Source organism: Fundulus heteroclitus, chromosome 24 (assembly GCF_011125445.2).
Source record: "Fundulus heteroclitus isolate FHET01 chromosome 24, MU-UCD_Fhet_4.1, whole genome shotgun sequence".
Taxonomy (NCBI): Eukaryota; Metazoa; Chordata; class Actinopteri; order Cyprinodontiformes; family Fundulidae; genus Fundulus; species Fundulus heteroclitus.
Window position 1 is genome coordinate 1,196,369 of NC_046384.1, and position 144,179 is coordinate 1,340,547.

Below are 144,179 nucleotides of genomic sequence, written 5' to 3' on the forward strand. Positions count from 1 at the left end.
TCAGGTTTAATGTATTGCCAGAAAACCTAATGATGACAACAAGAATGGGAGTGGGGCAGGAGCAGGAGTCATTCTGAGTGGGAGCGGGATGGGAGTGGGAGTAATATTACCAGGAGTGGGACGGGTCAGGAATTTTTTTTCTACTCTGGCCCGGGATGGGGACGGGACACTTTTTTTTTTTTCTGTGGGAGTGGGATGGGACAGGGGTGAAAATCCACTCCCGTGTCACCCTCTAGCGGGGACCTCGGTGTTCTTATCCTCGGCTGAAGAAGCACAACAAACATCTTATTCAAACTATTGGCAAAAAAAAAAAAAAAGCAACATTCTTATGAACATTTGCTTTAGGCTTTGTTACACACATTGAAGCCATTCATCAATGACATCAATAACCTCTTGACAATTAGTGAGAAGGATGAGCCTGTCTCTCCCCACACAGTTTATTCTTGGAGGCATGGATGACATACAAACTCTAAGATCATCTTCCACTTGTAAACAAGCTCTGCATTTGTTCTTCATTACAGTCAGAGTTGAAAATATTGATTCACAGAGGTAAGTGGTTGGAAACATGTCAGGTTCAAATACATAAAACATTCATTAAACAACACAAGGGAAGAAAGACAACAAGCGTTAGTTTGGTTTTATTTGAGAGGAGAACAGCAGAGATGTGCTCAGTTACAACTCCTTACTGCTCTGAAAACAAACCCTGCGCTTCCTCTCTCTTTATTGTGTTCAGGGAGGTCCCTAATTAGAAACCATTTATGATGTGACATTCAAGATAAAACAACGCCATTCACACAGTTCAGTTCAGGTCTTGGAAAAAGAGTCATATCTCTGCAAGCCTTCTGCAATGATAAGAGAGATAGTTGAAAAGCCTAGTATGAGGTAAGATGAAGCATGGTATATGTTCCAGTAAATAAATCACAATAATAATAAACACAAACACAATAATACATAAGAGAGATATTAAATAGATATTGAAATGTGAAATTCAAAAACTTTCCTTGTCTTGCGTTTTATGGTTTCTCATGTGTGACTTTAAATTAGATTTTTGGCTAAATATTTGTCTACATAGATCACAACAGAAAGGCTTCTGTCCTGTATGGATTGTTATGTGTGTGTTTAAATTTTCTTTTCGACTAAAGCTTTGTCCACACAGTTAATAACAGAAAGGTTTCTGTCCTATGGATTTCCCTGTGTGTTTAAATGATGTTTGAGGCTAAACTTTTGTCCACACAGAACACAACAGAAAGGGTTCTGTCCTGTATGAATTCTCATGTGTTTTTAGACTTTCTTTTCCACTATAAACAAACTTATGTTTGAAACGAACCATATTTGTGTATCTGGGAAGAACGAATGTTACTCGGAAGCTAATACGATTAGGGTAGCAGACTTTCGGCTCCATTTTTAAAAGGCTTCAAGTCGTATTTTGGTTATATTAAGCAGCCCGGAAAACAAACATCAATATCCCAATAATGTATTAAACCCTTGTGTAACTAATGTTCGTTATAACCATAAAAACAAACTCAAATTAGTTGGAAATTGTGGAAGCAGGGAGGATGAAGGCTGACTGTCTGATCAGCAGCACGCAGCCATTAAAAGGCGGCCCCGGTTCCAATCTATGAAAGGGGGTTGCAGCACTGGGAAAGCAGGCCTCAACTTCACTTCCTAGGCATAGCTGCTCTCATGGGTCTTTGAGCTCTCAGCTTGGCCTGGCTGCAGGAAGGTAGACCGCTCCGCTGTATCAAGTCAACTTTCCTGCAACAGCTGAGAAAAATTGCAACGCTCGTTTCTGCATATATGGATTCTTTTACTTTGGCGTCTGGTTATGCAGTGGAAAGACTGCGGACTTAGCTTCCAACCCACCAGCAGTCCTCCGAACCCCAGTCGGAACCTCCTCTCTGCAGAGACGGAGGAAAGTTTCTCCCCATGTCGCTCCCACAGAGCAACGGGAAAATGAGAACGTCTGTGGAAACTTGGCTTTAAAGCAACGGCACCCTGCTGAGGGGGGCAGTTCCTCAGGGCCTGTAAAAGAATCAAAGTTCTTTGCTTACAACTCAGTCTGATTTTTCCTCATGGTTTGACGACACAACATGCACAATGCATGGTGGGTTGATGACGCAGTTAGGTCCTACTGGACTGTAACCTACAGCGTTAACACAGGAAGGTTAACATTACCCAAGTTGTTTTTATCATTTTGCGTTTGACTGGGGTCAATTTAGACAACACTGCATGGTTCCGCTGTTGACTGCAACTTCAAAACAAAAAACTGAAAAAAATTGGTGATACGGCGTTGCTTCCCACATGAAAAAAGAAGAGGGCCATTGTAAGAACAAAATGACCCACATTTGTGCTCAATACTTCTCTCCAGAAGATGTTGAGTCATTTTTCCAGCAAAATTTAAAACAACAAGGGTCGTTAACCTTGCAAGCTAAAACCAGCTGCTGTGCTGGCTATTTTTATCCATGCTGCCTTGTGAGGGAAAGACGCTGGGAGAAACAGTCAACCCTAAAAGCACTTAAATGATTAAAGTACTGCCACTGCAACTGTTAAATGTCCCAATTCAGCCAAATAAAGCTCCCCTTTATCAGTAAGATTATTGAAAAAGCTGTTTCAACAATTAAACACCTTCTCAACAATGTCCAGCCAATTTGATGTTTTCCAGTTAGGCTTCTGTGCTCAATAGCTACATGATTCCTTTACTTCAGATCATAAAAACATCACTTAGCATAACTATACAGAAGAAATCAGCTATACATCACCAGGTCATATTGAAATCAATGCATGGATGTGCCAACATTTCCTTCAATTGAATAAAAACAAAACCGAAATAAAAAAATTTTGCACACAGCTTTTTTGCTTTTGCTAGTAACCACAGATCAGGCCCAAAATCTGGGTGCACTAATGCACGAGTTCTCAAAAGTTTTCGTGGCCAGGTACCCTTTAGCAACGGGTTTGGTTTTCCAAGGACCCCTTTAGATTTCTCATGCTGATACTATTTTATAACGGCCTTTTTTATTATTAAACATATCAGAAATTATGTATGTTGTTAAAGATAAACTAAAATTAGAGATTTGATTGTTCTGGTTAAACTTTTACCTAAAACATAATTAATTTAAAATTGTAGACCAAATCTTTATAAAATCATTAATATTTCCTCTTGTACAATTATACACTGTTTAATGTTATTTAATGTTTATTAAATAACTCTATGTCTGTTAAGTATTGTCTGGTGATGATCAGCTCTTAAGCTGATTTCAAGACAGTGATTGAAAGGGATGAATTCGAGCACTAGCGATCTTTTAACAGCAAAACCTGCACACACATAGAATAAAGGAGTGAAACTTCTTTTCAAGTTCGAGGAATTTAATAACAGAAATAAAATGAACATCCAGAGAACATCACTATGCAATGCTGTTTATCTGAATTAACACAATATTTCAATTAACAAATCCTCTCTACTAGGCTAGTGAAACTTAACTAAACTACTAAGAAAAATGAAGATTAAAAGAAGCTAAGCTAAGGAACCATTTACACGCAAAAACAAACAAAAGACAAGACAAAAGTGGTTGGTCATAATCAGAATAATTTGGTGAATCTTTGTTCACTGCAGAACTGATAAAAGAAAAACATGGAGTGGAGTTAAAAACATTTGGCATGTATATCAATCCATTCACAATGCAAAGCACAAGTTAACCAGAACATTATTTTGAGAAAATAACATTCTGGTTACTGATTTGCCCAGTAAAATCATTTAAACCCTTACGACTGAGTTTGTTAATGCGATTCTCCCTCCGGGCGTCTGGGGTCGCTGTAGCAAATCGGTGGCTAAGAGGTTACAGCATAAAGTGATCTGTCAGGTCTAAGTACCTAAAACATCAGACAACACAGGGAAAGAAAGACACAAAGACAGTTAGTTTGGTTTGGCTCGCGAGGAGAGTAGGAAGAGACAGTATAGTTACAAATCTCTCAATACACCTATTTAAATATTTATTTTTGCCAGGATCTCTACTTTGTACAAATTTCCAGTCACTGCCGGTTAATCCTTCTCTTATTTTGCTCAAGTTTTTTTTTCCCATTTTGAATCAATTTGGTCCAGTGTGGTAACACCTAGGCCAGTGGTCCTGTTGTTGGATCAGGGACACATGTAAAACTTGCAGGGACACCAGCCCTCGAGGACCGGGATTGGGGACCACTGACCTAGGGTGTTCTAAACACTGGGGTTTGTTTTTCAGTAGGGCAATACTAAAATATATTGTGGTAATTTCTGCTTCAACCTTTTCAGGTGAGAAATTCTTGCCTTTGCATCCACAAGAGTCGTATTGTACTTTTCCTGCTGTTTTAGTATGGAGCAATAGAACCTAGTGGTTATATTGTTCCCAATCACACTCTCAGTCACGCTTTTAAGACCTGTTTACCTGAACTAGTTCCACTTTTTGTATAGACGAAAAATATCCTACTTTTACCACAGACAGTTTCGGGGGCCTGCTCCCCTGGTAGCAATTATTTAGCTCTATTTTTTCTTGCCTGAACAGGGTCTAGAATTCCTCAGGTCTTCTTTCTTTTATAGACGTAAAATATCCTACTTTTACCACGGACAGTTTCGGGGGCCTGCTCCCCTGGTAGGAACTTATTTTATTCTATTTTGTCCTTTTCACTCAGGTTTTTGTTTCAATGAAAACCTAGCTCTATTTTGCTTTACTCTATTTTGTTTTCTTTTTCACTCAGGTTTTTGTTTCAATGAAAAACCTATGTACGAAATTTACAAGACTCCGCCGTCCTCCTTTTGTGCCTTAATCCCTCGGATCACTGTCCAAACCTGTCTTTTGTCTCGTGTCAGTTCTGTCCAGTTTGGCCATTCACTGAAGGAGCGTTAAAGGAGGGAAGTTGTTGGGATTGTTGTTGGCGGGCTAGCGTTAGCACTGCAGCAGCATGTGGGCTAACCACAGCATGTGGAGGGAATGGAGGCCTGTAGGTCCTCCAGGCAGCCTCTGACCCGGTTGCAGTCCAATTTGAACAGGGGTTTTCCTCAGCTCATAGCTTTCAGCTCCATCAGGTTCGCCTGCCGGTAAAGGCTGAGGAGAATTACAACAGAGCTGTTTCGCATGCAGGATCTTTGCTCATGCTACCGGTGATGATGTTAAACAGCAGACTTAGCTATGTATTTCGTGTGTTGTTTATCCAGATTCAGTCAGGTCCTCTGCTTCCCCCTTGGTCATTCCATTGAAGCAACAGATGAGTTCAGCGGACCCTGGGTCAAGCATGGCTTGTGTATCGGTCAGGCCCGTGTAGGGCCCATAGCCTGAGCGGGTCGCAGAAGAGAAGAGCAGAAGAGAGAGTCTGAAGAGATGTGCTGTGACTTTTATCTGTAGGGAGTGGCCACAGCTGACCTCCCGCTGAGAGAGAGTGAGAGAGAGGCCACCCTCTGTGCCTGTGTATCCTTTACAGCAGAAGTTGGGTTCCTTTGTCAAACTCTTCCACTGTTCAGAATTCAATCTGAGGTCAATTATTCATCATGATGTTATTATAGCATAACACTCTTAGTTTCACTTTTCCCACATTTTATTCCAACTATTTGTGTACAATTTTATTTTCCTAAGTTTTAATCATGTGACTCATTTGCATTGTCCTTGTACTGAAATGTGCTATAAAAATGAAATTGCCTTGTCTTTTATTGCATGGATTTACATGTGTTTGTGTAAGTAAGATTTGCTGCAAAATTTTTGTCCACACAGATCACAACAGAAAGGCATCTGTCCTATTTGGATTCTTGTGTGTGTTTAAATTTGATTATTGGCTAAATCTTTTCTACACATAGATCACAACAGAAAGGCTTCTGTCCTGTATGGATTCTCATGTGTGTGTTTAAATTTCCTTTTAGAATAATTTTTTGTCAACATAGGTCACAAGAGAAAGGCTTCTGTCCTGTGTGGATTCTCATGTGTGTTTTTAAATGTGATTTTCGGCTAAATGTTTCCTCACATAGATCACAACAGAAAGTCTTCTGTCCTGTATGTATTCTCATGTGTGTGTTTAAACTTCCTTTACATCTAAACCTTTGTCCACATACATCACAGCAGAAAGGCTTGTGTCCTGTATGGATGCTCATGTGTGTGTTTAAATTTCCTTTAACTCTAAATCTTTGTCCACATACATCACAGCAGAAAGGCTTGTGTCCTGTATGGATGCTCATGTGTGTGTTTAAATTTCCTTTTTCACTAAATCTGTGTCCACATAGGTCACAACAGAAAGGCTTCTGTCCTGTATGGAATCTCATGTGTTTGTTTAAAGTTCCTTTTTGACTAAATCTTTTTCCACATAGATCACAACAGAAAGGCTTCTGTCCTGTATGGATTCTCATGTGTCTGTTTAAAGTTCCTTTTAGACTAAATCTTTGTCCACATAGGTCACAAGAGAAAGGCTTCTGTCCTGTATGGATCCTCTTGTGTCTGTTTAGATATGATTTTTGGCTAAATCTTTCCTCACAGAGATCACAACAGAAAGGCTTATCTCCTGTATGGATTCTCATGTGTGTATTTAAAGCTCCTTTCTCGCTAAATCTTTTTCCACACAGATCACAACAGAAAGGTTTCTGTCCTGTATGGATTCTCATGTGTCTGTTTAAATGTCCTTTCTCGCAAAATCTTTGCCCACACAGAACACAACAGAAAGGCTTCTCTCCTGTGTGGATTCTCACGTGTGTGTTTAAGTGTGATTTTCGGCTAAATCTTTGGTCACACATATCACAACAGAAAGGCTTCTCTCCTGTATGGATTCTCATGTGTTTGTTTAAATCAGATTTGTTGCTAAATCTTTGTTCACATAGATCACAACAGAAAGGCTTCTGTCCTGTATGGATTCTCATGTGAGTGCTTAAATTTTTTTTCTGGCTAAATCTTTTTCCACATAGATCACAACAGAAAGGCTTCTGTCCTGTATGGATTCTTATGTGTGTGTTTAAATTTGATTTGCAGGTAAATCTTTGTCCACATATATCACAACAGAAAGGCTTCTGTCCTGTATGGATTATCATGTGTGTGTTTAAAGCTGATTTTCCCATAAATGTTTTGCCACAGTCTTTGCAGCTAAGCTCAACTCCTGTGTGGCCATTCCTAATTTTTTTCTTCTCTGTAGAAGATTTCTCATACCCAGAGTCTGGCAACAGTTTCAGCTCAGGGAGAGGGTGCTCTACATCACTGTCCTCTTCATCGTCCTCACTGTCTTCAGTCTTTAAAAAAATTGAAGCATCTCCATGATCTTGTATCCTGTTGGATTCTTTTCCTTCATTCTCTTCTGGAAGCTTTCCCCCTTCATTTTGGTCTGAATAAAGCTGTGAGAGAAGCAGAGACTGTTCATCATCTAGAGTCTTTATGGGAGGAGCAGCCGCTGGAAACCTGATGGTATTAATCACCTCTTTCCCATTGAGCTGCTCTCCTGGCAGACTGATGTAGACTCCCTCCTGTTCCTCCTTTATGTGGGGGGGCTTTGGGTCATCCAGGTCATCAGAAGGTCTGTGGTTTAAAGAAGCTTCTTCTTTAACAATTAGCTTCTTCTCAACATCTGCAGGAAACATTGAAATACATTAGAAAATATTTTGAATTTAACCTGTACTGAGGCACATTTAAATTGAGAGGACATTGTTGGATTAAATTCTTTGACAGAACATGTAGAACAGTAAAACACAGAATAAAATGGCATGACCCGTAAAAGAATTCAGTTCTTTGTACAGCTAAATTTTTTTACCTTAAAGTGCTGATGACACAATATTGACCTTTTCAGCCCTGCTTTTAAAACAAAATGTTAGGCTTTGTGCCTCATGTGTCCATGTCCACACGTAAAAGAGCATCAGATTATAAGGTGCACCATCAACTTTTCAGAAAGTTTAAGGAATTTAAGTGTCCTTTATAATTTGAAAAATACAGTGATAAAATGAGTGTAAGGAAATGTAATTTTACTTAATAGTAGAAGTTTTGACTATTCTGTCACAACTACAGTATTTTGATCTAATTTTCTGATTAATTCCTTCTAAAAACTCACCAGGTGATGTGAAAATGTTAACCCACCCAAAGCTATTTTCCCAGTCCAACGCGTTCAAAATCAGACAGGTTAGCGAAACTTTTTTTTAATTTTGGCATTATATTTATTATACAGACCCCTGTTCCCTCGATAGAACCAACACTGGGAGACGACATGGACCAGGACCGAGATAGGGAGCTGGACACGGAACCCTCCAAACATCCACACCCCCTCACCTGAAAATGTAATCCCACCCCAACACTAACATCTCTCACACACATGACAATAGACACCCAGGCTGGGTTCACCCCCACTCCCCCTTCCTCCCCTCCCTCCACAACAGGACCCCTAAAGGGGGGAGCATGTGTCATGAGAGGTTAATGTCCATACTGCCCTACCACCTCAACAGGCCCCAAAGCCCCCCAGCACACCAGAGGCCAGGTAGGACCAGATATCCGGTTATATGATACATAAGGCAGTGAAAACCATGTAAACTGATTTTTTTCTCCAAAGTGCTATCATCAAAGTTACCCAGGAAGCAAAGTGAGGGGGAAGACAAAATGTTACAACTGAGGCACTTTGACAAGTCCTTACATATCTGGACCCTAAACCTCTGACAGGTGTACATAACCATAACGCATGAATATAATTGTCAGGATTATTGCCTGTGCACTGTGGACAGATATTAGATTGTGCAAAACCCATCTTCAATAATCTTTGACCTGTATAGTGTACTATGAAGGATTTTGTATTGTATTAGTTGTAAATTTGGGTTTCTTGTCATTTTTTGAAAGGATTATACCAGATGGGAGTACAACTGCATGGGATAAGTGATGACTCCGACATTTTAAGAAACTCCCACCATGCTGTCAGAGCAGAGCTGATGTTAATATTTTTAAAACATGTATGCTGTTTTATTTTTGAGCTAATAAACGAAACATTTGAAGTCATGAAATTATTGAATATTTTCTGTTCTGTGTCTATCCAGGGATCATCTAAGGGATTATGTTTTATCCATTGTATGTATTGTAGCCCATTTGCTAAGCAGTAGTGATGGAAGTTAAGCAGATCTAGTCCCCCTCTATCGTTAGGTTTCTGTAGTGTCTTTAAGCTGATAAAAAAATTGGAGATGAAGGAGTCGAGAGATTTAAACCAGTCAGATGGTGGTTTATCAGGGATAATCTGAAATTAAAGCCGCAAGCAGCATCGAGCGTCCCTCGACCGGCCCGCGGGCCGAATTCGGGCCGTACGTTTGAAACCCCTGGTTTAAACATTAGTATACCAATTTAATCAAAGGTATCTTACTATCTGTTAATCCAGCTTCATGTGAAAAGTTAACAAAACCATTTTAGTTATTTAAAGTTACTTGTTATTTCATGTGTTTAAGGGTTTCGTTTCTTGCATTAAGACAGCTTTTATGAAAGTTTGACATCTAAATTGGTGGATACACACCCAAAAGTAATAATGTAAAAGTAACACTTTAGCAATTGGACTATTGCTAAAGTAACACTTTAGCAATATTCCACATGCGTATGTTGTGTACCAACTTTCGCAATTCCTAACAGAGCACTTCGCTCTCAGACTGCAGGTCTGCTGGTGGTTCCTAGAGTCTCTAAAAGTAGAATGGGAGGCAGATCCTTTAGCTATCAGGCTCCTCTCCTGTGGAACCAACTCCCAGTTTTGTTCCGTGAGGCAGACACCCCGTCTACTTTTAAGACTAATCTTAAAACTTTCCTTTTTGACAAAGCTTATAGTTATAGTGGCTCATGTTACCCTGAGCTACCTCTATAGTTATGCTGCTATAGGCCTAGGCTACTGGAGGATATCAGGGCCTATATTTCTCACTCTATTAAGGTCTACTGTTCTCCAGTTTTGCATTACTGTCGTCATTTCAGCTTTTAACTTTTTTTCTCTCTCTTTTTTCTTCATAGTAGGTACACCTGGTCTGGCGTTCTGTTAACTGTGACATCATCCAGAGAAGACGGCTCACCCGCTACTACCATCTAATGTAGAACAGATTACTAGATCAATGTGTGCTTCTGTGCTTTTTGTTTCTCTTGTTGTGTCTCTGTTCTGTCTTCTCTAACCCTCAGTGGGTCGAGGCAGATGACCGTTCATACTGAGCCCGGTTCTGGAGGTTTTCCTTCCCGTTAATGGGGAGTTTTTCTTTCCACTGTCGCTTCATGCTTGCTCAGTATGAGGGATTGCTGCAAAGCCATGGACAATGCAGACGACTCTCCCTGTGGCTCTACGCTTCCCCAGGAGTGAATGCTGCTTGTCGGGACTTTGATGCAATCAACTGGTTTCCTTATATAGGAAAGATTTTTGACCAATCTGTATAATCTGACCCAATCTGTATAGTCTGATTGATTTTGACTTTGTAAAGTGCCTTGAGATGACATGTTTCATGAATTGGCGCTATATAAATAAAATTGAATTGAATTGAAAGTCAAAAGTAAGGACTTATCTATTAAACTCACAGATCGACTGTTAAGCTGCAAATATTAAACTTGATGAGTGTTAAATGTCACTGTGTTAACACTCAGTACCCTGCTTGTAAAACGTGTTTCCTGGACTCATTTCCCAATGTGCAACAGTGTAATTATACGGCCAAAAAAAAGAAAGCTGGTGGATCCGAGTATAGCCCAGCTATACTCGTATCCACCAGCTTTCTGAGCATTTTGATTATAGTTTTTTCAGTACCAGTGTGACTTTTTCCGTCTCTACTCAAGAGTAGGGCAAATCAGAGCGGAGAAGGGAAACAATGTGACGAGAACAGACTTTTTTCACCGATTGGCCAAGGACAAAGAAAGTTTTTAATGTAGAAATCAAAGGAAAAGTTAAACGTACAGTGATGTCATTAATATTAGGGACCACCAAAAACTGAGTGGGTCTATTGTCATTCTCTCAGAACAGCAGCTAGAGCTGCAGTGAGTCCCTCCCTACTTCCCTCAGTGTTGCCTCACAGGCACAGGCAGCTGCCTCATCCTGAAAAACCTGCATGCAGTCAGAGCAGAGAGAGCAGAGAGGAGACCTGCTCCATTTTCACACTGCAAATGTATAACATGTGCAAAGCTGCCTGTGATTCCTCCCTGGATTACAAAGGGGATATAAATATAATGTAAATATAGGTTTTAACATCATAGTTTTTCTTAAACTGTTCCACTAAAATAATTACCTGATTACCACACAGCTTGAATCCAGTGAGTTTTGGCCTTTAGCTGCACAGAAACAAAGTAAACCAATCCTTACTGTTGATAGGAGCAGCAGTTAATGGAAACCTGCTATCAGTCTCCTCCTTCACAAGGAGCTGCTCTCCTTCCTGACGGGCCCCGGGTTCCTCCTGTTCCTCCTTTATGTGGAGGAGCTCTGACTCCTGCTGCTCCCCCTCAGGACTCTGTTCTTCAGGAGCCTCTTCTTTAACATCTGCAGCCAACACTGAAACACATTACATGCTTTATCAACAACTAGATCTTTACAATGTTACAACAATGTCAACAGATGAGACTGAAACTGATCAAACAGCCAAAGGCGTCATGTTGACCACCCTATCTTATTGTAGCCGTGGCAACAGTGGACAGATAGAAGCACTAATGCAATGTTTTTACAAATTTCAGAAAAGAGGGAATTAGGTGTGGAAACAGTGTTTCACAATTAAACCCTCCCATAACTGAAAGAGCTAACATGTATAGGCTTAAGTCAGTATTAAATGTTGGTTTTTGGCAACATCAGTCTCACATACACCTACAAACCCCCTGAATGTTAGCCTATCACGATGCTGACCCTAAACTTTATTTGGTCACTAACTTAGACTTGTGTACAAAAACTAAGGACATTCACTGGGTATGTCCAAGTAATCCATTTATCAGAGATTTTACTAATTACCTGTGTGGTCTAAGGAACAGACGCTTAGTCGCTTAGGAGAGTGGTGGCCTAGTGGTTAGAGCAGTGCGCTGGCGATCTTAGAAGGATGAGAGTACCCGGGTCGATCCCCACAGCCTGCACTCTGGCTCCCTGAACAAAACTCTTAACCCCAGATTGCTGCCCGGGCGCCGCACAGTGGCAGCCCACTGCTCCCCAAGGGAATGTGTTAAATGCAGAGAACACATTTCGTTGTCATGACAATAAATATGATTATTATTTTTTATCAAAAAGAACTTGATGCTGAATGTTGCTACATGCTAAGCTAGCATTAGCACCTCCTAAGCTACATGCTAAGCTAGCATTAGCACCTCCTAAACTACATGCTAAGCTAGCATTAGCACTTCCTGTGCAGAGCTGCAGGTTTAGCCAGTTTTCTGGGGGAAACCCTGCAACGAGTTCTGATGAAGAGGAGGAATCCATCAGCTGCTTAAAACGGCTCCTAAACTTTAGCTCCATCCACACAGTTAGCATGAAGAAGGAAATCTCCAAACCTAATCGGTGCAGCAGAACTCTGGGCTGGAAAACATCCCCCATCATTGGTGTCTCCTCTGCTGCGTCCTGCCGCTCTTTGAGCTCCTGCTTCCCTCCAGTTTCTCCGCTGTGCCTCCAGCTGCTGGACTTCTTTCCAGACTTCATCACCTGCAGCAGCTGCTGCTCTCTTTCAGCCTCACCAACACTCTGGCCTCTGTTACTACCAGATCCGTAGCGTGATCCGTTCCATCAGCTCATGTGCGCATGCGCGAACAGAATAACTTCCTGTAGGCAGTGATTCTGTTCGTAGTTTTTCTTACTTTTTTATTCTTTTGTCTTTTTTCGGGGCGGGGGTTTGTTTTTGTATATCTTTGTATTTGCGTAAATATTCTCCTGAAATAATGTAATTTTCTTCTGTTTAGGTAACTGCATAAACAGCATAACCAGGATCGTTTATCTTTGTTTTTCTTCCAAAAAAACTTTAGTTTTTACATTACATCAAGTACCAGTACAGAACTGCATAAACAGCATTCACAGAAAGTGTATAAAGCATGTTTTAATATAGAAGAAAACCAAGGATAAAAGAACAGGGAACAACAACAACAATTATTAATTATTATTATTATTATTATAATAGAGCGGGTTGAGTCCGCTCTACCCGCACGGTAAGACGGCGACCAGCTGATCGTCCTCCTTCACCTGTCCCGCACCAACTCTCTGGTTTGTCCCGCAGATAGTGCGTCTAACCAGCCATCCACGGCTCCGGTCTCTCCCGTTCTCAATCTCCGGTCCTGTTGCGCTCTCACCGTCCCCAGACCTGAATAAATCTGTTAAACCGTTCTCCTGTCTCCTGTGTGTGTGCTCTGCATGTGGGTCAGAAAACTAAAAAGCATGACAAGTACTAAATTAACAAATCACACCTAGAAAATATAAGACAAATAGAATAATGTAACACACTTTCAATAAATGCAAAATAAAATTATTTAAAACTGAAATTAAAAGCAAATATTAATAACAGTTGGACTACAAAGTTGACCAACTGTTTCAGTCATGTCATGCTTTTAGGCCCATACTTTTCATCATGAAATCAAACTTTCCACCCTGGGGAAAAGATTGTAGTTGAGAAATCCCTGTGCTGGTGATATTTATGTATTCATCCAGGGCAAAAACTACTACATGGACCTCAGTCCCCACGGGTGTCCGCCAGCCAGCCACATGACCGACCGGCAGAAACCTGAAACCAGCCTCTGGTCATCACAATGAAATCCAACACCTCTCATTCTGAAAAAAAAAGAAAACATGAATGATATGACAGACAAAAAGCACTCAAATCAAAATGCAGATACATGCATGTAAATATACCTACTAATCACACTGGTTTGTAGTGTTAATGCTGTATGTCATGATGGGTTATACTATCCGGCCACCTGTGCTAACTCTATTCATTATATGTTAAAAATGCGTAACTTAAACAGTGTTAGTGTGGTTAATCATCACAGTCCATTCACTCGATTAAATTACCAAATGGACACGTGGCAAATAAGTCCTTCCCAGTCACGGGGCTTCTTTCATGAACTCTTTGGTAGATGCACGAGTCCATGAACATGTCCAGGCGGTCAGCCTTTCAGATGGCTGCCATCTGATGTCATCCATCTATAAACAGTCCCTAGAATCCACCTTTTCAAGATAGGCACAACACTTGACACACAAACAAAATAAACATTACAATTAGTGTTATTAGCAAAAGTGGTCCTGCTTTAATAGGCAGAGCTCCTCACTCGCCTAAAATTTCCTCCAGACTTTTCCACGACCAGTTGTTTCTGCCAGCATTCTCCTTTAATTCAGCTTCAAGTTTCATAATTTTAATCATTACTGCGCTGAAGTACCTTTTGGAGCTGTATTCATAGGAATTTATGTACAACACTGACTACCAAACTTGTGAAAAACTCCCCACTTGCTTGCTAAAATCTTATCTAAGGTTTGTCTGTTTTGCATTACCATTCTACTCGTTTCATGCAGTTGATCCCCTATAGACATGAACCCTTCAACAGTAAAATTTATCACCCTCTGTTGGTTATAGTAAACATAATTTATCAACTCAATGTTTTTGTCAACTCTAATCCAGGGTAGAATAGACTCAAAACTGCTTTAATTTCATGTTGAGCCTTAAATTCATCTGGAATTCTTCTTGGCTGACCTATGAGATCTAAATAAACTCCTCCTTTTAGTGGGTGATCGCCTAAACTCTGACGAGACCTTGTTTTTCCAGTTTCAATTTCAGCCAGTTCTTTTACACCTTCATACACTAAAGTTATTGAGAGTCCTATCCATTTAAGCGGTAAGGTATTCATTAACATACCATCCCCACACATCCAATAAGTATCTGCTACTGGGTATGTTTGGTCTCCTAAAAAGAAAAAAGTGGGAGTGGTAATAGTTATGTATTGACAATCCTCTACTAGAAACTGTGGGTTTTCAAACCATACAGGCTTTCTAACAAACACATTGGCATGTTTAAACCAAGAAAACACCCATGTTACATTACATTTTACACTGGTGTTGTCCACATTAATTTCTTCACTGCCCTCAAAACCTCCATTTACAAAACATTCATACTCTGCATCATAATCTATTTCATAATTTGTTGGTGGAACATTATCTGTAGTGCTAATGTTAAATTCTGCACACAATGATTCTAACTTACAGCGCCTTGCTTAAGTATTCAGCCCCCTTGAACTTTTTGACCTTTTGCCACATTTCAGGCTTCAAACATAAAGATATAAAACTGTAATTTTTTATGAAGAATCAACAACCAGTAGGACACAATCATGAAGTGGAACGAAATTTCAAACTTTTTTTTTTTTTTTTTTTTTTTTTTTTTTACAAATAAAGACTGAGTGACTGAGAAGTAAACATTGGACTATTCTGAAGTGGCCTTCAATGAGCCCCAACCTAAATTCTATTGAGCATCTTTGGAAGGAGCTGCAACATGCCATCTGGAAAAAGCATCTCGTTGAAAGTCAGAGTGTCTCATTATCCACAGTAAAACAAGTACTGTACTGACATGGGCTGAAAGGCTACTCTGACAGGAAGAAACACATAAAAGTCAGATTAAAGTTTACAAACACATTTTAGGAGATGTGTCCTGTGGTCTGATGAAACTAAAATTCAACTGGTTGGCCTTAAGGACCATTATTACATTTGGAGGCAGAAGGGGGAAGCTGTGAATTATGGGTTGGTAACATCATGTTGTGGGGTTATTCTGCTGCAGGAGGCACTGGTGCATTTAACAAAAATAGATGGTATCATGATAATGAACATTATGTAGAAATTCTGAAGCAACATCTCAAGACAGCAGCAACAAAGTTGACGCTTGGGCACAAATGGGTCTTTCAAATGGACAATGATGCATCCAGCCAAACTGCTGAAAAAGTACCTTATGGAGAACAAGGTCAGTGTTTTGGAGTGCCCAACACAATGCCCTGATCTCAAGCCTATTGAAAATGTATTGGCAGAGCTTAAAAAGAGTGTCTGAGCGTCTTTGAAAGTATCATTTCCACTGACTAAGTCAGCCAAAGGGACTTCACAAGCAACCGCATATTTAAAGGGATCCAAGATTAGTTTAACATGTTGGCCTAAATGTGTTGTAATTTTCTGATTAACTTAAAAATTGCTGCTTGTGATATGTAAAATCTCATATTTTTCATCCATGGAGGTTGCCGCTTTTTCACCTGCATGTTGTGCTTTTACACACCGTTTTAGGTTATTTATTTAATGTTTAAAAAATAACTCTCCATGTTAGGTATTGTTCGGTGAATATCAGCCCAAACAGCTGATATCAGGACAGAAGTTGAAAGGAATGATTCGAGCACTAGCGTTCATTCAACAGAAAACTCTGCACACATATAGAATGAATGAATGACATCTTCTCTTCAAGTTCAAGAATTTATTAACAGGAATAAAATGAACATCCAGAGAACATCACTATAGAATGCTGTTTATCTGAATTAACACTATTTTAATCAACAAATCCTCTCTACTAGACTAGTGAAACTTAACTAAAACTACTAAGCAAATAAAGAAGCTAAGGATAGATGTACACACAAACGAAACAAAAATAAAACAGTTGGTCATCATCAGAATGATTCAGTGAATATGTTATAACTCATCCACACTGCAAATCCCGAGTTAAACAAAACATTATTTGATAAAATCACATTTTAAAGAATGACTTGCTCAGTAAAATCATTAACTTTGGAATGCGTGATTTTATTAATGCCATTATTCCTCTGGGAAGCTAGGGGTCGCTGTAGCGATCGGTCGCTAAATGGGTTAATCCTAAAGTTACACAAAAACACCATTGACATTAATCTTCCATATTAATGTGGTAATAATGCTCATTGCACTATCGAACGATGGTGAAGCGAAAATAAACAAACATATGTATGAAACGAACCATATTTGCGTATCCAGGAAGAACGAATGTTATATGGAAGCTAATTGGATTAGGGTAGCAGACTTTTGGTGCCAATTTTAAAAGGCTTCAAGTTGTATTTAGGTTATAATAAGCAGAGCGGAAAACAAACATCAATATCACATTAATGTATTAAACCCTTGTGTAAATAACGTTCGTTATAACCATAAAAACAAACTCAAATCAGTTGGAATAAATAAGGCAATTATTACAAAGGTGAATAAATAAAGAAGCTAATTAAAAGAGATATATACATTAATGTCTCACTGTATAATTTAATTTCTACTTTCATTTATTTCTTTATTGTATTTTTGGTGGCAATTAATTGTATGCTTATTTATTTATTTATTGAGCATTTATTTATTTCTTTATTTATTTTTAGATATTGTAGAGCTGGTCCTCCATAAGTTTTAGATGCTCTTCCAAAAGTTATAATTATTGAACCCGCCCTACTCTCTTTCTGATTGGCTAATGTCCCAGCTCTGCCAAGTATTATTGGTTGAGAGCAGCTTCAGTTTAAAACCTTGAAAAAAAATGCTAGGCAGAACAATTTGCGCTCATTTTCAAAATGACGGAAATCCGTTGCAGCGACGCATAATTTTAACCCCTGATATATACATACATCTATAATCTGGACATGTACTTACATTTAAACACACCTATTTATTTAGAATACTTCAATATCTATATGCAGATCGATCAAAAGCCAATTTGGCTGCCAATGTCTATCAATTAATCTCTCTATTTTTTTTACAAGTGTATGTAAACTCCATCTATATCTTTCTATCTGAACACTTAAAACATATACACAGGGAACATAGACAGGTAAAGTTGTAAAATATATTTTCTCAATATTAGTTACATTTTACTGGGATTTCATATCAAAATAAAGTAGACTGTAACTGAATAATAATGAGATGACACCGTTCCTCTCCCTAAAAGAAAAGGCCGGGCTATCACTAAAACACTGAACCGCCTCAACTTTCCCTCCTTTAAACTAAGACAGTATTTTCCTGTGGTGCACACTGGAAGGCTGGAGACGTACCTAGAAACGGTTGCTAAGCTGATGTGCATTGCTGGGTGGAACTTCTGCATCACAGCAGCTCCTGTGATGGTGATGACATCACAGTAGCTTCTCTGCCTTAGAAGACCGTGTAACGGAATTATTCTCTCCTTCTGGAACTTACTTTGTGAGAGACAGACGTGTTTTTGGTGAGATAAAACTAGATAGTTAGCGATACCTTGCGATAGTTTGCGATTTACGATTTTTAGTATTTTTACGATTGATTTAGTTTTACCATTGATTTAGTTTTACGATTGATACGATAGATTGATTGTCAATCCCAGAGTTTGCTCTGGGATTGACAGTCCCAGAGTTTGCTTTACCCACCAGTGCAAACGAAGAAGCCATGAACGCCTCCAGCAGTTCAAAGGCTATCTAAGATTTTGAACAACCCCTAAGGTAAATTATTTTATCTCTAAGGAAAGGGAGTCGGGGTTGAAAATGGTGGAAAAATTCATCCCTGAGGAGCATTCACAGATGAACAAGGTAAACGATTTTATCTTTAAAACTAAAGACTCAGATGTTTAGATAGTAGATAAATTTATATCTGATAAGATTTCTGCAATGATGAAGGTAAATTATTTTATCTCTATGGAAAAGGAGTCAGAACTGAAGAGGGTGAACAAATTCATCGCTGAGGAACCATCAGAGGTCAAGGACATCAAAAAGATCATCTCTAAACACCAGCGTTTAGACACCCAAGATGTCTCAAAAGAGATTGAACCCAGCAACAATCAAGTGTTGAACGACAGAGCTGCTCCAGTAACCACAGCAAAACAGCAGAACAAAGGAGTTGGAGTGAGAATCAAAACGTTCCTTCAAAAATACCGCCAGATATAAGAGAGTTGCACCACAGCAGTCACTGGCTGTTAAAGAGGAACCCAGTGAGGAGGAGACGGATGTCGCAGGGCTGAATAAATCAGTGTCTGAGGAGCAGATTCATCAAAGAGTGAATAGAAAGAGACAAGAGCTTATGCCGGGACCAGACACTACCACACAGGATGTTGAGCCAGCGCCATTGGCTTCAGGCTCAGGGAAGGAAGAGCGGCAGTCTTCCATCAGCCTGCTTGTTAATGCACTTGTTATGCAGGCAGTAACTAAATCGGTGATAAGCTGCAACTACAAAGACGTTCAAGCTGTCACCAAGAGGCTTTGTGAGAAGCTCTGTGCTGAGGTGGAGGGAGAGGATGTGTAGGAGATCCAAAAGTGTCTGACGAAACTCAGCGGTCTCTGAAAAGACTGGCTGGTCACAAGCTGACCTGTTTACATTGCTAGATTTAAAGGACTCAAACATAGAGAAGGCAACACTTTCTCCTTGTAGAGAGAAAATAGTGAAGACAGCGGAGAAACCCATCCTCAAAAGTGTTTTCTCTTCTGTCGGCAAAGCCCCCTGCAGGCCCTTTAAAAAGTCCTGAGAGCCACCTGGAGTGATCCAGTTAAAACACTGGATTTGTTGCACAACCTGCAAAAAAAAAAACTTGGCAGGTTTTCAACAAGTTTGGAAATAATCAACACAGCTACATTCACTGACAAAAACTTTCCACCCAATCTTCACCAAGTCAGCACCCAATACTCATGGTCTGAATTGGACATTATTTCATCCACAGGCAGATAGATGAACGACGGGTGTCAAACATATTGTCAAACATATTCACTCACCCTGCCACCGTGGTGGCAGGGTGAGTGAAGCAGTGGTGTCACAGGCAGCTACCGGAGCGTCCGGCAGTCAGTCGGAGCAGCAGGTGAAGGTCAGTGAACACAGAGTCTGTCTCGCAGGCTCCTTAGACAGCATCACCAGCACTTAATGGAGTTGGATAGGGTTTGTGTTGTAGGTTCATGTGAAGGTGGGTTGTAGAGATTCATTAACCTAGCTCAGGGAGCATTCAGATGTCCTGGTGAACAATGATGGAACCAGACATCTGTAAGCCCTCATGCTACGTATTTAGGCTGTTTGGGAGTTTTTCTGTTACCATTGGTGGACATGTGAGGTGTACAGATCATGATATTACCCCCACCACACACACACACACACACACACACACACACACACACACACACACACACTAAGAGCAGACCCTTATTGAGTCTATTAAAAGAAAACACCACTCAAGTTCAGGTTGCACTAATGGACTCAGGCATGAACCTCCAAAGGCATCTAAATGCAATTGCAAAGTCTGCCTTCCATCACCTGAAGAACATTTCCAGGATTAAAGGACTGATGTCTCAGCCAGTTACGGAAATTGTATTGTATGGTTTCTTCTGTGCTTGTTTAAGCTAGATTTTTGACTAAATCTTTGTCCACATAGATCACAACAGAAAGGCTTCTGTCCTGTATGGATTCTCATGTGTGTGTTTAAAGTTGATTTGTCGCGAAATCTTTGTCCACATAGATCACAACAAAAAGGCTTCTGTCCTGTATGGATTCTCGTGTGTGTGTTTAAAGCTGATTTGTAGCTAAAGCTTCTTCCACATAGATCACAACAGAAAGGCTTCTGTCCTGTGTGGATTCTCATGTGTGTGTTTAAATTACATTTGTGGCTAAATATTTGCCCACATAGATCACAACAGAAAGGCTTCTTTCCTGTGTGGATTCTCATGTGTGACTTTAAATTAGATGTGTCCCTAAATCTTTGTCCACATAGATCACAACAAAAAGGCTTCTTTCCTGTATGGATTCTCATGTGTGTGTTTAAAGCTGATTTGTGGCTAAAGCTTCTTCCACATAGATCACAACAGAAAGGCTTCTGTCCAGTATGGATTCTCATGTGTGTGTTTAAATTTACTTTTTGATTAAATCTTTGTCCACATAGATCACAACAGAAAGGCTTCTCTCCTGTATGGATTCTCATGTGTTTGTTTAAATCTGATTTTCCCATAAATGTTTTGCCACAGTCTTTGCAGCTAAGCTTAACTCCTGTGTGGCCTTTCCTACATTTTTTCTTCTCTGTAGGACATTTATTATATCCAGAGTCTGACAATTGTTTCAGCTCAGACAGAGGGTGCTCTACAGTACTGTCTTCTTCATCTTCCTCAGTGTTTTCAGTCTTTAAAAAAATTGAGGCATCTCCATGATCTTGTATCCTGGTGTCTCCATCATTCTCTTCTGGAAGCTCTCTGCCTTTAATTTGTTCTGGATAAAGCTGTGAGAGCAGCAGAGACTGTTCATCATCTAGAGTATTTATTGCAGGAGCAGCCACTGGAAACCTGATGGCATTAATCACCTCCTTCCCACTGAGCTGCTCTCCATGCAGACTGATGTAGACTCCCTTCTGTTCCTCCTTGATGTAGGGGGGCTTTGGGTCATGCAGGTCGGCAGGAGGTCTGTGGTCTAAAGAAGCTTCTTTAACAATCAGCTTCTGCTTAACATCTGCAGGAAACAATGAAACACATTATGCACATTAGATAGTATTTGGATTTCATCCTGAACCGAGGCACATTTTAATTCTGATATATTTAGGAAATTTTGCTAGATTAAATTCTTTGACAGAACATGCAGAACAGTAAAACACAGAATAAAATTACTTGACTGTTATAACCACTGCAAAAACTCAGTTGTTTGTAGAGCTACCTTTTTTAACTTAAAGTGCTGATGACACAACATTGACCTTTTCAGCCATGCTTTAAAACAAAATGTTAGGCTTTGTCCAATGTGTCTAATATATCCATGTCCACACATAAAAGAGCATCAGATTATAAGACTGTTATATTATATTTTACTATTCTCTGCATGTTTTATTTTTATTTACCATGCATTTATCATGTATTTACTAATTACTATTAAAAGGTTTTAAGGTTTGAGTTCATTCAGACAAAGTGTTTTTCAGATGACTGATATCTCTGTCTCCTATGTTACAGAGTAAGGCCTGGTGCAAGAAACAGCCTCACCATAAATGTTGATTGTTTTTGCGAGCACCATCTTATCTGTGATGAATTACACCCAGCCATCTGTTGATAGTCCTTTTCCTGATCACTGAAAGCTCAATTGTTAAGGTTGTTCTGCATACCTGAACTGCTAGTTTATGATGTCAAAGGTCACACTGAAGTATGTCTCCCCCTTCCTTAAACTCTGCAATGTATATACGGATCTCCTGTTTCTGGCGTTTAAAATAAGCCAGGTTAGCAACACTTTTTTATTTTGGGATCTTATTTATTATACACACCCCTGTTCCCTCGATAGAACCAGCACCAGGAGACGACATGGACCAGGACCGAGATAGGGAGCTGGACACGGAGCCCTCCAAACATCCACACCCCCATCACCTGAAAATGTAATCCCACCCCAACACTAACAACTCTCAACACACATGACAATAGACACCCAGGCTGCGTTCACCCCCACTCCCCCTTCCTCCCCTCCTCCCAGGGGGAAAGGGACCCCTAAAGGAGGGAGCATCAACTGGGACAAACTGCTTAACCCAGAACTGCCTGCCACACTTGGATAGCACCGGACACAAGGAAATGACTCATATCTGTCAGATAGCATCCCTGAGGTGACACAGTTTCTCTAATGATGACACAATTTGGATGTGTACGGCCCTCTATGGATGTTAACCTCAGAATAAGAATCAAGTTTATTGCTAAGTAAGTTTGCACTTACAAGAAATTTGACTTGGTGTTGAGGGTACAGACTATTTCAGTCACTTCCCTCCTGCCAGAGGGAAGTGACTGAGGCGTACAGGTCCTGGACAGATGGAAGATTGCAGCCAATCACCTTCTCTGCAGACCGGATGACACGCTGCAGTCTGCTCTGGTCCTTAGCAGCGGCACCAGCGTACCAGATGGTGATGGAGGAGGTGAGGAAGGACTCAATGATGGAGGAGTAGAACTGCACCATCATTGTCCTTGGAAGGTTGAATTTCTTCAGCTGCCGTAGGAAGTACATCCTCTGCTGGGCTTTCTTGGTGAGGGAGTTGATGTTCAGCTCCCACTTTAGGTCCTGGGAGATGATAGTTCCCAGGAAGCAGAAAGACTCCACAGTGTCCATGGTGGAGTCACAGAGGGTGATGGAGGTAGCTGGGGCTGAGTTCTTCCTGAAGTCCACAACCATCTCCACTGTTTTTACAGCGTTGAGCTCCAGGTTGTTCTCCCTGCACCAGGTCACCAGATGGTCAGCCTCCCACCTGTAGGCGCACTCGTCACCATCAGAGATAAGTCCGATGAGAGTGGTGTCGTCCGCGAACTTCAGGAGCTTGACAGACTGATGACTGAAGGTGCAGCTGTTGGTGTACAGGGAGAAGAGCAGAGGAGAAAGAACACAGCCCTGGGGGGAACCAGTGCTGATGAGCTGTGAGTCAGAGTCATGTTTTCCCAGCTTCACGTGCTGCTTTCTGTCAGACAGGAAGTCTGTGATCCACCTGCAGGTGGAGTTGGGCACACTCAGCTGGGAGAGATTCTCCTGAAGCAGAGCTGGGATGATTGTATTGAAGGCAGAGATGAAATCCACAAACAGGATCCTGGCGTAGGTTCCTGCAGAGTCCAGGTGCTGGAGGATGTGGTGAAGGGCCAGGTTGACAGCGTCGTCTGCAGACCTGTTGGCTCTGTAGGCAAACTGTAAGGTGTCCAGGAGGGGATCAGTGATTTATTTCAGATGTGAAAGCACAAGGCGTTCAAAGGACTTCATAACCACAGGTCAGAGCGACGGGTCTAAAGTCATTAAGTCCTGTGGTTCTTGGCTTCTTGGGAACAGGGATAATGGTGGAGGATTTGAAGCAGGCTGGCACGTGACATGTCGCCTGTGAGGTGTTAAAAATGTCTGTAAACACTGGTTCACTGATTAAACTCTTTTATAATGTTTCTGTGATGAGCAATCAGGGCTTCTTGTCGATCAAGAGCCCATCAGCGATGATGTGTCTGTAACAGTTTCTCTGCCTTTAGTAGATAAAATATAACTTGAAGTATACGCGTCTGCTTCATGCGTCTTGCATCCAAAGTAATAGCAAAGTGGGGATCGCCTGACCGGTATAAAGAGCTGGGTCCACTTAGGGTTGTTCACCGCCGACCGGGTGCGGTAGTTTTTAACAGATCTCAGCCTAAACTGAGGCTCGTTTTAATTAAAATATATTTTGGAAATTTTGTTAGATTAAATTCTTTGACAGAACATGCAGAACAGTAAAACATAGAATAAAATGGCATGACTGTTATAACCTCTTTGTACAGCTATCTTTTTTACCTTAAAGTAATGATGACACAATATTGACCTTTTCAGCCATGCTTTTCAAACAAAATGTTAGGCTTTGTCTGTCTCTTCACGTCCACAGTTCTCTATCCGTCTCTGTTGGGAGGACAGCGTAGTTGGACTACACTGCCCTGTTTCTAACAAAAGGCCAAAATAAACGTAACTTTTATATTGAATTAACTTACTTGGTTTATTGTTGCTAGCTCGGACTCCGGGCACGGATCGCCTTACATGAATGCACTTCTAGTTTAGACATTTCAGTCAGGCAGTCTTGTAGGCAGTGTCCGAAATTAACTTCCTGATTCGACGGCCAAGTTGGCCGTTAGGTGTAAAAATCAACCAGCCAGGCATATTTTTTACCGGCCAAAATATTAATCCTGACCAGACCTCTCAATGTTGTTTTTATGTTATGTTAATTTTCGGGGGCGTGGCTGACTGAACCCTGGAAGAGAAATCTTTTTTTCCTGACTTTGATAAAGGGCGACTGTGGCTTGAGTAGTCGTCTGGCAATCAGAAGGTTGTGGGTTCGATTCCAGCTTCCCCTTGCCACCCTGGGCAAGGCACTTAACCCCAAATTGCCCACCGAGCTGTGTCTCGGTGTATGAATGTGCGCGCGTTAGTGAAAGCTACTGGGTGAATGTGGCTATAGTGTACAGCGCTTTGAGTGGTCAGCATGACTGGAAAAGCGCTATATAAGTTCAGTCCAATTATTATAAGAAAATATTGTAGTTGATTATAAAAGGCACAATGTGAATTATCATATTCACATCCAGGCAATGAAAACACTACAGATTATCATTATTCTACGGGTTTCTTTATCAATGTTGGTCTCATTGGTGAATGAGGCAGAGTTTCATCAAGCGTATACGGTCCAACATTTCCCCCTCAGCTGCATCACTTAAAGCACACATGGGTTCACGCTGCATCTTTACCCATGATCCAGCTGCTGGATTTTACCTAAATTACATGTAACGCAATTTTGCGCACCTGACTTCAAGCGCAAGGCAGCAGCTCACCGAAGCATCACTGGTTCTGTGTCGTTAAAAACAAGAGCATGAAACACAGCTACTGACTCTCCTATTGATTTTAATTTGGAACATTTTGGTACGAGTGGAAGGACATTAAACGTAGTGATTCACATTTTAAAGGCTGGCCGCTGATAAAAGCACCTGGCTCCGAGGGAAGGGAGGGGAGAGGAGCAGTTAGACGGTTGAGGCACAGAAACACGGCGCACGTAGTTAAAAAATGAAGAATAAATATAAACGAAACTTATAAACAGACTAATTGGCGTTTGAGACTGCATCTGGTTAGCAAGTCTGTTCTGATCCAGCATGCAGCCATGACTGGTTCTGAATGAAGGCTTTATCTGGGAGCCACTCTCCCCCTTCGCCTCCTGCTTTGCACTTTCACCGCTGGTTAAGACCTAAAAATCATGACTCTGATCGCTTTTCCTGCTGCTCTGTTAACTGCAGCAGAAAGAAGCAGTGAAAGAAGCAGAACCAGCTCCGCAGAAGACGGGTCTAGACTGAGCTCTGGATGGACAGAGCTGTGAACGGATCATCCACAGCCCAGATCCTTTCGTTCTCACGTCACGTGTGAGTGTTTGCATACCTGTGTTTGTTGTCATATGAATTGAAAAATACAGAAGAATCTACCCAATGACTGAAAAACACAATTTATTTATTACAATTATTTACTCGCCATGTGGCAGCTAGCCCTCTGAAATTCGCTCGCCAAACGGGAAATTTACTCGCATTTGGCGTCTGGCGAGTGTTAATTTCGGACCCTGCTTGCAGACAGCTCAGGGATTGGATCAGGTAGTGACAAAGTGTACCGTAATGCTCTGAATATCTATTGAGTGGAGCGGCTTTGTTGCAAACCAAGGTCTTACTTACACAGTTTAACAGATTTTTGAGTCAATTGTACATAAGATCAGTCAATAAGCACAACTTTAATCACATATAAGGCGCACCGGGTTATAAGGCGCACTATCCATTTTTGAGAAAATTTAAGGGACTTTCAGTGTCCTTTATAGTCCGAAAAATACAGTAATAAAACGAGTGCAAGAAGACGTCTTTTTATTTAAATGTAGCAGTTTTGACTATTCTGCCACAACATGACAACTACAGTGTTTTGATATAATCTTCTGATTAATTCCTTCTAAAAACTCACCAAATGACGTGAAACTGTTAACCCACCCAAAGCTATTTTTCTAGTTAAAAAAAGACAGATTGGCAACATTTTTTTTGATTTTGGGATTTTATACAGATCGTTTTGCAGCACTGTAGGGGTGGTCACAGAGCAACTGTTCAGCCTAGCCCATCGTGTTCAAAATAAGACCGATTTTCAATTTGTTTTATTTGTGGATTTAATTGAGATTAAAGATAAAATAAAAAGCTCAAGAACAAAGGATGATTGAAAAAAACGGTTCCATTTGCCCGGCTCTACTCGGATCCACCGCTTTTCTGAGCATTTAGATTATAGTTTTTTCAGTAGCAGTGTGACTTTTTCATCTCTACTGTCTCATAATGTCACATGAACAGACCTTTTTCACTGAATGGCCAAGGATACAGAAGGTTTTCAATGTAGAGTGATGTCATTAATATTAAGGACCACCAAAAACTGAGTGGGTCTATTGCTATTCTCCCAGAACAGCAGCTAGAGCTGCAGTGAGTCCCTCCCTACTTCCCTCAGTGTTGCCTCACAGGCACAGGCAGCTGCCTCATCTTGTAAAAATCCCATCATTTTATTCAATAGAATAAAAAAACTGAAGTAATAATATTTGGACCAATAGAGATCAAAAGTTAGCACACAGATTCAGCTGCTTCAGCTAGAAACCACTGATCAGGCCTGAAATATGGGTGTAGTGATGGACTCAGACCTGAACCTCCAAAAGCATCTAAAGACAATTACAAGGTCGGCCTTCTATCACCTGTAGAACATTTCCAGGATTATAGGACTGATGTCTCAGCAGGATCTGGAAAAAATAATCCATGCGTTTATCTTTAGTAGAACTGATCACTGCAACGGTGTTTTCACAGGTCTGCCTAAAAAGTGGATCAAACCGCTGCAGCTGATTCAGAATGCTGCTGCCCGCGTCCTCACTAAGACTAAGAAAGTAGAACACATAACCCCAGTTCTAAAGTCCCTTCACTGGCTCCTTGTATCTCAGAGAATATACTTTAAAATCCTTCTGTTAGTCTATAAATCCCTGAATTAGCTCCTAAATACATCACAGACTTGTTATCAGGGCATCAACCCTCCAGACCACTCAGGTCTTCTGGCTCCAGCCTGCTCTGCAGAACCAGAACCAGACATGGAGAAGCAGCATTTAGTTCCTATGCTCCACTGATCTGGAACAAACTTCCAGAAAACTGTAAAAGTGCTGAAAGCCTGAGTTCCTTTAAATCAAGATTAAAAACATATTTGTTCAGGATTGCCTTTGATTGTTCTAGTTAAACTATTTTAGTGAAACATTATTAGTTCAACTTTGTAGTCAAACTGTTTTTAATGTTTGCTTTTAGTTTCTATTCCATTCTGTTTCTCCATTTTATTCCTACTTGCTTTTATTCTGTTTTATTTACCTGTATTTTAATCATGTAAAGCACTTTGCATCGTCTCTTTACTGAAATGTGCTATAAAAATAAATTTGCCTTGCCTTGAAAGACCTGCATGCAGTCAGAGCAAAGAGAGCAGAGAGGAGACCTGCTCCATTTTCACAATGCAGATGTATAACATGTGCAAAGCCAACAGTGTTTCCTCCCTGGATTACAAAGGGGATATGAATATAGTGTAAATATAGGTTTTAACATTCTCATATTTTCTGACACTGTGGCACTAAAATAATTACCTGATTACCACACAGCTTGAATCACTTATTCACCTCTTCAATGTGTGTGTCTCTAATTACTATCTTTCTGGTAGAATTAGATGTATGCAGTGTGGATTCGGGCAATGTATAAAATTTCCTACATTACGACATAAATTAATCCTATTGTGTTTTGCATTTAAATAACATTTTAATAACAGTGACACGGGTTAATCTTTATAGTTTTATCTGATTGGATGCCACTCAATCCAGAGAGTTTTGGACTTTAGCTACAACACAGGACACAGAAACAAAGTAAAGCAATCCTTACTGTTGATAGGAGCAGCAGTTAATGGAAACCTGCTATCAGTCTCCTCCTTCACAAGGAGCTGCTCTCCTTCCTGACGGGCCCCGGGTTCCTCCTGTTCCTCCTTTATGTGGAGGGGCTCTGACTCCTGCTGCTCCCCCTCAGGACTCTGTTCTTCAGGAGCCTCTTCTTTAACATCTACAGCCAACACTGAAACACATTACATGCTTCATGAACAACTAGATCTTTACAATGTTACAACGATGGGAAAGATTCAGTTTAGAGAAAAAGATTTGATCAGCAGTGAAGAGAAAACTGAACCTCAGGAACTGACAGTTTCACCCTAGAAATGATCACCGGTAACTTTAGTGTCATTCTTTTGTGGAAATTTAATTTAATTATTCAGTTAAAATGTTTAATAATGACTAAATTATTTAAACATTGATGTATAAATATATATATATATTTCTTTTTATTATTTTGTTGCATTTAATGGCACAGTTTTATATTATTAGCTACTTTTTAGCCTGGTATTTATTTAAGTGAGTCACTGATTTATGTCTTTATATATTCTAAATGTTGGCAGGATTGGTCCTCCAAAGTTAGAGAAAAAGATTTGATCAGCAGTGTAGAGAAAACTGAATCTGAAGAACTCAGTGTCACCCTAAAAATTTACACCGGTAACTTTACTGTCATTCTGTTGTTTGGAATTTAATCTAATTATTCCTTTTAAAACATTTAATAATGGCTACAACACAGGACACAGAAACAAAGTAAAGCAATCCTTACTGTTGATAGGCTAAATTGGATAGATTATGACAGTTAAATAAATACGAGACATAAAATATGACAGTTAAACATTGATTTATAAGTATATATTTGTTATTAAATAATTGTCTTTTCATTGTTTTGTTGCATTTAATGGCACACAGTTTTATATTATTAGCTACTTTTGGCCCAGTATTGGAGTCATTGATTTATTTCGTTACATATTCTAAATGTTGGCAGGATTGGTCCTCCATACGGCCAGAAGAAAACCTGCAACCCTCTTTCTACACAAGATAAACCAAAAAGCGTTTTTCGGGGGAATTTTTCCAAGCACAAAGAAAAACTTGATACTGAACGGTGCTACATGCTGAGCTAGCATTAGCACCTCCTATGCTACATGCTAAGATAGCATTAGCTTTCCTAAGCTACATGCTAAGCTAGCATTAGCGCCCTCTATGCTACATGCTAGCTTATCGTAAGCTGCAGACTTAGCCAGTTTTCTGGGGGAAACCCTGCAACGAGTTCTGATGAAGAGGAGGAATCCATCAGGTGCTGAAAACGGCTCCTAAACTTTAGCTCCATCCACACAGTTAGCATGAAGAAGGACATCTTCAAACCTGATGGGTGCAGCAGAACTCTGGGCTGGAAAACATCCCCCATCATCGGTGTCTCCTCTGCTGCGTCCTGCCGCTCTTTGAGCTCCTGCTTCCCTCCAGTTTCTCCGCTGTGCCTCCAGCTGCTGGACTTCTTTCCAGACTTCATCACCTGCAGCAGCAGCTGCTCTCTTTCAGCGTCACCAACACTCCAGCTTCTGGCCTCACAGCAACACAAAGGACAAAGAACCCGGAAGTGGTCAAAGTGGCTGCGCGTTGGGAAAGAGGCGCATAAAACACGGCCGCCATCTTGGTGCGGTCATCCTGCAAACAGCACAAGGATGCAAGAGGCGGATTCTCAGAATTTCTCATCAACTTGTTTGTAAAACGAAAGATAATTATGTCAATGTTGCCTCTTTGCTTTAATTTATATATTGTTCTTAAAAATATATGATAAAATAAACAATTTAGCTTATTTTTTTAGTGCTTTTGAGTTATTGTATTAGAATGGGTAAAATTGGACACTGGTATTTTCACGTTTTGTACCCAAAAGTTTTGTTTGTATGTATATCTTATTACCATCCATTTTCTGATCCGCTTTATCCCTCATGGGGTCGCAGGGTGCTGGTGCCTATCTCCAGCGTACACTGGGTGAGAAGCAGGGTACACCCTGGACAGGTCACCAGTCTGTTGCAATTTAGAGAGACCAATTAACCTAATAGTCATGTTTTTGGACTGTGGGAGGAAGCCAGAGTACCTGGAGAGAACCCACACATGCAGAAACTCCATGCAGAAAAACCCAGGGCTGACTTGAACACAGGACCTTCTTGCCGCAAGGCAACAGTGCTACCCACTATGCCACTGTGCACCCCTTATCTCATTACATTAGGGATATAACTTTTTCCGTCTCAGGCATTAGTTTCCTTTTAGTTTTGATCATTATTTCCAGATGTTGTCACTCTAATTCCTCAACCCCGTTATGGCTCTGTGAATATTATCATAAGATAAATTGGGATAGAAATCAACATTTTCACATAGATAAAATGTCCACCTAATTCAATCATTTTAAACTGAAAGATTACAGAAAATCACACATTTGTGTCCTCTTATTTCCTGAAATGTGAAACATCGGGGAAAACACTCATGTCATTTTTCATAAAAAATGTATTTTAACCTAAGAATTGTAATCAAAATTAATTTCACATAACAGCTCTCAATATTTTAGATAAAAGTCAACAGACGTTAAATTATTTTTTCAACACTTAAATTTATTTTTTTAATGAAATTGTAGGTGCTACGGGGTTGAGACCAGCATAACAGGGTTGAAGATGGTAACGGGGTTAAAGGGACAAATACAATTTTACATATTTACTTCATTGTACAGCACTTTCTGTTGGCATTATACTGTATTTAATTTGGAACCATAGCAAGGACTACATATATAAATTGCTGTTGAATTGAGCTTTATTACTCTAAAGTAAAATAAACAGCATATTACCAACAATAAAACATTAAGTGAAATGATTAAATGCAACATAATGTGAACTGTGTGTATGAGTGTGTGTAGGTATGACAAAGTCTCATGGGAGATTTGCTAAAAGTAACATCTTCCTAATTCCTAACATACAGTTTCACTTGTAATCTGATATATTTATATTAATAACAACAATGATCAGACAGTGAAGGATTTTAATGTGTCTGTATCAGTGCTTGTGTCCATGTTAAAGTGATTTTGCATGTGTTCCTGTATCAGTGTGTGCGTCTGTATATATGCATGAATGTGCCTTTTGTTTCATTGAGTTCCTATTGTGAGTCGGTTCCACACCTCTTTAAAGACTTCCACATGGCGCTTTGTAACGTTTGTGGGGGTGGAATAAGTTCAAGGACTTCATCAAACAGGTACCAGTGAAGATCATCCTTATATGGCCAGAAGAACCGCTTTGACCCAATACCATGCATACATTTGACCTGGACACGTGTCTCTTGTATGTTTAGAATGATACCTGGATACAAATCATCATCATATCTGAGAATACACCATTTACCAATCAGGTCTGAACTTTCCCACTGCTTTGTTTTCCTGTATTTCCCTCACCAGCTGGCTGTGATGCAGCCATTTCCATCTTCTGTCTGAAACTGAAATCTGGGTGTTGAAGCACTTGCAGATAAACTGCTGACGTGTTGAACTCATGCAACTTGCATCCAGAACTATCAGTTCTCCTGGAGCCAGAGTAATGACCTGGTGGATCCTCATGGTTCCAGGAAAGTGATCTTTCAGAGAATGCCAGCAGCTCAGCTCTTTTCTCTTTGCCTCACTAGATGCTGTCTGTTGGTCCAAAGACTTCCACATGGTGTTCTTAGTGTTTTTAGGGAAAGGTGGAGTTGCTGTGGACACAGGGGAGTCTGGATGACTCGAGCTGGGATGTGATGAGAGAGAGGAAGATTTAAGGCCACCACCAATGCTTTTCTGCTCCACTTTGATCCTGTTTGTCCTGCAGCGGACACTCATCTGCACTTTTGCCTCTAAAGTCAGAGAGAAGAGAAAAAAGGAGTCAGTTCCAGTTGCACTGAGCAGCTGAGCAGATTAGTAGATTGTTGGTTCCTGTAAAAACTAGACATCCATGGAGAAATCAGCAGACAGATCCACATGAATAGAGCTAGAAATTCAGATCAAGGAGAAAGGGAATGGTTTAATCCAGAACACCAGACACTAGCCTTAACCAGCATAGCAGTCATTTTAACACCAAACATTAAAAGAGGCCAAAAGCTTCAATTTTAGCACATTTGGAAAGGTTTGCCACATGAAACTGAAGCAGAAAATGCCAATTGTCCATGTGGTCAGTTGTCTATAGTCTGAAAGAATAGTAGTATAGTCAGAAGAAGCTGCAAGCTGGCAGCTTGTAGAATGGCCAGCAAAGCAACATGGAGGGAGGCTCGGAGAAATGTTTCCATCCTTCAGCTTTTCTAGCCCACTTCCAGCAGCTCAACATGAAGCCAGATGGAGATTTGGCCAAAGAGCCGAGCGCTTGTCATTGTTGATCATTTAGAGATCAGACTGTGAGGACATGACAGAGCTGCAGTCATCAGAGCCCAGCAGAAAGCAGCAGAAGCCAGAGAAGAAGCAGCAGCCATGCTTGTGTTGTGGATCAAGGTAGCGTGCTCCATGTTTGGCTCATTAAAGCAGAAGCTTCAGAAGCAGACAATGGGCCACTACTGCACTTTACAAGTTTACAGTCCTAGCAGAGTTTCCTTTAAAGACCTTTGGCTTCCAGGCGCTTCTGGAGGAGTGGCACCCTGGAGCGGGTGGGCTCAGGAAGCCCACTGCAGCTTGGTGACTAGAAGCCACTTTCTAGCAGTGACTTCTGTGCTGCTGCTCGCTTGGCCTTGAAGTTTTTCATCTGCAAAGCTGAACAAGGATCAGATGTGCGCTGAGTCTGGACTCACATCTTGACTGAGAACGCTGCAAATGCTGCGCTGAAAGCACAACTTTGGCTCTTTTCTGGACCTAGGGACAAGATTTGCTCCTCAGCGCTGAACTTGACCTACAATAACGTTTAAAATAGTATAATATTATCATTATTTCCTGACGGTTTATATAAAAGGATTGTGGAGCTAGTAGAGTCACGTGTGACATAAACACAGAGACTCGGGTTCATGCCAGCTGACCAAATCTACCTTGTTACAGTGTTACTGTGAAGTTTAATTAATACTCACCGGTTGTGTCTTTCCTTGTGTGTGTAGGTGACAGAACGTCTCTCTCAGAGAAGCAAACCAGTTTTTTCCCCAAAGTAAAATCACAAAAAAGTAACATAGCATGAATTGCATAAGGAATTTTAATCTGATTACTAGTTTGTAAAAAGTAACGCGTTTGTTTGATCTTTATTAAAAAAGTAGACACAATAGAGTAACGCCCTACTAAGTAAAGCGTTGCTGGCATCATTCTCCATCGCTGCTCCTGAATCAACCCGACCTTTTTCAAACACAATTAAATCAAACACAATTACAATAAACAATTTTCCAACAATTTTAAAACCAATAAACGACCCCCCCCCCTTTTTGTCATCAGCAAGAATCATTTACATCAGAAAGAAATCATCATGAACATTCCTAAGCACCTCACCATTCACCTTATCATCATCATCTTCCCATTCATCTCACAGAACTTTGGTAAGCCTTCACTGCACTTCTCTTCTATTGCTAATCTTGCTGTTCTCTCTTAGTTATCAATTCAAGTTTCTCTGCTTTCTGGGCATACAGACGCACTGGCCTCCACCTCGGCTATTTTTGGGGGGAACATCCCTATTCTCATACGCCTGCTTATGCATATTGAAGTATAATTCAGCGTGAATGTTTCCTGCCGAGGTCTGAGCGCCAAAGTCTTAAAATATTGTATCAATAAATTCTTCTAATTGTCTCTTCTTTCCGTGTGAGTTTTTCAGATTGAAATAACTGCGCTCATTCTTAGTCTGTCATCAAGCTCCCAAAGGCAGCTGCAATGTGCCGCAGCGCTGCGCACCGATGGCAGGACGCTATGTGGAGAAATGCAGGCAGATGGAAAGAATAGCAATGAGCTTCTCTGTTCATGTGAACGTCTTTAAAATAATAGAAGAAAAATGGAAGCAGGACCTGTGGCAATCTGGACAGGTTATAGTTTCATTTTCTGAACACAATCTCAGTCAGAAATGGCTCCACATAATCTCTGCAGAGACCGAGGAAACTGTTTTAATGGAGAACTTCTGCTGTTTGAACTTTTTCTTTATAAAAGACATTATTTGGTATTATAAAAATAAAAGAAAACGACTGTTTTATCAACAGAAGTTTAACACAAACAGTTTTAATCGAGAACTTCTGCTGCTTGACTTTTTCCTTTATTAAAGACATTATTTCGTATTATACAAATAAAAGAAAACATCTGTTTAGTCAACAGAAGTTTAACACAAACTGTTCAACAACATTTCAACAAAGCAGAAGAAAAACTCTCATTTTATTTTAAATTTTCTGAGTTTAATAAGAAAATATTCCAACTGCCAAATCCAATGAACAAAGGCAGTGAAAAGCCATTTTTCTCCTTATTCTAGCGGTTGGTGGATCAGTGACGGTCCTCATGTCAGACCAACAGCCTCCGTGGACTAAAGAGCTCCTCTGGTCTCCAAAGTCCAACCAGCGTCTTCCTCAGCTCTTCATCCACAAACTGCTGCCTGACAGCCTGGAGCTGAACAAAGATCACCGCAGCTGCTGCTTTGCCTCAGAAGGAAAGAAGGGAAGATTCTGAGCAGATGTGGACTTGGTAATAGTTCACAGCTTCATAGTCACTTCCCACATCAGTTCATAGGCCACATAGTTGCATACTTGAAGAAGTGGGACAGAGGCCTTGATGGTAGCATTATGTTTGTGAGGATGATGAAGATGGAGAAGAAGATCTGCTGTCACATCCTGATGGCTCCAAACCAACTGAAGGGAGAAAATATTGTCATATTTCTGCTGTCATTGCTGTCATTAGTCCTCATTGCCTCTAAATGATGTTTCTGATAGAGAACAAACGGATTTCTGCATTCAAAGATGTTCAGTGTTGGGATCCTGAGTTTCTTTGACATAATCTGGATTTTGTTCCAGTTCTAATAGCTTGACTGACGACCTCTGTTTTCTCCATTGATCAGGACTGTAGCAACTTCAAAGCTGCAGATTTACTCTGATCCAGAACCAGCAAAGCAAACGTGACGTAACTGGTGTATCTGGAGCTGCTGCCGCCATGAAATATCATTAATGTTGTTTAACTGGTGGAGAAAGGTGCGTTCATTAATCTGAGCAGAAGTCATTACATGTGGTTAAAGATGGAAAACCCTCAGATTCTGTCCAGAAATGCTGAATTCTCTGTTATTTTCATATTTTCTCATGTATTTATCAGTTTTTTCATCTTGAAACAGGCTTGCAGATCCAGAATGTGTCATCAGTGAGCTGCTGAAAAGATGTCAGGACAAAAACATTCATCTGCATTTCATAGACGACGCTGCGTAGGAACTTTTCTCACAGATGCATGTGAGCATCTTCCTGAATGTTTGACTCAATATTTCTGTTCATATTAATAAATCACTGTATTGTGTTGATTAGAAAACCAGAGAAGCTCTTCCTAAAGGTTTCTCCATGGCTGTAGTGGCATTTCATGTTTACGGACAAAACTGCTGGCTCAGGTTATTTTTTATTTGCTGGGACTAAAACTATTTAGCCAAATTGTAGCAGATGTTTCATCCTAGGTACATAGCTGCACATGAAAAAATGATTCACTCCATTCTTTGTGCCACAGTTTCCAACAATGTGCTCTGAGCTTTTCTCTTCATCCCAGATCATGTAGAGAACACAAAGGCTGCCTGGATCTGGCCTAACAGTTTGGATCCATTAGGGTTCTGCTAATGTGGCTCCATAGAAAGCTGAAGCTGCTCGGCAGCGCCACCTGCTGGTCTCCTATCCTGATGGAGACAGAATGAAGGCTGGAAACCAGAGGAAACATCCAGAGAACAAATGTTTCAGAACAAATGAACAGAGAAATGTTCCTCTAAGGTTCCCACGTTTCCATCAGATGAATGGTCTCTAAAGCTGCTCTGACTGAACCACACTGACAGTCCAGCTTTTCATTTTCACTCAGGGAGTTTTAGTGGGAATCAAGTGAGACACCACCTGCTGATCTTTGGTTCTAATTGATGTTTTAAAGCTAGAAACTGAACCAAAGGATCCAGATAACTTGTTAAACTTCTGCTTTTAAACTCAGTTCTGACTAAATCTATTAATCCCTGTTTGATGCATGAATCATTTTAATAATTCCTCATTTTAACCCAACTTTAACTTTAAAATTCAACAAATCTAAAAATGATTTTCTATCTTTCTGCCTGTCTGCTTGGATGCCAGATGTCGTCTTTCTCAGGTTCTAAAGTTATTTATGTAACAGGGAGACGATCTGAGGATCCAGGTTCTGTAGAGCAGCTTCTGGTTCTGGTCCGTCTGAAATGTCCAGGAAACGAGAAAAAAGGAAATGATTCATGTTTGAATTTCTGATGAAAAGAGAAAATCTCTTTTCCTTCTCCAACGTCAACAGTGGACTTCATGAGGAGCTGCAGGTGAAGGTTTTACCCCCACAGTCCCTAAACAGGATTAAAATCTATGTTCTGACCTCAGCAGAGCAGAGCTGCATGATGAGCCTCAGATCCAACAGAACCAGAACCGTTCTGTGGGAAGAACAGAGAAAATCCTCCAAATAAGATCTGAAAGTCTCTGAGCTGCTGCAGAAAGTGTTTCCATGCTCAGCAAAGGAGAAGCTGGAGCAGATCAAACTTTATCTTTACTCACTTTTAGATTTTACCTTCAGAAAGAAGGAAATAAAAAGATTTGATGTGAAATCCTGAAGAAAAGCTTCATCCTCTGATTGAAGAAACCATCATTTACTCACTGAGCTGTTTGCAGCAACAGATAAAAGGAGCAGAGCTGCCCAAACATTTGAAGAAAACATCTAAAATATGCTGAAAAACCTGCAGAAACTGCATCACAATGAAGCAAACATGCAGCCTGAAAACTTTAGAGTTGAGCTTTATTTCAGATTTCTGGGTTACAGGCTGAAAATGAAGCAGAGAGAAAAAGATCAATTTTGCAGTTTCATCAGATTCAGATCAAAACTCCATAAAGCCACTAAATGCAGCTTAGTTTTCATTTGATCCTCATTGGTCCAAAGAGACAAACAATATCAAACACTAAATGACAGACATTATCAGATAAACAGGATCAACATCTCTAAGGTCAGAGTTCATCATCAGGATCCACTTAGAGTCTGTTTAAACTCAAACTGCTGCAGCTTCAACCTCTGGATCATCAGGACAGCTCAGCTTCTCTCCTCCACTAAGATCACCACCTCCACTCCCTGCAGAGAGAAGAAGGAGCAACAGAGGAGATCAGTGAGTGTTTCCAGCCTCTGGAAGCTGAACATAAACATTTCATCTGTTCCTGAAACATCAGCTGAATAAGAAACATGGAGGCTGTCCCTGAACACATCTGGATGAAACTAGTGAGAGAAGGACGCATGTCCAGATGTGCTGAGTGGACTTCAGCAGAGCTTTTGCTCTGTAGAAAGACCACATGGTGACTAAATGTAATGATGGGCTGTGAAATCAGTGATTTGCAAGCTGCAGTCAGACTGATCTCAGAGCTGTGACTAAGATGAAACTGATCAGCTGTTTGCTGTTGAAATAAGAGAACAAAGAGTCTGAGATCAGATCTGATGCTCCACAGCTTGATGAATGAGGACCACTGTCTCTAGACATGGTGGAAGGCTGTCAGCTGGAATCCAGCTGCATTTCCTGGAGACATGAACACAACAACAACAGTCATCTTCACATGGACACAAAGACAAGAACACAACAAGCTGCTGGCTCCTCTGATTGGCTCATTGTTGTCTTTGTGTCCAATCAGGAAGCCTGTCACCATTCTCCTCCCACTGAGAAGCTGCAGCTTTACCGGAAACACTGGATCTTTGCTTTGGTACCAACTGGGTTCAGAACAGTTCTGCTGACAGCAGCTGGACTCACTCCAACCATCTACTTACAGAGTTTTCAGTTTGTAGTCTGGACTCTTTACAAGATCCTGCAGCTGCTGAACATCTGACTCTTTCAGGTCGTTCTCTCTCAGGTCCAGTTCTGTCAGATGGGATGGGTTGGACTTCAGCGCCGATACCAGATGATCACAGCTGATCTTTGACAACCTGCACCACTGCAATCTGAATAAAGAATGAAAGATGTGAGCTGAAGCCACCAGGATGCAGGTTCTAACAGTCCAACAGAACCAGTTAAAGAACTCTCATTAATATTATTGACAACAAGCCGCTGCTTCAATAAAGACCTGCTGACATCAGCTCTTCAACAATCAACAATATCAGAACTTTTGATAGTTAAAACTTGTTTAGCAGTTTTTACAGTCCTGGCTCTCATTTAGAAAACTTTTTGTGGAATCCGTACTAAAAGTGAACACCAAGAAAAAGAAAGCGGAGTATGGCTAAAAATATTCAGATTAATAAAACCATGCTCAGGCACAACAGCAGCCATTTTCCTTTCTAGATCCCAGCTGTAGCGATACATTTGGTACCAGGTTCTGGCTCAGGTTCTGCCCTCTACACGCCCAGATTCAAGCAGAAACGGTCGATGCAAAGCACCTCATGAATGTTAATGTGTCAGCTGATCATTTTTTCATCATGGTGACGTGGCAGCCACGGAGAAAAAGAAAAAAAACATTGGGAAAATTTCCCAGAGAGGCGTTTATTAAATGTGTAAATCAGAGGTAAAAGCTTAGATGTTGTCCACATTAAAACAAGTTGTTAAGAAGCTGTTAAAATAAGTTGTTAAAAAGTAAACCACACTGTGCTCCGTGTTGAAATTCCCCTGTGGCTTCAGATCCACATTCAGAGGAGAGAGGTTCAACACCATTATTACCCCCCCCCCCCCCCCCCCGCCTAAAAAGGTGAGCACTGCCTGGGTGTGAGCAGAAAGCCTCCTTCTCTGCTCTCTGGGGGTTGGAGAGCTGCCTTTCAGCTCCTCACAGGGAGGTGGAGCCACTTTCCCCTTTGGGGAACAGCACAATGCATGCTGGGAGTCAGAAGCAGGATATTTGCCAGTCCTCATTATTGGACAGGAAATCTTTAATCCCTGAAAGCACGTTTCGTCAATTCTTCATCTGCACGGTCTTCCAGCAGTGCCAATGCATCCAGCCAGCAGCATTACGCACGAGTGTGTTTGACTGTTTGCAGCAATTAAAGTGATTGCTGCTCACCTGGTCACAATAATCTGTGGAACACGTCACCCTGGTGATGATTGGAGAGAGAAATGTGAAGGTAGAAAACCCAGAGAAGATGTTAGCAGACTTTGATTTAAGATCTAAGATGGCTTCTGGGCATTTTGATTTATCTGAAATGTCCCAGATGGATTTAAGAGTCACCAGCACCAGAATGAATAATACTGAGGTTTTAATGCTTCTGATCTTGATGATCTCTGATTAAAGTCGGATATGGAGTGAAAGTGAACATCTGAGAGGAATCCTCATGCAGGTTGGCTGTAATTCACCACTTCACCATCTGCGTCTCCAGTTTCGCCGTCTCCAAAATGAGCGTACGCCTGGGTCAGAGCTGGCATGACGACCACACATTTTCCCCACAAGTTCATTGTTAGAGATCCTAACTTCTGGTGGAAAGTGGCATACACACATTTCAGCTCCATTGATGTCAGCAAGCTTTCTAAATGACAGCCCTGCTGACTTCAGCTCTTCACCTCTGTCAGCTCCACCAGCAGCACCATCAATACAAACTCAGCTTCTGCAGCCAAATTATTCAAGTTTCACAGAAAACAAACAAGTCAGCAGCAACTGTGGAGTAAATATGAACAAATGGAGATTAATACAGATAAATGAACAATTTTAATGATTCCACAGTCATAAAAACATGATGTCATGGAGAATATTTCATGTAAACTGATTTTAGGAGCTGAAGCTCCCAGAAGCAGAACCTGCTACTGTGACATGTTGTGTCTGAGTGTTTTAGTCAGTAAAATCTTTGCAGAGCTTCTAAAAGTGCTGAAGCATCAATCAGGGATTATAGATTTGTTCCTGTCACACAGATTCCAGGAGCTGAAATTCACTTTTCAAAACTGGCTTGAATCCCCTCTGAGCCGCTTCACATGAGGGGCATTTATACACACTGGGGGTCCAAATGCTGTCCGCTTCTGACGTGAGATCAGAGCTCAGACTCAGTTACACAGAGAGACAACATTAAAAACTGGCTCCAAGTCCAGGAACAAACTCAGCAAAGATTTATTACAATAGAAGATCTGAACTTTGGTTTTCAGCTGAATTAGATCCACTTATTCAATTATTTTAAAATCATCCTGTAGAAAATGGAGAAAAACTGACCTGATGAAGGTTTAAATAGATTAAAACCTTCAAATAAATGAAACATCAGTATTTTATTTATTCTCTCTTCCTCTTCCTCGGTTCTGGATAAAAGCTGCAACTCTAAACTAAATTTCAGCTCATTGTTTCATGTTTTCTGCTGATTATTGAATAAATGCTGACAGGAAGTTAGAAAAAGAAAGAAACTTTAAGTGGAGCAAAGCAGTGAAGAAGAAAGCAGACTTCACCATGAAGATCCTCAGTGTGGATCAGTAAAATATCAGCCAGATGTCTGCAGTTTAGTGTCAGCACAACTTTCACATCACAGATATCAGAACTAAAACATGGAGTCTGACCTCAGTGTCTGTAGTTTGCAGAGGGGAGTCTGGAGGAAACCACAGAGCTCCTTCACTCCACAATCTTTCAGGTCGTTTCTGCTCAGCTCCAGTTTTGTCAGATGGGACGGGTTGGACTTCAGCGCCGATACCAGATAATTATAGCTGATCTCTGACAAACAGCAGTTATACAATCTGAATAAAGAATAAAAGATGTGAGCTGAAGCCACCAGGATGCAGGTTAAAACTGAAACATGAACAAATTAATGATAAAATGTAGAAAGTGAATGTCCCTGAATGTAAGAGTCCCAGAAACATGATGAACTAATGTCTTATATGTGACCCAGTAGAACTGATTTAAAGAATTAAAGCCAGCAGAACCAGAACTTGTTATCATGACGTGTGAAGGTCCAGATCAAGGTGTGGTTCTCAGCAGTGGCGGCTGGTGATGAAGATGTTCTGGGCTTAGGGTTGGGGGTGCACTAGAGCTTGGAGATTACCAGCCAACAATAAACTCTACTTGAACATAAATCCACCCATGATCACTTGCTGCTGCTGGATATTTAAGTCTGATGGCTCTGGCGTCTGTTTAAAATGCTGCCGTCTTCTAGTCTGGCTCAGCGTTCTGCTAGAACAGTGGTTCTCAGAGCCACAATGTTCTAAACATGGATCATTTAACAGAGTTTCAGCTCACATTGTTCTGGATTCATCTTCAAGCTAAAGCAGCAGCCTGCATGGAGGCTTTTCTCTAAGGAAACATGGTGTCTGTTTAAAGTTCTGCTCCTTTAGTCCCTGATCACTGAACATTGGTCCCATGTTCTGCTGCTGGGCTCACATGTTCTCCATCATACTGGTGGCTCATTGTGAGAACTAAAACCTACCATGAGGAGACTTTCTCCACCTGCGGCCCTCAGCTGTGGATCAGCCTTCCTGACGACATGAGGGCAGCTCAGAGCTTTGGACTAAATAAGAATCATCTGCATTTTTCAGCACATCTTTGGAAACCAATGAAATGTGTCCTCTGCATTTAACCCGTCCCTCAGGGAGCAGTGGGCTGCCACTGGGTGGCGCCCCAGAGCATTCTGGCTCTAAGGGTCTTGCTCAGGGACCCAGGGCAGGAGCCTGTGGGATTTGATCTAGCAAACTTGCAGTGCAAATATGGACTACAGATCTATGCATTGTATTAGGTTTTAGCACTAAACACTGAACACTGGAATAATGAGGCACATATTAAATCACCATTTGACACAAACCATTTGTTATAAAGTGTTAACAATAACCCCCCTTTATTTAGCAAAATAAAAAGGTGAATAAATAAATGTACTTTAGGACTTTTAAATAAAGACAAGTAACAAGCACTTCTCTGCATACAACAGCAAAATAAACACCCTCAGGGTGTCAATCTGAGATCCCAGTTCAATAATATTTGCTGGTCTGCCAGGCAGAAATGGTCTGCAGACTAATAGAAATGATGATTCTTCAGTTTTTCTTTGGTTTCCTTCTTGGTGTTCAAACTTGTTGGCTTGTTGCTGAATGGTACCGCTGAGTCCAGAGAGCGTCTGCTGCAGTAGAGCTTTTTACTTTTCAATATTGTGGTGTAGTTTTAATAGCCACACTGCTGGGTCCTAGTTCTGGTTCTGTCTGATTGAGCTGTCAGACCGAAGAGGACGGTTCCTCTCTGACCCGCACCAACAGAACAGCAGCTTCAGGACAAAGCTGAGCTGCTGTAACCTGCTGGTGCCGTCCATCCAACCATTTTCCAACAGGCTTATTCCTGCTGGGGTCCTGAGGGCTGCTGGTGTCTATCTGCAGCTGTCAGTGGCTGAGAGGTGGGCTTCACCTGGACAGGTAAGCAGCCTATCACAGGACAACACAGAGACAGACAGGACAACCAACCATTCACACACAGACACTCACACCTAAGGAGAATTTAGAGAGGTCAGTTAAGCTAACAGTCATGTTTTAGGACTGTGGGAGGAAGCTGGAGTACCCAGAGAGAACCCACGCATGCACAGGGAGAACATGCAACCTGCTGGTGCCGTCGCTTTGATTTAGTTTACATTTTCTCTCTTTGTTCCTCTCAGACATTCATTTTTTAGATAATGCTGTTTTATTATTCTTATTTTACTTGTTTATGTGTATGAATGTGATCCTGGCACTACTCTGGAGGAACAAAAATTAATGTTTCATGTAAAGATGTGACAAAGAAATTAAAAATAAAGCTAAATGATATGATCTTGTTATCTAAATCTTTCCCAAATCAAAACATCTCCATCAATAATTCACATCATTTGACTTATTTACTAATTTTTGTTCTTCAGTCCAAAACATTTTAAATGTTCAATACTGAAAATATGAAAGAAGAAAATAAATAATTGACAAGGAAAAACATTTGGACAGAAAATATCAGAACAAAATTATTAATTAAAATAAGTTTTAAAGTAGCAGTGAAGATGAAACCAACCTCAGCTTCTTTACTTTACAAAATGGAGTCTCCAGGATCTCACAAAGACGCTTCATCTCAGAGTCTCCAAATGTTCTCCCTACATCACTGATCTGATCTATTTCCAGGTCAGTCAGGGAGGGGTTGGACTTCAGAGCTGAGGCCACAACTTCACATTCGGTCTTTGAGAGATCACAGCCCACTAGTCTGTGATGAGAGAAAGAATCAGATCAGTTGTAGTTAAATCAGACTAATAAACACAGAAAAACAGACTAAAAGATGATGACTAAACAGTGATGTCATCATCAGATGAACATCTGCTCCTCACATCAATGTCCTGTTTGACCCACACAGAGAATCTCTTCAGTCTCTTCAGGACTTGGTTCTACTGCAGAGCTGCTGTGTCTCTGCTTTGGCTAAAAGCTTCATTTAACCACAAAGATGAAGAAAGATCATCTAGAGTAAAACAACAGAACTGACTAAATATATCATTATCATCAGCAGCAGCAGCAACTGCTGCTGCTGCTGAGGGTGGCTTTATTTTTGCTCTGTTTCTGTTTGCTGCAGCTTGATAAAATCACTGTTTCCTTTTAATTAGGAACTCAGTCATCAGTTATTATTTCCTGAGTTACAACCTTCAGTCAATCAGTCTAATGGTGAACTTGATTAAATGATCAATCATGGTTGATGATAAAGTCCAACTCCACAAAATCATCAGGTAGCTCTTAGACAGCTGCTAAAGCATCTCAGCTGAAGTCTGTAGCCTGGTGTCTTTAGACAGGATCAAATACGCTCTAAATGAACGCTTTCTGAGCTTCGTTAACACCACTTAGTCTGGGGGGGGGGGTTGATGCGTCACATTGTGCTTTAATTCAGGTGCACATAATTACCTTACATGTAATTTAGGTGCCCACTTTTAAGGGTCATTTTAAGGGACTTGTAACTGAAGGGGCTTCAGCTCAGACCGTCATTCCTCCTCTTCCTTCTAAAGGAGCCCTTTACACTCTTTATTGATGCATTTTTCCTCACTGTTTATTGCTGACACGCAGCACACCAATGGGGGAAATCCTCCCACCTCAATGATTCCTCACCGCTATCATTAAGCATAAATTATGCTGGTGCCAGACGTTACCAAATAGTGTTTTTTCTACAGTCTCTTAATAACCAGTGAGAAGCAGAGCTTGAAAAGCTGCAGCGTTCACTTGACCTCTGTGAGCACCATATATGTCCAAAACCTGAGGTTATATCAAGCTACATGGCTTAATAAAAGAATCAAGTTACAGCATCATTTCTTTTAGATTTCTTAGTTTAGATCAAACTGATTTAGCCCGATTACATGAAATTACAACATGGATTTTTTTTAAAGAGCTGTATAGCATATTCTTATTTCAGAGGAGCAGTCCTGCTATGGAAGAACTGAGAGATGTGCACATCTTTCAGGGTTCTAATTTTATTGCCATTAAATTATTTACATTTTCTGCAGTGAGATTTAGCTCCAGCATGTAGTAACCCATGTAGTAACTTGTAGTTATTAAAGTATTTCTGATTCTGATTAAAAAACGAGTGTAATAATACCGGCAGAAACTTACAACTACTTTATAACTTTATTCAGAGATTATTTGTACATGTGGGGTCTGTTTCATTTAATCAGTTCATGCTGGTCTATCTAGAAACAAAATCTATTTTACAAGAATAAAGCAGCAGCTGAATGGACTCAGGAAGGTGGAGTTTTGGTTGCAGCATACTGAATTTCTGCAGATGAGCCAATATCAGAGCAAACTGGATTTTCCTCAGAAATCTAGCATGGACCACAGAGCTGTTTACTTGTTGAGAAGGTGCAATATTCAGCGTAAATGTTGTAAATAGAGATTTGTAAGAATGTCCTTGGATCGGTGGGGTGGACAGCTTGTCCAGGAGCTACATGGCACATCTAGGTAGCACCCGACACCAAGATTGCCACTAATCTATCAGATATCACCCTTGTGGTGACACATTATATCTACAGATGATACGGTGAGGAAGCGTACAGCCCTTGCATGGGCATTTACCTAGATCCCTATTCAATGCTTGTATAATGAGTGATCGGGGCTTCTTGCCGATCAAGAGCCCATCAGCGCTGATGTGTTTATAACCATTTCTCTGACTGGGGTCGATTAAATAATCTGAACTATACTTTATGGTTTCCAGAGTTTTGCATCTGAAGTAGTCACAAAAGTGGTGGTCGCCGATTAAGGGTAAAACGGGCCGGGTCCATTGAGGATTTAACAGATTAAACAAATGTGATTCTCCTCATATCAGGCAGTCTTGGTATGTTGGAACAATCACAGGAAAACAGTTTTGTGTTTTTCTGTTTAACCCACTAACTGGACAGTAAGGTGTTGACTCTTCTCTTTCACTTTTTAACCAAAGGAAAACATCTCCACTTCCATGTCTAGTCAGTTAAAAATGAGACACAGTTGACTGGATCCACTCTCCACCGCTTCCCCAGCCCAAAAAATTAACATAATCTCACTCTTAACATTCCCTAAAAGTTGAGAGGTGTAGCGGATCTAGTTAGCTGAAATCTTTCTCTTCTAACTCTGTTCCAGCACCATAACATAGTGGAACAAGCCAAAGGGCTCCTGAGAGACACCGAGAGACCATCGAATGTAAATTTTCATGGCAAGATTGAGCCTCTGTATTTAATTCACTGTGAGTTTAGGTTTTCCCACATGCTGTGAACGCATCACTAGCTCCTCCTCCAAAACAGAAAGCGGTCTGCCGCGCGCACACAACAATGAACCCGTGCGCTTACTTAACGTTGACAAGACAGCGAGAACTATGGCGACTGGTCAGTTGATTTTATAGTCACTATACAAGCTTTTGTTTTTGGGATTGTCACATTTTTATGATACTTTTTATTTCATGTGTATTTTGTGTCAGATTTTTTCTTGGTGTTCCTTTTGGCCGCTGGGATGTTCTGTTTTTAAGGTCCAGTGTTGACCATGAAAGTTCTTTAATGTGACAATATTGTAATTTGTGAAAAGCTTCTATGTGCAGCTGTGGTGGGAAAAATGGCTAAAATAAAACATTTTAAATAAATGTTTATTTTGCAATAAATTTAAAAAAAAATTGACACGTTAATATGATATATACGAATGCAACTTTAGGGACTATGTGGCTAAAAACGTTTGTTATTCAAGGTTATTTGAACATATCACTATATGTATCGTGTATCGTGATATAGCCCAAAGGTATCGGGATATTAGATTTTCTTCATATCGCCCACCCCTAAGTGCAAATAAAGCCAAATGCCTCTTCTTGAGGGCTCACCTATGTGGCTTTACACAGTGGGGGGGCTTACTCCAAGGGTTGAAGATGTCAGTGACAGTCGTAACCACTGGGAGACAAACATAGGTTTGGACTGTTTCAGAGAACAATGAAAGCTAACCTTTTACTTAGAGGTTAGGAACTGAACAGCAGACAAACCAAGGCTGTTCAACCATGCCGCTCATCTGGGCTGTTTTTCACACAATGTTTCTGATCTTCTCTGATTTATTTAGTTTTTACAAAGAAGTCATTTACGGGCCAGATTACCATCGCCAGCGGAACAGAAGTGGCCCACACAAACCATCAGTTCAATAGCCCTGACCTAAACAGTGATTTTCTAAAGAGGTGAATTATGGGTAACAGCCCAATGAGTGAAGAGCTGTTTAAAGTTTAAAATGTGTCTCTGGATGATTGTATCTTTCTAAAAGATCAAAATCTCTAAATACCAAAAGCTGCAGCAGAGCTGACCTGAATGAGCTGAATATTTAGAAATCTGATGGTTGAAATATTCCAAAGTATGAAGGAAGTAGTTAAAGGTCCCAAAAACATCCAGAACCGACTGAATAATGAAGAATAAACCGGACGGCAATAATGCTGAATCAGCATCAGTCAATGAAGACATCTGGACTCACCGAGCCTTTCTGCAGTTCCTCACAGCTGAAACCAGTCTCCGTCGTCCTAATTCTGATGTGTTGTACTTCTCCAGGTCCAACTCATCCAGAACCTCCTCTGACATCTGCAGCATGTAGGCCAGAGCTGAGCACTGGATCTCTGAGAGCTTCTCTGATCTGTTCTCTGATTTCAGGAACTGTTGGATCTCCTGATAAACTGAGAGGTCCTTCATCTCCATCAGACAGTGGAAGATGTTGATGCTTCTGTCTGGAGAGATTATACCATAGTTCATCTCCTTCAGGTTGTTGATGACTCTCTGGATGGTTCCTGGACTGTTCTCTGTCTGACCCAGCAGGCCTCCTAAGAGTCTCTGGTTGGACTCCACAGAGAGGCCATGAAGGAAGCGAGCAAACAGGTCCAGGTGGCCATTTTTACTGCTGAGGGATTTCTTCATGATTCTCTTCATGAACTTATCCAGAGATGTTTCACTGTATTCTTCCCCCAGGAAGTTCTTCACCACCTGTGTGTTCCTGCTGGTGAAGCAGTGGAACATGTAGACTGCAGCCAGAAACTCCTGAATGCTCAGATGAATGAAGGAATAGACCGAGTCACCGTCCATCCCTTTCTCCTCTGTAAAGATCTCAGTGAAGAACCCTAAATAGAGAGGAGCATCTTGGACATCAATGCCACACTCTTTCAGGTCTGATTCATAGAAGATCAGGTTTCCTTTCAGAAGCTGCTCAAAAGCCAGTTTTCCAAGAGGCAGAACCTTCTCTATGTTCTCTGGAGTCCAGAGTGTTTTTAGCTCAGGTCCTCCTTCATACTTGATCTTTCTCTGTTTGATCTGAGTCTCCAGGAAGCGGATGTACATCTCAGTAAGGGTCTTTGGCAGCTCTCCTTGGCCTCTGATCTTTAACTCACCCTCCAGAACATTAGCAGTGATCCAACAGAAGACTGGGATGTGGCACATGATGAAGAGGCTTCGTGATGTCTTGATGTGGGAGATGATCCTGCTGGCCTTCTCCTCATCATCACCAAATCTCTTCCTGAAGTACTCCTCCTTCTGTGGGTCAGTGAACCCTCTGATCTCTGTCTCCAGGTCAATGAACTGCCTTTGGATCTTACCGGCTGCTGCAGGTCTGGTGGTTATCCACAGGAGAGCAGAGGGAAGCAGATCACCACTGATGAGGTTTGTCAGCAGAACATCTACTGAGGTGTGCTCTGTGACATCGGTCACAGTCATATTGTTGTGGAAGTCCAGAGGAAGTCGACTCTCATCCAGACCATCAAGGATGAAGACAACTTTGAACTGTTCAAAGCTGCAGATTTCTTTGGTCTTTGTGAAGAAGCGATGAACAAGGCCCACCAAGCTGAACTTTTCTCCTTTCAGTGCATTGAGCTGTCTGAAGGTGAATGGAAATATGAACTGGATGTCCTGGTTGGTTTTGTCTTCAGCCCAGTCCAGAATGAACTTCTGTGTTAAGACTGTTTTCCCAATGCCAGCCACGCCCATTGTCATCACTGTTCTGATTGGATCATCTCTTCCAGGTGGGGGTTCAAAGATGTCTTCTCGTCTAATTGTTGTTTCTGAACCACTGGTTTTGTTGAATGCTGTTTCAATCTGTCTGATCTCATGTTCATCATTGACCTTTCTACTTCCTCCCTCTGTGATGTAGAGCTCTGTGAAGATCTGATCCAGAATGTTTTTTTTTCCAGCTTTAGGAATGCCTTCATTCAGACATTGGAACTTCTTCTTCAGAAACTCTTTAAAGCCTCGTTGACACCGACCAAAAACAGCTGAATAAAGACACAAGAGGAGACACTTCAGTGAGACACAAATTATCAGAACTATTTCTGATCTTTTCAGTGGGGGGTTGCACACGAGTAGTGATGGGTCCGGCAACACCGATGCGTCAGCGCATGTGTCGAGCTGATAGAGCAACACCTGTGTCGATGCGCGTATCGCTGTCGAAAAGTCACGTGACCGATACAGGAACTGTTTCAAAATGACTGACGCGCCAAACTGTGTTTATAAGCGGTGTTCCCTCTAAGCTGCATGCGTGTGCATTCGCGCACAGCATCTGGATTCAGCTCACACAGCAAAGCTATGCTGCGCAGTAATTAAAATCCAAGCTGAACTGTAAACAAAATAATAATAAACCAAGTTTTTTTTAAACCATTCTGCAACTCTGGTGAGATGGTGTACCTCCGTCTGCTCACTGAGCGTCAGGTTCTGATCGGAGTGCACCACTGATTGATGGGTTGGGCAGACGCCTTTATGGTTGGGCAGGTTGCGCTGTGCGTCTTTGTTCTGAGCGTCGTTTCAGAAAAAACGGCTGATCTACACTGAGTAGAAAGCTGCTACTCTGAGTAGTTCTTCCTCCCTTTGTCATACTCAGCATGTCCGATTTCAGAACAGATGATATTAGTCAGGTAACTAAACACAGCGTCTGATCAACCATTGAACGTGAGCATGAGCCTGAAAAGAAAACACCGATCACTGGAATGCAAATAACGTGATTCACCATGACAATGACAGGAAATAAGCTTGGTAGTGTGCATATCCTGCGAGTGGAATTAGAAATCTATAAGGAAGGCATATGGACAATATTAAACCACAAGAAACAATGCTGTTGCTGCTGAAAAAGCGAGTTGACGGCAGAGAATTCTTTTTAGATAACATTTGGCAACATCTTGACATCGAAGTGGGCAGGCAGACCCAAAGTGCCACAGATGATGCCATCCAGGAGGTGCATTGATACTTGGCAGAAGGTCCCAGGATCGTATTATATACTGGAAAAACAAAAGGCAGTCTGTCCAGACCTCTTCTGCCTTTCATTACAATTTCTCTGCACTCCAGCATCATCTGTGCAGTGTGAGTGGCTGTTTTTGTCACGATTTGGGTTTTGTCTTGGTTTATGTTATCAGATTTATTAGTTAAGTTTCTGATTTTGGGGTCTTGTTTGGTTTTGATTTAGACATGTTGTTCTGTTTAGGTTACCTGTTTTCCACCTGTCACTTTATCAGCTCTGTTCGGTCTCCCCTCAGCAATCTGTCAGCTTTCTTGCCTTGATTAGATCCACCTGCTCACTTATAATTAGCCTTCACTCCTGTTCACCTGCTCACTCCCCTATATAGTCCTGCCACAAACCTCTGCAATCTGCCAGATCATTTACGAGCCACGGTGAGTTTAGTTCCAGCATTCTTTATTCTGATTGACCTGTTGATGATAACCCGAGAGCCTTTTTTGATTCTGAGCCAGCCTGTTCCCTGATCTGTTTTTCCTGCCCTGTCTGACTGATTTACCGGTTTACCGACTAGTTTCTGTCCCATGGTTATCCGAGCTTGCTTTGCCCTGTCTGTACCTCTGCCTATTTTGGACTGCTTTTTGTGTACCGGATTTTGGAATGCCCTTTTGACTATTGAGCCCGCCTGTCCCTGTTTTCATTATTAAAATCCTGTTTTTTGCCTTAACCTCACTTGTTGGGTTTGAATACTGGGTTTACCTGATTCACGATCATAACAGAATGATCTGGCCAACTAAAACCTATCGCCCAACAAGTTTTTAGAGGTTTTTTTTTTTTCCCTTCCACACGCTATGGCTTGGGAGGGTTCCAGATTGGCGTTCTGTCCCCCTGGTATCGGTCCCAGACGCCATCTCTCCAGCAGCCGCAGCAGCAGTAACTCGCTGCCTGCTCCGAGCTTACGATTGGGAGGGCTCTTTGTCACAAATTCAGATTCGGCTCAGAATAGAAGGGATCACTCACCCAGCGACACCGCTGTCGGCTCTGCCCATGGGTTTTATCCAGACCCAACTTTGTTTATGGAGGTCGAAGCGGAGGTGGTGCGGGATCTTCGCCCGGATCTTTTTCTCTCTCTCCCTCCAGAGGAGGAGATGCAGGGAACGCTGTGGGCTCCGCCGATCCCGGCTCTACCGAAGGAGTTAAACCTCCAGCAAGTCCTGCCGTCCCGCCATCGGAGGAGGGGACGGAAACCTGTGGGTCGCTCCTTCACCCGTTCTGTTCGGCCGACAGGCGAGTCAGTACCGCGCCCGTCCGTTGCCACTTCCTGCCCAGTGGATCGGAGTCCGGTGCTCCCCAGAGCTGAGCAGCCCACAGCGCCTCCTGGTGGCGCCCGTGATGCTGAGGATCTGGCTCTGGAGGACCAGTTAAGAGCTTTTGCCCCTATTATTAAGGACCTTAGGGAGGCTTTTTTCTGCCGGTATTCAGAGGAGCTGGAGGCAAAATTAAAGGAGGTCGAGGGGCACTATAGAGCAGCTCTCCAGGGTTTCTATAGTGGACTCAATCCTGTCCCCAAGGGTCCAGCCGACGCCCCGGTACCTGCACCTGTCCCAGAGGACCCGCCTCCTACCTCAGCTCCAGTGCCGGCCTCCGGCAGCTATAAGGCAGCACTGTCTCCGCAGCCGGCCCAAGACGCTGCAACCCCGGAGGCTCCGCAGCCGGCCCGAGACGCTGCAACCCCGGAGGGTCCGCAGCCGGCCCGAGACGCTGCAACCCCGGAGGGTCCGCAGCCGGCCCGAGACGCTGCAACCCCGGAGGGTCCGCAGCCGGCCCAAGACGCTGCAACCCCGGAGGGTCCGCAGCCGGCCCGAGACGCTGCAACCCCGGAGGGTCCGCAGCCGGCCCAAGACGCTGCAACCCCGGAGGCTCCGCAGCCGGCCCGAGACGCTGCAACCCCGGAGGGTCCGCAGCCGGCCCGAGACGCTGCAACCCCGGAGGGTCCGCAGCCGGCCCGAGACGCTGCAACCCAGGAGGGTCCGCAGCCGGCCCGAGACGCTGGAACCCAGGAGGGTCCGCCGCCAGTCTGCGACGTGGGAACCCAGGAGGGTCCGCCGCCAGTCTGCGACGTGGGAACCCAGGAGGGTCCGCCGCCAGTCTGCGACGTGGGAACCCAGGAGGGTCCGCCGCCAGTCTGCGACGTGGGAACCCAGGAGGGTCCGCCGCCAGTCTGCGACGTGGGAACCCAGGAGGGTCTACCACAGGCCCACGATGAGGGGGTTCAGACGAGCCCTCTTTCAGGCCGCAACTCGGGGGCTCATCGGGACAAGTGGCGTCGTGGCCCTCGCCCAGACGACAAGCGGCGTCGTGGCCCTCGCCCGAACGACAAGCTCCGTCGGGGGCCTCGCCCGAACGACAAGCTCCGTCGGGGGCCTCGCCGAGAAGACAAGCACCCAGAGCCCCATGGAGACTTAGAGGCCCCTGGACCTCTTCTGAAGCTCTTACCCCCTCATCTTTGGCTTGACAGCCAATTTCCCAAGTGGCTGGCCAAGCTCTCTTTGTCAGAGGTTCTGGAGGGGTTACTGCTGAGGCTCTGGGTGTTAAAGGGTCTGGGAGCATCTGAAGTCTGTAGCCCGGGGCCTCCTGAACCTGAAGTCTGTAGCCCGGGGCCTCCTGAACCTGAAGTCTGTAGTCCGGGGCCTCCTGAACCTGAAGCCTGTAGCCCGGGGTCTCCTGAACCGGAAGCCTGTAGCAAGGCCCCGTCTGAACCTGAAGCCTGTAGCCAGGCCCCGTCTGAACCTGAAGCCTGTAGCCAGGCCCCGTCTGAACCTGAAGCCTGTAGCCAGGGGCCGTCTGAACCTGAAGCCTGTAGCCAGGGGCCGTCTGAACCTGAAGCCTGTAGCCAGGGGCCGTCTGAACCTGAAGCCTGTAGCCAGGGGCCGTCTGAACCTGAAGCCAGTAGCCAGGGGCCGTCTGAACCTGAAGCCAGTAGCCAGGGGCCGACTGAATCTGAAGCCAGTAGCCAGGGGCCGACTGAACCTGAAGCCAGTAGCCAGGGGCCGACTGAACCTGAAGCCAGTAGCCAGGGGCCGACTGAACCTGAAGCCTGTAGCCAGGCTCCTCCTGAACTCTATAGCCAGGCTCCTCCTGAACTCTGTAGCCAGGCTCCTCCTGAACTCTGTAGCCAGGCTCCTCCTGAACTCTGTAGCCAGGCTCCTCCTGAACTCTGTAGCCAGGCGCCTCCTGAACTCTGTAGCCAGACGCCTCCTGAACTCTTTAGCCAGGCGTCTCTTCTAGCTCTTAGTCCGGCGCTGTCTCCAGCCTTTAGTCCGGCGGCAGGTTCTGTTCTCTCTCTCTCCAGACGTCGGTTCCTGAGGGTCCTGTTCTGCCGCCGGCCTCAGAGGTTGCTGCTCCGCCGCCGGTCTCCGAGAGACATGCTCCGCCGCCGGTCTATGAGAGACCTGTTCCGCCACCGGCCGCCGGACATCTTTGCTAACCGGGGCCGTCCTACAGGACACCCGCCGGATTACCTGTCTCACAGGGGTCGTCCGCCGGGACGTCCGCCGGAGAACCTGACACGCCTAGGACGTCCGCCGGAGAACCTGACACGCCGAGGACGTCCGCCGGAGAACCTGACACGCCGAGGACGTCCGCCGGAGAACCTGACACGCCGAGGACGTCCGCCGGAGAACCTGACACGCCGAGGACGTCCGCCGGAGAACCTGACACGCCGAGGACGTCCGCCGGAGAACCTGACACGCCGAGGACGTCCGCCGGAGAACCTGACACGCCGAGGACGTCCGCCGGAGAACCTGACACGCCGAGGACGTCCGCCGGAGAACCTGACACGCCGAGGACGTCCGCCGGAGAACCTGACACGCCGAGGCCGTCCTTCGGGACGTCCGCCGAACAACCTGACACGCCGAGGCCGTCCTTCGGGACGTCCGCCGGTCAACCTGACACGCCGAGGCCGTCCTCCTCGACGCCCGCCTGAAAACCTGACTCGTCGGGGTCATCCTCCTGGACGCCCGCCTGAGAACCTGACACGCCGGGGTCGTCCTCCTGGACGCCCGCCTGAGAACCTGACTCGTCGGGGCCGTCCTCCTGGACGCTCGCCTGAGAACTTGACTCGTCTTGTTTTGTTTGAGTTTAGATTTGGACATTTATTTGATTCTAGCCCTCCGTCCTGTACCTCCCTCCACCCACCCGAGCTAGTCTGTTTTGTTTCTGAGGCCGTCTGGAATCCGGCCTTGAGGAGGGGGTTCTGTCACGATTTGGGTTTTGTCTTGGTTTATGTTATCAGATTTATTAGTTAAGTTTCTGATTTTGGGGTCTTGTTTGGTTTTGATTTAGACATGTTGTTCTGTTTAGGTTACCTGTTTTCCACCTGTCACTTTATCAGCTCTGTTCGGTCTCCCCTCAGCAATCTGTCAGCTTTCTTGCCTTGATTAGATCCACCTGCTCACTTATAATTAGCCTTCACTCCTGTTCACCTGCTCACTCCCCTATATAGTCCTGCCACAAACCTCTGCAATCTGCCAGATCATTTACGAGCCACGGTGAGTTTAGTTCCAGCATTCTTTATTCTGATTGACCTGTTGATGATAACCCGAGAGCCTTTTTTGATTCTGAGCCAGCCTGTTCCCTGATCTGTTTTTCCTGCCCTGTCTGACTGATTTACCGGTTTACCGACTAGTTTCTGTCCCATGGTTATCCGAGCTTGCTTTGCCCTGTCTGTACCTCTGCCTATTTTGGACTGCTTTTTGTGTACCGGATTTTGGAATGCCCTTTTGACTATTGAGCCCGCCTGTCCCTGTTTTCATTATTAAAATCCTGTTTTTTGCCTTAACCTCACTTGTTGGGTTTGAATACTGGGTTTACCTGATTCACGATCATAACAGATTTCTACAGCTGGAGAAGTGATATCAAAAAAGCGTAACAGACTCAATATCAAAACGTTGAAACAACTTATATTTTTTAATAAAATTTATAAAAAAAAAATGCCAGTCCACAAGCATCCTCATTCACAACATGTTTACTTAGGTTACGTTATGATACAGGTTTACATTATTTATTGACTGTATCTAAAACAAATGAAAGATATTTTAAATTTAAATAAAAATATAAAATGATATATGCAACATGCAATGCCTTAAATTGTATTAATGTGTATACTAGTGATGGATCGATGAGGCGTCATGAATCGTTTCGACACGTTGCCAAACTGTATTGATACTGTGCCAATACTGTGTCACTGAATAATGAGACCAGTTAACATAAAACTTGTTGACCTTCCCAAGTCCTGAATCCAAGCTAGACTCCGACTTTTTTTTGTTTAAAAACACATTTAAGATCACATCAGAAATGTCTCCAGTCAGTCTTGTGAGCACAGCTAATTTACTATGTTTGTATTTCATTGGGCATGTCTGTGAGTTTTAACTAATGTTTCTGTAAAGGCCCTTGAAGACAATTGACTTTGCAGTAACAGCAACATCACAGAACTGTGTAGCCTCACCTGACTGAGCAGATAAGGCAAAGGACAAACCCAGCTGATTGGAAAGTGTAGCATCTTTTAGCTGAAGATGTTGGATCATCATTTTGCAGGAGTCATTTCCTTTTTTCCTCACAGCATCTATCGTGGAGCGGGCCTTGTCTGCTCTGGTTTGGTGCTTTTCAAGTATCTCCTCTTTCTCCAAATTATTTAAGACACCATCAGCTTCAAGTGAGTAAATGAGCTGTTTCAGGACTGCCTCGGTAACCCTTTCCACAAACTCATTGCGAACACTGAGAAGTGTTTCCTCTGTAGGAAAACAACAGACATAAACATGATTAATTCAAACTGAGAAAAACGTGATTAAGACCAATTAGACATGTTGTAGCACACGGGGATCCTCACAGAGTCTGTTTATTGTGCCTCCTTAGGTCTTAAAAACCTGTTCTTGTTCTATTACTGCTTAATAGTGATGAACATCTGATTCTGTCTACATGTGACCAGTTGGCTTCTTCCATTGAATCCATAGGATTCTTCTCTGTGGCGCTCTACACATCAAGAAGAATCCTACCTAATCTGGAAAAATAGTCTATTGTTGAATAAAAAGATCCTTTGCAGAGTTAAAGCAGCATATTTTCGTCATTAATAGAGGAGAATAAAAGTAATTCTAGATTTCTCTTTAATACAGTTGATCCATCCATTCCCTTAGCTCTCAGCAGTAATGACTTTATGGGATTCTTCATAAGTAAAATTGATCCAGACAATGAGGGTTCTGGGTAGGTTGCTTGGGATGGCGCTGGCACCATCTATCTTTTGGAGGGCTGGTGGATGGTACTGGACATCCCCTTTGGCACTACCAGTTTTAAATACTAGAGAACAACATGTAACATCATGACATCTGAGCAGGCGGAGGCAGGCTTTGGGTCTTCCTCACACAGCTGTTCTCCGTTTACTGCCCCAGGGCGGTAAATGGAGAACAGCTTGGCTGAAAGGTGATATTTTCATTTTTTTATTGGACCGTCTCAGGAGGGGAAACCCATCCTGTTATATCAGATACTATGGGGACAGAGACAGGATCTGATTATTCAATGAATTCAGGAATCAGTCCATAGATTAATGATTCCTGATGTATTGTACTGCAAACCTGTTCCTCTCATCACACATACATACATATTTAAACACAACCAAATGAAAACGGTCGTTAGTTAACTTGATGAAACCCTGTTTCAGTTTGAAATAAATAATTTCAAATATTTCTGCTTCAGATAACTTACCTAAATCCTGCTGCTTCTCTTCTGGAGGCGCCTCCATTTTATCTCTGAAAAAAAAAAGATCTAAATTTACTCATTATGTTTTAGGATTTATCTCTAACAAATAATCTATTTTATTCGGATGAAGTTAGAATAGAAACTAAAAATACTGAACAGAGAACATTCAAAACATCTGAATTACAGATGGAAATTATTTACTCAAATACTTAATATCCATGAACACACACACAGACTCCTATAATACCCCAGTTAGATGGCCAGTAGCTGACACTGAAACATGAAGCAGCACAGCTGTCTGTAATTCATAAAGCTAAAACATGACAGTATGACAGCTAACATGATCCATAAAATCAGCGTTGTAAACATTAATCACATTTTTCTTGATGAGGGAGGATGTTCCCGTTAATGATAGCCACCAGTTGTCAGTCATTCCAGCATCTATTTGCTGCAGGTTGACATGAAATCCTGTTGCCATCTGACTGTAAGGTGATGTTTCTACCACAAGGTGGCAGCATCAGCTGAAGAATGCTCCTACAGAAGGTCTTTGGACTCTTGCTTTGGGTTTTAGATGACTGAGGGAACCCTGTCCAGGTCCAGCAGCTTCTGCTGCTGTCCTCACTGTGGGCCTCTGATCATGATGACCAGGACCAGGTAAAATGCACAGAGGGATGCAGGGACCGTCTCCTGGCTAAGGGAGCTACATCAAGCTGAAACAGAAAGAAGTTCTGACTGTTTTCACTGAAGATGCCGTCTGGGACCAAACCGAAGAACTGCTGGAACAGTTTTAAAGGATTTTGATTTGCTTTTAAACCAGTCCTGCCTGAGCTGCAGCAGAGAGGACATCTGGGACAAGGACGTCCCTGTTTAGCCCATCATCTGTGGACTGCTGGATACCAGTCTGGAATGAAACCAGAGAAGTTCTCCTGGTACCAAGAACCAGAACCACAGACCAGCAGAAAGTCAGTGGATCCGTCTGCAGACCTCCAGAACCCTGCAGCCATGAATGAGCTTGTTTACCAGCTTCAGTACTTCCTGATCTTTACACAGACGTGGCTTCAGAAGGTCCAGTACCAGCTGGTTCTGATCATTCATTACTGGGTTTGTTTTTGAAAGTACAATATCAAATGTTTCCAACACCTCCTCGTTAAAAAACTCAGATCAGTTATTATTCTGGCCTTTAGTCGTCCTTCAATGGTATAATGACTCAGATCATGATTCGAATTATTATCCCATATGTCAGCTGTTGTTTTTTTTAACAATATGAGGGGCAGGAAAGGTTAGTATACAGTAATATATTAGTGTTCCTTTCTCTGGTTCCTGATAGAAAATAATAATAAAATGATGTCGTAAATCAGCCATAAAGCCTATATTAGAATGTAGAAAATGTATCTAATTCCAAAGTAGACACATCAGAAGAGATGTGTTGGGATTTAAATGTTTTGATTGTGAAAAAGGAAAAGTCAACCTTTTCACTGCACAGAAAGACGTCTTATTGAAATGTTGATAAGGCGTCCAGAGGAAGAAATCTACTGATGTCCAAAGATTGCTTAAAGGCAAAGGAACAGTTCAGCTTTTAGCGGCATGAAAACAATCAGCTGAGACTTTATTATATGAACTGAACTCAGAGTCAAACAGTCTGACTTTAACATGATTGTCTTTTATTTCCTCCTTAAACACAGCTGTAGATGAACCTCATTCCTTCAGAGGGACCAACTGTGCATCTAACTGAAGTCCCAGAAAACCAGTCGATGAACAGAACCTCTGTAGCTCCATCTTGTTGTCCCATGATATTAAAGCTATGATGAGAAATTTGATGTCAGATTGAATTCTGGCCATGTAGCTGGAGGACAACTCTAAAGGGGTTTGTGAGCAAAGGAATTTCACACTTCCAGAGAGACAGCTCTCTCTGCAGGGTGCGATCAGTGCAAAAGCTTTCTCCCACAGGACAACCCCTCAGTCTTCAGTCTACCCCTGGCCAGAGATCCAGTTCTCATTCTGCTCCGTCCTGGGACTCTAAAGGAGGGGCTGCCCTGCAGGAGCCATGCGTGGAGCCTGGAAGAGGCCATGAGCTCAGTGAGACATGAGCCTCTCTGAAACTCAGTTCCTCCCTGACATGGGGAGAAACTGCCAGCTGATTCAAAGATAAGTCTGCTCCTTGTTGAGGGGGCTGCCACCCAGCCTTCACCTTCTTCCTGCCTGAGACATAGGAGGAGGGAGACGGGCCTGAACCACGATGGGCCCAAAGACGCACCATCCAGCACCTTGGAGAAATCTCTCTTCGCCTGGGGGACATCACCGGGCAAATCAGAGTTAAGTCTGTCGTCTTAACTTCAGCATCAGGCGCAGAAGGAAAGGAATCCCGCCATGCCAGAAACAGTTTTGTTTATTTCTTCTCAGCTTTTACAGCAGGGGCCTGCGACCTTTACAGTCTAAAGAGCCATTTTACCTACAGTCCACTTGAATTAAACCCGTTCAGAGCCGCAAATGTTGCCTGGCCTTTTGAAAAAAGACAAGTTATAATTTTTGATAAAGATCTACAATAGGAAATATGTTGTCATCGTTAAAGAAACGCCCCTTTATGTCTATTTTAAGGTCTAAAAAAAAGAGCATGGACGGGATGATGATATTTGTGGATGATGTAAAAAAAAAACTCATAGTTTCCAACATAATGAAAAAAAATATTGATTTAAAATTAAATATTACTGGCACTTTTAGCATCATTACATTGTGAAAATTAAAAGCAATTATTCCAAACCTGCATTTATTATCATTATTACATTTAAATACCATAATAAAAATATAATTTGTAGCCAAAGTTATTAAGAGCCACTGTGGAAGGTCCAAAGAGCCACATGCGGCTCCAGAGCCACAGGTTGCTGACCCCCGCTTTGCTTCACAACACCCACTTCCCCATGCTGAGGGGAAATCTGCTGAAATCGTGTTATTATTTTATTATATTAATGTTCATTTAAAGGTGTTTTATTTACCTTTGGTAGTGACCGAGTTTAGCGTCCGATTGCGACCTCGTGGCCAAAGGTAGAATTGCATCGATAAAACAAGCGCTCCTAAAAATAATGATTTTACCAAGCAAATTATTCTTTAAAATGTGATTTCCTCAAATAATGTTTTGTGAAACTTGGGATTTGCATTGTGAATGGGTTAAAACAGTTACCAAATGTTGTTTTGAATTAGTAAAGCTACTTTAACCTCATCCCATGTTCTGTACATCAGATCTGCAGTGAACCAGGATTCACTGAATTAATCTGATGATGATAAACCACTTTTGCTTTGTCTTTTTTTTCTTCTTGCAAGTAAATAGTTCCTTAGTTTCTTTCAATCTTCAAGTTTCACTAGCCCAGTAAGGAGGATTTATTGATTGAAATATATTGTCAATTCAGATAAACAGCATTACATAGCATTCTCTGGATGTTCATTTTATTTCTGTTATTAAATTCTTGAATTTGAAGAAGTTGTCACTCCTTTATTCTGTGTGTGCAGAGTTTACCTGGAAGAACCCAGGTAAACCCAGGTGATCTCTCTGGGTACTCTGGCTTCGCCGACAAGTCCCAGCAGAATTAGCATCGGCTCATCATCCTCAAGATCTGACTGCACACATGAAGCTTGGAGGTGTACTTTCTGCCTAAAACATTTTAAAACTACATTTTTCATAAATTAAGGCTATAAAATCCATAGGTTTGTACACTAGTCAACTCCTTACTGCTCCTTACTCCACCCTTGTGGTGGACAGTGTTTCTGACTCCAGCCAACCCCGTTCCCTCAACAAGCCCCAAGTACTGGGTCAGCTGAGGGACCAAAGCCCCAGAAAGTGAAATTAGTCGGTAAATGTGAATGGAAAAGCTACCAGGGATCTGAAAGCTCCAGGCTTTTCAGTGGCAATAGAAAAGAGGCTATACATACAAACATACACATTAATATATACACAGCTAAACAAACATCACTCTCATTTATTATATACAACAGACTGAAACACATGAGCCATAAATTAGTCAGGGCACCCTTAATTAAACACAGTTTTAGCTAAATATAGAAATGCTGGACGTTTCTACACTGAGTCTCATTCACAGTTTCACTCCACAGATGGATACAAAAAGTTTCCAGAGTTCTTCTAACACTAAGAATCTTTAGATTTTCATATGAGATCAGAGCCTCCATCTCTATCTAAAAACCTCTTTTTATCAGTTCCTCCACATTTTCTGCTGACAACCCTTTGCTTAAGATTTTATTTAGCAGACCAGACAGAAACAGAAATTATTACAGGCCTGTATTGAACACAGGGACTGGAAAGTGTCCACAGAGGACGCTGATCTGGAAGATTTCCCATCATCTGTGTTGTCCTATAGTCACTTCTACACTGATGCAGTCCTACCCACAGAGACAGTCAGAGTTTGTCCTAAACAGAAACCATGTGTGGACGATGCAGGCTGAAGGCAGGAAGCGCGGTTCCTGTATCCACAGAGCATGACCTGCAGTGTGGATGCAGATCAGGAGACAGACTGGCCTACAGCAGGGCTACAAGTGAACTGAAGAAATGCACCTTAAGAGTCAAAGAAGGGAGAAATGTTCTTTTTCTTTTGGTAAAGACATAAACCATATTAATATAATAGCTCAGCGCTCAGGAAGCATCACTAAAAAGTCTGTTCCTGTTCTCAGGAACTCTGATAAACAGTTTTATGGTTGGCTGCTGGAACCAGAGTCAGGACAGAAATCAGCACAGCAACCTTTGTTTCTGCAGAGATCTGAGTGTACTTGTTCCTCCACAGCCAGAAACCATCATTCTAAACACATTTATAGCTGCTGACACCAAACACTGAACACAGCTGCTGACACAGGTAGAAAGTACTCTCTGTAACAAAGACCTGGGAGTCAACAGAGGATCAAACTGAACTCTGACTTCCCAAAGAAAACTCAGTGAGCAGAAGAAAAGTTAGAATAAAATGATTTTACCTTTAATTCTGACACAGACGTGTTTCTTCTTCAGAGACTAAATGGACCCTGAGCTTCTCTTCCTGCTGAGAGTGAACATGAGAAACAGGAAGTGCTCAGCCTGCCCCCCCCAGACCCATTTACAGGAAAGCAGGTGGTTTGTCTGTAGTCTGTTAGCAGACAAGGGATCTTCCTGGCCGCTGGGATGATGGCGGACCGAAAACGCAGCTTCCTTTAAGCTCTAATGCACTACTTCCCATTTGATAGTTAAGACCTCTGTTTTTGAGCTCCCAAAAGGTTACAAAACTTATCTATACAGTTTATTTCTTTCCAGTTTATTTCTCTTTACCAATCTTCAAACAACAAAAGATATGAAACTAGAAAAAGCTGATACTGTGGCCAAGCCAGCGACAGCCTCCAAGACGTGCTCTCCAGTCCCTGACCACGAGTATGCTATGGAGACTTTGCTGCCAACAACCAAAAGGAAATCTGCCCCGACGCCTATTAAAACACCGACACCACCCAGCAAGGTAATTGTGTCCCAAAATGAGGAAGTCATCAACCCGATGGTGGAAGCCATTAACAAGTTAACAGACAAGATCGATAACTTCAGCGTACAGCTAGGTGACAACATGATAATGGTTGCTAACATCTCTAAGCTAGCCGAAATGAACGCAGCTGACATAAAAGACTGCAAAACGAAACTATCTGACTTGGAAAAAGAGGTTCCTGCGCTCATCAAAGAAAATGCGGAGATGAAGGAAAGATTGATGGAACTAGAATGCTATAAACGCCGCTGGAATTTAAAAATTCAGGGCTTAAGAGAAAAAAATAATGAAGATACCCGCAAAGAAGTCATCGACATCTTAACCAAAATAGCACGGCACTGGGCCTCGTCCATTGGCAACGCAGTGGACATCACGCATCGTCTGGGGAAAAAAGAAGACAGAAGACATCGCCAACTACTTATTCAGTTTAGCATGCAACACTACAGAGATGCCTTCTGGAAACTCACTAAAGATTCTAAGACGTGCAAGGAGCTGGGCATCCACTTCAAGCAAGATCTCTGCAAACTGGATCGGGAGGCAAGAGCTGCAGTCTGGCCCAAAATGGAGCGAGCCAGGAAAGAGGGAAAAAGTGTCTACTACCGAGGGCACGTCGGCTACATCAGCGGAGCTCGGGTATTCCCTGATTGACTGAAGATCCAGTGCTAGTGGTCAGTAACCACACACTATTGCTCAAGAACACAAGGTGCTAGATTATGGTTCAAGGAAAGTTGCATTCTTTTATTTCTAAAATTCCTTTTGGTTAAATAGGCCAATTTCAATAAATAGGGCTATTTAAAAAAGGCAAAGTTAATTATTCAGAGATTTGCTAAATCTTTTTGATAAATACATTCTAATCATGTTATTTGGTTAGAGGTCAGTTACTCTGATCTGAACTCAGTTTAAGGGAGTTAGTGTTTCATTCGTTCCTTTTCCTAAACACTAGAGGTTTAATTACCTTCTTCCTATTTTTTCTGGTGCTTCCCTTTTATGTCTGTGTTTATTTCTAACTTTAACAGTGTGTCTTTAAATGTTAGCGGTTTGAGAGATAGTATTAAAAGAAAATTAATATTTCTTTTTTGTAAAAATGCTAAAGCTAACTGCATATTGTTACAAGAAACACTCTATTGAGGCAGATGAGAACTTCTGGTCTAATCAATGAAGGGAAAAATAATTTTGTCTCATGGTACTAATAAATATGCTGGTGTTGCTTTACTATTTCACAATTTTCAGAATAAACTAGAAACTCATAGGAAAGACACCCAGGGCCACTGGATTATTTGTGTGCTCAAAATGGAAACTAGTTTTCTGATTCTCTGTAACGTCTATGGTTACAACAGTGTTTCTCAGAATAAACGCTTATTGTCTGAATTAACAAGTAATTTAAAAGAACTAGCTCACAAAAATTTCGCAAAAAATTTCATATTGGGAGGAGATTTCAATATAGTGTATAATGAATGGTCTGATAGATCACCCTCTAAATCCCAATCTCATCATATAAATGTAGTTTTACAAAACTTTTGCTTAGACCTTAATCTGCTGGATCCTTGGAGAGAAGCAAATCAGCGCGGTCAGTCCTTCTCCTGGTTTAAACATGATGGCTCAGCAAAGTCCCGTATCGACTTCTGGCTAATTTCAGGAAATCTGATGCAAAATAGTGTTAATGCTGGAATTTCAACTGCACCTTTATCTGATCACTGCCTGATACAACTCACTATCACAACTCAACTGAAAAAGTATCACAACTCAACTGAAATAATCCCATAACAAAGGTTACTGGAAGTTTAACTCAACCCTGCTTAACAATGAAAAGTTTAATAACGAAATCCTGGAGCATCTCAATTTAATTTGTAGTGATAAAAATCTGAATTCTTACACAAAAAAATGGGAATTTTTTAAATTGAAAGTCCGCCAAATCTCAATGAAATACAGTAAATTAATAGCTATTCAAAACAAGGAAAAGGAATTAGAAATCATTCAAGAACTTAGTCACATCTGCTCTAAACCTTTTTTTAATGATAATGACAAAAAATTCTACAGTCTGAGTTAGATCATTTTTATACTAAAAAAGCCAAAGGAGCATATCTGATGTCCGGTGCTCAGTGGATTGAAGATGGTGAGAAAATAACTGCATATGTCTGTAGACTAGAAAAAAATTTGACAAGAAAGAAATGCGATAAATTGCTTGCAAATTAATGATAAACCATGCACTTACACAAAATTAATATTCAAAGAAAATTTCACCTTTTATAGCAATTTATAATATTCTTCCACATACGATAACTCAATGACAGAAACATTCTATCATTCTGTTCAACATTTGATTCCAAAGATGGATGACAATTTTAAACAGATTTGTGAGGCAGACATCACCATAGAGGAATTGGATAAAGCTTTGGGAGCTTTATCCAAGGACAAAACTCCGGGCTGCGATGACTTAATGAGTAACTTTTATAAACATTTTTGGGTTCACATCAGAACCCTTGTGTTTGGACTGCTTACAGAACTATTACAAAACAGCTGTTTAACCCACACTATGAAACAAGGTGTCATCACGCTCATTCCTAAACCCGGTAAAGATCCAACTCTTCTTGTTAATTTAAGACCGATAACACCGTTAAATAATGATTACAAGCTTCTGACACGCATCTTTGCTAACAGATTAAAATCAGGCATATGTGAAATTATTTCTGACACTCAATCTGGATTTATAAAAATGACGCTCTATACATAACATTCGCCCTATTTTGGACTTAGACCGCCATGTTGAACCAGGCCCAATATGGCGGTCTTCTGCCGGACCCATTGAGATGTGACAGGGAATGCAGTCAGAGTCCAGGAGGAATTACACTCTGATAAGGACGAGGTTGAAGGAGCACCATGGAAAGCCAGATGGAGCTTGGCTACCATGGTGGAGAAGAGATGGAGGTGGGTTGAATCAGGGTCATCTGAGTCCTAATCAGACATTGGGCAACCACTGCTTGAGCTTTGGCTGGGTAGCAGGCTGAGACGTGATTTGAAGACCTTTAAGATGAACTCTGGATGCTGATTGGGCTTCGTGGAGGTCTGGTTCAAAGCTGATTGGCTTGTGTGGGAGGCGGATGAGCCTCTGATTGGATGAATGTAAGTAATTCAGTTTCTTCAATTGAACTTCCGCTCAAGCTTCATTTAAATAAATGGTCACACAGAGATTTATCTATTCTGGGAAGAATATTTCTCACCAAAATGGAAAGTATATTAGACTTATCTACCTTGCATATACATTAGGAATACCCAATTTAGCAATCAAATCTATCAACAGAATGAATTTTGACTTTATATGGAAACAGAAAACTCACTATGTCAGAAAAGGTAATTTAATTAAACAGTTTAAAGATGGAGGACTGCAAGCTATTGAATTTGACAGTATGAACGGCACTTTAAAAATAAATTGGCTCTGGTCGTTTTTAACAAATCAAAATAAATTATGGTTCCATATTCCATGCAAAATATTTTCAAATCTGGGCAGAGTTAGTTTTCTTCTTAGATGTAACTTTGACGTTAAAAAACTGCCTGTTAAACTTTCCTTCTTTCACCAGCAAGTCTCATTATATTGGAGATTAATCTATAAATATAACTATAGCCCACACAATACTCCCTTGTGGAATTGCCGTTCCATAAAAATGAATAATAAATCAATCATTGCACATAATTGGCTAGAACAAGGTGTTTGGTCTGTGATGCGTTCATTAAATAATGAGGAGCTGATGTGGCCGTCATTAAAGAACAGAACCCATGAACGGACCATGGAGCAGAACCTTAGAACCAGAACAAAGCTGAAACCAATGAGACGCTGAAGATCAACCAGTTAATGTTCTAGATGTTATATCTCTGTGGAGTCACATGGATCAGTTAGAAACTGGGTTCTTACTCTGAGTCTGAGGGTCCAGGTTCTTCACTGAAGCCTGGATGGTAATCTTTGGACCGGTCAGTCCTCATAGACGGACAGCTGGATCCTGGAGGTTCTGCTCTTTTCCTCTTTCGATGACTGTTCTCCATCTTCTGAACTTCAGTCAGTCTGAGAGAAATCAGAACCAGTCAGTTCCCAGTGGTTCAGGTCCAATAAAAGTCCTGTAAAGCCAAAAGCTTACTCCATCTGGATTTACCTACGTACGGTTTTATACACTTGATGTTTTCTGTGTGCCACAACTTTTTCAATTTCTCACCACCGCCAACTTTTAACATAACTTCACTCTTTTTAAAACTACGTTTTTCATAAATGAAGGGTTTGTAAACTAGTCAACTCCTTACTCCTCCTTACTCCACCCTTGTGGTGGACAGTTTTTCTGGCTCCAGCCAACCCCGTTCCCTCAACAAGCCCCAAGTACTGGGTCAGCTGAGGGACCAAAGCCCCAGAAAGTGAAATTAGTCGGTAAATGTGAATGGAAAAGCAACCAGGGATCTGAAAGCTCGAGGCTTTTCAGTGGCAACAGAAAAGAGGTTATACATGCAAACATACACATGAATATATACACAGCAAAACAAACATCCCTCTCATTTATTATATACAACAGACTGAAACACATGAGCCATAAATTAGTCAGGGCACCCTTAATTAAACACAGTTTTAGCTAAATATAGAAATGCTGGACATTTCTACACTGAGTCTCATCCACAGTTTCACTCCACAGATGGAAACAAAAAGTTTCCAGAGTTCTTCTAACAATAAAGAATCTTAAGATTTCCATATGAGATCATAGCCTCCATCTCTATCTAAAAACCTCTTTTTATCAGTTCCTTCCACATTTTCTGCTCACAACCCTTTGCTTAAGATTTTATTTAGCAGACCAGGTCCAACTCTGACAGAAACAGAAATGATTACAGGCCTGTATTGAACACAGGGACTGGAAAGTGTCCACAGAGGACGCTGATCTGGAAGATTTCCCATCATCTGTGTTGTCCTATAGTCACTTCTGAACTGATGCAGTCCTACCCACAGAGACAGTCAGAGTTTTTCCTAAACAGAAACCATGAGTGGATGATGCAGGCTGAAGGCAGGAAGCGCGGTTCCTGTATCCACAGAGCATGACCTGCAGAGTGGATGCAGATCAGGAGACAGACTGGCCTACAGCAGGGCTAGAAGTGAAGAAATGCACCTTAAGAGTCAAAGAAGGGAGAAATGTTCTTTTTCTTTTGATATAAGACATAAACCATATTAATATAATAGCTCAGCGCTCAGGTACCATCACTAAAAAGTCTGTTCCTGTTCTCAGGAACTCTGATAAACTGTTTTATGGTTGGCTGCTGGAACCAGAGGCAGGACAGAAATCAACACAACAACCTTTGTTTCTGCAGAGAAACAAAGTTTGTTTTCCCAAAGAAAACTCAGTGAGCAATAGAAAAGTTAGAATAAAACAATTTCACCTTTAATTCTGACACAATTTCTTCTTTTTGTTCTTCAGCGACTAAATGGAGCCTGAGCTTCTCTTCCTGCTACGAGTAAACACGAGAACCAGGAAGTGCTCAGCCTGCCCCTCGCAGACCCATTTACAGGAAATCAGGTGGTTTGTCTGTAGTCTGTTAGCAGACAAGGGATCGTCCTGGCTGCGGGGAAGATGGCGGACCGAAAAGGTAGTAAGCTGTGTATATATATATATATATATATATATATATATATATATATATATATATATATATATATATATATATATATATATATATATATATATATACTGTATATATAAGCTATATAGGCTATATATACACCGATCTACAGACAGCAGCACTGATCTACATAGGAGCAAAACTATATACAGACAAGTGAGAGCAGAGGTGCCCATAACAGTATTTCAAAATGATATAATACAAACCGCAATCTGGGGGAAAAAAATTAACAAAAAACCTAATAACGCATCTTAGAATCAAATACATTACAAAATCATAGCAAAAACTGTATAATATTTCAACCCCCCCCCCCACACACACACACACACACAAACAAATCATGTCTATCCAGTAGTTTAGGACCATTTTGTTTGTTTTTGGTGCTTAGTGTAGTTTTCTCTACTTCCATCCCTGCTACCCATTAGCACATATTGTGGTTATGCCGGAAAAACTGTAACTGTAAAGCATGAGGATTATCTATCATAAAATCTTACTTATGGAAGGTAATTCCCCAGGATCTGGTTCCTAGTGTCCTTTTATTTGCGCACCCATAAGCGGAGTAAAATTCGGGCTTCCTGGGACTTAGCTCTGGAAGTTTGTTACTTTCAATACAAAATCGAAATTATCTATTAAGTTAGACAATCATTTAATTTAATCAATTGATCCCATGTAGCCCCTAAAGGGGTGACGTTTTCAGTCAGTTGATTTATCTGGAAATCGGGTGAGAATTCACCGGATTCAGAGTGTCTAAAAGCATAAAGTACATTTTCCTGAATTGACGTGTATTCTCTCTGACTGCAGCTTGGTCTGACCTAAGATGGCCGCTCTGTCGGCACGCCTCTCACCCAAGAACGCGGCGTCTACGTATTCATGTCTGTGGGCTGACGTGCCTACAGGGCGGCCATTTTGGGTCAGACCACAGATCAGACATCTGCTGTCAAAATGAATAGGAGGCAGCTCAGATTTAATTTAAATCATATGTTCACAATGCTGGTGACCTTTCAGACAGATTACACATATTTATTCAGAACAAAAACAATTTAAACTGAAGTCTAACGGGATGATATATATACTCACAGTTATATATTTTCAGTTACATATTAATATAATAAACACAAATTATACACACGTCTCTCTCTCTCTATCTATACATATACATATATAAATATACATATATTATAAATAATATATATATATATATATATATATATATATATATATATATATATATATATATATATATATATATATATATATATATATATATATATATATTAGGACTGGGCAACGATAAAAAATTTTAATCGCGATTAATCGCATAATTTGCCCGATTAATCATGATTAATCGCATTGTATGCGCAAACTCCAAGAATGAATTCAAAAGTAGTGTAAAGAGCACTTTTATTTTAATGTTCTGCTGCCATATGAACAAAAGTGTTGTAACATTGGTAGCACTTATCTTATTTTGTACTGGATATTTTCAACCCATCTATTGAATTTAGTGCACTAGTTGATCTTTTCTTCATAAGAGAACAGCAAGCACTGCAGCCAAAATATGGCCTTTTTTGACCTGCTGTACATTAGCCAGTGCCTAAGCTTGATGTATCATGAAACTGTTGACCTTTTGGGTTTTGTGGTTTTTATTTTATTATTACAATTAAATAATAATAATAATAATAATAATAATAATAATAATAATAATAATAATAATAATAATGTTATGTTCAGTGTTTTTTCGCTAATCCATCTCTTATATATTTCAATCCTTATGTAATTTTGTCTGTGTTGTGTGCACCTGCCTGTTGCTTTAATCCTATAAATGTCTCTGTTGTGGGATAAAAAAAGGATTAGCTAATGTTATCTTATCTTAAATAACACTTTTTAATATATGTACTGGGTTCTTTCAAGGTCTTAATTACATGTTATGTGTGGGCTCCAGTAACATATGATAGATAATATCTACTTTGAAAGTTAACATGAACTGCTGCTGAAGATGAACACTGATCTACCTGGATGTTCCCTGGAGGACTGAAACGCCTCAGTCAGTGACGTCTGTGGGTCTGTCGGGGCAATGACAGAAGTTTCGTCTCCTCTCTCCGTTTCTGTGGCTCGACGTTTTCATGTTTTTTCATGTGCTTAGATTGTTTGTTGTGTTTCCACTGAAATGAACCGGCTTTTTACAAAACATACAGCTTGATTTCATTTACGGTATTAAAATATAGCCAAACGGTGCTACTTCCCCTGTTCATGTTTTTTTGCTGCTGCGGTCTCTCTCAGCTGTTTGTGTGTTAAGTTTGTGTGAGAGCTGAGTGGGAGGGCCAGGCTGAGCCTGCGTGCTGATTGGCTGGCGCCGCTGAGGCATGTACGAGAGGGGAGGGGGAGCGGGAGAGTGCTGCCGTGACACAGCGCGCTGCAGTCAGCGCGCGTGCTGACTGACACTGACTGAAAGCATGTGAGCAACATGCGTTAATGTGCGATAAAATAAATATCGCCGTTAATAGTCTAATGAATTAACGCAAAATTAACGCGTTAACTTGCCCAGCCACAATTTTCCATCTCAAGCCATGAACTTAAGCCAGATATCATGTTTAGCTTTGAAGGGCTCCACAAGCCATCAGAATCAAAGCAGAAGCAGAAGCAGGAGCTCAGCTACTTTTAGCTTCTTTGTAGACGGCATTCTGGGAGAAAGAAGAGTTTTCATCCACTTTTTTCCACTCTTGCTGCTCATGTGCATTAATGCGCCACCATGAGAGATGAGGGGAAGCTTCTGCTTCTGCTGCTCACACGCTGCACTCTGGACTCCCCAGCAGAAGAGAAAACAGACTCTGCAATAGTTAGAAAAGCACTTCTCACTAACTTTGCAGCTGCACACCTTGCAGAGGGAAAAAGGCATGAAAAAAGAGGCAAAGCAGCCACCCGACTGAAGCCTGCAGCTTTCCTTTCTGCCTAGCGCTCTCTGTGCTCCTCAGCCTTGGCTCTCTCTCAGACTAAACACAACCAGGAGGGATTGAAGACTTTTGTCTGGCTGGCAGCACATAAACTTTTTGAACTTTTCTATCTGAGCAACACATGATTGATTTGCTCCTTTAAATAGTCACAGTCATGCTGGGCTCTGGGAGGTCAAAGGTCAGCTAGGTCCCAGCAGGGAAATGCTGATGGCCAAGTTGCTGAATCTTTGCAGCTTTTCCATCTTTTTCTGCCTGCGTTCAGTTCAGATGATGTTTTAGTTGCTTCCTGCAGAGATGTGAACGTTCCACCATGATTCCTGTCTGATTCCAGCAGAGCAGCAACACACATGATGCTTTAAAGCCAAACTGAAGAGGCAGATGCAGACAGGAAGGATTGCTGGCTGCAGTTAGTTGGTGAGGACAGCAGGTGACGCTGCTGCATGGCCCACAGAGGGAGAGCAGCAGCGCCACCTGCAGGGACACATGAAGAGCAGCCTGAAGCTGAGCTGGGAGACATGAAGCTTTAACATCTGCTGAACTCTTCAGCTCCTCTTTCCCTCACATCTGCCCTGAAGCAGCTTTAAGGTGGAAAACTGCTGCAGCTGGAGGAGATTCAGCAAAACCAACATGTTGCTTTGCTTTCTGGGCCACAAGCTCCACAGGAGGCTTGGCAGCATCAAGGTGGATGCAAGAAGAAGAAGAAGAAGAAGAAGACGTGAGAGCAGCAGCAGTCACCTCCACACAGGCTCTGCTTCCTTGCTGAACATCTTAAAGCAACACGTTTCCTCAGCTGTGCTGTTAGGATGCTGCTCTGAAACATCTCAGGAGGACAGGACACTTGGAGACACTTTGGAGAGGAGATCTCCTGGAATCAGACTCACCTAAAGCTGCTGAGAGCCTCAACATCTCCAGATCCTCAGCAGACTGAGCTGAGCTGCTGACCAGTCTGCTGAGCAGAACTTTACTGGACCTGCAGCTCTGACTGGGATCTTCTTCCACTTTGGCTTTCAGCAAAAACATCAGCAGAAGATTCCCAGAAATCACACATGAAATCAATCTTTTCTGGGACTCCAAGCTGGGAGAAAGTGAAGCTGACTATGGCAACATTTGCTGAACACTTGCAGATGATTTCAGGGAGAAAATGATCCCCGTAGAACCAGGACTGAATGTTTTACAGCGTAGAAAGAAAGAAAGATTAGAGTCCAGCTAAACATGGATGGAGCCTTTTCATTAGCAATCTTTCACCTAGCATAAGAGCAGCTAAACAACTGCTAACACACTTCTATCACTGTTTAACAACCTTTAAATGCTCCACAGCAGATTAGTTTACAACAACAATCATCAAACTGTCACTTATTATGCTTCAAATCGACTTATTGAAGACAGAAAACCAAACTTCATACCTTCTCCCACGGAATGCGAACAGAAAGAGCGATGGAGAGCGTGGGAAACCCTTCACAGACTATAATGGTATGATCCATTAATTTGTCTTTTTAAACTCCGAACTAACACTCAGAACAACAATCCATCAACTCAATAGGTTCACCAGGAAAGATAATTATTTACATTTTTATTCGCAACACCTTCAATTTGAATAGAAATAATCATTTAGAAACAGGAAGTTAGCTGCTGTTTTTCTATGGATCTGTCGTCAAAATAAAAGCCTCCGGTGCTCATATAGTTTCCTACCGGAATAGCTTCTCACTTGACAATATAGTGTAATAACATCACACTGCTACATTATTGATGTGGAGAATTGTTCAATAACGTTTAAATAGTATAATAATATCATTATTTCCTAGTGGTTTGTGTAAAAGGTTTTTGGCGCTAGTAGAGTCACGTGTGACATAAACACAGAGACTCAGGTTCATGCTAGCTGACCAAATCTACCTTGTTATAGTGTTACTGTGAAGTTTAATTAATACTCACCGGTTGTGTCTTTTCTTGTGTGTGTAGGTGACGGAACGTCTCTTTCAGAGAAGCAAACCAGTTTTTTTCCCCCAAAGTAAAGTCACAAAAAGAAGTAACGTAGCATGAATTGCATAAGGAATTTTAATCTGATTACTAGTTTGTAAAAAGTAACGTATTTGTTTGATCTTAATTAAAAAAGTAGACACAATAGAGTAACGCCCTACTAACTAACGCGTTGCTGGCATCATTCTCCATCGCTGCTCCTGAATCAACCCGACCTTTTCCAAACACAATTAAATCAAACACAATTATAATAAACAATTTTCCAACAATTTTAAAACCAATATACGACCCCCCACCCTTTTGTCATCAGCAAGAAATCATCATAAACATTCCTAAGCACATCACCATTCACCTCATCATCATCATCATCTTCCCATTCGTCTCACAGAACTTTGGTAAGCCTTCGCTGCACTTCTCTTCTATTGCTTATCTTGCTGTTCTCTGTTCTTAGTTATCAATTCAGTTTTCTCTGCTTTCTGGGCATACAGACGCATTGGCCTCGACCTCGGCTATTTTTGGGGGGGAACATCCCTATTTTCATACGCCTGCTTATGCATATTGAAGTATAATTCAGCGTGAATGTTTCCTGTCGATGTCTGAGCGCCAAAGTCTTAAAATAGTGTATCAATAAATTCTTCTAATTGTCTCTTCTTTCCGTGGGAGTTTTTCAGACTGAAATAACTGCGTTCATTCTTAGTCTGTCATTATGGTCCCAAAGGCAGCTGCAATGTGCCGCAGCGCTGCGCACCGATGGCTTGACGCTATGTGGAGGAATCCAGGCAGATGGAAAGAATAGCAATGAGCTTCTCTGTTCATGTGAACATCTTTAAAATATTAGAAGAAAAATGGAAGCAGGACCTGTGGCAATCTGGACAGGTTATAGTTTCATTTTCTGAACGCAGTCTCAGTCAGAAACCGCTCCACATAATCTCTGCAGAGACCGAGGAAACTGTTTTAATGGAGAACTTCTGCTGTTTGAACTTTTCTTTTATTAAAGACATTATTTGGTATTATAAAAATAAAAGAAAACGTCTGTTTTGTCAACAGAAGTTTAACACAAACTGTTCAACAACATTTAAACAAAGCAGAAGAAAAACTTTTCATTTTATTTTTAATTTTCTGAATTTAATAAGAAAATATTTCAGCTGCCAAATCCAATAAACAAAGGCAGTGAAAAGCCATTTTTCTCCTTATTCTAGCGGTTGGTGGATCAGTGACGGTCCTCATGTCAGACCAACAGCCTCCGTGGACTAAAGAGCTCCTCTGGTCTCCAAAGTACAACCAGCGTCTTCATCAGCTCTTCCTCCACAAACTGCTGCCTGACAGCCTGGAGCTGAACAAAGATCACCGCAGCTGCTGCTTTGCCTTAGAAGGAAAGAAGGGAAGATTCTGAGCAGATGTGGACTTGGTAATAGTTCACAGCTTCATAGTCACTTCCCACATCAGTTCATAGGCCACATAGTTGCATACTTGAAGAAGTGGGACAGAGGCCTTGATGGTGGCAGCATGTTTGTGAGGATGATGAAGATGGAGAAGAAGATCTGCTGTCACGTGCTGATGGCTCCAAACCAACTGAAGGGAGAAAATATTGTCATATTTCTGCTGTCATTGCTGTCATTAGTCCTCATTGCCTCTAAATGATGTTTCTGATAGAGAACAAACTGATTTCTGCATTCAAAGATGTTCAGTGTTGGGATCCTAAATTTCTTTGACATAATCTGGATTTTGTTCCAGTTATAATAGCTTGACTGATGACCTCTGTTTTCTCCATTGATCAGGACTGTAGCAACTTCAAAGCTGCAAATTTACTCTGATCCAGAACCAGCAAAGCAAATGTGACGTAACTGGTGGATCTGGAGCTGCTGCCACCATGAAATACCATTAATGTTGTTGAACTGGTGGAGAAAGGTGTGTTCATTAATCTGAGCAGAAGTCATTACCTGTGGTTAAAGATGGAAAACCCTCAGATGCTGTCCAGAAATGCTGAATTCTCTGTTATTTTCATATTTTCTCATGTATTTATCAGTTTTTTCTTCTTGAAACAGGCTTGCAGATCCAGAATCTGCCATCAGTGAGCTGCTGAAAAGATGTCAGGACAAAAACGTTCATCTGCATTTCATAGACGACGCTGTGTTGGAACGTTTCTCACAGATGCATGTGAGCATCTTCCTGAATGTTTGACTCAATATTTCTGTTCATATTAATAACTCACTGTATTGTGTTGATTAGAAAACCAGAGAAGCTCTTCCTAAAGGTTTCTCCATGGCTGTAGCGGCATTTCATGTTTACGGACATAAACTGCTGGCTCAGCTTATTTTTTATTTGCTGGGACTAAAACTATTTAGCCAAATTGTAGCAGATGTTTCATCCTAGGTACATACTTGCACACGAAGAAATTATTCACTCCATTCTTTGTGCCACAGTTTCCAACAATGTGCTCCGAGCTTTTCTCTTCATCCCAGATCATGTAGAGAACACAAAGGCTGCCTGGATCTGGCCTAACAGTTTGGATCCATTTAAGGTTCTGCTAATGTGGCTCCATAGAAAGCTGAAGCTGCTCAGCAGCGCCACCTGCTGGTCTCCTATCCTGATGGAGACAGAATGAAGGCTGGAAACATCCAGAGAACAAATGTTTCAGAACAAATGAACAGAGAAATGTTCCTCTAAGGTTCCCACGTTTCCATCAGATGAATGGTTTCTAAAGCTGCTCTGACTGAAGCACACTGACATTCCAGCTTTTCATTTCCACTCAGGGATTTTTAGTGGGAATCAAGTGAGACACCACCAGCTGATGTTTGGTTCTAATGGATGTTTTAAAGCTAGAAACTGAACCAAAGCATCCAGATAACTTGTTAAACTTCTGCTTTTAAACTCAGTTCTGATTAAATCTCGTAATCCCTGTTTGATGCATGAATCATTTTAATAATTCCTCATTTTAACCCAATTGTAACTTTAAAATTCATCACATCTAAAATGATTTCTGCCTGTCTGCTTGGATGCCAGATGTCGTCTTTCTCAGGTTCTAAAGTTATTTATGTAACAGGGAGACGATCTGAGGATCCAGGTTCTGTAGAGCAGCTTCTGGTTCTGGTCCGTCTGAAATGTCCAGGAAACGAGAAAGAAAGGAAATGATTCATGTTTGAATTTCTGATAAAAAAAAGAAAATCTCTTTTCTTTCTCCAACGTCCACAGTGGACTTCATGAGGAGCTGCAGGTGAAGATTTTACCCCCACAGTCCCTAAACAGGATTAAAATCTATGTTCTGACCTCAGCAGAGCAGAGCTGCATGATGAGCCTCAGATCCAACAGAACCAGAACCATTTAGCAGGAAGAACAGAGAAAATCCTCCAAAGAAGATCTGAAAGTCTCTGAGCTGCTGCAGAAAGTGTTTCCATGCTCACCAAAGGAGAAGCTGGAGCAGATCAAACTTTATCTTTACTCACTTTTAGATTTTACCTTCAGACAGAAGGAAATAAAAAGATTTGATGTAAAATTCTGAAGAAAAGCTTCATCGTCTGATTGAAGAAACCATCATTTACTCACTGAGCTGTTTGCAGCAACAGATAAAAGGAGCAGAGCTGCCCAAACATTTGCAGAAAACATCTAAAATATGCTGAAAAACCTCCAGAAACTGCATCACAATGAAGCAAACATGCAGCCTGAAAACTTTAGAGTTGAGCTTTATTTCAGATTTCTGGGTTACAGGCTGAAAATGAAGCAGAGAGAAAAAAGATCAACTTTGCAGTTTCATTATATTCAGATCAAAACTCCATGGAGCCACTAAATGCAGCTTAGTTTTCATTTAATCCACATTGGTCCACAGAGACAAACAATATCAGGCACTAAATGACAGACATGATCAGATAAACAGGATCAACATTTCTAAACTCAGAGTTCATCATCAGGATCCAGTCAGAGTCTCTTTAAATTAAAACTGCTGCAGCTTCAACCTTTGGATCATCAGGACAGCTCAGCTTCTCTCCTCCACCAAGATCATCACCTCCACTCCCTGCAGAGAGAAGAAGGAGCAACAGAGGAGATCAGTGAGTGTTTCAGCCTCTGAAAGCTGACCATGAACATCCCATCTGTTCCTGAAACATCAGCTGACTAAGAAACATGGAGGCTGTCCCTGAACACATCTGGATGAAACTAGTGAGAGAAGGACACATGTCCAGATGTGCTGAGTGGACTTCAGCAGAGCTTCTGCTCTGTAGAAAGACCACATGGTGACTAAATGTAATGATGGGCTGTGAAATCAGTGATTTGCAGGCTGCAGTCAGACTGATCTCAGAGCTGTGACTAAGATGAAACTGATCAGCTGTTTCCTGTTGAAATGAGAGAACAAAGACTGTGAGATCAGATCTGATGCTCCACAGCTTGATGAATGAGGACCACTGTCTCTAGACATGGTGGAAGGCTGTCAGCTGGAATCCAGCTGCATTTCCTGGAGACATGAACACAACAAGTCATCTTCACATGGACACAAAGACAGGAACACAACAAGCTGCTGGCTCCTCTGATTGGCTCATTGTTGTCTTTGTGTCCAATCAGGAATCCTGTCACCATTCTCCTCCCACTGAGAAGCTGCAGCTTTACTGGAAACACTGGATCTTTGCTTTGGTACCAACTGGGTTCAGAACAGTTCTGCTGACAGCAGCTGGACTCACTCCAACCATCTACTTACAGAGTTTTCAGTTTGTAGTCTGGACTCTTTACAAGATCCTGCAGCTGCTAAACATCTGACTCCTTCAGGTTGTTTCCTCCCAGGTCCAGGTATGTCAGATGGGACGGGTTGGACTTCAGCGCCGACACCAGATGATCACAGCTGATCTTTGACAAACTGCAGTACCTCAATCTGAATAAAGAATCAAAGATGTGAGCTGAAGTCACCAGGGTGCAGGTTCTAACAGTCCAACAGAACCAGTTAAAGAACTCTCATTAATATTAATGACAACAAGCTGCTGCTTCAATAAAGAACAGCTGACTTCAGCTCTTCAACAATCAACAATATCAGAACTTTCAATAGTTAAAACTTGTTTAGCAGTTTTTACAGTCCTGGCTCTCATTTATAAAGTTTGTGTGGAATCCGCACTAAAAGTGAACGCCAAGAAAAAGAAAATGGAGTATGGCAAAAATATTCAGATTAATAAAACCATGCTCAGGCGCAGCAGCAGCCATTTTCCTTTCTAGATCCCAGCTGTAGCGATACATTTGGTACCAGGTTCTGGCTCAGGTTCTGCCCTCTACATGCCCAGATTCAAGCAGAAACGCTCGATGCAAAGCACCTCATGAATATTAATGTGTAGAAAATGTGTCAGCTGATCATTTTTTCATCATGGTGACGTGGCAGCCACGGAGAAAAAGCAAAGAAACATTGGGAAGATTTCTCAGAGAGGCGTTTATTAAATGTGGAAATCAGAGGTAAAAGCTCAGATGTTGTCCACATTAAAACAAGTTGTTAAGAAGCTGTTAAAATAAGTTGTTAAAAAGTAAACCACGCTGTGCTCCGTGCTGAAATTCCCCTGTGGCTGTGGGTTCAGATCCACATTCAGAGGAGAGAGGTTCCCCCCCATTATTACCCCCCGCCTAAAAAGGTGAGCACTGCCTGGGTGTGAGCAGAAAGCCTCCTTCTCTGCTCTCTGGGGGTTGGAGAGCTGCCTTTCAGCTCCTCACAGGGAGGTGGAGCCACTTTCCCCTGTGGGGAACAGCACAATGCATGCTGGGAGTCAGAAGCAGGATATTGGCCCGTCCTCATTATTGGCCAGGAAATAGTTGATCCCTGAAAGCGCGTTTCCTCAATTCTCCATCTGCACGGTCTTCCAGCAGTGCCAATGCATCCAGCCAGCAGCATTACGCACGAGTGTGTTTGACTGTTTGCAGCAATTAAAGTGATTGCTGCTCACCTGGTCACAATAATCTGTGGAACACATCACCCTGGTGATCATTGAAGAGAGGAATGTGAAGGTAGAAAACCCAGAGAAGATGTTAGCAGACTTTGATTTAAGATTTAAGATGGCTTATGGGCATTTAGATTTCTCTGAAATGTCCCAGATGGATTTAAGAGTCACCAACAGCAGAATGAATAATACTGAGGTTTTAATGCTTCTGATCAAGATGATCTCTGATTAAAGTCTGATATGGAGTGAAAGTGAATGTCTGAGAGGAATCCTCATGCAGGTTGGCTGTAATTCACCACTTCACCATCTGCGTCTCTAGTTTCCCCGTCTCCAAAATGAGCGTACGCCTGGGTCAGGGCTGGCATGAGGACCACACATTTTCCCCTCAAGTTCATTTTTAGAGATCCTAACTTCTGGTGGAAAGTGGCGTATGCACATTTCAGCTACATTTAGTGTCAACAAGCTTTCTAAATGACAGCCCTGCTGACTTCAGCTCTTCACCTCTGTCAGCTCCACCAGCAGCTCCATCAATACAAACTCAGCTTCTGCAGCCAAATTATTCAAGTTTCACAGAAAACAAACAAGTCAGCAGCAACTGTGGAGCAAATATGAACAAATGGAGATTAATGCAGATAAAAAACTATTTTAATGATTCCACAGCCATAAAAACATGATGTGATGGAGAATATTTCATGTAAACTGACTTTAGGAGCTGAAGCTCCCAGAAGCAGAACCAGGGGTCCGTTCTTCGTACGTCGCTAACTCAGTTAGCAGGATTTCATTGTTGACGATTTGGCATGATCTTGGATCGTTTGGTTCTTCGAAAGACTTCCTGCACTTGTTGTCATAGCAACATGTGCGCCAGCTTAAACCTGCTCCAGAGCAGGCTTATTTCATGTAAACAAGATTAGATCACTGCTGTATAAGCGGAGGAGATAGGGAAGTCTGCCGTAGCCATGTCCATTTTTACGACTGCAACCTGTTGCAGTTTTTCGAATTAATTGCGTATTGCGCAAGAGACAGGATCCTTTAGTGCAGCGGGACAGTGTAATTGTAGAGAGATTTTCTTGGTGGCTGTTATAAACAGACAAACACATCATTTAACAGTGGCTTTTAAAGAGGAAAAAGTGGTGTTAGAGCCATAAATCTAAAATATTTAAGTTATTTGTATGATGGTTTGCTTTTTATTTTTATCATATTCAGTAAGAAGATTTGTTCGGGCCATTTTATTGTGAAGTTTAGTTTACTTTGAAAGGCTTGCTTCCTGTCGAGCCGTATATTGTATTAGAAAAAACTATGGATGCATTATCTAGCCACGGAGCAATACAGTTTTACCGTGTAAACTGTGGATGACTTGGAAAAAGAAGATTTTTTATTTTTTATGGATAAAGATTTTTTTTTATTAAAATTCCCAGTTTGCACGCATCCTTTACTTCCCGTGCCTAAGGAATGACACCGAAATGTGGATCTCTTGACATAACAAGTGCCTTTTTAAAATAAACTATAATAATTAAAGGCTACCATTTTGTAGAATATTCTTGTATTTCACTTTTACTTGTTCCCATGTTCTAGTGGGTCCCGTGGAGGCTCTGATATCAAAGAACAAAGTAAATATTAAATTATTAAAATGCAAAAATTCATACTGTAGAATGTGATAGAAACATCTACCATGGACAGTATTTAAGCATTAATTTGTCTGCTGCTTTTTGCCAGCCCTCTCTGCTGGCTTTAACAGACTTTGAGGTGTTTTAATTAATGACTCAAATTCGGCATAACCTTCCATTAAAAGCTCGTGTTCTGCTTGGGAGAAAAACTGTGGGCGTTCTTTGGCCATGCTGAACAGCCAATAGCAGCGTTGCTGATCAATGTTTCTACTATCGATACATTTCCCCTTTTAAACAAACGCATGAACGCGCAGTTGTCTCAGATAACTCAATCCAGCCATACTAATCATAAACAACAGGTGTGTTCAAAGAACCCAATTAGCCGGATCATGATTAGCCGGATGAAATCATCTTGGATGTGTCAGTTGATCTCGGATGTTTTAAGCAACGTACGAAGAACGGACCCCTGGTACTGTGACATGTTGTGTCTGAGTGTTTTAGTCAGTAAAATCCTTGCAGAGCTTCTAACAGTGCTGACGCATCAATCGGGGATTATAGATTTGTTCCTGTCAGACAGATTCCAGGAGCTGAAATTCCCTTTTCTAAACTGGCTTGAATCCCCTCTGAGCCGCTTCACATGAGGGGCATTTATACACATTGGGGGTTCCAATGCTGTCCGCTTCTGACCTGAGATCAGGGCTCAGACTCAGTTACACAGAGAGACAACATTAAAAATTGGCTCCAATTCCAGGAACAAACTCAGCAAAGATTTATTACAATAGAAGATCTGAACTTTGTTTTTCAGCTGAATTAGATCCACTTATTCAATTATTTTAAAATCATCATGTAGAAAATGGAGAAAAACTGACCTGATGAAGGTTTAAAGAGATTAAAAACCTTCAAATAAATGAAACATCACTATTTTATTGCTTCTCTCTTCCTCTTCCTCAGTTCTGGATAAAAGCTGCAACTCTAAACTGAAATTTAGCTCATTGTTTCATGTTTTTGTTACACAGGGGAAAATATGTTTCTTTTGTATTTATTTTCAGTTGTTTGTTGTGTTTTGCATGCTTGGATTGTTTTGGTTTTTCTGCTTTCCCCTTTAACAACCCAAACACAATGGGCTGAGGCTGGTTGACTGAGGAGGCGGAGCTCACTAATTGCACAGCTGCACCCAGGTGTCACCAAAGGCTTATAAAAGGAGCTTGAAGAGAAGGGCAGGCAGAAGCTGACCCTGCAGGAGAACGACACACTGCCGAGCAAAGGAGCAGGTGGGATCTGCATGCCAGAACAGACGGCCTAGTACAGAGGATCAGGGCAGAGGGAGCCTCTGCCCGCGCCTGTAAGTAGCACTCTGCTTGGAATAAAGTATTGGTCGGATGAAAGTCCTTCAAGAGGATCTTGGAGCAGAGAGGCTGGCGTCTTCCTACTTGTTTCTTTCAGCTGGGGATCGAAGAAGGTGTGCTGCAGATGGGCGGCCTCCACCAGGAGCATCATTTCTAAGTGGAGCTCAACCCCTGGTCCTAGTTGGTGACTTTTAAGACAATTGGTTAATTGCTGTTTTTAAAGGAAGAAGAAAAGGACTCTTTTATGGTGCCACTATTGCTGTGACTGTCCTTCTGTGGAATAAATCATCTTGAACTGGACTGTTTCACTGGTTGGGTTCTTGAGTTGTTTGCTCCCCCTTGTGATCAAGACAGAGCGTGGGGCCATATTGGCTACATTTTCCCTGACAGGAAGTTAGAAAAAGAAAGAAACTTTAACTGGAGCAAAGCAGTGAAGAAGAAAGCAGACTTTACCATGAAGATCCTCAGTGTGGATCAGTAGAATATCAACCAGATGTATGCAGTTTAGTGTCAACACAACTTTCACATCACACATATCAGAATTAAAACATGGAGTCTTACATCAGTGTCTGAAGTTTGCAGAGGGGAGTCTGGAGGAAACCACAGAGCTTCTTCACTCCACAATCTTTCAGGTTTATGTTGTTACTCAGGTCCAATTCTGTCAGATGGGATGGGTTGGACTTCAGTGCCGATACAAGATGATCACAGCTGATCTGCAAACTGCAGTGATACAATCTGAATAAAGAAACAAAGATGTGAGTTGAAGCCACCAGGATGCAGGTTAAAACTGAAACATGAACAAATAAATGATAAAATGTAGGAAATGAATGCCCCTGAATGTAAAAGTCCCAGAAACATGATGAACTGATGTCTGATATGTGATCCAGTAGAACCGATTCAAAGAGTTAAAGCCAGCAGAACCAGAACATGTTATTGTCACACAGTGGAAATTTGTTTTATTGTGATGGTGTGATTATGTAAATATGTGTGCATGATTTCTCTTTTACTGCATGTTTTTATTGTTGTGGTGTTTTCATCCACTGTGAACTCTGAGGACAAATTGCCTGATGATGGCCACCTGTGGAGTTGTGGGTGTGCCTGGAAGCAGCCTATCAGCTGTTTCACAGACTTGCCAAAGGAAGCTGGCAGAACATTTAAAGGGTGGCCAGCGTGTGTTTGTGTTTGCAGGAGTCCAGTGGCGAGTGAGAGGCGCTTGGGGGCGGACCACAGCAAGGACGCGGTGCAACTGGACCAATCCTGAGACGGCTGCGGGGTGGAACTAAGAACTCACTTCCTTTGTGGACTCTGCTGCTGGACAATTATCCTGGACTGGAAGCCTCCCGTTTTTAGTTGTTTTACTGATTTTAGATTATTTAAAGAAAACGTTTTATTGTGTTTTTTTAAGAGACTGGTTTTTATGAGAAATAAAAACCCTCCATTTCAATCTGATCTGTTCTCTGTTCCCTGGGTTCTGACTCGCTAGCTCCCTCTAATTGTGAAAGGACCTACTGTAACACTGAGCTGTCCAACTTGGTGTTGACATTATCATGACGTGTGAAGGTCCAGATCAAGGTGTGGTTCTCAGCAGTGGCAGCTGGTGATGAAGATGTTCTGGGCTTAGGGTTGGGGGGTGCACTAGAGCTTGGAGATTAGCAGCCAACAATAAACTCTACTTGAACATAAATCCATCCATGATCACTTGCTGCTGCTGGATATTTAAGTCTGATGGCTCTGGCGTCTGTTTAAAATGCTGCTGTCTTCTAGTCTGGCTCAGGGTTCTGCTAGAACAGTGGTTCTCAGAGCCAGAATGTTCTAAACATGGATCATTTAACAGAGTTTCAGCTCACATTGTTCTGGATTTATCTTCAAGCTAAAGCAGCAGCCTGCATGGAGGCTTTTCTCTAAGGAAACATGGCGTCTGTTTAAAGTTCTGCTCCTTCAGTCCCTGATCACTGAACATTGATCCCATGTTCTGCTGCTGGGCTCACATGTTCTCAGTGGGTCTCTGTGTGTCTGGTGCACGCCCGCCGACAGGGGGCCCCATCATCTGCAAATAAAGATTTTCCTATACTACCATCTAGCTCATCAGAAATGTCATTTATCATAATATTAAAAAGAATTGGGCTACACACACTGCCTTGTGAGCTACCATTCTCAACAATATATCTAGTAGAGAAAGCAGCCCCAACTCTAACTTATATTTCTCTACCAAACAGGAAATCTAAAACCCAGTTAGAAATCTTACCACTTATGCCAAGTTTTTCTAATTTAATCCATAACATCCATAACATCTCATACACCTTTTCTATGTCAAAGAACACAGCTATCACTATTTCTTTATTTCTTTGAGCTTCCCTTACTTCTGACTCCAGGCACAGAACCGCATCCATCGTATTTCTCCCTTTACCAAAACCACTTTGAAAAGGACAGAATAAATGTTTACTTTCTAGAAAAGATGATATTCTGTTACAATTCTCTCCATTGTTTTCCCTAATTGAGATTCAAGAGCTATAGGCCTATAGTTTGAAGGCTCTGCTGCATTTTTACCTGCTTCAACACAGGAATTATAACTGACTGTTTCCATGCTGCAGGAATAATCCCCGTCTCCCACACCAGATTAAACAGTTTTAAAATAACATTCAGAGATCATTTAAATGTTTAAGCATTATGTAACAAACTGCATCTTTTCCTGGTATCTTCTTAACTAGAGCTTGTGTGTCTTTGCCCTGGATGAGCAAAGGCGTCCACTCCTAGAGGAGGATCCTCCTTCAGGCTCAGGGAGAACCACAGCGACCACTGAGCGTTCTCAGGTGTGGAGAACAAGTCCATTGCTGGCCTGCAGAACCTGCTCCAGATCTGAGAGATCAGGTGGTGATGGAGGGTCCAGTCTCCCTCTGGTGCTCCTCTCTTCAGGACAGCGGGGATTTAAACTGCTCTGATGGAGAGCAGATTGGGGCGTTTTCAGCACAGCAGCCGTCTGGCCACCTTCAGCAGCTGAGCTGAGCCACGCCCCCTTTATGCCGCTGCTGTGAGCCTGTTGTCGGTGTGGATCAGAAGCTGCTCGTCCCGCAGCAGAGGAGCAAAATGCTGTGTCAGCTTCAGCACCTTTATGTGGAGAGACATGTGGTGTGGCCACTTCTCTGCCACTACCTGGGACAGACACGTTCCTCCCAGCCTGACAGCGTCTGTGAACACCGGGACGTGTGAAGTAGGTCTGCTGAGGGGAACTCCCTCTGACACAGTGGGGGGGTTTCCCCAGTGGGCCAGGTGGGCTCCCACTGACGAAGGGACTGCAGTCATCCTCTGCCTCTTCTGGCCACAGGGTCTCTGCGCAGGCGGGTGGAGCATCTCTGCAGGCAGGCGCCTCATATGAAGCAGAGCCAGCGGAAGCAGCAGGTGGGCTACTGACATCATCCCCAGCAGCCGCATGACGGACAGAGCTGTCACTGTGTGGAGGTGTGACCCGGCGGAGCAGCGCTGACAGCATCTGCTCTGGGCTCTCATGGTGGCCCAGTTTAGCTCCTAGCAGCTGGGATGGAGAACAGAACTTTTACCACTTCATGGAGAACCCAGTTCTGTCAGCTGTGGAGCCAGAGCTCTGGTCTGCACCGCCGCTTCCTCTCTGGACCGAGCCAGCAAGAGCAGGTGCTCAACATAAAAGAGGATTCTCATCCCTGCAGAGCGCAGCGGCATCTGGAGAACGTGCGTGGAACCAGAGAGGAACCCAACGACAGGTTGTAGTGACAGGGAATCCCCTGGAAGGAGAAGCGCAGATACTTCCTCTGTTTGGGGATGATGGAACATGGAAGTAGTCCTTCAGATCTATGGAGGAGAACCTGGTGAACGTTCTCCAGCAGCTGTCTGATTGTCAGCATGTGGAACCGTCTCTCTGTGATCAGAACCAGTAAATAAAGGGAATAGAACCCCGTGGAGAACCCTGGAAATGACGTCTTTATCCAGGAGTTCCTGCAGTTCTGACTGGAGAGCAGCGCTCTGCTCTGGAGACGCTAGAACCGTCTCCATGACTCCTCTGAACCGTGGAGGAGAGAGGAGGTGCAGCGCTCTGCTCTGGAGATGCTAGAACCGTCTCCATGACTCCTCTGGACCATGTGTCATGTTTTTTAAGGATCTAGCCCACATGCAGAAATAGTTCGGGAAGCCAACACACAGTTTAAGATGTTTAATATAGGAGCAGGAAGCAAAACAAGATGGAGACTGCTAGACACCGGGATCGAGGCCTGAACGTCTGGGCAGGGTTAACTGCAAGGGAGGAGGGAATAATGAGTCATGCGTCGCAACCAGAGATGGAGCCAGATAGTGCGCAGCTTACCCTTAGTCGGAGAACAATGAACTGGGAAGAGTAAGTGCCGAGGGAGCTAGTGTCTACTCTGGTGTGTGGGTGGTGACTGGAGGGTGGCTGATGGAAACTGGCGAGGAACCTGAGGCAACCTCCACAGGCGGTAGACAGATGGATTGCAGGAAGTGAAGAGCGTCCGTGGAATCCGGGAAGAGGAACCTCACCCCGACTGGGTCTTAGCCAGTAAGTTTGAGGGGGAGCGCCAGAGCAAAATCTGAGCATTGAAGACCACTGGAACACCCTTCATCAAAACTCCAGGACAGGTAAGTGCATCCAAGCACATGCAACTGTGATAAAAATATAGAAACCATAAATTAATCCAAAGTAGTAGAATCAAGCAGACTCACAAAGCAGGACTCCAGGACTTGGTCAGGCCACGTCGTACCACGACTGGTTAAGGCTCCGGCGTCTTCCATCTGTCTCAGCACTGCTTATTAAGCCAGTGGAATCCCCTCCAGATGAGCCGCAGGTGTGGGGCACACCCCCACAGTCACCAACACCACCTGTGGGAACAGACCCAGAACCAGAGCAAACAGACAGCACCCTGACACCATGGAGGAGAGAGGAGGTGCAGCGTGGAGCCTCTGCTGATCAGTCTGAGGAGGAGAGGGGGAGGAGAGGAGGAGGAGAGGAGGAGGAGAGAGGAGGTGCAGCGTAGAGCCTCTGCTGATCAGTCTGAGGAGGAGAGGGGGAGGAGAGGAGGAGGAGAGGAGGAGGAGAGAGGAGGTGCAGCGTGGAGCCTCTGCTGATCAGTCTGTGAGGAGGAGAGAAGGAGGAGAGGAGGAGGAGAAGAGGAGGAGAGGAGGAGAGAGGGAGGAGGAGGACAGAAGGAGGAGAGGGGGAGGAGAGAGGGAGGAGAGGAGGAGAGGAGGAGAGGAGGAGAGGAGGAGAGGAGAGAGGGAAAGAGAAGCGGGATAGAGGGAGGAAAGGAGGAGGAGGCGGCTGATGGAAGAGGAGGCTGATGGAGGAGGAGGAGGAGGCTGATGGAAGAGGAGGCTGATGGAGGAGGAGGAGGAGGCTGATGGAGGAGGAGGTTGATGGAGGAGGAGGCTGATGGAGGAGGAGGTTGATGGAGGAGGAGGAGGAGGCTGATGGAAGAGGAGGCTGATGGAGGAGGAGGAGGAGGCTGATGGAGGAGGAGGAGGAGGAGGAGGAGGAGGCTGATGGAGGTGCAGAGGGAGGGTCCAGGAGCCGTGGAGCACCTGAACTCCTGACGCTGGCCACGGTGCTCCAAGCAGCCGGCAGACCAGCGAGGGACGTCGGCCCGGAGCGAGGCCTCACCAGGTCCTGAAGCGTCTCTGACTCCTCGGTGTTCTTCTGGATCTTCTCCAGCGCCGATTTAAAGTGAGGAGCCAACAGAGCATCCGGGCTGATGGGCCTCCCAGCATCTCCTTTTTTACATCCTGGGAGGAGAAGGATGGAGGAGAACAGCTGGAGCCAGATATTCCTCTGGATCATGGTCTGCCAGGCAGAAATGGTCTGCAGACTAATAGAAATGATGATTCTTCAGTTTTTCTTTGGTTTCCTTCTTGGTGCTCAAACTTGTTGGCTTTTTGCTGAACGGTACCGCTGAGTCCAGAGAGCGTCTGCTGCAGTAGAGCTTTTTACTTTTCAATATTGTGCTGTAGTTTTAAAAACCACACTGCTGGGTCCTGGTTCTGGTTCTGTCTGATTGAGCTGTCAGACTGAAGAGGACGGTTCCTCTCTGAGCCGCACCAACAGAACAGCAGCTTCAGGACAAAGCTGAGCTGCTGGAACCTGCTGGTGCCGTCCATCCAACCATTTTCCAACAGGCTTATCCCTGCTGGGGTCCTGAGGGCTGCTGGTGTCTATCTGCAGCTGTCAGTGGCTGAGAGGCGGGGTTCACATGGACAGGTAAGCAGTCTATCACAGGACAACACAGAGACAGACAGGACAACCAACCATTCACACACACACTCACACCTAAGGAGAATTTAGAGGGGCCGGTTAAGCTAACAGTCATGTTTTAGGACTGTGGGAGGAAGCTGGAGTACCCAGAGAGAACCCATGCATGCACAGGGAGAACATGCAACCTGCTGGTGCCGTCGCTTTGATTTAGTTTATATTTTCCCTCTTTGTTCTTCTCAAACATTCATTATTTAGATATTTAGCTATTTTATTATTTTTATTTTACTTGTTTATGTGTATGAATGCAATCCTGGCACTACTCTGGAGGAACAAACATTAATATTTCATGTAAAGATGTGACAAAGAAATGAAAAATAAAGCTAAACTAGAATCGTTCAACTTCTGAAGAAGTTGAAGAAGGCGCCCGTCTGGTGGTGCGCGTAACCGTCAAAGGCAAAGCTTTCTTAGTTCCTTGGTCGTAGGCTCTCATCGCTTGGGGATTTTAAATCAAATCTTCTAAATGAAAAGGATTTGTGTTCATCAAAACCTGCTGATCAGGAAAACTTTGTGTCTGCAGAGATGCAAACTGCATATATCGATCTGAGACGCAGCTAATGAGCTAATTGGCGACAGCCGACAGTCAGCGTTTGCCATTCATTTGCTATGGTAGTCCTAAACCACTACTAACGTAATACACTTTTTGGCCACAAGCGTCATTTTGGGGGCGTTGTTTCCACCTCTTCTCTTAGAGCCATTTCTAATAGAAAGATGAAAAGGCAAAAACGGTCCAGACAAAAGGTTGTAACGTTTACATTTGTAACCTCTGCCTTACATAAACACTAGAATTAAATCTTAATAAATCAAAGTATAGACAATTATTTCAGTAACTCAATTCAGTAAGTGAAATACACTATATAAAGGGGTTGGACAATGAAACTGAAACACCTCTCATTTTAGTGTGGGAGGTTTCATGGCTAAATTGGACCAGCCTGGTGGCCAATCATCATTAATTGCACATTGAACCAATAAGAGCAGAGTGTGAAGGTCCAATTAGCAGGGTAAGAGCACAGTTTTGCTCAAAATATTGCAATGCACACAACATTATGGGTGACATGGGTGAGTTCAAAGGAGGACAAATTGTTTGTGCACATCTTGCTGGATGTGTCAAAACTTTCTTCAATTGAATAAAAACGAAACTGAAGTAATAATATTTGGACCAAAAGAGGAGAGATCAAAAGTTAGCACACAGCTTCAGTCTCTTCAGCTAGGAACCACTGATAAGGCCCGAAATCTGGGTGTAGTGATGGACTTAGACCTGAACCTCCAAAAGCATTTACAGACAGTGACAAGGTCGGCTTTCTATCACCTGAGGAACATTTCCAGGATTAAAGGACTGTTGTCTCAAAAGGATCTGGAAAAACTAATCAATGCGTTTATATTTAGTAGAATTGATTACTGCAACAGTGTTTTCACAGGTCTGCCTAAAAAGTGGACCAGACAGCTGCAGCTGATCCAGAACGCTGCTGCACGCGTCCTCACTAAGATTAAGAAAGTAGAGCACATAACCCCAGTTCTAAAGTCCCTTCACTGGCTCCCTGTATATCCGAGAATAGACATTAAAATACTTCTGTTAGTCTATAAATCCCTAAATGGCTTAGCACCTAAATACATTACAGATTTGTTATCAGTGTATCAACTTTCCAGACCACTAAGGTCTTCTGGCTCCAGCCTACTCTGCATACCTAGAACCAGAACTAAACACAGAGAAGCAGCATTTAGTTCCTATGCTCCGCTTATCTGGAACAAACTTCCAGAAAACTGTAAAAGTGCGGAAAGCCTGAGTTCTTTTAAATCAAGATTAAAAACACATTTGTTTAAAATTGCCTTTGACTGTTCTAGTTAAACTGTTTTACTGTTTTTAATGCTCTTCTTTGTTTCTACATTCTATCTCTACTTGCTTTTATTCTATTTTCTATCTACATTTTATTCCTACTTGTGTTTATTTTGCTATATTTTAATCATGTAAAGCACTTTGTATTGTCTCAGGACTGAATTGTGCTATATAAATAAATTTCCCTTGTCTTGCCTTGCATCTGTGACCAAGACAGCAAGTGTTTGTGATGTATCAAGAGCCACGGTGTCCAGGGTAATGTCAGCATACCACCAAGAAGGACGAACCACATCCAACAGGATTAACTGTGGACGCAAGAGGAAGCTGTCTGAAAGGGATGTTCATTTATATCAGTTGTTCAAATTATTTATTTGTTACTTGTAAAAAAAATAAAAATATTGGGTACCCCCAGCGGGTTGTGAACCTGCGACCTTTGGTGCACCAGCCCAACACCTAAACCACTGTACCAAAAAAAGTGCCATGCTGAACTCTGTATTATGGAGAGGTCAACTGTGTCTAGGAAGTGGTTTTGAGAAGTGGTCTTTGGTTAATTTTGTCACCACGGTAACTTTAAATGGCGTCAAGTACAAACACTTTGCGGCATCGAGACGCACCTTTTGATATATAGTTTGTGGGGGTACAGCCTACGGTTCAGGCTGTATTAACGGTGACGGAAGAATAAAAAGGATTAAAGAAACCCTTATTAGGTGCATAGTATAAGGCCTCCACCATGCATTTTCAATGCATAGGCGGGCGCCTAATTATCTGATCTTGTTGTCTAAATCTTTCCCAAATCAAATTAAAACATCTCCATCAATAAATCACATAATTTGACTTATTTTCCTAATTTTTGTTCTTCAGTCCAAAACATTTTAAGTGTTAAATGTTCAATACTGAAAATATCAAAGAAGAAAATAAATAATTGACAAGGCAAAACATTTGGACTGCAGGTTGTCTGGAAAGAAAAAATGTCAGAACAAAATTATTAATTAAAATAAGTATTAAAGTAGCAGTGAAGATAAAACCAACCTCAGCTTCTTTACTTTACAGAATGGAGTCTCCAGGATCTCACAGAGACGCTTCATCTCAGAGTCTCCAAAGGTTCTCCCTCCATCGATCTGATCTATTTCCAGGTCAGTCAGGGAGGGGTTGGACTTCAGAGCTGAGGCCACAACTTCACATTCAGTCCATGAGAGACTACAGCCCACTAATCTGTGATGAGAGAAAGAATCAGATCAGTTGTAGTTAAATCAGACTAATAAACACTGATAAATAGACTAAAAGATGATGACTAAACAGTGATGTCATTATCAGATGAACATCTGCTCTTCACATCAATGTCCTGTTTGACCCACACAGAGAATCTCTTCAGTCTCTTCAGGTCTTGGTTCTACTGCAGAGCTGCTGTGTCTCTGCTTTGGTTAAAGCTTCATTTAACCACAAAGATGAAGAAAGATCATATAGAGTAAAACAACAGAACGGACTAAATCTATCTGGATGTCCATGGTAGCATTTGGCCATCTCCTCTATGTAAATTATCACCAGATTATCTCTAGACATATGTGAGTCTAGTGATAATACACTATGGTTGTTTTGGCTTCATCTCACTTCCAAATCATCTCTAACTATACATACAAGTGACGCCTCTTTCTTTTACTGGAAGTGACCAAACTGGGTAAAATTACTGGTAATGTATCAAAAAGAAAACAGGAGGCTCCAGTTTTCATTTAGTAAAGAGAGTCATGACTTAATGTAACAGATAACAGCATTACGTTACTTCCACTAGAACACAGTGTGTTACTACAACTGCATCAATAAAGCAGCTTTTCTTCCGAGCATGCTCTCCGCTGCAGGAGTTTACCAGTGGCTGACTTAGTTTAGCACTTTACTTCTTCAGTGGTATAATAGCTGAAGTACATTCTACCTGCTGCTGTCTGCAGTGGAGGGAGCCCTATTTCATTTACTACAAAGTCTGTTTTAGCTTGATATATTGCTGCAAGAGAAGATTTTGTTACAACCATTTATAGCTGGTTGCAGCTTGTTAATGTGCAATAATTATCAAGTTCAAAAACATTTGGTTTATTTATTGTTTTATGATGAATATTGCGTATAATAGTAATCATCATATCTACATAATTATATTAAAATTGATAGATGTCTTGACTCTAGACTCACTTGTGCCACCACACACTAAAATGGTAGATTAGTGGACAATGTTCCCACCTCACTGATTCCTCACCGCTATCATTAAGTATAAATTATGCTGGTGCCAGACGTTACCAATTAGTGTTTTTTCTACAGTCACTTAATAACCTGTGAGACGCAGAGCTTGAAAAGCTGCAGCGTTCACTTGACCCCCGTGAGCAACATAAATGTCCAAAACCTGAGGTTATATCAAGCTACATGGCTTAATAAAAGAATCAAGTTACAGCATAATTTCTTTTAGATTTCTTAGTTTAGATCAAACTGATTTAGCCCGATTGCATGAAATTACAACATGGATTTTTTTAAAGAGCTGTATAGCATATTTTTATTTCAGAGGAGCAGTCCTGCTATGGAAGAACTGAGAGATGTGCACATCTTTCAGGGTTCTAATTTTATTGCCATTAAATTATTTACATTTTCTGCAGTGAGATTTAGCACCAGCATGTAGTAACCCATGTAGTAACCTGTAGTTATTAAAGTATTTCTGATTCTGATTAAAAAAGGAGTGTAATAATGCCGGCAGAAACTTACAACTACTTTATAACTTTATTCAGTGAGTATTTGTACATGTGGGGTCTGTTTCATGTGATCCATTCATGCGGGTGTATCTAGTAACAAAATCTATTTTACAAGAATAAAGCAGCAGCTGAATTGACTCAGTAAGGTGGAGTTTTGGTTGAAGCAGACATAATTTCTGCAGATGAGCCAAAATCAGAGCAAACTGGATTTTCCTCAGAAATCTGACATGGACCACAGAGCCGTTTACTTGTTAAGAAGGTGCAATATTGAGTGTAAATGTTGTGAATAGAGATTAAACAGACGTGATTCTCCTCATATCAGGCAGTCTTGGTATGTTGGAAAAATCCCAGGAGAACAGTTTTGTGTTTTTCTGTTTAACCCACTAACTGGACAGTAAGGTGTTGACACACCTCTTTCACTTTTAAACCAAAGGAAAACATCTCCACTTCCATGTCTAGTCAGTTAAAAATGAGACGCAGTTGACTGGATCCATTCTCCACCGCTCCCCCAGCCCAAAAAATTAACATAATCTCACTCTTAACATTCCCTAAAAGTTGAGAGGTGTAGCGGATCTAGTTAGCTGAAATCTTTCTCTTCTAACTCTGTTCCAGCTCCATAACATAGTGGAACAAGCCAAAGGGCTCCTGAGAGACACTGTGGTGTTGTTAGGCTTGGCTTGTCATGGACTATTGCTGCTGTCCTCACAACAGGAGACTATGTGAAGCTAGACAGCCAACAAGATGAAAAACTTCTCCACACAAGGCTTCACTTCTCTGAGGAACCTTTATGCAGAGATCTGACCAAGATAGGAGGTCTCACTCTGATTAAATATTCAATTCAATTCAATTCAATTTTATTTATATAGCGCCAAATCATGAAACATGTCATCTCAAGGCACTTTACAAAGTCAAGTTCAATCATATTATACAGATTGGGTCAGATTATACAGATTGGTCAAAAATGTCCTATATAAGGAAACCAGTTGATTGCATCAAAGTCCCGACAAGCAGCATTCACTCCTGGGGAACCGTAGAGCCACAGGAAGAGTCATCTGCATTGTACATGGCTTTGCTGCAATCCCTCATACTGAGCAAGCATGAAGCGACAGTGGGAAGAAAAACCACCCATTAACGGGAAAAAAAACCTCCGGCAGAACCGGGCTCAGTATGAACGGTCATCTGCCTCGACCGACTGGGGTTACAGAAGACAGAACAGAGACACAACAAGAGAAACAAAAAAGCACAGAAGCACACATTGATCTAGTAATCTGTTCTACATTAGATGGTAGTAGCGGGTGAGCCGTCTTCTTTGAATGATGTCACAGTTAACAGAACGCCAGACCAGGTGTACCTACTATGAAGAGAAAAGAGAGAGAACAGAAAGTTAAAGCAGAAATGACAACACATAATGCATAATTGAAGAACAGTAGAACTCAATATAGTGAGAAAATTAGATCCTGATATACTCCAGTAACCTAAGCCTATAGCAGTAAAACTATAAAGGTAGCTGAGAGTAACATGAGTCACTAGTTATAATTTTTGTCAAAAAGAAAAGTTTTAAGCCTAGTCTTAAAAGTAGACAGGGTGTCTGCCTCACGGACCAAAACTGGGAGTTGGTTCCACAGGAGAGGAGCCTGATAGCTAAAGGATCTGCCTCCCATTCTACTTTTAGAGACTCTAGGAACCACCAGCAGACCTGCGGTCTGAGAGCGAAGTGCTCTGTTAGGAACATACGGGGTAATCAGAGCTCTGATATATGATGGAGTTTGATTATGAAGGGCTTTATACGTTAGAAGAAGAATTTTAAATTCTATTCTTGATTTAACAGGAAGCCAATGAAGGGAAGCTAAAATTGGAGAAATATGATCCCTCTTGTTGATTTTCATCAGAACTCTTGCTGCAGCATTTTGGATCAGCTGAAGGCTTTGAACTGCATTTTGTGGAATTCCTGATAGTAAAGAATTACAATAGTCCAGCCTTGAAGTAACAAATGCATGGACCAGTTTTTCAGCATCACTCCTGGACAGAATGTTTCTAATTTTGGCGATATTCCGGAGGTGAAAAAAGGAAACTCTGGAAACCTGTTTAATATGGGATTTAAATGACATGTCTTGGTCAAAAATAACACCAAGATTTTTTACTTTATTACCAGAGGCCAGGTTAATGCCACCCAGATTAAGTGATTGGTTAAGAAGTTTATTTTTTGAGGACTCTGGCCCAAAGATTAAAACTTCGGTCTTGTCAGAATTTAGATGCAGGAAATTTAAAGTCATCCAGCTTTTGATGTCATCAAGACATGACTGCAGTCGAAGTAATTGATTGGATTCATCAGGATTTATGGATAAATATAGCTGAGTATCAGCATAACAGTGGAAATTAATCCCATGCTGTCTGATAATTTTGCCTATCGGAAGCATATATATAGTAAAGAGAATTGGTCCAAGGACTGAACCCTGTGGTACTCCACAGGTGACCCTAGAGTTTGAGGAAGATTTATTATTAACATGAACAAATTGGAATCTGTCTGACAGATAAGATTTAAACCAGCCTAATGCTTTCCCCTTAATCCCTACAGTATGTTCAAGTCTTTGTAGGAGAATATTGTGATCAACTGTATCAAACGCAGCACTGAGATCTAACAGGACAAGTATAGACACAAGTCCATTATCTGAGGCCATGAGAATATCATTAGTGACCTTCACCAGAGCTGTTTCAGTGCTATGATGAGCTCTGAAGCCTGACTGAAACTCCTCAAGTAGGTCATTACTTTGTAAATGTTCACAAAGTTGATTAGCAACTACTTTCTCAAGAATTTTAGATAAGAAAAGAAGATTAGATATAGGTCTGTAATTTACTAACTCATCTTGATCAAGAGAAGGTTTCTTAAGTAAAGGTTTAATAACAGCTACTTTCAAAACCTGTGGTACATATCCATGTACTAAGGATAGATTAATCATGTCTAAAATAGTGCCACTGATCAAAGGGAATATGTCCTTAAACAACTTGGTTGGGATTGGGTCTAACATACAGGTAGAAGGTTTAGATGAAGCTAAAATTTTAGATAGCTCAGAAAGCTCTACTGCTTCTAAACAGTTCAAACACTGCGCAGATTCTAAAGATTCCTCCAATGCTGCCTCACTTACTGAGGACGAGGTAATCATGTTTGGGAGGATGCCAATTATTTTATTTTTAATGGCATCAATTTTATTTATGAAGAATCCCATAAAATCATTACTACTGAGAGCTAAGGGAATGGATGGATCAACAGAGCTGTGGCTCTGGGTAAGTTTGGCAACTGTACTAAAGAGAAATCTAGGATTATTTTTATTCTCTTCAATTAATGATGAAAAATATGCTGCTCTAACTCTGCGGAGGGTCTTGTTATACAACAATAGTCTGTCCCTCCAGATTAAGTAGGATTCCTCTTGGTGTGTAGAGCGCCATTTTCTCTCCAATTTCCTAACATTGTGCTTCAAGGAACGCAGCTCTGAATTAAACCAAGGAGCCAGCTTCCTGTGAATAATCACCTTCTTTTTCAAGGGAGCTACATTGTCTAATGCAGAACGCAATGAGGAAGTCACATTGTTAGCAAAGGTATCGATTTGTGAATGGGAAGAAACAGCAATGCTGCCATCTACAGGGCATTTCTGCAATACTGAGGATATTAAGAAGGGGACAGACTCTTTAAGTTTTGATACAGCATTATCCGATAAAAATCTACTATAATGGAACCCTCTTTTGGGGGTGGAGAATTCAGTTAGATTAAACTCAAATGTTATTAAAAATGATCAGACAGGACAGGGTTGTGAGAGAATACTGTTAAATATCACACCCAAACCTTTTTAACTGCTGTTAGCATGGATTTACTTAGACTAATTTTAAACTATGAACTAGTTTATCATCTTATTTATGTCATTTATTCACACCATGAATTTATTGCTGTCTTTTAACACTGTTCATTTGTTCTCTATTGTTCTTGACCCCAATGGTCTTTTACCTGGTTAAATAAAACTAAAAATGAAAATGTTGCTCCTTCCCTGTTTCTTGGTGTAGGGGTGCTGGAGAGGCAGATTTAGACAGAGACAGTTCTGCACCATGAGTTCCGTGTCTGTTCTGTTTAGGGACATCCTCTGTTCTGCAGTCAGCTTTAGAAACCTGCTTGCCTTCAGACAACTGTTTGTTACACAATGGTTGAAGTGCAAATAAAGCCAGATGTCTCTTCTTGTGGGCTCACCTATGTGGCTTTACACAGTGGGGGGGGGGGGGGGGCTTACTCCAAGGGTTAAAGATGTCAGTGACAGTCGTAGACACTGGGAGACAAACATAGTTGTGGACTGTTTCAGAGAACAATGTAAGCTAACCTATTACTTAGAGGTTAGGAACTGAACAGCAGACAAACCAAGGCTTTTCAACCATGCCGCTCATCTGGGCTGTTTTGTCTGAGCTGCAGCAGAGCTGACCTGAATGAGCTGAAGATTTAGAAATCTGATGGTTGAAATACTCCAAAGTATGAAGGAAGTAGTTAAAGGTCCAAATACGTCCAGAACCGACTGAATAATGAAGAATAAACCGGACGGCAATAATGCTGAATCAGCATTAGTCAATGAAGACATCTGGACTCACCGAGCCTTTCTGCAGTTCCTCACAGCTGTAACCAGTCTCAGTCGTCCCTTCTCTGATGTGTTGTACTTCTCCAGGTCCAACTCATCCAGAACTTCCTCTGACATTTGCAGCATGTAGGCCAGAGCTGAGCACTGGATCTCTGAGAGCTTCTCTGATCTGTTCTCTGATTTCAGGAACTGTTGGATCTCCTGATAAACTGAGAGGTCCTTCATCTCCATCAGACAGTGGAAGATGTTGCTGCTTCTGTCAGGAGAGATTCTATGTCTCCTGGCAAATAAAATCTTTATTTTATCACCAGTGTTCATCTCCTTCAGGTTAGTGATGACTCTCTGGATGGTTCCTGGACTGTTCTCTGTCTGACCCAGCAGGCTTCCTAAGAGTCTCTGGTTGGACTCCACAGAGAGGCCATGAAGGAAGCGAGCAAACAGGTCCAGGTGGCCATTTTTACTGCTGAGGGATTTGTCCATGATTCTCTTCAGGAAGTCATCCAGAGATGTTTCACTGTATTCTTGTCCCAGGTAGTTCCTGCTAGTGTAATCTTTTCTCAGGAAGTTCTCCACCACCTCTGTGTTCCTGCTGGTGAAGCAGTGGAACATGTAAACTGCAGCCAGAAACTCCTGAATGCTCAGATGAACAAAGCAGTAGACTGCTTTCTGGAAGATCACGCTCTCTCTCTTGAAGATCTCTGTACAAACTCCTGAGTACACCGAGGCCTCTGTGACATCCAGACCACACTGCTGCAGGTCTTCTTGGTAGAACATGATGTTTCCTTTCTCCAGATGTTCCAACGCCAGCCTCCCCAGCTTCAGGAGAACTTCCCTGTCAGCCTCCATCAGCTCCTGTGGACTCCTCCCATGTCCTCCATGGTACTTGTTCTTCTTCCTCCTGGTCTGGACCAGCAGGAAGTGAGAGTACATGTCAGTCATGGTCTTGGGCAGCTCTCCTCTCTGCTCCGTGGTCAACATGTTCTCCAGAACCGTAGCAGTGATCCAGCAGAAGACTGGGATTCCACACATGATGTGGAGGCTCCTGGAGGTCTTGATGTGGGAGATGATTCTGCTGGACAGCTCTTCATCACTGAACCTCCTCCTGAAGTACTCCTCCTTCTGGGCGTCGCTGAAGCCTCGTACCTCTGTTACCCTGGCAACACATGAAGGAGGGATCTGATTGGCCGCTGCAGGTCTGGAGGTGATCCAGACCAGAGCCGAGGGAAGCAGGTTCCCCTTGATGAGGTTTGTCAGCAGAACGTCGACTGATGACTTCTGTGTGACGTCAGAAACCAGCCGACTGTGCTTGAAGTCCAGAGAAAGTCTGCTTTCATCCAGGCCGTCAAAAATGAAGAGAGGTTTGTGGCGAGCCAGCTGCTCTGCTGGGAGCTTCTGGAGGGTTGGATGGAAGACATGGAGCAGCGTGAGAAGACTGTGCTGCTCACCTCTGATCAGGTTCAGCTCCCTGAACGACAGCAGAACCACCACACGGACATCTTGGTTCTCCAAGCCCTCGGCCCAGTCCAGAGTGAACTTCTGCACTGAGAAGGTTTTCCCAACACCAGCGACGCCGTAGGTCAGAACCACTCTGATGGCTCCATGTTGGTCAGGTAAGGCTTTAAAGATGTCGTGGCACCTGATTGGAGAGTCATGGAGGTTCTGGATCCTGGAAGCTCTCTCCAGCTGCTTCACCTCATGTTGGGTATTAACCTCTTCACTCTGTCCCTCTGTGATGTAGAGATCAGTGTAGATCCTGTTGAGGAGGGTTCTACTTCCTGGTTCATCACTTCCTTCAGTCACACGTTCACATCTCCTCCTCAGACTGATCTTATGTTCCTCTAGAACCTCCTGCAGAACAACATCTGCTGGAACAGAGAAGAAGAGACAACTGAAGGAAAAAACTGATTTAGTGATGAAGTTGGAGCAGAAACATCTGGAACATCAGGAGGTGTCATCATTAGAAGGTCTCTTAGTCCACATGATGTGATGCTAACCAATAGGATCTATCCTTAGAAGCAGAACCTTGTTAGATGGTCAGACAGCAGAGTTCTGCCTCTGCTTTGTGGCCAGTATCTGTTCACTGTCAGGATCTGATTCACAAAGCAGATCAGATGAAGAAATGCTGACAGAAACATGCAGCAGCTTTCAGCAACATGAACTCTTTAGCATCAGGTCACCATTGTCCACATTTCTCTGCTTCTATCTGACCTTCTCCCACAAACACAGCAGCTACAGAAGAGGCAGAGAGACAGAAAAAGTTTCCTGGCAGCATTTTCAGCCTTAATGAAGAAAATCTGGAGGAAATGCTCTAATCTGCCAGAGAAACAGCTCCTTGGATCAGGTAGTGTTCACATTTCAGATGCTTTTCTCCCTCAGAGACTGGATTGGATGTTTTTAGAGAATAATTACAGATTAGAAATGACATGGGACTGATTTGGTCCTTTAGAAGTAAACAGCAGATAGAAATATTTCATGTTTCTACAAATATATCTGCTGTAATCTGGGATCTATTGTCAGAGGAAATAAAGGTTTCTGTCTCTCAGACTTTCCTCCCCTCTTTCTGTAAAGCAGCAGTGCAGCAGGTTGTTTTCTCCACCTTTTTGTTTCCATCAAAATGAGCAGCAACTTTAAGGAGATGTTCAGTTTTAATGCATTTAGCACAAATGTCTGAAAACAGAACCACTTCAAAGCAAACCCAATAGGTTGTTGGGTTGAACACAGGTGTTACATTTACAGCAGCTGGAAATCCAGAGATTCAGGTGAAATAATCAATCCCAGAAAGACTTAAACACTTAGATTCCCAAATGCCAACTAAAGACGAGGAATTAGTCCAACAGAGACGATAGAAGGAAGTTCTGATTAGAGATGTTCAGTCTCACCTGGAGCACAGCTGCTCTGATTGGCTGCCAGCAGTGCAGGTCCTCTTCTGGGTCTTTTCCCACACTGGGGGCAGGAGGAAGGTCCTGATGGAGCAGACTGGACCCAGTATGACGTGATGCACTGTCTGCAGAACCAGTGTCCACAGCTGGTAGAGACCGGGTCCATCAGGACCTTCTGACACACAGCACAGCAGGACCTCTGCTCCTCCACACCAACGCTTCTCCTCTTCCTCCCTCTGTGAAGACATTTCTTCATCACTGAAACAGTTCATTACCAACAGGGTGGAGCTCCTCCTAAAGCTGGAGATGTTCATGGAGGTCCACCACAAAGAGCGGACCAGAAGCTGGGTCAGAACAGAACCTCAGCTTTGCTTTCTCTTCATGGAAGCACGATGAGTGAACTCAGATGTTTTCTGTGTTCTTCATCATTTAATTATTTCTTGAATAAGCACAATCTGTACTTTATCTCTCTTTAAACAGTTTAGCATGGCTTTCCCCTTTATCACATTATTAAGTACAGAACCTAAAGGTGCCAGAAATCACAGTATAAACCATTTCATGTAGTTGATATTGCTGCATATGTAACTTTTACAAAGAATTTCATTTTAATAAATAACATCATTGTGTAGTTTTTTTTTGGCCAAACATCCCTCCTCAGTAACAGGGTTGTTATGGTAACGATACGCAGATCTACCAGGTTGACTTCACTCTGATTGGATACAACCATATTTAAAGAAACTTGTCATAAGCACCACTTCCCCTCCATCCATACTTCCCTTCTCAGAGCAATATACCTCACTCCCCCGTGAACATCCAGGGGCAGGACATAGAAACTATGGAGAGTTTCAAATACCTGGGTGTTCACATCAATAATAAGCTGGACTGGACTCATAACACTGATGCTCTGTACAGGAAGGGCCAGAGCCGCCTCCACCTCCTGAGGAGGCTGAGGTCCTTTGGCGTGAGCAGGCCCCTACTTAAGACCTTCTATGACTCTGTGGTGGCCTCAGCCCTCCTCTACGCTGTCGTCTGCTGGGCTCCTGGCAGCGCAGAGCGGGACAGAACGAGGCTGAATAAGCTGGTGAGGAAGGCCACTTCTGTCCTGGGCTGCTCTCTGGACTTGGTGGAGGAAGTGGCTGAGAGGAGGGTGTTGTCCAAGCTCACATCCATCATGGACAACACCTTCCACCCCCTGCACCAGACTGTAGAGGAGCTGAGCAGCTCCTTTAGTGCCAGACTTAGACATCCAGTCTGTAAAAAGGAGCGCTACCGCAGGTCATTCATTCCTGCTGCTATCAGATTTTACAATGCTGCACTGTAACTGTAACTGTGACCATAACTGTAATAATTAATGGGCAGTAACCAAGGTGCAATAATCTATTTAATACACTGTCCTACAACCCGTGCAATAATCCTGATGTAGTGACTTCTGCTGCTATCAACACCTGAACATATGTCAGCACACATGTATGTATGTATGTACAAATGTATACAATGTATATGCACATATATACGCGTAGGTACGTATGTATTTAGGCGCATAGATATATGTATATATTTAAGTATATAGATATGTTTATATATATATATATATATATATATATATATATATATATATATATATATATATATATATATATATATATATATATATAGACCACTAAGAATGTAAATAAGACATCATATGCCCATTCCTATTTGCTTTTTTGTATTTTTTTTGGTATTCTTTTTGATCCATTGTATATATGTATATTCATTGTATATAACTGAATGCACCTTCCCTACTCTGCACCTTCTTGTATGAGCCGATGTGACGAGTGAATTTCTCCATTGTGAGATCAATAAAGACTATCTTATCTTATCTTATCTTATCTTATCTTATCTTATCTTATCTTATCTTATCTTATCTTCATGTCAAAGTGGATTCAGAAAAGGAAGGAGTACAATGGATCCAGTTGTGCGTTTGGAATCAGATATTAGAAAAGCTCAGATTAATTGGGAAGTAGTAGCAGCAATATTTTTTGATATTGAGAAAGCATATGACATGGTATGGAAGGATGGGTTGCTTATAAAATTATATAAGATGGGGATTACTGGAAGGGTTTATAATTGGAGTAAAGATGTTTTGTTTAATAGAGTTATACAGGTACAGATGGGAGAAACTAGATCTGATATATAAAATTGATAATGGAACTCCACAGGAAGGTATTATCAGTCCTTTATTATTCTCAATCGTGATTAATAATGTTTTTACAGAAGTAGATCAGAATCTCATACAGTCATTATTTACTGATGATGGAGCTTTGTGGAGAAAAGGGAAAAATGTAAGGCTAGTGTATGAGAAAATACAAAACGCTATTAAATCTGTTGAAAATTGGGTTGATAACTGGGGAGTTAAACTCTCAGAAGATAAAACAAAGACTGTTGTGTTCAGTAGGGAGAAAATTGAGGAAACTGATTTAAAAATCTATGGAGAAAAAATTGAAAATCAAATTTCGTTTTTTGGGAATCATATTTAATTCTAAGCTTTTATGGAGTGATCATGTAAAGTATATTGAAGGGAAATGTAAAAAAGTAATAAATATAAAGAGGTGTTTAACAGGATTAGAATGGGGCACAAACAAGATAAATTTAAAAAAGATTTATCTTGCCTTGATCAAATTAGTGTTGGATTAAGGATGTATAGTATATAGGCAGGCTGCAAAAAAAGTGATTAGTAAATTAGACGTAATTCAGAATCAAGTTTTGAGATTTTGCTGTGGAGCTTTGAAAACATCACCATCTTTGGCAATGCAGGTGGAAATGGGGGAGATTACTTTAGAAATAAGACAAAAGCAAATTATGCTGAATTACTGGGTGAGTTTGCAGGGATATAAGGAGGAGAATAATCCAGCAGTAAGAATCCTGACACCTTTCTGGGAGAGTGGAAAAGCTAAGGCAGACTGTTTTGCATGGGCAGCAGATAAATGCAGTAGGGAAATAGATATACAGGGAAAGAGATACTGTGCTGCGGTGCCTCATCCAATTACACCTGTTTGGTTGTTTCTTTCTGTGAATGTTGATCTAGAGGTTTATAAACAAATGCAGATTAATAAATATAATAACTGGGTAAAAATTGTAAAGGAAAGAAATGAGAATATGTATAAATCCTTTAAAATTATATATACAGATGGTTCAAAAGATTTAGTTACAAATAAAACAGGATTTGCTTATGGTATTCCTGAACTAGATGTATATATGAAACAAATAACATCTGACAATTTAGCTGTATATACAATGGAAATGTTAGCAATACTCATGGCCTTACAGTGGGTAGAGCAAAATAAAATTGAAAAAGTTCTCATATGTTCAGATTCATTATTATCACTGTCTATTTTAAATGTCTCATCTGAAAGTCGTATGGAATTAGTTTATGAAATTTATGAAGTGTTATTTAGAATGAAACAAACTGAAACAAAGATTAGGTTTATGGATACCTGCTCATAAAGATATAGAAGGTAATGATACGGCAGATCATCTAGCTAAGGTGTCTTTAAAACAAAGTAGACTTATGGACATAGCATATTGTAAATCTGAAATAAAATCAATTATAAAGAGCAAAATTAAATCTGAATAGCAACAAATGTGGGAGGAAGGAACTAAAGGTTGTCATTTATTTCAAACACAAAAGAAAGTAGGGAATATGGAAATAAAATCGAAAAGAACAGGTAGTGATGAAAATATTGCGGCTCTGACATACTGCATTAAATAAAACTTTACATCTGATAGGTAAACATCCAACAGGTAGTTGTGAGTGTGGTATGGAAATGGAAACAGTAGAAGATGTAATAATTCATTGTGAAAAGTATACATACAGCAAGTAGAGAGAAGTTAAAACAAGAAATTAAGAAATATGATATAGAGACATTAAAACTTCATAAGTTATTAATTAAACATAAAATAAATGGAACAGTTATTACATTTTTGAAGGAAACAGGATTATATATATATAAGAATTTAGATTAAAGGGAGACATTCTGGTCCACACTCCAGCATAGTAGAAGGCGATAATACGTCTTAACGTTAGATGTCACCCGCCAGTAAAAATCACAAAGAAGAAGAAGAAGAAGAAGGGTATTTCCGGTTCCGTTGGTCGTTTTCCTCTTCCGTGAATAGAGCCACAGCCACGTTGATCCTTCGGGTTCTTTGTCCTTGTTTTGCTGTGAGGCCAGAAACGGGAGTGCTGGTGAAGCTGAAAGAGAGCAGCAGCTGCTGAAGTCTGGAAAGAAGTCCAGCAGCTGGAGGCACAGCGGAGAAACTGGAGGGAAGCAGGAGCTCAAAGAGCGGCAGGACGCAGCAGAGGAGACACCAATGATGGGGGATGTTTTCCAGCCCAGAGTTCTGCTGCACCGAATAGGTTTGGAGATTTCCTTCTTCATGCTAACTGTGTGGATGGAGCTAAAGTTTAGGAGCCGTTTTCAGCAGCTGATAGATTCCTCCATCACACGATAAGATAGCATGTAGCATAGGAGGTGCTAATGCTAGCTTAGCATGTAGCACATGGGATGCTAATGCCAGTTTAGCATGTTCTTTAAAGGAGAAGTCCGGTCAAAATCAGAATTCAGACTGCTGAAAGTGCTTTAAATATACAATTATTACATAACGTTCAATAAATCATAAGCTCTTTTAATTAAGAGTAATTTTTATTTGAAGGTCCTTTTATAGGGGCAGCCATCTTGGTGAAGAACAGTACTGACTCCTCCCAGTTTGTGACGTCACTGTGCGGTATCGGCTGTAGAGCAAGTCCCAATGCCCTATCTGTCCCCTTGTAAATAAATATCTGTTTTCATACCGAAATATTTTTTAACCCCTTAAACAAAGATAGACATGGTATTAAGCATTTAAATTTAAATTAAAACTAATTTTACATTTTAGAGACATAAAAAGACAACAAAGCATTAAAGTACAGTTTATGGGTTGGGTTCTGCAATGTTATAAGATGATTATAAAACTCATCTTTAGAACCAATCTCTGCTCAAAATGGTGATCTGCATCGCCTAATCTACTTTCAGCAGTTATCATCAGTTATTGCAACCGTAAACTGCAGAAAATACGGCCATATCGGCTCTTTCTGAGTTTACTCTCTGCTGCTGTCAGGATGAGCTGCAGCGCGTTATGAGGCGGAGGGATTTCAGCGTCACTTAGTTTAGAGCCCAAACAATCGACTTCACTTTGAGAAACAAGTCCAAAAAACTGCAACTGCATGAAATTTACAAGCGACTTTAGAAAAAATAAGACCAAAGTCACATAAAATAAGTGAGCTTCACAACAGTCAGCATTCTTTCCAAGTGTGTCGTATCCCTCCGCCCCTCTGGTCGGGTAAACAAATGTTCTGGCAAATTCTACATTATAAAAAAGAAAAACCTAACGGAAATCCTCGCTGTCATGTCTTGAAGACATTTTTCTTCCAAATGTTGGCTACAGACGACGTGTTTTCTCTCTGGCCAGAAGTACGATGGCAAATTCTCCCTCTTCAAGTAGGTAATCCAACAAAAGAGCCCATGGTGGATGATGAATCGGAAAGGTGAAAAAACTTTTTTCCACTTTTACCCGATGTATTGTTACATCCAACTGCCATGCACAGGAGCATTGTTGCTTCAACAATAGCTCTCGCGAATTTCAATGGTGAAGTCCTCTGGAAATCCGAAAGAATTGTTTCTGATCGCAGCTGTGTACAACAGCTCCTATTGAGTTTGCTTGTAAAGCGCAGTGAACTGCAGTCGGCTCTTCGCGATTCTACGTTAGTTAGTTATAGCTAATGATTCCCTGATTTTTCCTTGTTGACCGGACTTCCCCTTTAAATCTCAGAGTACAGCTTTATATGAGCAGCCATCTTCTGTCTCTCTTAACCTCTCTTTTTTATCCATCTTTCTGTCTCTATCATGTATCTTTATACACGGTTATGTTCTGTAGGCTACCTGCCATTCTTACTTCCTATTTCTTGATTAAATGAAAATCTCTCTCCCCATACTAATTCAATCATTTTAAAAGTCTAGATCTGCCATAGTTAATAATATTTTTGAGTGTAACTTTATTAAGTTTTAATTTTATTACATTTGGGATTTGTTTCCAATCTATTTGTGGGGTCTATCTAGCAACAAAAGTGTATTTTCCAAGTATGACGCAGCAATCTGTTTTCAGGGATGCACTCAGGAAGGTGAATTTTTGTTTCCTACAGAGAGACTTTTGGTGATGTGCGACTATCTTAGACTTAGACAAACTTTATTGTCATTTTGTATCCACAGAGTGCATAGAAAACAAAATTTGTTGCATACAGCTTACGACAATGTAATGAGATTGCAATTGAAATAAAATAACATTAGATTATAAAGTGCATCAGTGATAAGAATGCAACAATGCAGGAAAAAATGTGCAGAAGAATGTTCAACAATAATGGCGCAAAAAAGCCGTAATCGTTCAGTTGTGTACTCTTAAATTTAAATGGATTGTAAAAGTTCAGCAATGTTGGCAGTGCAAAAAAATGATGCAAAATGGCCATACAGTTCAATTCTGTGCACGTGTGATGCAGAGTCTAGTTTAGAGTTCAAGTATCAAAGTAAATTGTATTTTTGACATCTGAAGTTGACCATAGAGCCCCTGTTGAGAACATGTTGTATGGCACGTTAACGCTTATAATAATCTTGTTCAAAAATATGATTTAACCCTAGGAGGGTGCCATAGTGACAATCTGTGACACAAAAGAAGGATTTCAACAAATATCTACTTATTTTTGTACAAGATGTGTAGACAGTACTATAAGACAGCCATGTTAACAGTTTGATAAAAAAGTTTATTTGGGGCCGAGTTATCCTTTAATGCTTCCTCCTTAAGCCGGGCGTACACTGTACGAGTTTTTCCCCTTTTCGGGCCGATTCTTCAGTCGTGCGAGCATTTTTTGAATCGGGCCGAATTTCAGCTTGATCGTAGAGGGGGGGAGGAGGGGGGACTGGCTTCTCACGACTACCTCCCGCTCAGGAATCGGACGATCGTGAAAATCAAACATGTTTGAAATTCAGTCGGCTGTCGTGAGGTTTTCGTGAGCGCATCCTGCTGTTCAAGCAGAGCTACGAGGGGGCGCCCTCCCCTCCTCTCCGTCCCCGCCAGCGGAGGGAGGGGAGCGGGCGTCCCTGAAGCGACCTCCGCCCGGCCCGCTCGCGGGGGCATTGGGGAGGGCGGCAACGCGCTGGCTGCCTGTTTCGGCACTCCTCCGCGGTCCGCCGCCTGTTTCGGCACTCCTCCGCGGTCCGCCGCCTGTTTCGGCACTCCTCCGCTTGCGGGGGGGGGGGTGGTGCGGGCCGGGCGACCTGCCGTGCTGCGCGGCCGCCGAGTTTCGTCCCTCCTCTCTCCCCTCCGTTCCCCCGACGCCCGGTGCCTCCTGCGGGCCTTGCCAGAGCTGGGCTCGAACCCCTGCTCTGGGTCCCTGTCACCTACCGTCGCTCGCCTGCCTCTGCCACCACAGCGAGCGGTCCCAGAGGGGACACGACGTACAGTGTGAGCAGTCCGGTCGCGTCCGAGCGTCGCGCTGCACAGATCGTGAGCGGTGAACTTTTTAAACCCCGCGGTTCCGTCTCACAGTTTGAGATGTATATAAGTACCACGACTGAAAAACTCGTACAGTGTACGCCCGGCTTAAGAGGGATTAAGAAAAAAACTTGACAATCTCTGATCTACATTTAAAACGTGATTAAAAACGGGCGTCACTCTGCTTTGTACTGGTTTGTGCAGTCTGCTCAGCAGTCTCAAGCTCCTTAGCTTCATCCAATAACTCGTCTTCACATAGACTAGTTAATTCCCATCAGATCATCCACATAGAGTGAAAGAAAATGTCTTTTTAAAAAACTCAAAACATTTGTAAATGGCAAGTAAAAAATTAAAAATCAGTCTCCTATATTTGTGGTAAATATTTAAATAATTTGAACTATAGCTTCTCTGACTTAAAGCTGTAGCTGGTAATCCTGTTCAGAAACACTTTTTATTTTACTGGGGGAAATGATCCTTCCATCTTTACAGTAATAAATACATAATTTATTTAGAAAAAGGAGGTTAAAATGTGATCTCTGTGAGAGCTGCAGGACTGTGAAAGCTCTGACCAGTTCTCTGATTGTTTAGTTTTGGTCCTGCCCACACAAACCTCTTTCCGTCAAGTTCTGAGGGTATCACCTTATTTAGTCATGCCAATCATGCTGACGTGCTCATGTAACGCCAGTGTGTGCTCGGTCCTTGTCAGTTTCCGGAATAAACCCTGAGATACTCTTAACGTCTAATAACTATAATTATAAACCAGTGTTTCCCATACCTAGATTTACTGGCCGCCCAAGTAAATTGAGACCTCACACCCCCAAACAAAAAAAAACGTTGAGTTTATAAACAGCGCACATCTGTGGTGTGCATCGCTTACGCTGCGACCAGCATCAATATCCTACTTCGTGCAACTGCAACTCAATAAAGCTGTTGAATTAAATTGAATAAAGCTGGTGTTTCAGAGCTAAGTATATTTTCTCCCATGTTGTATGACGACGTAATCTATGAGGTATCGATAAAGTAGCTAGATACTAGGACCCATAATTTCCATGATGCTGAAACACGGACAGAATCCTATAATTTACAGTAAAAAGTTAAACCTTGACTCTACTAAATGAACTGAACACTGCGTCGGGCTCAGTGCACAAAAGCCGTTAAATTGAAACACGCATGTTAGTAAAGAGATGATCATGTATTTGTTGTGCTATTACACTGTTTTAGGTAATTCAGTGGTTAATTAATAACTCAGTCTGTTAGGTAGTGTCTGAATATCAACCCAATGGGTTAGGGTTAGGGCTAAGGAACTATGTACACACAAAAGAAACAAAAGTACAAAATTAAGTGGTTGATCATCATTATAATGATTCAGTGAATCCTTGTTCACTGCAGATGTAAGTCAAAGAACCAAAGTTCATCTTAAAGAATGTGGAATGAGGTTAAATTAGCTTAACTTATTCAAAACATTTGGTCATGTAAATCTTGAACTATACATAATATTGTTTAATAAAAATGACATTATAAAGAGTGATTTGCTCAGTAGAAATCAATATCTTTAGAACACTTGATTTTATTAATGTGATTATACGTCTGGGAAGCTAGGATCGCTGTAGCGATTGATCGCTAAATAGGTTAATCCCAATGTCATATAAAACACCTTTAAAAAGCCAGTTTCCAGCATAAGGCTTGTTTGTTTCGGCCCCGCCACCGTTCGCTAGTGCTATGAGCGTTGTTACTGCATTAATATTTAATATTAATGTCAATTTAAAGATGTTTTGCATACCTTTTAGATTAGCCGATTTTAGCGACCGAACGTCACAGTGACCCCTATCTGCCGGAGGCATAATCGCATTGATAAAATCAAGCGCTCCTAAAGTTAAAGATTCTTACTGAGAAAAATCAGTCTTTTAAATATTATTTCCTCAAATAATGTTTTTTGGAACTTGGGATTTTGCATTGAGAATGGGTTGGAAAACATACCAACTGTTGTTCTGAATTAGTTAAACTAATTTAAATCTCAATTCACATTGTTTAAGATAAACTTTGGTTCTTTAACTCAAATCAAATGTTATTTCATCAAATAATGTTTAACTCAGGATTCGCATTGTGAATGGATTGAAACACATGCCATATATTGTTCTAAATTAGTTGAGCTAATTTAACTCCATTCCATGTTCTTTAAGTCAGATCTGCAGTGAACCAAGATTCACTGAATTATTCTGATTATCAACTACTTTTGTTTTGTCTTTTGTATTCTGTTGCATGTACAGAGCTCCTTAGCTTAGCATCCTTTTTATCTTAATTTTGCCTAGTAGTTTAGTTAAGTTTCACTAGCCTTCAATTTGTTGATTGAAATATAGTGGTAATTTAGATAAACAGCGCTATATAGTGATGCTCTCTGGATGTTCACTTTATTTCTGTTATTAAATTCTTGAACTCCTTTATTCTATGTGTGTGAGGAGTTTGCTGTTAAAAGGTTTCCAGTGCTCGTATCATCCCTTTCTACTGTTGTCCTGATATCAGCTTAAGAGCTGATATCCACCGGACAATACCTAACAGTCAGACAGTTACTTATTGAACGTTAAATAACTTTAAATATTGTGTAATTGCACAACCTGATCAAACATTTTATTTGCTTCAGGCGGAACTGGCTTATTTTGAACACGTTGGGCTGGAAAAATAGCTTTGGGTGGGTTAACGTTTTCACATCATTTGGTATGTTTTTAGAAGGAATTAATCAGAAAATTATATCAAACCACTGCAGTTGTCATGTTGTGGCAGAATAGTCAAAACTTCTACATCTAAATAAAATGACATATCCTTAGACTCATTTTATTAGCATATTTTTCAGAAAGGACACTTGATGTCCTTAAATTTTCTCAAAAATTGATGGTACACCTTATAATCAAGTGTACTGTATAGACACATTAGTCACATTGGACAAAGCCTAACATGTTGTTTTAAAAGCGTGGCTGAAATGGTCAATATTGTGTCATCAGCACTTTAAGGTAAAAAGGGTAGCTCTAAAAAGAACAGAGTTTTTGCAGGGGTTATAACAGTCATGTCATTTTATTCTGTGTTTTACTGTTTTGCATTTTCTGTCAAGTAATTTATTCTAACAAAATTTCCTAACTATATATTAATTCATTTTAATGGGGTACCGCGCGCGAGCTATTTTTAGAAACACAACGTCACGATGACGTCACATCACGTGGTACGCAGTGGGGCAAACTCCGGAAACCCGCCGCTGTTTTGCTGTAAAAGAGACGTGCGTTAGCCTAGGTTTTACTCGGTAAACGACTGCTTTTTCCAAATCTAAGACCATGGTTTTTAAACATTGTTGCTATGGAACGTGCAACAGCGACTCGAGTTACGCTGATCGGCCGCATATGAAGGATGTTTTCTTCAAGACTGCCAAGGAGAAATGTGTGCGCTTGGTACACCGGGGCGGTCGGCCTACACAACAGTTCAACCCGGAAAAAGTTACCAAATTCAAGTACATATGTAGCAAGCATTTTGTCGGAGGAAAGGGCACAACCGAAGAACATCCTGACCCAATTCCAGTGACATCAAGTCAAGGTAAGAGTATTTTGGTGGCCGACATGTTAATAAAGTAGCGCCTGCTACCATGACAGCATATAGGCTATCATGGTAGCAGGCGCTAACATGATAGCCTGCTACCAGGATAGCTTACTCAAAAACATTTCAAATGAGACAAACATTAAACATATACCCATTCCTGGACGGTGATTGCAAACAAAAAAAAAAAAAAAACGGCCGACGCTGCCATGATCGCCGCGCAGGAAAAAAAAACAAAGCTTACCGTTCATCAACTCGGCCAGTTTTCCAGTCTTTTTAAGCCCTCGAACCTCAAGCCATCGTTTGAGCTGAAGGTTGGTGTGTTCTTCGACAGTGCGACCAGTAAACCGTGTGCCTGGGACATCGTCTTGGGAAAGTTTAACGGCTGTAAAGTCGGTCATATCGCTGGTTCTGTTGCGCTTGTAATAGCTGGGTTATCCGTGCGTTCTCTCCTGTGTGCCCTACCTAAGCGGCAAAAGGGGCGTTGCTCTTGAGACAGTGACGTCACGTGCACGGTACCCCGTTGTGCTTCAGTTGAGGCCGAGATGCAAATACTATCTAATGTGCTTAATGTGTCTCAATGTTTTTCTGCAGATGCTAAGCAGAAGCTGATTGTTAAAGAAGCTTCTTTAGACCACAGACCGCGTGCCGACCTGCATGACTCAAAGCCCCCCCACATCAAGGAGGAACAGAAGGGAGTCTACATCAGTCTGCCAGGAGAGCAGGTCAATGGGAAAAAGGTGATTAATACCATCAGGTTTCCAGTGGCTGCCCCTCCCATAAAGAGTCTGGATGATGAACAGTCTCTGCTGCTCTCACAGCTTTATCCAGACCAGATTAAAGGCAGAGAGCTTCCAGAAGAGAATGATGGAGAAGAATACATCAGGATACAAGATCATGGAGATGCTTCCATTTCTTCAGAGGCTGAAGACACTGAGGAGGATGAAGAGGACAATGATGTTGAACACCCTCTCTCTGAGCTGAAACAATTGTCAGACTCTGGATATAAGAAATGTTCTACAAAGAAGAAAAATGTGGAGTCATGTAGAAAAGGCCACACAGGAGTGAAGCTTAGCTGCAAAGACTGTGGTAAAACATTTATTAAAAAATACGCTTTAAACAGACACATGAGAATCCACACAGGAGAGAAGCCTTTCTGTTGTGTTCTGTGTGGACAAAGCTTTATTGAAAGAGGAAATTTCAACAGACACATGATCATCCATACAGGAAAGAAGCCTTTCTGTTGTGATCTATGTGAACAAAGATTTAGCCAAAAATCAGCTTTAAACAGACACATGAGAATTCATACAGGACAGAAGCCTTTCTGTTGTGACCTATGTGGACATAGATTTAGCGAGAAAGAAACTTTAGACAAACACAAGAGAATCCATACAGGACAGAAGCCTTTCTGTTGTGATCTATGTGGAAAAAGATTTAGTCACAAAACAGCTTTAAACACACACATGAGAATCCATACAGGAGAGAAGCCTTTCTGTTGTAATGTATGTGGACAAAGATTTAGTCAAAAAGGAAATTTGAACAAACACACAAGAATCCATACAGGCGAGAAGCCTTTTTGTTGTGTTCTGTGTGGACAAAGCTTTATTCAAAAAGGAACTTTAAACGAGCACATGACAATCCATTCAGGACAGAAGCCTTTTTGTTGTGATCTATGTGGGCAAAGATTTAATCAAAAAAGAAATTTAAACGTACATATGAGAATCCATACAGGAGAGAAGCCTTTTTGTTGTGATCTATGTGGACAAAGCTTTAGTCACAAATCAGCTTTAAACACACACATGAGAATCCATACAGGAGAGAAGCCTTTCTGTTGTAATGTATGTGGGAAAAAGTTTAGCCATACGGGACCTTTAAACATACATATGATAATCCATACAAGACAGAAGCCTTTCTGTTGTGACCTATGTGACAAAACCTTTAGTCATAGTTCAAATTTAAACAGACACATGATAATCCATACTGGAGAGAAGCCTTTCTTTTGTGATCAATGTGGACAAAGATTTGGCCTAAAATCAAATTTTAAAATACACATGAGAAAACATACTAAGCAAGACAAGGCAAGTTTGTTTTTATAGCACATTTCAGTACAAGGACAACGCAAGTGCTTTACGTGATGAAAAGGAAAATAAAAACAAACAAGCAGTTAAAATTAAACAGAAAAATGGAAACGAGCAAATATAAAGGATTTTATAAACAATTGGACTACAAATTTAAACAAATTATGTTTCAGTTAACAGTTCAACTAGAACAGTCAAAGACTAACAAGTATTTTAAAGTCTATTTCCTGAGATACAGGGAGTTGGTGTAAGGACTTTAGGACCAGGTCCATGTCCTCTACTTTCTTAGTATTAGTGAAGACGTGAGCAGCTGTGTTCTGGATCAATTGCAGATTTCGGATCGACTTTTTTGGTGGACTTCCGTTTCAGTTTTTGACTAAAATTAAATCTGTGGGTTATTTTTTTGCATAGCTTGCTGAGACATCAGTCCTTCAATCCTGGAAATGTTCTTCAGGTGATAGAAGGTAAACTTTGTAATCGCATTTAGAAGCCTTTGAAGGTTCATGCCTGAGTCCATTAGTGCAACGGCCCCCAAACTGGGGTCCTTGAAACTATGTTGTCGGGCCTGTGGAAGCACTGCCGAACATGCGTCGTGGTTGAGCTAAGTATCATAATGGACAAATATTTAAGGTTGCCCACCATGTAAGGTCAAAGCCAGATCAGCTAAAATTAGGAAGTATGACAACAGTTACGAGTTTGGCTATATGGACAATGGGGGTGGGAGACCAAAATGTGTTTGTGTTCAACTGCTAGCAAACAAGCTTTTTATGTGGTGGCATAGCGCATCACAAACAGTAAGAAGATACACTTAATAGGAAAGGACCTTGTCCTTCCTGCCCCGGTGGACATGTCTGAGGTTCTACTTGGCACAGATGCAGCTAACAAGTTAAAAACTGTCCAGCTTTCAGGTGACGTGGTGAAGAGAAGAATTAAAGAACTGTTGGCTGATATTGAGGAACAGTTTTTGAATGGACTGTGTTCATGTGAAATTAGTTTTTCATCCATGCCTCCAAGAATAAACTCTGTGGGGGGAGACAGGCTCATCCTTCTCACTAATTGTCAAGAGGTTATTGATGAATGGCTTGACTGTGTGTTACAAAGCCTGAAGCAGATATTCATAAGAATGTTTTTTTTTTTTGGTTTTCTGCCATTAGTTTGAATAATGTTAATTGTGCTAACATGTAACCAATGAATGTAGTTTATTCTGATAAATGGACCAAATAGGGTTATGTGGAATTTATTTTAGTCTTCTCACAGCTTATTTTTTGGAAGCTTTAAAATGTTAGATTTGAAGAAAACAAAATAACAAAATATAACTTGAATAAATGTCTTTTGCATTTAAAGTGTTAAAATCTTTATTTTTATTCCTTTAGCATATTAGTTAGTGATCAACTGATAAAGGTTTTTTAAATCAGTTTTCTTTGATGTGATAAAAACCTATAATCTGGGCCCTGTTCTTTAAACGTTGCTAACTCAGTTAGCTGGATTTGATCGTTGACAATTTGGCATGATCTTAAATTGTTTGGTTCTTCAAAACTCATCTTGGACTTTTTTTTATAGATCAAGATTTTTTTTGCTAAAATTCACAGTTTGCAAGCGTCCTTTACTTCCATTGTCTAAGGAATGACACCAATATCTTTTATTAAAAGAATAATAAAAAAGAATAGAAAAAGAATAAAAGAACAGAGTAAATATGAAACTATTAAAATGCAAAAATACTTACTGTAAAAAGTGATAGGAACATCTAACATGGACAGTATTTACACATTTAATTTGTCTGCTGCTGTTTGCCAGCCCTCTCTCCTGGCTTTAGCAAAGTTTGAGGTGTTCCCTGTCGTTTTAATTAATGACTCAAATTCATCATAACCTTCCATTAAAAGCTCTTGTTCTGCTTGGGAGAAAAACTGTGGGTGTTCTTTGGCCATGCTGGACAGCCAATGCGGTACCGCGCACGTGACGTCACCGTCTCAAGAGCAACGCCCCTTTTGCCGCTTAGGTAGGGCATACAGGAGAGAAAGCACGGATAACCCAGCTATTACAAGCGCAACAGAACCGGCGATCTGACCGACTTTACAGCCGTTAAACTTTCCCAAGACGATGTCCCAGGCACACGGATTACTGGCCGAACTGTCGAAGAACACACCAACCTTCAGCTCAAACGATGGCTTGAGGTTCGATGGCTTAAAAAGACTGGAAAACTGGCCGAGATGATGAACGGTAAGCTTTGTTTTTTTTTTCCTGCGCGGCGGTCATGGCAGCGTCGGCCGTTTTTTTTTTTGTTGTTTGCAATCACCGTCCAGGAATGGGTATATGTTTAATGTTTGTCTCATTTGAAATGTTTTTGAGTAAGCTATCCTGGTAGCAGGCTATCATGTTAGCGCCTGCTACCATGATAGCCTATATGCTGTCATGGTAGCAGGCGCTACTTTATTAACATGTCGGCCACCAAAATACTCTTACCTTGACTTGATGTCGCTGGAATTGGGTCAGGATGTTCTTCGGTTGTGCCCTTTCCTCCGACAAAATGCTTGCTACATATGTACTTGAATTTGGTAACTTTTTCCGGGTTGAACTGTTGTGTAGGCCGACCGCCCCGGTCCCAGAGCACACATTTCTCCTTGGCAGTCTTGAAGAAAACATCCTTCATATGCGGCCGATCAGCGTACCTCGAGTCGCTGTTGCACGTTCCATAGCAACAATGTTTAAAAACCATGGTCTTAGATTTGGAAAAAGCAGTCGTTTACCGAGTAAAACCTAGGCTAACGCATGTCTCTTTTAAAGCAAAGCAGCGGCGGATTTTCAGGAGTTTGCCCCACTGCGTACCACGTGATGTGACGTCATTGTGACGTTGTGTTTCTAAAAATAGCTCGCGCGCGGTACCGCATAGCAGCGTTGCTGATCATTGTTTCTACTATCGACACATTTCCCCTATAGACACTGTTAAATTATGTGTTTGTTTGTAACAGCCACCAAGAAGAAGGCTGAAAAAAACTTTTTGCTTTTGTTGCATGAGGCATGTTTCACCCTTTTTTTTTCACCAAATGACACAAGGTGCCATCCGTTCCCTATATAAACGGCATCTTCAACAAGAAAATTAGTATTTTGACCTGAAAAAACACATTAAGAGGAGAAATTGAATTCCACAGCTTGAAAAAGAGAAAAATTGCACTAGAGATCGAGTTGCTTCAAAAGGACCTTCAGAGTAAGTTCTAATAAACCATTTGACAGTATTATTGCAGACTTTACATAAATATCTCTTATTGCAGGCAAAATATGACTTGCTGTCTTTTCTTTATAAATAATTGTTTATATAAAATGACAGGAACTAAGCATTATTTGTTTCGTCTTTTATTAAACATTAAAAAATGGTGTTCCTCAATTCTGTCCAGTCCTCTGCCACAAGTTGGTCCAAGTGCACTGGCTGGACAGACTTCCCTATCTCCTCCGCTTATACAGCTGCGATCTAATCCTGTTTACATGAAATAAACCTGCTCTCGAGCAGGCTTAAGCTTGCGCACATGTTGCTATGACAACAAGTCCAGGATGAGTTTCGAAGAACCAAACAATCAAAGATCATGCCAAATCGTCAACAATCAAATCCTGCTAACTGAGTTAGCGACGTACGAAGAGCGAACCCCTGATGTGTAAACTTCATTAACAAAAATACACACTCCTCCAGCATCCCCAGAACAGAAGTGGTGGTGGGGCTGAGGTGAAGTCATCCTGCTGTGAGAGGCTGTCTCTGCGTGGATGTGTGACATTCCTTTGCTTACAACCCATTTAGAGTTCTCCTCAGGTTACATGTTGTTCCAATCTGATTTTCATTTATTTATAGCTCTATTCGTCTCCAGTAGCACAAATTCTGCAATAATCATATCATCATAATCATCAACATCTTCAAACACATGTACATTATTTGCTATTGTCTTCCTTTTTGCTCTTCTTTCTTTACCACTAAAATTCTCTGAAACGGACCCATGGTGTGTTCGAAGAACCCAATAAGCTGGATCATGATTAGCACAATATTATCTTGGAACGAGCCCCAGAAGTTGCTATCATCATCTTTTTAGTGAGTTTCTTGTAAGAATAATATATATGCATTTTTCCCTTTTAAAAAATAAAAAGAAACTTTTCCTTTTAGTCAAATCTCTTAGGCCCCTTGCATTAACAGAAATTAGCAAGAGTTTTCAAGTTAAACATAAGGAATTAATACAATAAAAAAGTAAAACAATAAAATAAGGTTGAACAGTATTTGAATGGGTTTTACCTGAGAATAAATTGAACTGTATAGCATAACTCCTGAGTTTTTGATTTGACTAAAATAAATGCATGGATCAGTTTTTACATAACCTGCTGATACATCAGTCCTTTAATCCTGAGAATGTTCCTCAGGTGATAGAAGGCAGGACAACTGGTGAGGAAATATTTAAGCTAGTTGATGCTTTTCTGACTGAAGCGAGACTGAGCTGGAAAAATGTCTCTGTTTGTACTGATGGCTCAGCAGTGATGACCGGCCCAAAGAGTGGAGTTAAAGCGTGGATAAAATCCATCAATCCATGCGTTATAGCTACCCACTGTGTCCTGCATCAGCAGGTACTAGCTTCCAGAGACATGGACCCAGATCTTCTGTTCTGAACACAGCTATCACTGCAGTTAACTTTGTGAAATCCAGAGCTTTGCAATCACAGCTGTTTGGTCAACTTTGCCCAAATCTAGAAGCTGAACATGATGCATTGCTTTATCACCGAGGTGTAATGGTTGTCTCATGGGAACGTGTTGCAGAGAAATAGCTGAATGTATGAGAGGAAAAAAATGGACATTGTACATTTCTTTTATGACCCAGACTGCATTGCCAGGTTAGCCTATCTAGACATATTCAACATATTGAACAGCCTCAACCTCTCCATCCAAAGAAGCTACACGTCTATCCTTGACGTTAGTGACAGAATCACCGCCTTTATGAAGAAGAAGAATAAAAGATGGAATAACAGACATGTTCCCCCAACTGACTGACTTTTTAAACAATGAGAAGCTGTCTGTTGCTATTGTGAGGGATGTTGTGACTTCACACCTAACATCACTGTGTGAGAACTTCAGCTCATATTTCTCTGATGTGAACACTGATGCCTGACTGGGTGCTGATCCATTTTCACCTGCTGCAACAAGAAATGGCTTAAGAGGTAAAACAGAAGAACAGCTCTTGGAGTTTTCTTGTGACAGAACATTGAAGGCCAGATTCCAACAGGAAAATCATGCAAACTTTTGGGCCTCCCTCTCACATGAGTATCCTGAACTGGCTGCTGAGGACATGAAAATATTGCTGTCGTTTTGTTAGAATTATTTTTATTATTCTCTACATGTTTATTTTTATTTACCATGTTTATGGCATTTATCACATATTTACTCATTACTGTTAAAAAGGTTTTAAGGTTTGAGTTTGTTCAAAGTGTTTTTCAGAGGACTAATATCTCTCTTATGTATTATTGTGTTTATTATTATTGTCATTTATTTACTGGAGTGTGTGAATGGCGTTGTATTATCTTAAATGTCACATCATAAATGGTTTCTAATTAGGGATCTCTGAACACTATAAAGAGAGAGGAAGCACAGGGTGTGTTTTCAGAGCAGTAAGGAGTTATAACTGAGCACATCTCTGCTGTTCTCCTCTCAAATAAAACCAAACTAACGTTTGTTGTCTTTCTTCCCTTGTGTTGTTTAATGAATGTTTTAGGTATTTGAACCTGACACGTTTCCAACCACTTACCTCCGTGAATCAACATTTTCAACTCTGACTGTAATGAAGAACAAATGCAGAGCTTGTTTACAAGTGGAAGATGATCTTAGAGTTTGTCATCCATGCCTCCAAGAATAAACTGTGTGGGGAGAGACAGGCTCATCCTACTCACCAATTGTCAAGATGTTATTGATGTCATTGATGAATGGCTTGACTGTGTGTAACAAAGTCTAAAGCAGATATTGATAACTGGGAGTTGGTTCCACAGGAGAGGAGTCTGATAGCTAAATGATCTGCCTCCCATTCTGGTTTTAGAGACTCTAGGAACCACCAGCAGACCTGCAGTCTGAGAGCGAAGTGCTCTGTTAGGAACATACGGGGTAATCAGAGCTCTGATACATGATGGAGCTTAATTATTATAAAATCAGCTACACCTGTTAGAAAATCTAAACTCTCCTGAGTTCCCTAATGTGTTTTTCATCTGCTTTGACTCTAGATTGAGAGAAGTAGCTATTTTAATCCACAAAAACGTTATTTTTACGACATTAGACAAAATGATAGATCCTAAAGGTAGATTCATTATAAAAACATCTATCCACAAACTAAAGTTATGTATTGTCAGTTTATATGGTCCAAATGTTGATGACCCCTCATTCTATTACAAACTTTTATGCACTTTCAAAGCAGTTGGATTGTTCTTCTTTTATTGGGGGTGACCTCAACTTTGGTCTAATTGAGGAAAAAGGTTGATTACAACAGGGACTCAGTTTGGTTGGCTATCAATAAATGTAGTCAAACAACACATGAGTGATTTTGGTCTTTGTGATACATGGCGATCTCTTCATCCTAACAGTAAGGAATATACTTTCTTTTTAAATGTCCATAATTCCTACTCTCGTTAGGACTACTTCTTAATCAAAAACTTGCTGCTGTCTGACATTTCAGATGCTGTAATACATCTTATTGCTGTCAGTGATCATGCTCCAGTTTCTTCAGTGGGAAAGGGACCTCAGCATCTATCCTCTGGGAGGCAGGGAAATCAGTGATGAGGTAAAAATAATTCCATTCTAATCTCATAAAAAGAAGATGGAAAACAAAAAGATTCAGGAATTAGAAGAACATTTAAGTTACTAGAAGCCTCCCAGGAAGAGGGTAAGCTGGGTAAAATCTGTAAAGTAAAATTAGAATTAAACCAAAATATTAAACCAAAAGTTAATGAATAAACCAAGTTGAATAATAGCTTTATTTTGTTGTTTTACAGATTTGACAGTCTGATAAAACCAGTGAATGCAGTTATTTCCTGTTTAACTTAGAAGCAGAGCTGGTGGAAGTATCAGTGCTCCCTCTAGTGGACGGGGTAGTTGTTGCAGACAGTAACTGAGTTGGGATCTTTAAGCACCTTCTTTATTTTCCTTCACAGGCTGCAGAGTCTCTTTAGGTTAACATGTATTATTCATTCATGTTTCTCCTGATAAAATGTATAAAATAATGTGCACTAAATGTGAGACCTCCTGCAACTTTACACTTGGCTTAAACTGTACCGCTGTGAAGTGACTTAGTGAAAACAAAGACTGGTCATAGAGGGAAAGTGTTTCAGCTGTGTGATCAAACAGCTCAGTCTGTAGAAAGTATTCTGTGTGGTCTGTAGGCTCATTTCTCTGAAGGCTCCTGAAGACTAACAAGCTAACAAGGAAAAGCAACGATAAAAAGCTTGAAACAAGCGTTGACCTGTTGGATGGTCACTACAACATGAAACCAAAGTTAAGCTGAAATGGTTCTGGTAAGTTCTGGTTGCTGATAAATTGTTGGACATGATGATTTCAAAATGTAAAGTTCTCAGACAACCAACTGAAGAACAAAAGCCAACATTTCTTGATCTCCATTCAGAGTAAAACCATCAGAGACAGGTTTCTCCTGAGACCCTGGTCTAAAGAGCAGCTGCTCCACTGTGAAGGTTCTGATGACAAAGCTGTGATTCTGGTGTCCCCTGATGTCAGCTTCAGTTTCTTCATGGATCAGATGGACAGACAGACTGTAGAGACGTGTTCTGGCCTCAGTTACCCAGAAATCCAGCCCTGCTACTAGAGCCTGCTTTGCCCCGCCCTATAAAAGGAAGTGGAGGCCTTTACTTCCTGTTTGACAGTCTGACCTTTGACCTGACCTGGTCTGGATGGAGGAAGCACATGGAGCAACCCTTTGATTTGATCCAGTAGTCAGAATTAAAACTTCCTCTTCAGAGCTTTAAGTGGACCAGCAGGTGAATGTCCAAACACTAAGTCAGCAGGACTAAAACCTGGGGACTCTTTAGTTGCTTCACTGGGAAACAAGGACACCAGCAGAGAATCAGTGAGATGTCTGCATGTTTTGGTGACTGGGACCGAGTAACCACACAGGCTGGGTACAGTGTGTGGGGGGCTGGTTCCTCTCAGGACCCCGAGACTCAGCTTGTTTTTACCTTGGGTTGTTTCTGAAGAGCCCTGCAGACGTTCTCCTGTGTTCCTCTTTGTCTGGGTTCCCAAAGCCAGCAGAACAAGCTGTGCAGCGTTCCAGTCCTCGGGTCAGAACCAGCCTCTCCATGGGTTGGTGGTGATAAAGCACAGCGCTGCAGCAGGAGGCGACGGACAATGAGAGCGGCTCTGAGCTGCAGCTCCTTGAGTCGTGTGACGTTCTGTTTGTGTTGCTGCAGCTTTCTGAATATACCGTGTTTGTTCTGCTTCTTCTTCTTCATGTGTATTTATGGAGCCACGCCTCAGTGAGATATATTTATGTACACTGGAGAAAAATCTAATAAAATAATGGAAAACTAACTGCATGTCTTTCAATTTTATTATTACTATTACAACAACTACTATTATTATTATGTATCAGAAACTGGACCTGTTGTATATTTTAGAGCAGGGTTTCCAGAGTGGGATGTGAGATGATTTCCTGATGATGTGCTAAAAAGATTAAATATTTCCCTATTTGTGAAACCACTTTTAAATTTTATTTTAATTTTATGACTTTAATCTCTTACTATTATAACTTGATTCTCATATCTATCTATCTATCTATCTATCTATCTATCTATCTATCTATCATCTATCTATCTATCTATCTGTTGTTATCTGAAAAGTTTCAGAACCCTTGTTTTAGTGCTAATTCAAAGTTCACCTTTTTTAAATGCAAAACTATTGTAACTTGATTTAAATTAGACTTTCATTCCTCTTTAACACGTCTGTTTCCTCACCAGGTGAATAGCTCTTCAATATTTAGCAAATATCCACCTATTTTATCTGTATTTCATGAACTGGACCAGAATCAGAGCTCCAGGCGGTGTTGGACCTTCTCAGGCTTCAAACTCAAAGTACTGGATGGAAAGAATTTAAGAGTTAAACTGATCATTTTAAAACATGGAACATTTCCAGCATGTGCGGACAGACTGGGAGAAATGGAAAAAAAAAACAGTCTTTCATGTTCTGAGGAGAAACTTGCTTCTGAAGTGAAGCCAGAGCAGAAGCTGTGGAGCAGAACCCAGCTGCTCAGAGTTCTGGTTGGACCTGCTGGGCCGTTTTCCAGGAGGAGACGAAGGTTTGGGATGTCGACGCCCCTTTTTGGGATGTCGACGCCTCTTTTTGCAGAAACACCCCGAAATTTAAGTCAAATACGAGAAACGTGGATATTTTGGTAGATGAGTGAGTAGCTCAGGGAGTAAGAAGACATGCTGGTTGGTATCCTGTTACCTAAAGGTTGCAGGTTCAACTCCAGAGGGCATCTTGCTGCTTTTTGCTTTCAATAGATGGAAAAATGGAGGTAAAAGTGGTCTAGTCCAGGAGGTGAACCTGCAACCTGTGACTCTGTAGCTCACTTCTTACTCCTCTGAGCCACCGCTCATCACACCAGAAAAGGTTCTCGGGCGCCATTTGTCTCATAAAAATGACAGATTTTGGTTAAAAAAAAAAAAGTCCAGGAATGAGCAGAAGCTGAAGCTCCAGCTGAGGAAGAGGGTTGATCAGGAGGTGCTTGGTTGGTCTGAAGGCTCTTGGTTCTGCTCCACAGATCATCACCTGCAGAGTCTCCTCACACGGCTCTGCTTCATGAAGCCACTGAAGCTCTTCAAACCACCAGGAACCCGGTTCTTACAGAAAAAGACTTTATTTTTCCTCAGTATATTACTTCATGTTTACATAAATAGAAATAGGTTTTCTTTTTGGACTAGTCCAGAACCTCAGAATTAAACATTTAAAGGCCAGCACGGCATGCAGAGTCACATTTCATCATAGAAAATAAAACAGGTAAAAACTGAGTTTTGTTAGTCTTCAGCAGAGTGAAGGAGGTTAGTTGACCCAACTAGAGGAACCTGAACATGATGAGGGAACACAGAGCGTACGGGCAGAACCACCAGCAGGAAGTGGGCTTGGAGCCTTAAAGACGGATGCAGGAACAGCAGCAGAGGGAGACGTCTTCAGCTTTCATCCTGAAAGTTTGAACTCATCTTTATTGTTGTTTTTTTCCTGCATGAAGAAGTATAGAACTTCTGCGGTTGTTTTATGGAAATTCAACCACTCTGCTAACGTCAGAGAGTTTCTACTATGAATAAATCTTGGTGCAATAAACACGTCATGATGAAATTATGATTTTAAGCCCATATAAACGGTGATTTCAGAATACTTTCTTTCCTTTTAATCCGAACACGCTTCAATCCAATCAGGGAAAGTTGGGCATGTAAACAAGCTCCTGTCATTAACCAGCTAACTAACTAAGAGCCGCCTTACGAGCTACCAGACTGATGTTTACGCAGCAGCTGGAAGAATGACTTCAGCCGCTCAGGACTCTGCTCACAGCCCTGAGACAAGCCGTGTCCTCGTTTCCTCACTTTGAAATGGAACAAACTTAAAATATTATAATGACTTACCCTGCTGTTGAGCTTCCATCACCCTCATCAATGACTCCATGTTGTTTCAGCTCCTGCATCATCACTGTGGCGTTCCCATGCCATGTCAAATCTTGCATATTACTTTTTTTCTTTGGGACAGCAACATGCTCCCTATCTTTTGAGGACTTAGTTTGAGTCGTGTTCTGTGTCTTCATTTAATAGAATTTACTACAGTAAATCTGTATTTAAAAATACTGCCTCCTCCTTGCTGAGTCATCTGTAAATAAAATGGGTAGCACTGCTGCCTTGCAGCAAGAAGGTCCTGGGTTTAAGTCTGACCCTGGGTCTTTCTGCATGGAGTCTGCATGTTCTCCCTGTGGGTGCGTGGATTCTCTCCAGGTACTCTGGCTTCCTCCCACAGTCCAAAAACATGACCGTTAGGATAATTGTTCTGTCTACATTGTCCTTAGGTGTGTGTGCGTAAATGGTTGTTTGTCCTCTGTCACTGTGTTGCCCTGTGATAGACTGGCAACCTGTCCAGGGTGAACCCGCCTCTCATCCATTGACAGCTGGAGAAAGGCATGTGTCAGAAAATGGAAAGAAGACATCTATTTTCCAGGTAAAAACAACATGATCAGATATTTACTAGCTTTAAACAGGGATTCATATATTTCCAAATCAAGACTTCCTCTGGGTAAATCAGATCACAACCTTTTTCTCTGCTCAGATTATAAACCCCTTGTCAAGAGACTACCTGCAACAAAAAGGGCTGTGAGAAAGTGGTCATAGGACCCTACAGGGTTGTTTTGAAACTACCAATTGGGTTTCTCTTTGTCAGCCACATGGAGAGGACATAAATGCCATAACTGAGTGTGTGACTGATTATATGAACTTCTGTATGGACAGCATCATCCCCACCAGAACAGTGATATGCTTCCCTAATAACAAACCCTGGATCACCAGTGACCTGAAAGAACTGTTGAACAAGAAAAAAAGAGCCTTTAGGGAGTGAGTCAGGGAGTTATTTAGGAGTATACAGAAGCATGGTGGAGCAAAGCGAAAAACAAACCTTACATTTGAAACGAATTGTAGTTGTACACCCGGGAAGAGGAAGTTACCGGAAGCTAATAGCATAGGCTAGCGGACATTCGGCGCCAACTTTAAAAAGTTTCGCCTTTATTTTAGTCATAATGAGTGGACTAGATAACACAGACATCAATATCCCATCAGTGTATAAAACCCTTGTGGAGATGACGTTTGTTAAAGCCATAAAAACACACTCAAGTTACATCAGCAATGACATAGTTCTAAGAATGCAAACAAGGCTAACGGTGAGAGTGCATTATGTAAACCTTCTCAATAAACCATTTAACTTTCCCTGTTTATTTCTCTGCCAAACCTGTCGGTGTCTCGGTGTGAATCTGGTTCACTTTGGCCATCCAAGGGAAAGTACTCCAGGAAAACGTTGGTCATTTCAGCAGCAGACATGCGGCTCTGAGCTAGCCAAAACGCGGTCGGAGCAGGCCCCGGGTCGTAGTCCAGTCCCCGCCATGCAGCAGGTGATTTAAGTCCAGATTTTGCTCTCAGCTTGGGAACTGACTCCTCCGACTGGAGTCCTGAGGAAGCAAAACAAAGCAGATTTTGGCATGGACAGGTTCTTCATTCCGGCGTCTGAGGCAGAGTGTAAGACTGCAGACTTAACTCTGATTCAGCCGGCAGTCCTCCGATGCAAGTCAGGTCCTCCGATCCACAGAGGACAACGAGAATTCCCCCCCTCTTGTCGCTCCATTGAAGCGACGGCAGATGAGTTTCACAGAAAGCATATTTACTCAGCTTGTAAGGTTCGATCTCCATGTGGCCCGCATGGTGGCTAGTCTCCCCAACCACCCACTCCTCCAGAAAAGTCTGGCTCTATAGCAGGGCATCCTGCTGTGAGAGGCTGTCTCTGCGTGGATGTGTGAAATTCCTTTCAACCCATTTTAAGTTCTCCTCAGGTTACATGTTGTTCCCAATTCAATCTAATTTTCATTTATTTATAGCTCTATACATCTCCAGTAACATAAATTCTGCATTAATCATAATCAACATCTTCAAACACATGTATATTATTTGTTATTGTCTTCCTTCTTCACCACTAAACTTCTCTGAACTATGAACTTTAACAAAAAGCTGAGCTAAAAAGCAGGGGTCTTTACCACTTACAGATTGGGACTACAATTGCCTCCTTTCACTGCTCTGTTAATAAACCATCTGACCATACTTTATTATACAACCTTAATACCATCTGTTTACTTGATATATTCAGATATTTCAACATTCAATAATGCATTTCATCCCTCCCAGGTGGGGCCATGCCACATTTATATATGGCTCTATTTATCTCTCTATAGCTCTCCAGTAACCGAAATTCTGCATTAATCATGTCATCATAATCATCAACATCCTTAAACATTGTCATGGTTCATAGTCTCTTGACCCACATGCAGAACACACAGAATAGGCAGGAGGACGGTTAACAAAGTTTATTAAATTAATAAAAAACGATCGCGGGGATTCCTTCGGAGCCGCAGAAAACGTAGGGTCCCTCTAATACGTGACCGGGTTCTTACCACTGAGCGAAGGACGTACCGCCGAGGAGAGTGAGCGGAGGATGCGGAGCTTTGGGGGCGGAGGCTGCTGGTGTGAGCAGCGGAGCAGGTGGCTGTTGCTCCTGGGGCTGCTGACAGGTGGAGGGCTGGCTGGGTTCCGGTGATCGGACTGCGGATCGGGGGTGACGGCTGACTGCTGGGCGCCGGTTAAGTGCAGGGGTCGGCGTGATCTTCAGTTTATTGAGATGACAGGAGAGCGGAGCTGGACAGAGAGAGGTCAGCTCAGCTTCAGGACTGGACAGTTCCCCAAGGGACTCCGAAGCGGGATTTGGAGCTTTCCACCTGAGGCACAAAGACAGGCTTTAGTCAAAGGAGGAGACGTTTGTGAAACGCAGGCTGTGAGCTCCTACCACATATGGTTAACACTCTGGCGAAGAGGTGCAGTCAGCCGCTTCCTTTTAAAGCCGTCCCCGCAGCCGCGCTGATGTTGAACACCTGCGCTCAGCACCGCCCAGTGGTCAGCAGCCACCTGTGAGAGGAAGAGAGCCACCGCAGCAACCTGACACCCATGTACATTATTTGTTATTGTCTTCCTTCTTGCTCTTCTTTCTTTACCACTAAAATTCTCTGAAATATGGACTTTAACAAAATGCTGAGCTAAATCTTTAGCTTTACTTTTATTATCTAAAATAGTCTTCTCCCCACAAATAATTACAAGATAATTAAAGACAACCTTGGTGAAGCTTTGCTGTATCTGATGACATACTACTACAGCCTACATTTCACCTCTACAGTCATTCAGACTGAAGTGTTAAAGGACAATATCCACGAACAAGACAGCACAGGTTCATCCAAAAACGTCATGGCAGGTTGGAACAGTTTTATTGAGAAGTAGAGTTGTTCCAGCTAAGTGTTATTGACATTCAGCTTTGTGTTGAAAGGTTTTGATCTGAGGGCTGTAAAGTTACATAGGTTTTGTTTTTAAAAGAACAACGTGTATACACATGCAAAATAAAAAATGTGTACAACAATGACAATTAATCTGTTTAATTTTCAAGTTAAAGGCTAAAGAGTTCTTATCTAAATGATGTTTTCTAATGGTACGGTCAAAAGAAATCAGCCAAGATATCAGTGTTCACATTTCAGGCCATAATACAGGTAAAAGCCAGTAAATTAGAATATTTTGAAAAACTTGATTTATTTCAGTAATTGCATTCAAAAGGTGTAACTTGTACATTATATTTATTCATTGCACACAGACTGATGCATTCAAATGTTTATTTCATTTAATTTTGATGATTTGAAGTGGCAACAAATGAAAATCCAAAATTCCTTGTGTCACAAAATTAGAATATTGTGTAAGGGTTACATTTTGAAGACACCTGGTGCCACAAACTAATCAGCTGATTAACTCAAAACACCTGCAAAGGGCTTTAAATGGTATCTCAGTCCAGTTCTGAAGCCTACACAAAGATGGGGAAGACTTCAGATTTGACAGCTGTCCAAAAGGCGACCATCGACACATTGCACAAGGAGGGAAAGACAAAAGGTTATTGCTGAAGAGGCTGGCTGTTCTCAGAGCTCTGTGTCCAAACACAATAATAGAGAGGTAAAGGGAAGGAAAAACTGTGGTCAGAAAAAGTGTACAAGCGATAGGGATCACCGCGCCCTAGTCAAGATTGTGAAAAAAAAAAACGTTCAAAAATGTGGGGGAGATTCACAAGGAGTGGACAGCTGCTGGAGTCAGTGCTTCAAGATCCACCACCAAGAGACGCTTGAAAGACATGGGTTTCAACTGCCGCATACCTCGTGTCAAGCCACTGTTGACCAAGAAACAGCGCGAAAAGCGTCTCACCTGGGCTAAGGAAAAAAAGAGCTGGACTGCTGCTGAGTGGTCCAAAGTCATGTTTTCTGACGAAAGCAAATTTTGCATTTCCTTTGGAAATCGAGGTCCCAGAGTCTGGAGGAAGAAAGGAGAGGCACGGGATCCACGTTGCCTGAAGTCTAGTGTAAAGTTTCCACCATCAGTGATGGTTTGGGGTGCCATGTCATCTGCTGGTGTCGGTCCACTCTGTTTCCTGAGATCCAGGGTCAAGGCAGCCATCTACCAGAAAAGTTTTAGAGCACTTCATGCTTCCTGCTGCTGACCTGCTCTATGGAGATGGAGATTTCAGGTTCCAACAGGACTTGGCGCCTGCACACAGCGCAAAATCTACCCGTGCCTGGTTTACGGACCATGGTATTTCTGTTCTAAATTGGCCAGCCAACTCCCCTGACCTTAGCCCCATAGAAAATATGTGGGGTATTGTGAAAAGGAAGATGCAGAATGCCAGACCCAACAACGCAGAAGAGTTGAAGGCCACTATCAGAGCAACCTGGGCTCTCATAACACCTGAGCAGTGTCAGAAACTCATCGACTCCATGCCACGCCGCATTAATGCAGTAATTCAGGCAAAAGGAGCTCCAACCAAGTATTGAGTATTGTACATGCTCATATTTTTCATTTTCATACTTTTCAGTTGGCCAACATTTCTAAAAAAATCCCTTTTTTGTATTAGCCTTAAGTAATCTAATTTTGTGACACACGGAATTTTGGATTTTCATTTGTTGCCACTTCAAATCATCAAAATTAAAACATTTGAATGCATCAGTCTGTGTGCAATGAATAAATATAATGTACAAGTTAGACCTTTTGAATGCAATTACTGAAATAAATCAAGTTTTTCAAAATATTCTAATTTACTGGCTTTTACCTGTAAATGACTGGCCAAGGCCGGAGATCACTTTAGTGGAATTTATTCAGTTTTTCTTTCAGGTGAGCCAAAGATGGCAGATGCAGAATATATGCAAGGACATCCAGGCAGGTTAAAGATGGACAAAAAAAAAAAAAAAAAAAAAAAAAAAAAAAACAGTACCTCCCATGTTATAGTCATTCACCCTCAGTGTGACTTCTCTGGAGTCTAACCACAGACTGCCTGCCTGTGGAGCAGAGCCCTGCTTTTAAAACCACAAGCTCCACCCACAGGAAGTCCAAAAAAGCAAACAAAAACAAACAAACAAACCAGAACAACTAAGCAATTACTTCTAACTCAAATTAAAATATACAAAATAATGAGGGAAAAAAATTACAATCAAAAATACAATACTCAGTTTAACAAAACACTCAGTACTTCTGATGACATCACGTCATCATGTGACCCCCTCCTAGCACACCACAGTCCAGAAATAAGCCTGCTTGAAAACAGAACTGGGAAAATGTTTAAAACTGAAAATAAAAAAGGTTAGAATGAATGCTAATCATCCAAGAAGCGTTGTTTGAAGGAACTTTCCCAGACAGGCAGATCATAAAAACGTTAAACATAACGGTGCTACATGCTAAGCTAGCATTAGTTCCTCCTATGCTACATGCTAAGCTAGCATATATCATTGCATAACGTTTTGTCTGAATGCACTGTATTAGTTTTATTATTTGTTCAAACAGGACTGGGAAAAAATATTTTCATCCTTAAATTATAAGGTGTTGGGTGTTGTACTAAAAATTAGTTTTATTAGAAAGTTAAAACTATCGATTAAGAGTTTAGCGCCCTCTGGTGTACAAATCATGAACAAGAGAAGATCCCATCAAAAAAATACCCGAATTGTTTATTTTTTACAAAAACCGAACAGGGAATAGAACAAAGAACATAAAGCAAAGGCATATTTTTTTAAAATGCATTTAAGTACAAAATACATATGCAAATCAAAGAATGATAAAAAAACTGAAGATATTCAAAATAAAATATGTTTCTATACTCCTAACGTGTTAATAGCTGGGGGTTTTTATGTACTTTAAGAAATCGTGTATATATTCTTATTTCCCTAACCACAACTGGGAAACATTTTTGCTATTGAAAAAACAAACACAGATGTATTTCTGTATTTATTTGTAAAATATGCAATATTTATGCAAATACAAAGATATACAAAAAGAAACCCCCGGCCCGAAGAAAGACAAAAGAATAAAAAAAAGAAATTTTGCCTACGGGAAGTTATTCTGTTCGCGCGTGCGCAAATGAGCTGATGGAACGGATTGTGCTACCGGTACGGATCGGGTACTGGCAGGCTTCTTCGTCGTTTCAGAAGAGGGGGAGGGCCCACGTAACTGGAAATAGATTTTTTTTTATTGAACAATTTCAAAATGCAAATTTCAACAAGTACAAGTAAACATAAGACGTCATCCAAAACAACTGTTAGGAAAGAAAATGAAAATAAAAACAACAGTGTAGCTCATATATCGTGCTAACATTTCTGAAAACTTTAAGGCAGTATTATTTCCTAATATCTTGACAAAGGCGTAGAGATATTTGATATCATTCAAAAATGCTTGAAAATTTGGAGACGTTTTAAAGAATCTGCACGGGGAGCAGAGAAAAAAGCGGTCGAGCAGGCACACAGCTCTCTGTCAGGGGCCCATGTCACTTGGAACCAAACAAAGACAAAAGCAAAGTCCTACAAAGACTTGAGCATACTGTATGGATTAAGGGGAAAGCATTAGGCGGGTTTAATAACAAAGTGGAATCTGTCGGACAGATTCCACTTTGTTCATGTTAATAATAAATCTTCAAACTCTAAGGTCACTTGTGGAGTACCACAGGGTTCAGTCCTTGGACCGATTCTCTTAACTCTACATATGCTTACGATTGGCAAAATTATCAGACAGCATGGGACTAATTTCCACTGTTACGCTGATGACACTCAGCTATATTTATCCATAAATCCTGATGAATCCGATCAATTACTTCAACTACAGGCATGTCTTGATGACATCAAAAGCTGGATGACAGTTTTCTGCTTTTAAATTCTGACAAGACAGAAGTTGTAATCTTTGGACCAGAGTCCTCAAAAAATAAACTTCTTAATCAATCACTTAATCTGGATGCCATTAATTTGGCCTCTGGTAATAAAGTAAAAAATTTTGGTGTTATTTTTGACCAAGACGTTTCTCATATTAAACAGGTTTCCAGAGTTTCCTTTTTTCACCTCCGGAATATCGCCAAAATTAGAAACATTCTGTCCAGGGGTGATGCTGAAAAACTAGTCCATGCATTTGTTACTTCAAGGCTGGACTATTGTAATTCTTTACTATAGGAAGTCAAAAAAATACAGTTCAAAGTCCTCAGCTGATCCAAAATGCTGCAGCAAGAGTTCTGATAAAAATCAACAAGCGGGATCATATTTCTCCAATTTTAGCTTCCCTTCATTGGCTTCCTGTTAAATCAAGAATAGAATTTAAAATACTTCTAACATATAAAGTCCTTAATAACCAAGCTCCATCATATATCAGAGCTCTGATCACAACAGAAAGGCTTCTGATCTGTGTGGATTCTCATGTGTTTGTTTAAAGCTGATTTGTGGATAAATCTTTGTCCACATAGATCACAACAGAAATGCTTCTCTCTTGTGTGGATTCTCGTGTGTTTGTTTAAAGCAGATTTTTGGATAAATCTTTGTCCACATAGATCACAACAGAAAGGCTTTTCTCCTGTATGGATTCTCATGTGCGTGTTTAAATGTGATTTTCGGCTAAATCTTTGACCACATAGACCACAACAGAAAGGCTTTTGTCCTGTATGGATTCTCATGTGTTCGTTTAAATGTGATTTTTGATTAAAGCTTTGTCCACATAGATCACAACAGAAAGGCTTCTCTCCTGTATGGATTCTCATGTGTGCGTTTAAATGTGATTTTCGACTAAAACTTTGTCCACATAGATCACAACAGAAAGGCTTTTGTCCTGTATGGATTCTCATGTGTTCGTTCAGAGTTGATTTTTGGCTAAATATTTTACCACATAGATCACAACAGAAAGGCTTTTGTCCTGTATGGATTCTCATGTGTCTCTTTAAATTAGATTTTTGGTTAAATCTTTGTCCACATAGATCACAACAGAAAGGCTTCTGTCTTGTATGGATTTTCATGTGTGTGTTAAAATTAGATTTTTGGTTAAATATTTGTCCACATAGATCGCAACAGAAATGCTTCTCTCTTGTGTGGATTCTCATGTGTTTGTTTAAACCAGATATTTGGATAAATCTTTGTCCACATAGATCACAACAGAAAGGCTTTTGTCCTGTATGGATTCTCATGTGTGTGTTTAAATGTGATTTTCGCCTAAATCTTTGATCACATAGATCACAACAGAATAGCTTTTGTCCTGTATGGATTATCATGTGTGTGTTTAAAGCTGATTTGTCGCAAAATCTTTGTCCACACAGATCACAACAGAAAGGCTTTTTCCCTGTATGGATTCTCATATGTCTGTTTAAACCCGATTTGCGGCTAAAGCTTTTTCCACATAGATCACAACAGAAAGGCTTTTGTCCTGTATGGATTCTGATGTGTTCGTTCAGAGTTGATTTTTGGCTAAATCTGTGACCACATAGATCACAACAGAAAGGCTTTTGTCCTGTATGGATTCTCATGTGTCTGTTTAAATTAGATTTATGGTTAAATCTTTGTACACATAGATCACAACAGAAAGGCTTCTGATCTGTGTGGATTCTCATGTGTGTGTTTAAAGCAGATTTTCCAATAAATGTTTTGCCACAGTCTTCACAGCTTAGCTTTCTTCCTTTCTGGACTTTCCTACATGACTCCACATTTTTCTTCTCCGTAGAACATTTCTTATATCCAGAGTCTGACAAGTGTTTCAGCTCAGAGAGAGGGCGTTCTTCATCACTGTCTTCGTCATCCTCCTCAGTGTCTCCAGTCTCTAAAGAAATTGAAGCATCTCCATGATCTTGTATCCTGGTGGATTCTTCATAATTCTCTTCTGGAAGCTCTCTGCCATTAATCTTATCTGGATAAAACTGTAAGAGCAGCAGAGACTGTTCATCCTCCAGACTATTTTTGGGAGGAGCAGAGACTGGAAACCTGATGGCATTAATCACCTCCTTCCCAACATGCAGCTTCTGTTTAAAATCTGCAGGAAACATTGAAACACATTATGCACATTAGAAAGTATTTTGATGTCAGCTTGAACTGAGGCACATTTTAATAAATACATATTTGGTAATTTAGTTGATATTTGATTTAACTAAAAGTGTTTCTTATTGTTATTTTTGCATTGTTTTACTTATGTATTGTTTGTTTACAGTTACTGGCAATAGAAATCGCACCCTTGGGCATTTTTCATGTTCTGTTGCCTCACAACCTGCCAGGTAAAATGGATTGTTGGATGATGGAGTTTGCACCATTTTATCTAAACAACATTGTAAGAGATTTTGAGAGTCGACTGCAAAGTTGATTGCCATGGAAATTACAGTTAAACTGACTCTGAAGGCAAAGTGTCTGACATACTCAGAATGGACAGAATGACTGATATGCGTCAGCAAGGACGTCTGCATTACATATCTTCTCCACCAATGTGATGAATGGAACACTGATATACTGGGAACGCCCTGAATGGGTGGACACATACTTGGTATTTAGAGTCTGTTTGTGAGAACTAAGGGGGTTCTCAGATATCGGTGGCGTTTTGTTGCTATGAGAACACAGTACAGACTGTAAACATCCCTCTGCCTTTTAGATTAAATGGGGATAAAATATAGTTACGGTTTGAAGAGTCTTTTTTCTTACTACAGAAGTCTACAATAGAAGCACCACATTATCAGATAAAAGAACAAGGGGAGGCCAAGAACAGGTCGACAGTATAACAACATTGAGAACTGTAAAAAGCAATAAAACAGAAAACTTCAGATTCCATGACTATAACATCTCCTTAAAAAGTCAGTTCTTTGTAAAGCTACATTTTTTTCCTTTAAGTGCTGATGACACGATATTGACATTTCCTGCCATGTTTTGTAAACCAAAAAGGTATTCCCTGATGATCCATTTAATATTTACAAACGCACCTGCATAACATGGAAGGAGGCAGAAGTGACGTTAGCGCAAGAACAATTTCCAGGGTTGTTGACCCCATGAACAGCAGCTTCGTAGCAGACAGTTGCTAACGTTTTCTGAGTTCCACTGGTTGTAGGTTATGACTATTCCGGACCATGTTAGTTTATATAAATTTCCTGAAGGCTAAAGTCGGTGAAGAAGGTCAGACGGACTCATGAGAAGTGGAAGCTCAGCCCTCTGCAGCATCTGCTCTGAACATTTTGAGCTAGATTGTTGATTTAATTTCAATCTTAAAAGAGTCACTGTGTGGTCCATTATAGACCAATTCATTGTTATTGTTTTGATCCCGTTTTATCGCACATGCGCGGCGGACTGGTAGGCAAAAGGTGAACACAATGGCGGACGAAAACAAAGAAAAAGACGAGTTCTCAACGTATTTTTCTTCTTTAGATAACGTATCACAAGATCGTTTAAGGAGTAAGTTGATGGTTGATGGTATCAGATTGCCAGATCCACACAGCAAAAGCCTAAAGGGACGGAGCGAGTCTGTGAAATGCTGGCCAAGAGTTCCGTACCCCGACATATACAGCTGCCTTATAAACACGCAGGCCAGTACACACGAGAGAGCATGGAAGCTCTAAAACCACTGGACGGCTACAATTATTTCATATTGGGACATACGCACCAGCAAACCCCGCGACCCCATGAGGGATTAAGCGGGTCAGAAAATGGATGGATGAATGTTCAGATATGTTTGTGTAACAGCAGAAAGCGGATTCGGACACACCGCACCTCTGCAGAGACGAAGACCCGCCACCGGTACGTAAAAAAAAAAACATTGTTCACAACGGATTATTTTGGTGTTTTTGTCTTATTTAAATGGGTGGGGGTGTCAGCGACGTTGCAGCGTAAACACAGACGTACTAGCGGGCGTAATGCAGCCGCTGTCTGGTGAACATTATTGCACACTGATTGCACGAAGAAAACTAAAATGATGCGGCAGCGCATCGACTCCGCTTCTCCCGGCCCCGTCTATCGATCGCCACCTCCCCTCCACCACTATTTAAGTAGAACAATGACTAGTGCAGAATTAAGTTGTATTTACCGGAGATGAAGTGTAGACTGCAAATTCTGTCGTGGTATGATGGCTCCCACAGTCGATTGAGATTGTCTACCTGCGTCCTTTTCATTGAAATTATCCATTTCTTTCTTCATCTGTCGGTAAACAACAGAAATGTACACCCGACGATTTGGAATGCCTCTGTGTGCAACCGGGAGCACAACAAGTTGTAGGCATTGTTTAGATTCCAAAAATAAACTAACTAAAAGTACGCTCTAAATCACCCGTTTTGTCATGTAGTAGACGAGAACAGATCTGTTTTTGCCTACCCGCGGGACTCGGATGTAGCGCGGACGTCACGCGTGAACTGGTCTACATGTGTAACCATCCATTTCGTCACTGAAGACTGGACCCTTTGCGCTGGCTGCTTACAGACTGACTACTTTCCAGATGACCACACAGGAGCCATGTTAGCCCCAAGGTATGTTAGTTGAGCAGTAATTGCTAATTTTGCTATTGCTGCATATTTATTCTATTTGTAATATTTATTTGTATATAAATAAAAGCCTTTATCTATCTAGGTCTGAGAGATACACTGGAGTCATGGGGGCTGCAAGAATGCCACCTTGTCTGTGTCACCACAGATAATGCCACCAACAACATAACTGCAATCGAACTGAATGAATGGCAACGGCTACAATGCTTCGTCACCGTCTCCAGCTAGCTTTTGGTAAGTGTAATTTAGTGTGAGCATGAGTGCATCACTGAGGGAGCGTGTCTGTTTTTTCTGAGTATTATGTTATCTGTGTACTTCTTGAGCTGGCATCTTCCTCAAATAATTTCACAATGGTAACAAGTGGTGACAATGACGATTCTTAATTAAACATACAAAAACAAAATATTTGTGAAATTGAACTTGTTTGTTTATCCTGCTTCATCTTTGATCATAAATGGATAACGGGAGTTGCGTGCAGATTTAATTAGATTTTAGTATAAATTAAATGTATTTATAATTTATATCACAATCACATTTGTTATTAAATTACATACATTTTTCTTTTATCTATACAGAGAACACTTTGAAAGCTCTCACACCAGCATCTACAAAGCAAGCTGTGGAACGTGCAGTTGGGGTCTGTAAAAAGGTGGTGAGTGCGTTCTCCAAACGTGACTTGGCCAAGGCTCAAGCAGTGCTGGGCTTGCCTCACCATCAGCTCATCACTGAAACCCCCACAAGATGGGGTTCACGGCAGCAGATGATCCAGAGGTTCCTAGAGCAGGACAAAGCTCTGTCACAGGTCCTTCTTGCAGACAAGAAGGTGAGACATGGAAACTGGACTTTGCACACTGATTCCTTGGATTCTGATTATATTTGCAGCCTATATTCGCCTCCTGATGAAAGTAACCCGTTTTTCTTTGCCATCTGAATTAGGCAAGAAATCTGGTGCCAAGCTGGCAAGATGTGACGGTACTAGAGTCCATGAACAAGGCATTGGGTCCACTGTTCGAGTTTACTGATGCTTTATCGGGGGAGAAGTACGTCACTATCTTTTCTGAAACCGGTACTGCACCTCTTCAATAACTTAAATACTCAGCCAGAAAGATGGGGACACAGAGCTCTCAAAAGCAATCAAAGAGGGTATCCTTAAGTACCTCAATGAAAAGTATGATGACTGTACCACCAACAACCTTCTAGACATGGCAACATTTGTTGACCCACGGTTTAAGACAGCCTATATGAAGGAAGAGTGGGTGGAGTTCATAAAGATGAGAGCTGCAGCAGAGCTGGTGGACATGGTAACGCCGGCACCTGAAAGTGCAGAAACAGCCGCCTCCTTTTCACCACCAGCTGCTGAAGATGATCCAGACCTTCGTTATCCAACAAAGAAAAAGAAGAGTTTGGGGAGCTACTTCAAAAAGGCACCTGCTGCAGGCCAAGGCACCAGCCACTCTCAGCCAAGCAGAGCATCCATTGAACTGGAGCTCTCCATGTATCTTCAGACACCTGGGCCTGATTCAGAGGCTGACCCTCTGGGATGGTGGAAACAACATGACTTAAATTTCCCATTAGTGGCCAGGCTGGCTCAGAAGTACTTGTGCATGGCCCATTTACATTACACCTAAAAACCGAGCAATGCCGAGACCAGTCCGAGCTTGGATCAGTTATCCAAGACAAGCCGACCCGTTTACACACAAAGCTTATCTCAGTTCCTTGGTTGCTCATCGCCCCCTAGTGGTGATCTGCGGTACTACCGCTCTCTGGGATTGAAGGCGGAAGCAGCAAATCAAAACGGCGGCGCCCGTAACATTCAGGAAGTTATGCTTGATATTTCGTTGTTTGCGGAGAGTCAGGGGAAGTGGATGAGACAAACGAACGTCTAATAAGGATTTACAGACGCAGGAAACAATGACAGACGCTGAGGTTCATCACACTGCTAAGCAGAATCATCTCTGGAAATCGTGTGGCACGGTAAGAAAGCTAGTATTATTATGAATGTCTGAAATGTGTCTGAATGGAGTGTGAATCGGGACGAGCAGCCAGACTGCCGGAAAACCCGCGGACAATCAGCTGACTGTAAGGGCATGACGTGGTCTGCTCATGCGCTCTTTATCAGAAAACCGGGCCAAAAAATAAAACCAGGCCGAGACCTACCCAAGAACTGGTCTGCAGTTAGCGCGGTCCGGTTATGTTTAGCGCGGTCCGGTTCAGTCTGCTGACCATTTACACACAAGAGTTATCTCGGTTACCGAGCTCAGACTGGTCTCGGCTCGGTTAAAAAAGTGTAAACGGGCCTATTGTCACGTGTAAGAGGTCATGTCTTAAGACAAATACAGCTGACCAACTTGTCTTCCTCGCACTCAACCTATAACTTTGACAGAAACGACATTTCTACATTGATAATGTATCCTTTGTTTGCACTTTTTTGATGGTTGATGCCTTACACAGTTTAGTTATATTCAACCCCAATTTATTTCATTTTGATAATTTATATTGCCATTATGGTATGCAAACTTTGCACTACAAGGCTGAACATTTAAGAAACTTGAACTTTTCTATGCAGAAACTTAAACTAAACATTAGTGCACTTTGATTTATTTTGGTAATTTAATTTAAAAACCTGTAGGATTTTTTTTAATAACCCGAAGGATACTGTAGCACTACCTCCGCCTCATTTTATGTATTTATGTTGATGCACTACAATTTATTTTTCTAATTTGTGACAGTTCTATAAATGTCACTTCAAAATAAAGTTGGAAAAAGTAAGCAATTATGTTTTGTCAGACGGCTCACCTGCTATTATCATCTTATGTAGAACAGATTACTGGATCAATGTTTGCTTCTGTGCTTGTTTGTCTCTCTTGTGTCCCTGCTCTGTCTTCTGTAACACCAGTCGGTCGAGGCAGATGACCGTTCATACTGAGCCCAGTTCTGCTGGAGGTTTTTCCTTCCCGTTGAAGGGGAGTTTTTCCTTTCCACTGTCGCTTCATGCTTGCTCAGTATGAGGGATTGCAGCAAAGCCATGGACAATGCAGACAACTCTCCCTGTGGCTCTACGCTTCTCCAGGAGTGAATGCTGCTTGTTGTGACTTTGATGCAATCAACTGCTTCCCTTATATAGGACATTTTTGACCAATCTGTATAATATGATTGATTTTGACTTTGTAAAGTGGCTTGAGATGACAAGTTTCATGAATAGCCGCTATATAAATAAAATTGAATTTAATTGAATTGAGTCCAGTACAGTACCTTCAAGCCGACTTCATTAGTAAATTAAAATCTAAATCTTAAATCAACAAATTATTACCATCAGATTAAATTGTATTCTGATTTAGAGGACTAGCTAATGATCCATAATCCAAGCGTACATCTAAACACTTGTTCTGATTAACTCATGAACACAAAGAAGTACAAAACTTCTGCGGTTTTATGCAAATTCAACAACTCTGCTAATGTCAGAGAGTTCCTACTGAAAGTTAACGTGATTTCACTCTGTTGTGAAGAAAAAAGAAAGAATAATGTGTCCAATCAGGCTTGGACCTTCTTGCTTTACTACCTGTTAAAGGCCAAACCTTCACATGTCATTTTTAGTAGTTTACACAAATACTTCATACATCTACTCCTGGCCCGGACCCTCTGTCTGATTTAACAACCCACTGTGGCCCACGAGTCAAAAAGTTTGCCTACCCCTGCAGTAGCGCATCCTATGCTACATGATAAGTTAGCATTAGCAGACCATGTGCTATATGCTAAGCTAACATTAGCACACCATGTGATACATGCTAAGCTAACATTAGCACCTCCTATGAAGTCTGCCATGTTTCGACATAAATGACTGTCATAATATGAGAAAGTTAATTTAAAACGTGAACAACGAGTTCTGATGAAGAGGAGGAATCCATCAGCTGCTGAAAACGGCTCCTAAACTTTAGCTCCATCCACACAGTTAGCATGAAGAAGGAAATCTCCAAACCTAATCGGTGCAGCAGAACTCTGGGCTGGAAAACATCCCCCAGCATTGGTGTCTCCTCTGCTGCGTCCTGCCGCTCTTTGAGCTCCTGCTTCCCTCCAGTTTCTCCGCTGTGCCTCCAGCTGCTGGACTTCTTTCCAGACTTCATCACCTGCAGCAGCTGCTGCTCTCTTTCAGCTTCACCAACACTCCCGATTCTGGCCTCACAGCAAAACAAGGACAAAGAACCCGGAGGACCAACGCGGCTGTGCTACCTGGAAAAGGAAAAGGACTAAAGGAACCGGAAATATCTTCTTCTTCTAATTCAATGATGATTAATGCCTCATTACTGCCATCTACTGGTGAGGAGTATGGCTTGAATGTCTCTCAAAAACAAATCTGATCCTATTAAACAAAGATTCTGTCCAGAAAAAAAACCTGGCCTGGTAGCTTTTACTTCTTTACAATGGATTTTTTTTAATAAACCAATAAGATCTTTTCCACATTTCTCAGGTTTTGAATCAATTGATTTTTCTTAACCTGATCATTCTGACAATGCAAAAAAAAAAAAAAAAAAAAAAATACTGTTCTATTGTTTCATCTTCCCCAAACTCACTTTAACCTGTCTGCTGTTTCCCTGCTATGAATAAAGTTCCGTTTAGTCCAGGATGTCCAGGTCTGAGTGGTAAAATAATTCTCTCCTCCCTCCTGTTCCTTCCTGTTCTTCTCTTCTCTCTTATTTTCTTTGGATATTTTAAAACCATCCTCCCTTCATTCCTTTCTGACATAATTTTTTCTCACGTCTCTTTAATTTACTTTCTTATTATGTCCTTTACTTCTGTTCTCCCAAACATAAAATCAGTATCAACTAATAAACATTTGGGGCTTTCCTTTGCTCTAATATCTGCCATTTCATTCCCCTTAACCCCACAGTGGGCTGGTACCCATAGAAAGTTAACTGTGAGCCCCATCATGTTGATTCTATAAAGTGTTTGTTGTCTCTAAATTAATACATCTGGTCTACTATCTGACTGGCTGTGCTGTAAACTGACCAAAGATGAATTCGAGTCTGAATAAATGAGTGATCTTAATGGTCTCACCTCTTCAACCACTGAACAGCTAACAGTATCGACAGCATTTCTCCTGTAGAAACAAACTCCATCCTGAAGCCTTTTCCCTACTTTGATGGAAAATAGTGGCACGATGAACGCTGTCTCAACCTGATTAACTGCATTTTCTGAAGCATCTGTGTATATATGTACATCATAATACTGGATGATATATTTCTGCACTGTGTTAATGTTTCACCGTGCTGTGTCTACGGTGAAGCACCCTCGGTGGACCCAGCTCGTTTTACCCAGTCAGGCGACCCCCACTTACTTATTACCTTGAATGTAGGACGCATAAAACAGACAAGTATGCTTTTAGTTATATTTTATCTAGGTAAAGACAGAGAAATAGTTACAGTCACACCAGCGCTGATGGGCCCCTGATCGGCAGGAGGCCTCGAGTGCTCATTACACAAACATTATAAAGGGATCTCGGGACACACCCATACAAGGGCGGTACACATCCAAACTGTGACATCAGCAGGGAAGCTGTGTCACCTCCGGGGTGGTATCTGATAGATATGTGCCAATCTTTTGGGTCAGTGCCATCTAAGTGTGCCATGCAGTTCTGGAATAAACAGCTCGTTCCACTTGACCTTGTTGATATCCTAACAGACCCCCTGATGATGTGTCATTATGGCACATCACCAAAGATGATCAACCAGTGGAACGACAACTCTCAGTCTGTCCCTCTCCCAGAACAGTCGGTCATTCCGTCCAGTCCAAGCAATCCACGCACGTCAGCTTCCGGCTTCCAGAGTCCATCCATCTGTGATCTCCATGGCAGTCGATAGTGCGGTTCAGTCTCTGGGGTCACACAATCTCTGCTGGTGTGACTGAAAAGCACTTTGTAAAAACAGTCCAGTTGTCCGTTAGCCCCCCCTGTTGGTGTGCCCCAAAGGCACATCACAACGAAAATAATTTGTGTCACCTCCGGGGTGGTATCTGATAGATATGTGCCAATCTTTTGGGTCAGTGCCATCTAAGTGTGCCATGCAGTTCTGGAATAAACAGCTCGTTCCACTTGACCTTGTTGATATCCTAACAACTGCTTATGCATTCAACATAAAGATCTATCCTTGTTCTTTTCTAATCATGTAAAACCAACTGCAGCCTCAGGAAGCCTCCATGGTGGTATTGTACACACGTGGACAAAGATGTTGGTACCCCTCTGTTAATGAAAGAAAGACAATAGTAACAATAGGTACTGAAATAACTTGAAACTGATAATTATTCTCCTGGTGAGCAAAGTGCTCCAGTTGTCTCAGGACTGAAGGCTGCCTTCTCCAGACGGCCGTTTCAGCTCCTTCCATCCATGTTCAACAGGATTTAGATCAGGACTCATAGAAGGCTGAATAGAGTTCATAAAAACACTTATTATAGTCACAACATAGTTCTCTGCTTTCTGCAGACCTTCTGCAAAGATGAGAGAAACATCAGCCACATGAAATACACTTTAATATCTAAAACCTTAAAGCTTATTAGTAGTAAAGAGTAAATATATGATAAATGCAATGAACATAGTAAATAAAATAAATAGTAAGAATAATTCTATCAATTGTCTTACTGAACTGGCAGATTATTTCACTTAATTTGAGGAGATTCAGACTAATATCTAGCATTTTTAACCTGTTTTTAGATGACAAGTTTTTGCAGCGTTATAACAGTAACTAGTCTTCTTAAACAGAGTTAACAAACTGATGATTTTGTTTCATTTTATTTGTTTTAATTACATGAATAAGTTTTATTTTTAACAGAAGATGGTTGTAAGCGCATGTGCAAAATAAACAATGTGTACAACAATGACAATTAATCTGTTTAACATCCAAGACTAACATGTTGTGAGGGATCGAGCCGGACAAGCATGAGGACACAGTGGTGATTTTCAAGAAAAATGGGTTTTATTTCCCCAAAGTAACAAAAGTCCACACAATAATTAAAGGGCCCTTAAAAGAGGTCAAATGAACAAACTAACTCAAGGCAAAAAATATCAAAGTTAAACAAAACCTCAAAGTAACAAACTAAGCGGACACACAACAAACAAAGGGGTCTTAAACACTGGCTGATCAGACCAGACTGATCCACAGAGGAAGAGGGAAAGGGAACATCTACACACATTTAAAGGAGAAGGTTGCAGTTTTTTGCGCTTGTTTCTGAAAGTGAAGTTGCTTGTTTGGGGTCTAAACTACGCAAACCTGAAATATCCCCCCACCTCTTAACGCGCTGGAGCTCATCCTGACAGGAGCAGAATGAGTCAAGGCAGAAGGAGCAGCTCTGCCCGTATTTTCTGCAGTTTACGGCTGCAATAACTGATGATAACTGTTGAAAGTAGATCACATGGTGCAGATCACCATTTGGAGCAGAGATTGGTTCTAAAGATGAGTTTTTTTACTCCCTGATAACGTTGCAGAACCCAACCCGTGGTGGATCATGAATCGGAAAGGAGAAAATAACTTTTTTTCACTTTTACCTGATGTATTGCAACATCCAACTGCCATGAACATGGGTATTGTCACTTCAACAATAGCTCTCACGAATTCCAATGGTGAAGTCCTCTGGAAATCTGAAATAATTGTTTATTGCAGCTGTGTAGAATAGTTCCTATTGAATTAGCTTGTAAAGCGCAGAGAATGGCCCTCGGCTTACCACAACGTGACGTCACTGAATGTGATGTCAGCAGTGAGGTGTTACCATATTTGGGCAATAATGGCCGCTCCCAGACTCAGTGATCTCGACAACAATTTACATTTTTATTTTTTTACTGATTAACACTAAATTAATTAAATCACCACAAACATATTAGTTTTAGGTATAGATAATGATCCATTGATTCTTCCTTGCTGACCGGACTTCTCCTTTAAAAAATAACAGTTATCTTAAGGATTAAACTTAAATGACTAATAACTAAACAAAATTAACAAAAGAGTTAGAATAAGGACTCCATGGTCTTCCCCCTAGAGGAACTCCAGATGGTACCACCCAGTCAGTCAATCTGGGACTGGAGTGTACCAGCCAGAGTCCTCTGCTTCAGCCCAGTTCAAGCTACTCCCCACAACACCAGAACAGGAAGCACAGACCGATGTTAAGTATGTGACAAAATTAAATCTACAAAAGTTAACCAAATGTGTGGTCTACAGTTATAACTAAATCTTTCAATAATATTACAATAAAAATAAACAAATGTATTTATACTGCAGTGTATGTGTGTGAATTCAGCCATTTCTCTGCGTAGCTCAAAAACTCTCTGCAACACTTTCCCACGTGACAACCAACACACCTCAGTGATAAAGCAGTGCGTCATGTTCAGCATCCAGATTTGGACAAAGTTGACCAAACAGCCGTGATTTCAAAGCT

The 144,179-nt window shown here is 41.5% G+C and overlaps 4 protein-coding genes and 3 long non-coding RNA genes across 17 annotated transcripts; 3 read left to right on the forward strand and 4 right to left on the reverse strand.

Moving 5' to 3' along the window:
* Nucleotides 1–1,424: 1,424 nt before the first annotated feature.
* On the reverse strand, nucleotides 1,425–5,819 carry LOC118557879. Of its 2 annotated transcripts, XR_004928068.1 has the most exons (3): nucleotides 3,764–5,819; nucleotides 1,864–2,022; nucleotides 1,425–1,764 (listed from the first exon to the last, which is right to left on the reverse strand). It is a non-coding gene; the product is annotated as an uncharacterized LOC118557879 (long non-coding RNA). The 2 variants fall into 2 exon arrangements; XR_004928067.1 differs by having other exon boundaries at nucleotides 1,425–2,022.
* A 19,575-nt stretch (nucleotides 5,820–25,394) lies between these two features.
* On the forward strand, nucleotides 25,395–36,276 carry LOC118557894. The gene is made up of 3 exons (XR_004928088.1): nucleotides 25,395–25,715; nucleotides 34,675–35,383; nucleotides 35,521–36,276. It is a non-coding gene; the product is annotated as an uncharacterized LOC118557894 (long non-coding RNA).
* A 933-nt stretch (nucleotides 36,277–37,209) lies between these two features.
* On the reverse strand, nucleotides 37,210–67,689 carry LOC105924392 (NACHT, LRR and PYD domains-containing protein 3). 8 transcript variants are annotated; one of them, XM_036128288.1, is made up of 9 exons: nucleotides 67,599–67,689; nucleotides 66,106–66,252; nucleotides 56,710–56,753; nucleotides 55,460–55,744; nucleotides 47,227–49,003; nucleotides 43,307–43,492; nucleotides 40,864–41,037; nucleotides 38,181–38,351; nucleotides 37,210–37,499 (listed from the first exon to the last, which is right to left on the reverse strand). In XM_036128288.1, the coding sequence occupies exons 2-9, from the start codon at nucleotides 66,231–66,233 to the stop codon at nucleotides 37,484–37,486; spliced, it is 2,781 nt and encodes a 926-aa protein (XP_035984181.1). In that variant the 5' UTR covers nucleotides 66,234–66,252; nucleotides 67,599–67,689; the 3' UTR covers nucleotides 37,210–37,483. The 8 variants fall into 8 exon arrangements, with proteins under 8 accessions (XP_035984181.1, XP_035984184.1, XP_035984187.1 ...); XM_036128291.1 differs by lacking the exon at nucleotides 67,599–67,689 and adding an exon at nucleotides 62,495–62,579 and having other exon boundaries at nucleotides 66,106–66,131; XM_036128294.1 differs by lacking the exon at nucleotides 55,460–55,744.
* Nucleotides 67,690–77,488: 9,799 nt separating this feature from the next.
* LOC118557843 (NLR family CARD domain-containing protein 3-like) lies at nucleotides 77,489–100,147 on the reverse strand. Of its 2 annotated transcripts, XM_036128298.1 has the most exons (5): nucleotides 99,937–100,147; nucleotides 97,071–98,919; nucleotides 90,754–90,936; nucleotides 82,169–82,342; nucleotides 77,489–77,615 (listed from the first exon to the last, which is right to left on the reverse strand). In XM_036128298.1, the coding sequence occupies exons 1-5, from the start codon at nucleotides 100,100–100,102 to the stop codon at nucleotides 77,492–77,494; spliced, it is 2,496 nt and encodes an 831-aa protein (XP_035984191.1). In that variant the 5' UTR covers nucleotides 100,103–100,147; the 3' UTR covers nucleotides 77,489–77,491. The 2 variants fall into 2 exon arrangements, with proteins under 2 accessions (XP_035984191.1, XP_035984192.1); XM_036128299.1 differs by lacking the exons at nucleotides 77,489–77,615; nucleotides 82,169–82,342 and adding an exon at nucleotides 90,001–90,029 and having other exon boundaries at nucleotides 99,937–100,145.
* On the forward strand, nucleotides 81,456–81,912 carry LOC118557900. 2 transcript variants are annotated; one of them, XR_004928095.1, is made up of 2 exons: nucleotides 81,456–81,607; nucleotides 81,705–81,912. It is a non-coding gene; the product is annotated as an uncharacterized LOC118557900 (long non-coding RNA). The 2 variants fall into 2 exon arrangements; XR_004928096.1 differs by having other exon boundaries at nucleotides 81,456–81,603.
* An 11,866-nt stretch (nucleotides 100,148–112,013) lies between the features above and the next one.
* LOC118557861 (gastrula zinc finger protein XlCGF7.1-like) lies at nucleotides 112,014–114,375 on the forward strand. The gene has a single exon (XM_036128336.1). The coding sequence runs from the start codon at nucleotides 112,200–112,202 to the stop codon at nucleotides 113,166–113,168; it is 969 nt and encodes a 322-aa protein (XP_035984229.1). The 5' UTR covers nucleotides 112,014–112,199; the 3' UTR covers nucleotides 113,169–114,375.
* Nucleotides 114,376–131,690: 17,315 nt separating this feature from the next.
* LOC118557851 (gastrula zinc finger protein XlCGF57.1-like) lies at nucleotides 131,691–133,774 on the reverse strand (the record flags this gene model as incomplete). Its single annotated transcript, XM_036128319.1, has 1 exon — nucleotides 131,691–133,774. A coding segment is annotated over exon 1 (1,611 nt), but the record flags the coding sequence as incomplete, so codon positions are not given.
* Between the last annotated feature and the right edge of the window lie 10,405 nt (nucleotides 133,775–144,179).

Coding starts and splice junctions, on each gene's coding strand:
- LOC118557861 (XM_036128336.1), top strand. CDS start 112,200: ATGAGAATCCACACAGGAGAGAAGCCTTTCTGTTGTGTTCTGTGTGGA.
- LOC118557843 (XM_036128298.1), bottom strand. CDS start 100,102: ATGGACCCGGTCTCTACCAGCTGTGGACACTGGTTCTGCAGACAGTGC. Junction 90,937..97,070: donor AGGAACTGCAGAAAGGCTCG/GTGAGTCCAGAT, acceptor CTCTCATCACAG/ATTAGTGGGCTGTAGTCTCT. Junction 77,616..82,168: donor TGCAAACTTCAGACACTGAT/GTAAGACTCCAT, acceptor TTCTTTATTCAG/ATTGAGGTACTGCAGTTTGT.
- LOC105924392 (XM_036128288.1), bottom strand. CDS start 66,233: ATGGAGAACAGTCATCGAAAGAGGAAAAGAGCAGAACCTCCAGGATCC. Junction 49,004..55,459: donor TGCCTTATCTGCTCAGTCAG/GTGAGGCTACAC, acceptor GTCTTTATTCAG/CTGTTTTTGGTCGGTGTCAA. Junction 38,352..40,863: donor TGCAAACTACAGACACTGAG/GTCAGACTCCAT, acceptor TTCTTTATTCAG/ATTGCAGTGGTGCAGGTTGT.